Consider the following 131398-nt stretch of genomic DNA (forward strand, 5'->3'; position numbering starts at 1 on the left):
TGTTTCTTTGGAAATCTGTATCTGCACAAAGTATAACCGCTAAAGTAGTATAATGATATCAGCATTAAAAACTATTGATGTGCTGAAAAAGGAACTTAAGAAAATAATATAACCAGAAAAGACTGTAATTCTGTGCATAGTATTTCAAGTAATATGTAAAAGTAAATGTACGTTACTGTGTGGCTCTCTGACAAGACAGAACATGCTGTGATTTCAGTCTCTCCACAGCCTCTTCTCTGGACAACCATGGATCAGAACTCCTCGTCTGAGAGTCTGATGGGTCTGCATGACGAAGAGTAAGGACAGGTGGGCTTACTGGTATTCAGGCCATCCTAGGCCCATTTTAGCCCTATGTGAGGGTGAAACAGATGTAAATGAGCTTTTAAGCTGCAGCTATAGTGAAACTGCATTCTCTGTGGCTACCTCATTCATCCCACTCATCCTCTCCTAAGCCATGGATCCAGACAGCCATTGGGGGAGGCTCTTGCCTGACTCCCTGGAAGCGAGGGGAGTCATTTGGGATGGTGACCCAGATGCCCTCATCTTCTGTCCATCATGCCTCTGTTTCAGGCCTGAAAATACGCTCATCTCCCAGAAGCTATGCCCGTCACTGTCTGTGCTTCTGTCAGGAATCTTCAGACTAAAAGCCTTGTGATCTGCTGCGGCATGATGACAAAAGCATCTCTTCCCCTCTTCTCCTCATGCTAAAAAATAGTAGCAGGCCCAGATTTCCTCCTAGTTTTTCTATATGTCTGAAATGTACATGTAATTGAACTCACAGCTAACATTGGGTTCATTTTATGTGCGGGAAGCTAGTGGCTGTTGGATTACAGTTGCCATGGTTTCTTCTGTTTTGATCATTCTTATATAATGTTATTGGTGGCTGGTTGCTGTGAAAAGTGAGCACGCACACACGCTCACAGTTTGTGTCAGTAAATGTTGCTAACCACCCCCACATCCTTGTCCTTCCTCGAAGAGAGCAGCCTGAGGACAAACAACAGCTCCTCTCACACCATCTCCCTCTCTTTTATACTCTTCACACCCTCTTCCTCTCCCTCTACCCCTCTTTTATCCCTCTCTCGCCCCTTCCACCTGCCTCCCATGCCCTTATTTCAGCCTAATTGTCAACGATCTCCCTCCTCCTCTGCCCCAACTCTCCCTCCATCCACTTTATCTCTCTCCAGTCATATCTGTATTGATTTTCACAAGGCCTCTCCTGTCATATCTCCATATCTCTTAATTCCCACACTCACTCCATCCCTCTCCACCTTGCAGGGTTGTTTCCATTTTCACACACACTCACTCTCTATCATTTTTCTATCTCTGTCACACTCTATCTGTCCTTCCCTTCCAGATATGATTAATCTTAATCTCTTTCTTTCCTCTTCTATCACTCACCTCTAAAATATACTGTTTATCCACCCCGCCTCTATCGCTGCCCCACTTGGTTTTGTTACATTTTTTGGACTCCCCTTTTCATCCCTCCTCCCTCACCTGTCTTTTCATATCCCAGCTTTTGTTGTGACTTCCTGTCTGACTTCACACACTCTGCTCCGGCTGCCTGCTGTGACTTCTGAGTAAGGCGATGTGTGTTTGTAGTGCCTTCAGGGTGCTGCAGACTGTTTGTAGGGCAAAACGCTGATAATGCCCCTTTTTCTCTCTGATGGTATCACTGAGGAGAAACACAGAGCAATCTGTGCCACGCTCAAGATTTACATCCACTACAGAGAGTTCCTACTCTTCATATTGCTTAGCGAGATGCATCTTACAGTAGACACATGAGAATACATTAGTACATTTATATGCTGCTACAAATCAGTTGAACCTATTTGTTCCACTAAAACTGGAGTTTTGAAAACTCCTGATTGAACAAAGTGCAGAAAGCTTTCATCAAGTCGCCAGCAACCAGCTTAAGCTACATCTTTGTTGCTTCCTGTTCCTTGTTGAAGCTAAAATCTGTTTTAAGTTTATCTGTTGGCTATTTTTAATCCACATTTGTGCACAAACTAAACAAAACCATCCAAAAACACATCGTATCTCAACAGGATTTTTGGATTTAATGCTATACGTTTTACTCATGTGCACAATAGAGCTGTGACTGATTGACAGGTGTCTCCCCTCTTGCAGACCGTTAATGTCAGAAATACACACCAAAACTTCCAAAATAAAATTGGATTAAACTTCTATTTAGGGTTAAGATGAGGCTTAAAGTATGGTTAGATATTTAAAGTTCACAGGTTAAAACCTGGCCTGTACCCAATTACAGAATATTTAATAATGCTGACTAAACAGTCTGCTCACAGGACAAAAGATTGTGAAAACATTCTAACATATCAAGCACAGCTTACAACACAGCTCCTTAAGCTGTGTAAGATGCATGAATAACATAGCTAGAGTAGCTTAAGTAGTTAAAGCTGAGCTCACAAAGCACATATCTATTCCCTCTGATATCTATTAAAAAAAGCATGATGGTGTTTCATTACAGTCAGGTATTTTTTTCCTGCATTCAGTCAAAGCCAGCATAAAAGCTCAGAGAAAATGCTACTCAGTCTAAATTATTAAGAACAACCATTCAAACAACAGAAATCCTTCACCTACACATTCTGTTTGTTAACAGAGATCAAGGCCCACCTGCTAAAGTATGCAATTAGTTTTTACCTTGAATCTGTTCTCTCATGTATAACTGATTTTGTTATTAGTATTCATGGTTAAAACAGCTTTATATGCCTGAATCTGTCACTCAGTTCTGCTTCAGCATCTGGATTGTTGTTGTTGGTATATGGCTTTAAATTTGCATGGTAGAGTCTTAACTCTGACTAAAGGATGCTGGGATGTACAGTTGCAAGAAAAAGTATGTGAACCCTTTGGGATTTTATGGATTTCTGTATAAATTGGTCATAAAATGTTTTCTGATCTTCATCTAAGTCACAACAATCGACAAATGCAGTCTGCTTAAACTAATATCACACAAATAATGATATGTTTTCATGTTTTTATTGAAAAAACATGTAAACATTCACAGTGCAGGGTGGAAAAAGTATGTTAACCTTTGGATTTAATGACTGGTTGACCCTCTTTTGGCAGTAATAACCTCAACCAAATGTTTCCTGTAGTTGCAGATCAGACCTGCACAACAGTCAAGAGGAATTTTGGACCATTCCTCTTTACAAAACTGTTTCAGTTCAGCAACATATTTTTTTTTCCTCATTTTGACAGATGAAGGTACCAGACTCTGTTGATGGATAATACTGATGTGCTTTTAGTTTATGTTGCCCTTGAAAGAACTGATGTATTTATTTACACCAGTTGCATCTTTACAAATGACGTTACATCACAGAGCCTGTGAGACTCGATAGCAGTATCAATAAACTAAAACGTTACTGATTTTCAGGTATTAGAAAAATACAGAACCAGGTCCAGGTTTCGATCCCCATCCCTACTCGTCACCCATCAGTCACTTTGCTCAGGACGCATTGGGTGTGAAGGTCCATCTAGCAACAATGGATAAATGGATATATTTAAGTGCGTCCACTTCATCAAGTGATGCCGGCTAATTTGAGAAAATACATTGACAGCCATCTTTAGTTTGGTTTTATTGAGAACAGTGATGGACTACCAAAATTTGTTGTGCGTTTTCATGTGAAGCCATGAAGCCCGTCAAGCTAAAGCGTCCCCAGATAACAAAGTATGCAGAGTTAAAGGACAAAACAAAAGATTTTTTCCGATGAAACATCGGCCAGAAAACACGAATGGTGAACCAGACCACAACCTCAGAAAAAGCAGAGGGCTTATCCTTTGGCTGCTCAAAGTATCACAAAAAGTAAAAAGCCACACTCAGTTGGAACAAGAGCTTGTATTTAGGTTGAAGAGTTTAAAATACAGCATCTAGGAGTACAAATGGCAGTTAAATCGGCCATTCTCAGAATATCTGTTTAGAGTTAGTCTATACAGGGTGAAAAATGTCCTCTGGTGCTTGATCTATTTTGTATTTTGAGCAAAGCACAACACACATTTCATTTAGATCACGGGGGACAATGCTGAAAGCTAGAAATGGGGTATGATGTGACTCTTTTTGACAAAATGCATTAAAAATTTAAACTAAAAAAGAAAAGTCCTGAAAAAACTTATTTGAATGTATTTTCAGTTTTGAATTTTTAATCAAATACTGACTGATCAAACTTCATCTGATGATGAATACTGTCAAGAGCTCCAGAAGCAGCAATCAAGGGTAGGCAATTAGTTTATGATGTTTTGAAAGAAGAAGGCATACCATTAAAATTTCAGAGGGTATAGTTAGTTTACTGTTCTGTTATTGGACATGTTACAAACACGGACCAAGAATACACACATGCACAAACGGAGCGGAGAGTTGTCAGAGTGACATGGTGTTGCACATTATAGATAGTTTGGTGCTGCTTCCAACTGAACTGAGCTGCTACTAACCCCAAAATTATCACTAAGTTTTAAGTAGTTGTAAGCAAGGACCATGCCATCAACAGGATGCGATGTGGCAATTATTTTTTGAACGATATTGGAATGATTCATTTGATTCAATGTGAAACATCAAGGGAGAGTGGGCTGTGGAATGAGCAAACAAAAGGGGAGGTGATGGTCAGTTTGAATCTATACAGGAAGACGTTCCAGGAAAAGGCCTTCTTGAGGTGTGGTCCTGCTCCTGAAATTCTGCTCCTAAACACTGCATTGGGAAGTCAAACACTCTTGATATCAGTTTTTATCCGGAAAAATGCTGCCTTCAAACTGTCAACCTAGAATCATTTTCCTCTTCTTAATACAGCAGAACTTTGACATTTTCAACCTATTTTTTTTAAATGCCCAAAACATTTACCAACAATAGACTTTATGTAAAAAGTAAAAAATATACTTATATGGGGCCTTTATGAGGTTGTTTCTATGTGTCACATCTTACAAGCTAACCTTCACCAGCATGGTAACTTTGGGTGATGAGTGTGTTGCATCTGCCCATCCTGGAGGCATCACAAGTCCATCAGAAAGCTCATTTCTTAAGCCCATTTCCCCTCACCTGCCCAGTCATCCTTATCACCTTCAAGGCTTCTTCTCCCTCACCCAGCTACTGGTGTCTCTCCCCTCCCAGTCCCTCCCTCTGCTCCCACTTTCCAACCGGATCACGTCCCATTTGCTCCCCATTCCCCTCCAACTCTCCTCCTTTTTTGGTCTTATATCTTACTCTCACCTCGTTCACAACCCATTATACCTTTTTGATATCCTCCATGTGTCTATCATCCGTCTCCCAGTCTCTCCCTGCTCCCTGTCTCCTATTCCTTTCTTTATCCTTCAATTTCACTGTTGCTTTTCTTCCCCCCACCTCCTCATCCTCCTCCTGCTCACCACCCTGCTCACGTCCAGGTCTGTTTCCACTGATAAGACTCTCAGTAACACACACATTCACACACTAACACGCAGAGGGAGAGATAACGATGTCGCATTGCCAACATAGTTAGCATCAGCGCTAACTGCTTTTACTCTCTTCCCTAATATCACTGCTAATGAATGTGTCATCAGTGATCTGTCTCTCTAAGCCAAACAGGAGCAGAGAGAAAATGAAGGAGGGAGAAAGAGAAGGGGGGCAACAGAGGACAAAAAGTTCTTTTTTTGTTGGTCAATCCATTTTGTTCGAGGCTGCACAGAAAACAAAGTTATTACCTGACATGTCAAGGCTGGCTCAGGTAGAGGGAGCAGTGAATAAGTTGTTCGTTTTGAGACTACAGGCTGATCTACAGGGGGGGTCACTTTATTATAGTCAGAGAAGAACTGACAGAAATGTTTCTGTCTGCCCTTAAAAGAAAACTTTTTCCAGTCCAGCAGAAATAAACAAGCACCTCTATTTATGCCGCATTTATGTGACTGTAATGAAGGCCGAGAATAAACTTGTAGTTTGTTGGGATTATTTACTAAACTCGGACATTACTTTTAATGGCACAGATTTGAGTTAAGCTGAAGTTTATTAAGTCATTTAAATGTCCTTGTTGCAAGAAACAAGCTGTCCTCTTGGTAATTGAAATAAATCAAGGCTGTCAGCATTAATGTATTAATTGCCCTTAATTAAGGTTCATAATTTGTGCATTAACTTTGTTATATCATGACTAATCATATGCTTTATTGTCCCTTTCATCACTCTTTAGCTCAGCCACTGCAGCAGCTCCCTGCATGCACAGTAATTTAAATAAGTCCACAGCAGCTCTTTAATGTCTAATTTCACTTTAAAAAACTCACAGACGGCTCGGTGGACAAGTCAAAATTCATCTGCATCTTGAGATATTACAATGTTACCTTTTTACTGTCCCTTTGTTTTCCCTCTCAGTCCATAACAAGTTCCTTTTTCCATGGTTAAGTTAATGCCATTATCTTGCGTCTACCCTAAGTTCCTTATTTTCTTTCAAAATAAAAGCAGGTCTGTATCTAAATAAGGAATTAGTCTTCGTTTAAAAGCCGGGTCAGACATGTTTTCAGCACAATTATAGTCCAACCTGACAGTCGTAGGGTTTTGGAACCTGTTGCCCTGAATATCTGCAGTTTTGCATCATGTAGTGCACCATAAGGGGAGCGAGGCTTATGCCCAGAATATTTTCTCAACAGCCTTGATTTTTTTGTGTTGGTAAAAAGGAAGGTACTGCTGAGTCATTTGTTGTTATTTAATCCACATTTAAAAAGTAAAACTGGTATGAAATGAAGAGCTGTTTAGGAGCCAAACAACCAGCTCTCCTCAGCTGAGCCAAATGATCTGGATCTCTTGAAAGAGATGGATTTCCCAACAAGCAAGACTGGACGGACAGCTGTGGAAATATGGGCAGGATCAGACTTTACTGTGCTAAACTGTAAAACTGTTCAAAATCAAACTGGATCTCTTTGTGGACATGGATCATATATGAGTCTGTTGAGGCACACCAGGCTTTAGACTGGGGCTTTTTTTAAATTCCTCCCTGCTGCTGTTTCTCTGCAAGATTTTTTATTATTTTGCCTGAATACTGCACTACTTCCTGAAACTTAACTAGCGTAACAATTACAAATGTTTTAATTTTTGCACTTTGAATGCTTGGTATAGATGTAAACAGCTCAAACATGGCCTCTTTGGTGGAGTTTCTCTGTGCAGAAATCACTTTTTGTGTTCTCCACTGCTGTGGGACGTCTTTAGCAAATACCCTTTTAGTGTCAACTAATCTCAACCATAATGGAAATGGAATAAGAATTCAAATACACTCACACACTACCAATGCAATAGTGGGAGCAAACTGGGATTAAGTGACTGGCCCAAGGAAACATCAACATGTACTGCAGGGGCAGTGGGTCAAAACCCTGTCCTTCCAGTTAAGAGACATTCAACACCACTTAACCACAGCCACCTTTAGGCATATGTCATATTTAATTTAAAAAAGAGTTCAAAATTCATACAACACAAACGAGTTGAGAAAAAAAATTCATGAATTTCCAGCAGTCTCAGCAGATATTTTGCATGTGCAACACAGTACAACATGAAATACATAAAATCCAATTATGGTTAAGGTTATGGTAATGAGTCATGCCTGTATTAAAGCTGTTAATGATAGAAGAGTAGAGTTACAGTAAAAGATAAGGGGTTTGTATAAAAATGCTTTATAAATTCAGTCATGGACAAAAGTATTGGCACACCTGGAATTTTTCCAGAAAAATCACCAATTCTCCCAGAAATTGTTGCAATTACAAATATTTTTGGTATACATGTGTTTATTGTCTATATGTGCATTGGAGCAACACAAAAAATCCAAAGAAAAAAAGACAAAATTGACATAATTTTACACAAAACTCAAAAGAATGGGCTGGACAAAATTATTGACAACCTCAACTTAGTATTTGGTTTCACACCCTTGGAAAAAAATAACTGAAACCAATCACTTCCTATAACCATCAACAAGCTCCTCACACCTCTCCACTGGATTTCTGGACCACTCTTCTTTTCAAACTGCTCCAGGTCTCTCAGATTTGAAGGGTGTTTCTTCCAACAGCAATTTTAAGATCTCCTCATAGGTGTTCAATGGGATTTAGATCCAGACTCATTGCTGGCCACTTCAGAACTCTCCAGCGCTTTGTCTCCAACCATTTCTTGATGCTTTTTGACGTATGTTTCAGGTCATTGTCCTGCTGGAACACCCATGACCTCTGATGCAGACCCAGCTTTCTGACACTAGGCCCTACATTGTGGCCCAAAATCTTTTGATAGTCTCAGATTTCATGATTCCTTGCACACAGTCAAGGCACCCAGCGCCAGAGGCAACAAAATACCCCCAAAACATCTTTGAACCTCCACCATGTTTGACTGTAGGTACTGTGTTCTTTTCTATGTAGGCCTCATTCTGTTTTCTGTAAACAGTAGAATAATGTGCTTTCCATAAAGCTCTACCTTAGTCTCATCTGTCCACAAAATGTTCTCCCAGAAGGATTGAGGCTTACTCAGGTACATTTTTGCAAACTCCAGTCTGGTCCAGTCTGGTCTCTTTGTCAGCAGTGGGGTTCTCCTCAGTCTCCTGCCATAGCACCTCATTTCATTCAGATTACGATGTATGGTCCGAGCTGACACTTCTGCACCCTGAGTCTGCAGGACAGCCTGAATTTGTGTGGAAGTTGACTGAGGATGTTTATCCACCATGCCAACTATCCTGCGTTGCATTCTTCTGTCAGTTGTTCTCTTCTGTCCATGTCCAGGGAGATTAGCCACAGCTCCATGGGTTATAAACCTTTTGATTATATTACACACAGTGGACAAAGGAATTTCTAGATCTCTGGAGATGGTCTTGAAACCTTCAGATTGTTCATATTTTTCCACAAATTTGCTTCCTAAGTTCTCAGATGATTCTCGGCTTTTCTTTCTCTTCTCCATGCTTGGTGTGACACACACAGGCACACAACACAAAGGTTGAGTCAACTTTCATACATTCTAACTGGGTTCAGGTGTGATTTCTAGATTGCCAGCACCTGTTACTGCCACAGGTGAGTTTAAATGAGCATCACATGCTTGAAATAAAATGATTTACCCACAGTTTAAAAAGGGTGCCAATAATTTTGTCTGGCCCATTTTTTGAGTTTTGTGTAAAATTATGTCAATTTTGTCTTTTTTCTTCAGATTTTTTGTGTTGTTCCAATGCACATGAAAGAAATAAACATGTGGATACCAAAAACATTTGTAATTGCAACAGTTTCTGGGAGAAATGGTGCATTTTCTGGAAAAATTCCAGGAGTGCCAATACTTTCGTCCATGACTGTAAATAAATCCCAAGTGCCAATCTTTCCTTATAATGCCACTTTTTGGTTCGGGAGACAAAGATGTGTCCCATAGCTTCCTCCCATAGCTGCCTTATCTCAGTGCTGGATGATGAAGTGCATCTAAAGCTTATGGATGAGTACTGGCTTTTCTACTGTAAATGACGCCTCTAAAAGCAAATGAATCCAACATCAGCTTTTCACTCATTATAATCATAGTCCTACTAAACCAAATTTGCCACCCATCACCAGACATATGGTCATACGAGGCTGGGATCTGTCCACAACCACCAACAGAAACTCATTTTAACTGTCATTTTCTAAATCAGAGACCACTTAAATGTAATAGTTTTATCTTTTGGAGTTCCAGGCCTCCACATCCTCAGTGTAAAGTTACTTGATGGGAAATAGCTGCAGTCATGTGAGAAGCGTGTGGTATTTTTGTGAGTGTGACTGCAGTCAGATGTAATTCCACTTGGCTCTCAACTGTCTGCTGTTTCCAACAGGATGAAACGTAGAGAAGTTGCCAAAGACAACAACACTGAACAAGGCAGTTATTAGTTTCATGACACAGCCGCTGACAAGGAGCCTGAAGGCTGGAATAAAGAGAGACACTGATAATGTATGCATGTTTATATCAAATTTCTTCTTCTAGCACTGGGATGGTGCTCTTATTGTTGAATTTATTTGCATATCTCAAACTGCTTAGGTGCAAGGTGACATGGAAATAGAAGTGTGAGTCACTTCCACAACTAAAATAAATCATGTTTGTGTTTGATGATGATGAAATTCAACTCAGTTGCTCCAAATATCTTACACATTTTCTTGTTTTTGGCATTGAACACATAAATTAGATCCTGACTGTAACTATTATGCCTCCTTTTTCTCTTTTTAACTCATACACCAGGTGTGTCTGTAAATACCGACTGACATAAATCAAAGCCATCCGATACATTATGTCTGACCCACATCCCACACACTCACAACTCAAATGTCATCCTGTTGTGTCTTAAATGTCAGCACAAATGAAAGTCCTCCCAAAAGAAAAGAGACTGTCACTCTGACTGTCACCTCAGTGGTATACAGTTCTTACATTTGCAGCCATTATTGTGAAGCTCTGCAGCAGCTCTGGAAATATGTGTGCACTCACAGCCATATCTTAGGATTTAACAAGGTGCAGTCATCAAACTAATACTAGAACTGTCAGTGGGAAACGCTCTCCACTTTGAAACAGATGTCCTTACAGAAATGTAGAATTCCTGCAGCCAAATAGATGTCAGATCAAGAAGAATTAGCAGGAATAAACAAATGTCAACAGTCTGAATGAATTAATGCTCAGAGCTGGGATGAATGTACTCTTTTATTTTGATGAATGTGGATTTATTTCTTGGATTTCCAATCAACTGTGTGTACACTGTAAGTATTGTTCATACAGGCAGGAGAAAGATGCCACCTGCTCCTCTTTGGTTCCAATCAGATATTACACCATTAATCATATCTGAATCCTGAATTTAAAATGGCTAGGATTACAAAGGCTGCAGCAAACAGTTTATACAACAGGCATTTACTGGTTTGGAAGGAAATTAATTTCAGCCATAAGTTGCAGAAATTATTGAACTATGTTTGAGATAAGTCTGACATCACCCATTTGGTTACCAAAGCCATTTTTTAAAGACTATCCAGAAACAGTACTGAAAACATTGTGTCACACTACATCAAACTAACTTTAGGTGAACCAAGAAAACAAACAAATCCACTGGTGTTTTAAGGATCTTTGTCCTGCGGTATAATACAGGGGCTCTTGAGCTTAAGGTCACAAACTCATGGACAGCTGTTCTTCAGGATTTTCTGGTAGAGAGAAGGATTCATGATTCCATCAATTATGGTAAGTTGTCTAGATCCTGAAACAACAAAGCAGCCCCAAATCATCACATTACCATCATGTTTGACTGTTGGTTTAATGTTCTTTGTCTGAAATGCTGTTAGTTTTTTTGTCAAATGTGAGACGGATCTTTGTGTTTTTTTTGGCCAGCAGTGATTTTGGCCTTGGAGCTCTCCTTTAGACGCCGTTTCCAGTGGTGGGTAGAGCACACAGTTCTCAAGTAAAAGTACTGTTACTTAGCAATAATAATTACTCAAGTAGAAGTAGTACTCATAAAAAGAAGTACTTGAGTAAGAGTAAAACAGTACCTTATTACAAGACTACTCAAGTAGTGAGTAACTTCATTTTCTGCAATTTATTAAAACATATTGCATTACAACATATTATTCAGGGGTAGTAATGTAAACTGTACACTGTCATAAATAAAGTAGCATAACTTGCCAAAAGTAAAAGAAATAAAAAACTTAATACATAAAACAGCAGTCAAGTTATGTTTGTTAATCACAATTATGAGATGAAAAATTCAATATAATGAGAAAAAAACTGACTCTCATAATAGTTATCTTATTTCTACATGATTATTTTAATCTCACATACATGAATTTGTACCTTGCAGTTCTTACCATTTAATCTCATTATATTTCGTTTATCATGCATTACTGATTTTTGGCTCATATTTATGAAATTAACCTTATGAACTGGCTTCATTTCTGACTTTTTGCCCTTTTTTATTTAATTTTTACTTTTAGCTCCAATTTATGAATTTTTATGCTGATTATCACTTAGCCAAAATGCAACTTATTAAACTTATCAAATCCAAAGACAACTTTGGCCCACTAGCCCCACGTTATAACTATGTTAGGTATAACCACTGATATAAGAAATATGCCACACGGACATGATAACAGTATCACCTTCGACGTAATGTTACATGGCATGTAAAATCACATTTGTGGCAGAGTTGCAGAGGTGGTTGGACACATGACATCATTTCTGTGTCTGTGCAGTCTGCAAGTTAAAACAGAGATTTGAACTTACACGTTTAGCTAACTAGTCGTGCAGTCGTTAGCTTGTTTAGCTTACTTACCATAACATGGTTTCTTAGATTTGAAATGCCATTTTTGAAGCTTGAGATTTCCACCGTTTCAGGTAGACACAGTAGTCAGTGCATTAAGTGGCTTTTGTTCCTCATCCTTTGAAAGGCAAAGAGGCTTGATGTTGGACCAGGGATGAAAATGTTCCTCTGAAGGACATGCAGGTATTACATCTTCAGCCATTATCTCCAACTGTTGATAGTTAAGGGGAGGGGTCACTCCTCCGTTTACTCTATGGTGCTGAGTTTTTCCTCACGCTGCTGTGAGAGCCCAGCTGAGTGTAAAAAAAATACTTAATGAAAATAAATTACAGACAAGTAAAAGTAGCTACCAGTGTATTGCCCGATGTAACGGAGTAGAAGTATAATTTTTTCATCATAAACGTAATGGAGTAGGAATAAAAAGTACTCTGTTAAAAAACTACTCTCAGAAGCAGGATTTAAAAAAAAAAACTACTCAAGCACATGTAACAGAGTAAATTTAATGTGTTACTACCCACCTCTGGCCATTTCTGCCCGGTCCCATTCTTATTGTCGAATCATGAACACTGACCTTAACTGAGTCAAGTGAGGCCTGCAGGTCTTTAGATGTTGTTCTGGGTTCCTTTTTTTGACCCGATATGAGTCATCGATGTGGTCTTGGAGTAATTTTGGTAGGCCGGCCACTCCTGGAAGGTTTGCCACTGATCTAAGTTTTCTCCTTTTGTGGGTGATGGCTCTGACTGTGGTTCGCTGGAGTCCTAAAGCCTTAGAATTGGCTTTTTAACCATTTCCAGACTGGCAGATGTCAGCAACTTTATTTCTAACTTGTTCTTGATTTCTTAGATTGTGACATGATTTGTTATTTTTTGAGCTCTTTTAGTCTACTTCACTTTGTCAGACAGGTTCTACTGAAGTGATTTCTTCACTCAAAAGTTCTGGCAGTAATCAGGCCTGGGTGTGGCCAGTGAAATTGAACTCAAACTCATTTTAAACTCTGCATTTTGTATTTACTCAGGTTATCATGTAATATATAAATTTTATGTCATGATCGGAGAAATTTAAGTGTGACAAACATATAAGATTATAAGAAAGCAGGAAAAAGGCAAATATTTTTCACAGCCCTGTAACTGAGATTTCACAACTACTGTGGCACATGCTGTGTTGCTAAAATAGACTTAAAAAAAAAAAAAAGGCAGCCATTGTTAGCAAAAAATACATGATGACCTCAGGCTTATGGAACCTCTGGTCTTTAGGAGTGAGACCTGAAACAATGCAAAATAATGTGCAGAATGTTTTAAATGTTGTGGCTGCTGCCCAAATCAGGATGACCAGTTTATTTAATAATCTGATATTGACACAGATGCAGGTGTTCCAAAAGTAATGAGTAATCAGGTTTAATAATGATGTAGTCAATACCAAACAAAATACCCAGTAATGGCTTTTACTTTAATCAAGCAGCCCTAGTGTGTGCCCATATAGATGTGAACTATTCCAAACAAAACGCTTTATTGAACCATGCTCTAAACATGTTTGTTCCTACTGTAAGAATTTTAACATGGTGTATATATGTGACTTCCTGTGCTTCTGCAGCCAGGTTCATGTGGACACCTGAGGAACTGCAGTTTTTAATGTATATCTTTTGAATTTCTGCACTGGCTTCATTTAATTTCAACACATACTGCTTTCTTCACATCTTTTTTTTTTTTAAAAAGCAGGTCTTTAAAATGTTATGAACCACTCATCCAAGGCACAATACTTTGACTATCATCAGATAAGAGCGACTCTAATCCGCCTGGCTGTGACAGTGGCTGCTGCAGTGGATTTATCTGAAGAATAAACACCTCTAATTGACAAGAATGTGACTGTGTGCCCTCCAGTTGTTCCTGAGCACTGCTTGTATATCTGGCATTGCAACCGGTGACCGGCTAAACTGATGCTTGGTATTTCCTGTAGCTAATGACTTAAAGTATCAAGCTTTATCAGCACAAACATGATTATTTATAACTAGGTCACTGCTCTCGGGCAGTATTAGAGAGTAAGTATTGGGTGGAGTTACGATGTTTAAATTCACTTATTATGCTACTCTTAATGCTCCTTGACTTTAATGAAGCTGACCCACTTTTCAGGTTGACTTGGTTCCTGTCTTACTAATCCAGATACATTAACTTAGTGCAAGGGAATGAGATATGGAGAGGCAGCAAGCCTAGATTAAAAAGGTACCAACACTTCTTTAAGTTAGACCTAAGATGTCTTCATTTCATTATATGTTTGTGGCACTGACCGGCCTTGATCAGAAATCAGATGAGTTGAGGAATCCCACATATACACTAGAGATCAAAATTAGAGAACAATTCATGAATACTTGATTTATTCTGAAATAATGCAATCCTCATTGCTCAGCATTTAAAGGATTCTTTGTTGTGGCAACACCACGCTACTAGAACAGTGTTTTACAACAAAACATGGAACATTAACAAAAACAACTTTATTTTGCAGAAAACATGATGATCAAAATTAAAGAACAGCAATGCCTGTAGCACAAAAAAAGTTTACAACATAATTTTCTGAATGTTACGACAATCAAAAATTAGTAGGAAGTGTATAGGCCTTTGCTTTGAATGACTTCAGCACATCTACGGCCACGGGGAATAACCAGTCTCTCACACTGCTCTGGTGTGATTTTCGTCCACTCTTCTTCCAGTCTCATCCACAGTTTGGTGACTTTAGTGGGTTTCTTGGCCATAACTTTGTTGCCAAGGATTTTCCAAAGGTTTTCCATTGGGTTCATTATTTCAGTGTTTTTAGTATCAAGGAACTGCTTTACTCGTTTTGCTGTGTGACAGGGGGCATTGTCCTGTGTGGATGTTGCTGGCTGACTGGGTGATGAGTGCAGGGAAGGAATCATATGTTGTTGAAGAAGGTTCTGGTAAACATTTGCATTCACTCGGCCATGTAGCTGTATAAGAGGCCCGACTCCTGCTGCAGAAAACATTCCCTTTCACTGACTTCTTCACACACTTTGGGTTCAGTCTTTCCCCAGTTTGATGACAAACATAATATTTTCCATCAGACCCAACTTGCTTTCATCACTGAAGTGAACTTTGGACCAGTTTTCCTCTGTCCACACATGTTCCTCTGCAAAGGTTAGTCTAGCTTTTAGATTCTTTCTGATAATGAGAGGTTTGATCCCTGCAGAGTGGGCTTTCAGTCTAAATGCTCTTAAACGTCAAGACACTGTATGACAAGACAGAGTCTTACCCTGTTTGGCGCTGACCTGGTGAGCAATTCCAGCTGCAGTGTTGAACCGATTGTCCATTGAGGTTCTCCGTATTATCCTGTCCTCTCTTTCAGTTGTCTTTCGTGGACAACCAGCCTTCTTGGTGGACTTGAATGAATTTGTGACTTTGTAAAGATGTAATATTCTGGATATCACAGATTTGGAACGACCAACTTCTCTTCCTATTGCTGACAAGGTCATCCCTTTGCACTTCTTCTGGACAACCTGCTGCCGGAGAGTTTCAGTGACTTTAGAAAGGCTCACCATCTTGTAAAGTCAGTGAAAACTGGAAGTTAGGCTGCAATTTAAATAGGGTTTCTCAGATAATTAAGGAAATTGGCACCAGGTGCCAGACTAACACCAATTACTGGGAGGTATCTGAAAGTGTTCTCAAATTTTGATCAGTGTTCTTTTTAGAATATCTGATTGAAGTTTTTATACTGTGCTTCAGAATATATGTAACTCATGCAATATGCTTAAAATACTGCCCTTTTACTTGTGTTTGGATAATCTTTTGAGAGGACAATGGAATGAACTTGACATTTAGGAAATTGTGGGTTGTCCTCTAATTTTGATCTCCAGTGTAGATAATGAAAAGCCTGTTTAACTGATGCTGTGCATTTAGGTTACTTTTAGTCTAACTTTGAGCAAGCTAATGATTAAGCTACCTCTGGCTTTTTGTATTTTTCTCATTGTAGGCTTACAGGTTATTTGATTTTCTGTTAAAGTGTAACACAATGGATGAATGAAAGCAATATAACACTGACCATAGAGACATTAAAAAGAGAATAAATTCAGGAACTCAAAGTTCAAGTTTTAAAAATAGCTGAAATATTTTTTAAGAGACATATTAATTGTTTTTAAAAGGTCCCAACATTTCAAAAGCTTTAAGCAGATAAGAAATTCTTAAAATGCGTCACAAATGTTCCTGTCTGTGTTTACTTGTGATTTACCTGTTGAGCCTTTTAAGAGGGAATGCTTGCAATTGATGAGTAATTCCTGCCGAGGCCAGTAGGGGGAGCTCACGTATTCCGTGGAATATTCCAGAAAGCTGTCAGACAGGAAGAGCTGTTTTCAAGGAAATGTACCTACTCAGGTATGAAATAAATCTTTTTATGTACTTGGACTTTGGAGTGTTTTAGCTGAGCTGTTGTGTAGTAACCTACTTTGTGAAAATGTTGACTGAAAGTTGACGTTTTTGAAAGGATTATTCACATTTTAAACTGTTGTTACGCTGGTCTGTGCTAGCTCTGGTGCTAGCATGGCGCCAAAAGAGGGACATTTTATTGTGTTCAATTCAGCCGCACACGCCAACTATGAGCCTACAAATGAGCATGTTTATGGTGAAATGACATTCATTTTATTCTGAAATGTAGGTTTTATAAAATATCAATATACTCAAACTTGCTCTACTCATGAGCCAAACTCCTGAAAAATCTTTTTGCAAGAGCTTAAATTACGCCTTTTGTTGCACCTGGCCTCCCTCCATAGCGTTGTTTTTGTGTTTCTGCTCTTCGGACATATGGGTAACAGTTCATAAAACTCAAGACCTTATCAGTAAACTTGCTGGAAAGACCAGTGGATGTCTCTTTCTTGCTCCCTCAGGCTTATCTTGCTTACAGTCACAGTAACATGGCTTAAAAGCAGGCTGGCAATTTTACTTGGGCCACTTGCTTGAGTAGGCCTATTGTTAATATGTGGTAAACAGACTGATGATGCAATTAATCATTTTTGCTTACAACACTTCCTTTTTCATTTTTTATATTTTTTTGAATCTCTTTCATACTTAAAAGAGCCACAGCTTGTCACAAAAGAGCCACATGTGGCCACTGTGCTCAAGGATTGTTTGTTAAGCTGCTATATTGACAGACTGGAGTGAGAAATATCCAGTCGTCAGTTGTCAGTTATTTGCCTCCCTTATGTTTCACCTCCTATGTACGATACTAAATAGTCAGGTCGTTTACTTCAAATTAAGGGAATCAAAATGTAGTTTATTTCAGTGACTCAACCAGAGGTTGAAATTGTATGCAGAGCATTGGTTACCCAAACTTTTTCTGCTGGCCCACCTATTGGAAGACGAAGATATTTTCGCCATACACATCAACACAGAAAATATTTATTGATGCACACTGAAAAATCTAGGTAGGATGCGGTTAAAGGAAGAATTCCGGCCTGTGGCACCATCTCCTGCATGTCTCTCCCCGCTCTCTTCCCTGTTTCCGAGTCTATCCACTGTCCTCCTGTCTCTAATAAAGGCACGAAAAAGCCCAAAAATAAATCTTAAAAAAAAAAAAAAAAAAAAAAAAGGAAACATGCGCAGAAAAATGTGCGCAGTAGGAAGCCCAATCGAGGAGAAACATGGCGGCGGCAATTTGACAAGAACTTTTAAAACTTGCTGAAGTTACAGAACAAGATGAATATGATTGAGAATATGTTTTAAGGACGGTAGAGGACATACTGGAGAGTGTTGGTACTATGTGTGCGCTGACCAACACAGACATCGATGAGGTTATGTGGCGATATCTTGGGTCCGTGTGTCGGCCAGTGTCACAGATTAACTGGTGTTGAATTAAGTGAGGCAGATGTTAAGGGGTGTGGCTTTTGACGGTTTGTGTTTACCTTCCAAAATAGCGCTGAAAATGCAGTAATATCACTGATTTTCTGTTATAACAATCTATTGGTGCTTGTGGGGATATTAATGTCACGTGATAAGTGTTTGGGGCATCAACAAGTACGTTTAAAGACTTTATACCTGGAAAGAAAATATAGGTGACTGTGCAGGTGCCTGTTAAAGACAATGCAAACAGAGGTGACAAGCTGTGAAAACTTCTTGTTTTAAGTGGAATATTTCGTCGTCTTTATATTTCCACTTTTATTTGTTTTTTCTTTTATAGATTTATTTTTGTAATTTGGCACTGTCACTACTCCATAGGAAAACCTCACTGAGATCAGTAATTTCATCTACAAGAGTGTCCTGGCCAAGACAGACAGCCGTACATTGTGTCTGAGAGTTTAGACACAACCAGCGCATTAAGACATATTGTAGTGCTGGACTTGGGCTGCACGATGAATCCTAATTTCATCATGATCACAACATGAATATATGCAGTAAACACATGGCAAAAAGTACAAGTTTATTGCTGTGAATGAGATAGTTTATGTGATGCACACAAGCTAAGCTTTCAGTACGTCTCTAAATAAACCGAGTTGATCCATTGCAGCTTACTCCCTGTATGTTGCTGCTATTATACCCATTCAACTTGGAGAGGAGAGAACACTACTTACCTTTTTTCTTCTCATTAATTACGGAGACACAGACGGATGACATTTGACTTGTAGAGCGGAATGTGCTAATGGCTGCACTTTGACAGAGCTGTTGTCTGGTTGATATCCCTCACTGATAATTTCATCAGTTATGCCATGTGTGCTTTATAACATAACCCATGTGTTTAAACTGGTCATGATAGTGTTGCAAAAATCCATTCTGATGCAGAAATTTTACCAGTGACGTTACTGGTATTGATTCAGCACCCACCAGTTGATATGCACAATTTAATCTTTATTTATACAATAATACATATTAAATAGCTCTATTGCATTATTATTATTATTGCAATAGTGTACTTTGCACTAGTGATAACCGATAAGTATTTTTTTGAACCGATACCAATAACCGATAATTTCCTACTCCTGATGGCCAATAACCCGTAAGAACCGATAGTTTTCTTCAATTGTTGATTTTAAAAAGTTTATTTGATGTGTTTATGCACATCTAGGGGTAAAAAGGGGTTAATATGTAGTGAGCAAAGATATTTATAACCAATTCTTACTAACTGTCACTCGTGTTTACATCAAAAAACTATTCTGACTTACAGCTGTTTTTTTTTTTTTTAGTTAAACATTTGTGTACCAAGTAAACATACACAAACAACTGACATACGTTTTTCTCCTTTTCCCTTGAAATGAATTAAAGTTTCTTGACAAGTGGTGAAATCTGACATTTCAATAAACTAAGCAAGAATTCAGCTGACTCATGTCAAATCAGACATAAAACCAAATGACAACAGGCTGTCACACTTAACAAAGAGAAGTTTTGGGATCTGTTTTTGTGTTTGTTTGTTTTTTTTGCTGCATAAGTCAGAAATAAAGAGAACTGAAGTTTTGCATAAATATTAAAAATATGCACTGACATTAGTCATATCAGAAATAGGGTAAAAATGTTAAGTAATCTGTGGTCTGTGGCCAAACTTCTTTCCCAAGGTCGATCAGACTGAATGAAACCACATTAAACAGAGCAGGCAGGGATACATGTGAGAGTAGCAGTGGATAAGGAGACTGTCGCACTGATTTTGTCCTTATTACCGCTGCCTTTTGGCTCTGGCGAACTTTCTGCAGTTTCCAATGCCTGCTGAATCAGCACTTTGCCTCGTCTTAGCCTTTGGCTTAGTCCTAACGCCCGTGGCTAACGATAGTTTTAACGTTGTTAGGATGAAGACTTTTAAGTGAGTTATAAGATCCGTTGTGTTAAAACTCCCGGACTGTCTTCAAATCTTCGGGCTCTTTACGGGGCAAATTTTGCAAACACTGTCATGTTATCCTCCCCGTAAATACTAAATAACTCTGCCAGTACCGCTGTGTTGTTAGCCTCTTAGCACTGAGGCTGCTTCCTCTTCCCTAAGGCTTAACAGCAGGTCAGGTACTGCGGCGCCACCTACTGTTTCAGCATGTATAGTCTTGTGAGAAAGAAGACAAGCGTCTTTATTATCCACGGATTTTATTGGTTAATTTTTATTATCGGGATAATGATCATATGTAAAATATATGTAATATTGGCCGATAATTTATCGGTACCGATAATTATCGTGCATCCCTACTTTGCACATCCCTTTGTTTTTCTCGCGACTCCTTACAGTTCCATTCATGATTACACTGAGGCTTTAACAGATGACAAACATGTGATGTAGTACACTAATGTGAATGTGTGGGTGGTAGGATTAGATTGGCCCGGGGCCTGCAGTGGTAGGTGTTTGCTGGACTTGGCCTGCACCAGGCATCATGACATGCCCGACCTCTGTCCCCGGGGTCACAGGCCAGACTTTTCCTTTCCTGCGATGAGCTGTTAACTGACCTCAGGGCAGTCAGCCAGGCTAGAAGAGTGTGTTCCTGTGTGTGTGTGTGAGAGTATGAGTGTGTGAACCTCAGCACCCTGTGATCTGATTTACCCTGACAAGGCAACAGGACCGAACAATAAAAATGTCTATTTTCTCTCTCTCATTCGCTCCGTCTCTCTGCATGCTTCGGGCGAAATGGGGGAGGTGATTAAACAGAACAAACCTACAGCAAGAATGACAATCTCCAAGAGCCATTTTTGGAATCTAAATCCCCTTTTTGTATATTATATCTATAACACTGCATCAGGAACAGTTTTGTGCCAGTTGTCTCATAATTCTGCAGCTTTTCCACACTGGTAGTGTGTGCTTGAGAGTGGATTTTCATGATCTTAATGATCACCTATGGGATTAGCTACTGATTTTTGATCTGAAATCCCCAAATGAACCTGAATGTAGTTCCCAGGCCTTGACAATCTGCTGGAGCAGATCAGAGCGTTTTCCTTCCTTCTTTTGAATTGCTCCTTGAACCACATTATTGTAGACTTTTCCTTGTTTTTATCTTTGTCTTTAGCACCAATTTGTGCCTCATGTGGTGTGATTTCATTCTAGTCACATAGGGAGACTTCTGTTTCCACTAAATCCCTCATGATCTTTGATAAGCCGAGATGGTTTTAGGTTTAACAACACTTACTGCTGTTCTGAATGTTTGACTTTTGTAACTTTGTGGGTGAAGGAATTCCATGTCCACTGCAAAAAAGATTGTTGTTGTGTTTCACAAAAAACATTTCCATCTCTACATCCAATGAGCCAGAAATAAGCTCTTAGTTATCATAATTATCTATTTGTATTTGTTACAGAAACACTTGATATAAAGATTAGGCTATGTGACAACATTTAAATATTATGAATATATTATGAATATAACAGATATTCAAAATTATTTTTTGTGTAGAACAGTTTAGTTAGGCTTAAAGCCATGTTAGTAATAACATTTGAGGTTTGATGAAAACCATTTTTTGTTTTGCAGTAGACAAAAGATGATGGACAAAAAAATGTTTCTGGTTTCTAGAATTGCTGTCAAAACTGTCCTCCTAATGCCAGGTTCTGAATGGCTGCGTGCTTTGTTGAGTGCAGCTGCTGTGCATGTCTGCTCCAGCTCACACTATCATGGCTTTTATACCAGGCATATGTGTGCTACATGTTGGCTTTGCCTCCTTGCTGTCACAGCCCTGTCTTTCTTCAGAAGTTTTACCTCTGTAAATCTTTCTATAAGTGGCTTGATTCATTGTGGAGCTGATCTGATCAGGGAAAAATTCTGAATAAAAGCATTCTTTACAAACTAGGGTTTGACCGACATTGCTTTTCTGGGCTGATACCATTTATTTGTATTTAATGAGAACAATGATGGATATTTGGAACCAATATGCCTTTATTGTGATGTACAAATTGTACTTAATTTGGCAAAAGCCAAATTGTATAATAGAACTAGAAAAGGACTCGGGAGAGCGCAGACCTCCGCCATTAGCCCTATCTCCCAGTAGTACAGAATCCTTTAAAAAAAATTCCTGGATCCAGACAGGGATCTGGATCACTCCCAAAATCTAATCAGTTCTTTCTCATGCCATTTCTGACATTTCCTGAAAATTTCATCAAATCCACCCACAACTTTTTGAGTTATATTGCTAACAAACAAACCAACTAACAAACTAACAAACCCTGCTGATCACATAACCTCCTTGGCAGAGGTAAAAATGACAGAAATTAGACAATGTAGCTCCAGCACTATCATCATGAGGAATAGCACAGAGCAACACAGTAGCAGCAGGAAAACAGGACATGATTTCATACGGTCGCTGTGTACGTGGCACCCAGACTTAAGTGTTAGTGGCTAGTACTGATGGGACACCCGGCCAATCAGATTTTGTTGTATGCAGGTCATTTTTGTGAGACTGTGGAAAGTGAAAATATTACTAAAGGGGAAACAAATTAGCCGCCAAATTAGCCCACTTTTTGATCAGTTAACATTGAGTTAACTTTAAAAGGCTGATACTGATAATTAGCCAAATACTAAATAATGACTTCAATAGTCAGCCAAACTGATACTTGGCCTACCCTTACTCCTAATGCCAGTTACCTCACCCTGTTGTCACAGCCTGTCTTTCTTCATAAGTTTTACCTCAGTTTATCTCCCTTGGTTCATTGTGGAGCCGAACTGGGGAGGGAAAAATTCTGAATAAAAGCATTCTATAAAAACAAAGGGATTTCTCAGAGGAAATACTCAATCAGGCCTTTACTTTGGAAAGAACAAACCAGAAGTGTGCTTGTGCAAGGGCTGAATGATTCTGAATAATGTAGTAAATGACGATTTTTTTTCCGATATTGCAATTGCAATTTAATATCTGATTATTTCTTAAGTTTGTCATCTTATGTATTTTCAACCAACACAAGCAATAAATCATCTATATTATAACCTACACAAGATGAAATAGATTAAACGAGGGCTTAACGATTTTGTTAAAATATTTAATTGCAATCATTGGACTCATATTGCAAATTTGGTATAATTGTGTTGCAGGAAATGATCATTTTTATGCCATTCTCATTTTTATTAGAGACTCTTAAAGAAACTAGGGGTGGGAATCACTAGTGGCCCTGCGATGTGATATTATCACGATTCGATATTATTGCGATTTAAAATATTTTGCAATACAGTGAGTATTGCGATACCATATATTGTGATCTATACCATTTTTTCAGCTGTTTAGCTGATTTAGCATTAGCCTTGCCCTCATGTTTGTTGTATTTCCGCAGTATTTTATTCTCTTGTAGCACTTCTTGCAAACCTCACGTGTCATGTCTATCTCATTCATACCCTGCTTGCATTCCTAATGTGCTTCCCCTGGTGCTGCCATGTTTGTTGTACTAACTTTCTCCTGCTCTATGACCGTCAGCTCTGCCAACCTCACTGGACAAACAATTGTCCAAACAATTTATTTTATTTTTCCATTATCATAGACTTCAGTTCATATTAGCAATTAATTTGAAAAAATTGATACTTAGTGGAAAAGACGATACGATATGTCACCAGACGAAATATCGCGATACTATGCTGTATCAATTTTTTCTCCCACCCCTAAAAGAGACAGCAGTGAAATGAAGCATTTCAAGCAGAGGCTGGAAAGCAGTGAAAGTGAGGCAAAGAAGGAGCTTTATGTCCTGCAAATCATGCAGCATTACTCAGTTAGCATCCCAGATTGACATAATGAAAAGGAAAAATGAGTATAATTTGTCTCCTTTAAGTACATACAAAAATAAGGAAGGATGTTTTTGTAAACTGTTCTAAAATATGGACACTTTAATATTTGCAATATGTGTAATTTAAAAGATTTCTGTTGAAATTGTATTTGTTATTTTGACACGTTTCAGAGGTTAAAAAAATATTGCCCCTTTTGCAATTTGAAAATTGCGGTAGGACGTATTGAGATTAAATCTAAATTTTGATGAATTTCTCACTCCTAATTTGCACTGTTTCTCTTGCCTGTGACATATTGTACCAATGTTGAAACAGAAAGCTTCACTTATAGTAGAAGTTTCGACCAGCACAATTCAGCTTATTGTCTTCATCAGGGTCACCCAAAACACACTGCAGACATTTTCTACCAGTCGACATACATATCTGCTAAAGCAAGGTTATTATGACTCTTTTTGACATTTTCTATTTTAGCCAAGAGACATGTGTGGCTTGTGGGAAAAATTGGCGAGCCTTCTGTTCTCTAGATTTCTCACATGTGAGACATGAGCATCAGGGGTGTGAGACGCAGCACTCACACAGTCAGTCTGAAAGCTCTGACTTGTAAACTGAAGTGGAGATCAAGCTGTGCTGTGGCCAAGATGCAAATCTCATTCACCCAGTCTGAAACTGACTTAAGAGTATGGCACAGCATTACGGGTGGCTTTTTGATTCTGTTAGTTCTTTGTTCAACCACTTTTGTCCAATTAGAATTAGAATGAGGTTTACCCATGATATTCTGACATTATTAAGCACACCACAACACAACTTACGTTATCATTTTTTTGCCCTCTCTTCCAGGCTTCAAATCCACTTATTTCCCCCACTCTGCTGTTATTTCTGCCTCTTCTGCCTTCAATTTCTTCGTTTTTCATCCTGGCTGCCTGTTTAGAGAGACTCCCTGAGCCGTGCGCCCTGCAGTACGCTGAATTGTGAATCCAAACAGCTGGAGAAGCAGCAGATAGACAGTGACTGAGAAGCAGGAGGGAGGGGGGAGAGATCTAGAGTGAGTGAGCAGAGAGAGAGAGAGAGAGAGAGATGAAAAGCATGCCAAGCGCGAGCGAGCCGCTCACACTGAAGCAGGCAGAGGCAACAGCTACAGCAACAGCACGCTCCTTCCCCGTCCTCCCTCTCCTGTCTTCTAATCCCACATCCACGCCGGGGGGAGATGGAGGGCAACCTGACCCGCTGAGGAGCACCATCTTCAGGAGAGGGGAAATCTCAGCAGCCCCCCTCCTGTGAATGCCTGGATCATATTTTACGGGGACAATAAACAAAAAAGAGTGAAAGGAGGTGTGTACCCACGAGCCTGTTGGCAGGAGGGAGGGAGGGCGAAGAGGAGAAGAGGAGGGGGATGAGTGGCAGGTTTGGCTTAGCAGCTGATGCCCAGGTCTGAGAGAGAGACGGAGACAGACTGAGGGCGAGCTGAGGCGCGGAGGGTTGGCACGTGTGGAGCGGTGTGCAACTTGTTGGCCAAGAGGAAAGGAAAAATCAAATACGCACACAACTGGGCAGATGAGGAGGCATCAGGGAGCACGCTTTAGTCCTGGGTAAGTAAAAGACGCACATACACAGAAATGCACCTTGTCTCCTCAATGGTTGCTATGGTTTTGATAAAACCTCAGAAACATTTGAAACGCAACAGTGCTGGTTCATGGTTGACGTCTACCCATCTTGACAAGTCTCCCTACTTGCCCTCGGACACTTGCAGCAAAGGAAAGAGGATGATAAGGAGGCATTGTGAGCGTGTGTGCATTTATCGTCATGCTTTCTCACCATCCACATCCTATTAGAACATGATTTTAAACCACTAGAGGCATTTCATAATGGGTTTCATAAGCTGTCAGGGTGATGCTTGTAAATAAACATCCAGTGCAGGAATGTTCAACATCACCGGACAAATTAGACAATCACACCACGCTCACATCAACACTTGTTTTTGTAGCTTTAACACCGCTCATTACATTTACTGTGAGTTATTTCTTCTGCCCTCAGTGAGCTTCCATAAATTGTGCCACAATAAAACATCTGAGAGGATTTGAAACTTGTTGTGGCTGCTGCAAATCAGACGCGGGGGCTTGTTTGTGCACTGAGACATGTATAGCTCTGCTTCCTCTCGCTGCACTGCCATGTGTGGTATAATATGACATGTGTGGCCATGTGTTATGTCACGTTGTGGCAGAGTGCATATGGCTTATGGCAGCAGGTTTGCATGAGGTGTATCTGCCAGACGTTCATCTGCCCCTTCATCTAACCTCTTCTCTTTTCCTCTTTTCCCCCCATCTTATTTCTCTCTTTCTGTTTCCAATTATAGGATGTCACTTCTCTCCCTCTCCTCCTGATCCTATCTCCTGTTTTATTCTCTTGCTAAGCAATTACCTTTACCTGACTTGGCCCCTCCGGACAGCACGGCTAGTTAGTTTCCTGTCTGCCTTTTTCAACAATCAAAGCGAGAGATGAAGGAGAGAGGAGGGTTGGTTCATGGCTATTTTCCTACATGGTCGCCTGAACCTGAGCAAAGAGAGCGACCTCAGTGAAGCCTGAAAACTGCACACACTTCATATTACTGCTGCTCTCATAGATTCAGAGAAGATATGAAAATAGGAAATAGCTGTGGGGCCTTTTCAGAGTACAGAAGAATTACGCCTCTAATCATGCAATCAGCTCATTATTTCCTGCTTCTCATTAACTTGTTTGGGTTTCTAACTTTATCACAGGCTCGCCCTCTTATAAAGAAAACAAAAAGTAAAAAAAAGAAAAACTAACCCAGACAGGGCTGGCGGGTAGATCGCTTGGAGCATATGGGCAGACTCTCAGCGTCTGACAAGGGAGCTGAAACCCCTCACAACCTTTCTCCCTGGCTGACTCCGCTTGCATTAATTAATGAATCCAACTCTCTTTTTTGTTGACTCTTTGTTTCTTTTTCTCTGTGTCCTTTCTTCCTTGCATGACAACACAGGTCCCAATCACATATATTCACATAAAAACAGTTATATACTAGCACCAGCTGTGTAAGCCTTTAGCGTAGCAGTTTGACAGCTATCAGTAGCAAAGCATCACTGTCCTTCCCACTGCCAAAATAGTGTGAAGTGACAGATGGAGTCTGAGAGCAGGAATGAGACACTGCAGGAGAACGATAAGAGGAGGACACAGTGAACAGAAAGATTAAAACACAAAGAAGGACCTTATGTTAAATAAAAATGACTGAGGTGATAAACTGAATGATATACATCAACTTGTTCTTGGAAGGTGTTGTCATTGGTGTCCTCTTTAAAACAGAAGAAAAGTGATCTCTTTTGTTAGACACAACTGGGGAAAAAAGGTGAGGAAAAGGACATAGAGAGGGAAAGATCCAGATTGCCAGTGGAAGCAAGTGATGTTTGATTTATTCATAAAAGCCTTCTGCTTCATCTCCTTATAGTATCATTTCAGTTATTTGTGGGATCGGGTCTTCATTTTTGCTGGTTGTTATAACTCACAAAATAAAAGTTTAGATTTTTCAGTTTGCTGTCATGGATTCGAGGAACAGTTAAGATGGTCAGGTACAGTAGATAAGGCCAAATAAGCAAGATTATCATAACTGTTTCATTTAGATGATGACATGAGATGAGATAGCAGATGCATATTAGACTAATAACAATTTAGCTGCTTAGTTTGTCTCTTCTCAAGAACAATTCTGAGAATTTAGAGAAATATCATTAATTTAGCTCTTTTTTTTAAATTACTATATCTTTATACATGTTAAAGTCAATATAATGTCAGTAAAGAGATGATTATATGGGTTGATAGATGGAGGGATGAAGTGACGAATTTATCACTAATGAAGGTAGATTACAGTTGAACACAGAATTAGGGATGAATGGATGCAGAAACAGCGGTAGAGTGTTAGGAGAAAACTTGGGGACTGGAGACTGGAGGTTATGGAGCAAGTTAAGGTTGAATAGGTTTATGAGACATATGATTAACTGGTATGAGCGTAAGGAAACCAGAGAGTTGAGACCCTGGGGAGTTGGTGGATGAAGGAGGCCTTTGACCAGTGGCTTCTGTATTTAGACAAAGAGAAGTAAAAAATGAAATTGTTTGGAAATAAGGTTTGGGGTTTAAAGAAGTATGTATGAAGGAGGCATGCTTATATACATTTGGCAGCCAAAGGGGGATTTCATTGAGAAATGTCCCAAACTAAGTTTAGATGAAACAGTTTAAAGAGGTTTAACCAGATTTTCCTGGTAACTAGTAGCACTACTACTTCATGACTCTTCATGATGTTGCTTATGACATGAAACAGGACAGTATGGTAACATTTGAAACTGACATAAAATTGCAGGGAATAAAAACATGAATCCTAAATTACTTTTCAGTAGGTCTGTAACAATTTGCAGAGGTCATGGATCAGTTTGTACCTTGTTTTTGGGGTCACGGTAAGGTACGGGTTAGGTTCATCAGAATAGAAGCAACAAAAAATTTAATTCTAGGATTAATACTTTCACTTTCAGTTGTGTAGCTCACAGTCTGTTCAGTCTGGAGTTATTCGCAATTACCTGTGATAGCTGGTACAGCCTGTGGTGTGATAATCATGACACAAAAAAGGAAAATTATGCAAAATAAAGAGCAACACAGAAATGAATATATATACAGTGCTTAACAAATTTATTAGACCACCCTAACCCTAACGAAAGTAAGGTTTATGCCATAGCTGCCCTAAATTAACAGCATTGTTAATTACCAAAATCATTTTTATGTTTCTGCAATGGTTAATACACCAATATGTAGAAGCTCTTTAACCCAATGATATTTTTAATGATAAAATATAATTATTATTGTTATCCATGAATTTTCAAATTTACTGATTTAAAAAAAAAACTGAAAAAATAGTAAAGCACATTAATATTTCTTGATTGATATGTCAAATTAGTCATTTACTTGCATTCCTGAACAGAAAAATGAGTTTTAGTGGTTGAATGTTATGCTTGATTAATTTCTGACTTCTCAGAGAAGCCCAGTGAGCCGGTTCAAATTTGGGTGAATTCAGTTTGAAATTCCTCATTCCTGTTCAAAATGGTAAAACGTGGAGAGCTCACTAAAAATGAAAGAGCATTAAAGCACGTCATGATGCTGGATGGTCTTTGAGACAAATATGACAGGTGGTCTTATAAATTTGTTAAGCACTGTATATATACAGTATATATATATCAAGTTCTGATAACACTGGCGCTTTAGCTGCATTGACGCTAAGCTCTTCTGCCATTATTGCACCGGCCTCTTGTTGCTGCTTGCTTACGTCACGACTCCGCCGTGCCCGAAAGTACTGCCCCTCGTCACTGTTTGGTCCTGTCACCTTCTAAACGGGCCCAAACTGTTCAGATGGGAGCTTTGCAAGATGGATTCGCTAGTACAAAAACACGAAAACGGGTGTATCCATCTACTTTGCAAGGTTAGTGTTAAGCGACATGTACTGTAAAATAAGGCAAACTGACAAGTGAGGGAGCTGGACTGAAATTGCAACTGCAATAAATGTAGCATGTAAAAATCTGTGATCATATATCTCCATGTGTGGGGTTTTGCTTTGAAAAAATTGGTTAAGATTTAAAAAATCTTTGTGTGTGTGGCAGGCTTAGCAGAGCACTTAATGTCATTTTGCAGCCGGAGTTCTCACTTCTACACATCTGCAGATAGCCTCTAATGTGTATTTGTATCGGTAATGTCTTCAGCTCTCTCTGCTTTCACATAAGCACACCTGCTTCCTCTTCTACTTAATAATCCAGTAGTGGTTGGCTGACAGATATAAACATTACTGCCACCTAGATTGGCAGGAAAATACTGTCATGTGTGATTGCCCTCTTTCTCCATTCAGACATGGTCATTGACACTGTGACCTCAGGCTGTGACCCCTGAACCATGACAGGTCAAGACAAAAACAGATACCTTTACAGCCCTACTTTTCAGTTACATTTTCTATTCTTAAGTTCAGCGAGTATTAAGATGGAACATGGTATGATTTTCTTACAGTGTATCATTTTTTCACAGAGTTGCTGCATCTTGAGAGTGTCAATATCACACCTTGTATGATATTGTTAGTTACCCTGTGATTCCCATCCCTAGAATTGAAGAGCCTGTTTTAGAGATATGCATGCACATATTTGGCTTAATTTCTCCAATGCATTCAAAAGGTCAAAACTTTAACCATGAAGAAATCAGAAAATGAGGCTGGTTGTTGCTAAAGCCAAAACTGTCACTGTTTACCTTCCTTAAGTCTTGTGTTTGTAAGCTGGGATTGTGTTGTCAATCTTCGGTAACACAGACAGATTCAAGGGAACAAACATTTCCACACAGTTGATTTTATTCAAAACCTGCACCGCCATTCCTGTCCTCCTCATTCTTACCCTGCACAACTTTGTCTTAAAATTTTTATACTTTCTAATGTCCGAGTAATAAATAATTCATGTCTGCGCCCTCATTTGTTATTAGGAGAAGGAATGATGTTGGGAGCTAAAAAAGAAAAAGACAGGTGGAACAAGACTGGAATCCTCGTTAGGACTTCAAATCTCAGCTGAGCGGTGTTCAGGAGTCATGGGAGAAGCGAAGGTTAAGTCTTCATGGAGAAAAATATGAGGGTGTTGTTCTGCTGAAGGAGCTCTTAGGGTCTGTTTAGTGAGAAGATTTGATTGGGAATGTGATCGAGGGTATGTGGGCGTGTTAAAGGAGCTTTAGATCACAGTGGATACATGCATGTGTGTGTGATTGTGTTTGAGAGGATAGAGTTTGACCTTGAGAGATGCACCAAGGGTTTTAAGTATGTCCTGTAAGGAGGGCTGCTGGCGGTAAATTGCTGGATGGGGATGGAGGTGAATGCATGGATAAGGGCACAACAGCCACAGCTATCACAATCTCAAAGCCCTAACACACACAATAAAACAGCAGTGTTCATTAAAGTGTTGAATTACAGTACCGAGCCTTGTTGTTGCGTCAGTGAGTGCAACTGAATTTAATGCTTTTGCTTCCAGTATCATTCAGCCAAACAGCATGAGTGAGTGTGAAATGTCACAGTTGGTTGTATGCGTGTGTTCACAGAGGCTGTGATGCTGTTAGGATGTTAGCTGCTGATGTTGTTGAAATGTATATTATAAAAATAAAGTGATCCTGTCAATAATGAACAGGTGGGCTTCTATCTCAGGACTAGTAACCAGCAGGTGGGAACTGCAACTTCTCCAGAGTCTCAGCCTCACTCACAGCTCCATTACGACCTCAGACCTTTCCTCCCCACCTCCTCTTTCTCACGCTGTTCCTCCTCTTTCACCCGCTCCCTCACGATAAATTATTCTCCCTCACACTTTCCCTGTTTTCCTCATTCTGCCCTTTCACTTTCCATTTGCTTACTTTAATTTACTCTCCCAGCTGCATTTTCTCAGACGTGACCCCCACGCCTCCAGATTCTGTTGTTTATTCTTCTGCTCTTGGTTGCTTTCTGTCCGTCCATCTGTCTGTCTCCCTCTCTTTCTCTCTCCCGTCTCTTCCCATCACAGCTGCTTTGGTCTGATAGGACTAACACTCATAATGAATTAGCATTTAGCTTTGCTTCATTATTCAGTATGACACAACCATCCCTGGAGTCATTCTCAATCTCTGTAATATAAACTCTCAGATTCAATTTGGTAATGATTGAATTTTTCCTTTGGAAATTTAAAAAAGTCTAACCTGCTGTGACATAAAAGGCCGTTTAAGGCTCATCTGTCCTCTTTTCTTTCTGTTACAGAGACCATGAACAGAGGCGGATCAGCCAGAGCAAATGTAGGCTATAAGCTGTGTTCATATAATATCCCTATTGTTACCAGCAATCTTCAAACCCTACCAAATCCATAATCCTACATTTTGATTTTAAGCTTTATTTGGCTGCCTATCTTTACAGGAAACACTGGAAACAGCAGATATATTGGATGGATTAGTAAAGAGGTAGGAGAGATGTTAATGCATAGCCAACTCTTAGGTAAATGGTTTATATCACTTAATAAATGTAAATGTTACTAACATGATATGTATGAAAGTTCTACATTTCTTCATCTGCTGAGTCGTGTCAGATATTCGTCACTGAGTGCTTACTCAGCAAAGATGACTAAATTCTACACGATCCTGCATGGCTCCATGACATCAATAGACTACTTTTGTTTCAGTCAGGAGACCCCTTTTAGTGGAGATGCTTACTGTTTAAAAGGGAAATTTGCATTCTGAGAAAAATAATCAAAGTTGTTGCGTGTATGACTTTTACTAATACACTGTAAAGTTTTTCGCTGTGAATTTACAATAAATTATTGGATAAGTTTTGCATGACTTTCACAGCAAGGATTACAGCAATATACTGTGAAAAGTACTCACAGCAATTTACTGTAATTTCACATCTGTAATATTACAACGCATTGTTGTAAAAGCACATCTGTATACTGTAACTTCACAGTTTCAATGACAAAGCAATTACTGTGATATTACAGTACATTACCGGGGAATTACAACCTTTTGCTGTACATCATTACAACAAGGCCCTGTACTTTTACAGTGTGTATTGTGAAAGTAATGCACAAGTTGACAGTAATTTACTATGAATTTACAATGTATACTGTGGAAGTCATGCAAAAATTGGCCAGTAATTTACTGTGAAAGTAATGTAGATGAAGTTTCCATTTACTGTGAATTTACAATCATTGTGCAATTAAAATCAAACCCCCCACCGCCACCACACAACTCTGAGGTAAAGTCAATGGTAGCCCAATGGCATATTTATTTACAAATAAAGGTTATTCAACATAACTGCCAAGAGATTCAAGAATTCAAGAAATTCAACTTCCTAGTCATAAACTTTCCAAAGCCATTTTAAAATGCAGAGAAACTGTGCAGAAACTTGCAATTCAACTACCCAGCTGTGTCACAATAACAGTAAGAGGATGGGAATGAGGCCTACATGGCAAGGTAAGAGAGGAAGGGAGAGAGCGATGAAGGGATGTCATGAAGGGGCCAGGCGCTCCTCTCAGTCTCAAACATCCTATAATCCACACGCAACAGCGTTGTACAAAAATCTTGAAATAAAAAAAGAAATACTCAAAACTGAGCCTGACAACTGCTGCAGCAAAAAAAAAAAAAAAACATGATGCCCACTCAAAGTCAATTAGTTTCCTCAAAAGGGTGCTCACATGAGGGTTCATTGTTGTCCGCTTCTTGGTCTTTGAGCCTCTTTCAGGATTGATGCCCAAGAAGCACCTGTTAATAAGCAAAGATAGTTTTAGTTTTAAATAGACTTATGTAATGCAGGCAGCATTTATCAAGGTGTTCACCTGTGCCTTTTCCCATAACACACCCTAATAGACTTACAATGCAAACTTGTTGGATCTTCCTCTCACCATAAAATTATTTTTAGCCATTTTTAGCCAGGGGGCCTCAGGTTAGGTTTGTCTTAGGCAAGGTGGTCTGGGCATCGTCTGTTGATTTTCTACTATAAGGGGCTGTATCAACGTGTGCCCCCACTCTATTTCAATTTCAGTTTATTTAGGATAGCCCCCTGAGATGCAGCATCTCGTTCAAATGCATCTTCACGCAATTGGCCACTTGGTAAATTAAACCAAACCCTGTTGGAAGTATGACAAACACATCCTTTTCAATAAAGGGTCTGAGAGCATTTTGTTCTGCTTTTAAAGAAAACTTGCGCTCAACTTCATTCAATACATTTGCATTTCACAATAGATGTTTCGAAATCACATAGCCCGCCCCAAAACAAAATAAACAGCTGTGATTGGACCAGTAGACTATAGACTATAGTCTACAGTTTAATGTGGATGCCTTTGAAGTTGCCACCAGAATTATGAGATGATCAGACTCATTCCCAATATTTTTTCGTCAGCTCAGGCCCACAGTCTCAGTCAAACGCTACGTCTAAACTGCAGTGCAACCACACACCACTAGTAGACCCTATAGCTCTTCTTAATGACTAGTCCAGTGTGACCTGTGATTCTTTTCACCGCTTATCAAGCAGCAATTGATGAAATGAATGATATTATTTGAAATGCACACATAAAAATGTGTAACTAAACCAATATTCACAATGATATTTAAATCAGGTGATACTTAATACAAGTTTAACAATATCAAGCATAAAATCATATTTATTTATTTATTTATTTTGTTTGTTTGTTTGTTTGTTTGTTTGTTTGTTTGTTTGTTTGTTTGTTAGGGACCATTGCCTATGATAAATCTTTTTTTTTTTTTTTTGGCAAACAGAAAATCTGCATCATCACAAACATTTTGTCAGACAGTGAGACGGAAAGCCCAGCTGACTGAATCATGAGTTTTCTCCTTTAATTGATGGATAAAAATTAACTCTTACATTTGTGCTGTATGATCATTCTGTCACTGAATCCCACACGGCTAACTTTGAGTGTTTTGAAAGGTTTTCACTTTAATCTCCTGCCATACATCCCTCTGTGTGACTGTGTAGTTGCATACATCTTCTTACTGTGCTTGTTGTGATCCTGGTTCACCTCCCTTCAGACGCCTCCTGCTCTTTGTGGCCCTACTTCTTTCCTTGCAGCTGATTTTGCATTTAAGTTGTTCCCACAAACATTTATTCATTTTTTGTTGTTGGATAGCTGAACAGCCGTCTGACCCTCACTGGGCCAGCTTAGCACTTCTGTTTGGGAAGCTTTGTTAGCCCTGTACAAGCTGTAACACCAAGCCAGCGTTTTAAGATTTACACACTCTGGAGGCTGTTTTTGGAAAGGCTCCATGTTTGTATCTGGACTGGGAGCTGAAAAAAGACAAAGATGCATTTATAAATTTAACCAGCTTAATTTAGCTGAACTCTGAGGCAGCTGTACAAAGTATTAAAGCAACTGACAGACACTAAAATCTCTTAGTGTAAGTCAGCGTGTCCTCCGTTCTTTTACTACATGTCAGGCTCAGGTGATTTTTACTGCACATATGTATGGAGCTCAGTCATGTGATGACACGTGGTTGTAAAAGGAGGTGAGATCATAACACCTTTTTTAGTTTGAGGGTGAACTTTGGCATCAGTGTCCTTGTTGGAAGGGGGTTTTGACCTTTTCCTATTCATGCCATAGACATTCACGTACAGGATTTATGTCAGGATTATTTATAACTTAAAAAATCTCACTTCAGGCCTGAAAATTGAACTTTCTTAAAGACTCATAAAATTCAGAGAAAAAGCTCCTTCCTTTTAATATGATCTGTGATAATTCTTAACATTATCTATGATTATGGGTGTGAGCACAGTCAGCCGGAGGAGAATGTTAACAGAAAAGGTGATTCGGTCTCTTGCTATCATCATCAGGATTAAGATATATCAAAACCACCATCTTTGTGTGTCTGCATGCTCATGCCCCTTTATCACCTGCACAGCTTGAATAAAGCCTTGTGCATCTAAATTTCATTAAATCTTCAGATGGGTCATGAAGTTTGTTGCTCTGCTCACCTGTGTTTCCTGTCGCTATGCAATGTTAATGTAGGTCTAAGAGATTACTCTCAGTGTGTGTGAGTATCTGTGTGTGAGGTGGTTTTATGTTACTTTCTCTATGTGTATGTGTGTTTACTGGCATATGTGTGTGAGCAAAATTGCCCTTGTGTCATTTCATACCCACTATAGTTAATAAAATGTTTATGAAGGTTAAATAGTATTACCTTACATTTTAATAATGCAACTCAATATGACCAGGACGCAGGATCTGATTTCCTTACACCACTTGTCTTCTTACTTCTTCTCTATGGCCTCCGCTTAGCACATTGTGCATAGTTGTTGTTTTAATTTGTGTTTTATAGAAAAGGCCTAAAGAAACAATAAGTACCTATAATTTTTGTGCTGAAATATTTAGATTAATTAAAAAGGTGGCCATTCCTATGCTATTTTTTTTCCTTAAACATCATCTCAAGTATTTCCTTGATTTTTCAAAGACAGAGAAATTTGTGTCTTGTCATGGAGGCTGCCGTAGGTTGCGAGTTCAATCACCAAACCTCAACTCTGTAACATGGAAACTCTCCACTATTGGCATGTCCAGCTAGTTAAGACCAGCCCTGGGTAGCTCCACCCACCTCTGCTGCCTCCTTCTCATTTCTACTTCTTGTTTTGACTTTAGGACTTAAGCATAATTACTGAACAGAAAATCACTGTTTTGTTTTCATTCATAAATTTCTCATAATGACAAAGAAATGCACTTAAAATGTCACCTCAGCATTTGCTAAAAATGGTTCCAGAATGTGCATGTGCTCTGGAAGTGACATTAGAGGCCAACAGTGAATACAAAGAGCCATTTTGAGTGTGTTTCTCTGATTGTTAACAATTTATTAATGAAAACAAAACAGCAGTTTTCTGATTAGTAAATATGCAATGCAGTTTTTATTGAAAAGTGTGTTTTCGAACAATTTAAAACGACAGGTAAAACGCAGAGATGGGCAGAGCTACGGAGCACTGAACTGTACCTGTCAAAGTGCTATTGCTTTGGTTGATAGCCCCCTGGTGGTGGACGGTTACATTTGTGCATGTAAGGGTGCACACACACTATGTAATCTGCACCACACCCAGACAAGTTTGACTCCCAGAGTCCAGTTTGTTTGATAGGTGTAAGTGCTTCATGCTGTGTTCAAGTACAGTTCACTTCTCTGGCTCTAGCAAGGTTGGAACTCATGCTTGAGTACAGGCACAATGTAGGTAGGGATGTGGACTGAAATCTGGTACCAACATGGTACTATTACCAGCACATCCGATACCAGACCAAGTTGCAACACAGACATTGATACTTCATTTTGATACCCCACCACCCCAATGCAACCCACTGTCACCTCTAATGAAAGGCAAGAAATACCTTTGGGAATGTGTATGAATCATGTGTAATCACTTAATTTCAGCTGAGCATTAATGTCTTTGAATGGTATTGCTCTCTGCAGTAATGTCTCTGCTTTGACCAACACGTTTACTTTATTGATTGTTTCTGATACAGCCAGTTTATGAATTCTGCTTGAGCTTCTTACATAAAGAAGTTACACCAGTTTCCTTTTCTCATCCCATGTTCTACTGGCATCTTTTAAAGATATTTCACTTTCATTTATTGTCCCGCTGGCTTTCAGCACACTTTGTCTCTCAAAAGTATTAATTCAGGCACTGATTAGGCACTGCCACCATATGAAAACTATCATTTTAGCACCAGCATAAGAAAAAAACAAACAATTCCCAACCCTAAATTTGGACATGACATCTAATGCAACCATTCCTCTCTCCTTGCTGAATTTAGAAGTTAGAGGTAAACGTTGGGTCTGGTTCTATATGAGGATAGGCCAGTGGGGGACAATCATGCTCCAACATGGTACAAAGCTGAGCCTAGTGTAAGGATGCTTTAAGATAGATGTTACTTTATATTGAGCTGATGACATTCTGTTATTTGAAACATTTACGCATCCTATTTGCTATGTGCTTCAGTTGTAACTAAGGATGTGACTCTAGTCTCTCAAGATGAGACGAGACAAGATTTTACACTTTTTTAAAATTTTGGAAACACAATACTACAAAATACTTCTAAAAGGCTGCATCAGTATCAAACTATTTCTCATCCTCTTTAAGTGCATCCATATTTAAAACACTCAAAAGAAATATTTCTGTCAATAACATGTGTGCTGTAATTTAGAGAAAAAGATTATTTTATTGTTTTGTGGTCTTTTTTTCTCATGTGAGCTTTGACAGTGTTGGACACGGCACACAGATAAGTGTGTGTGATAATGTGTGTGCGTTGGTGAACGAGTGTGTGTCTCTGCTCTGTCTGTTGTCAGACAACAAACAGGGCACACTTAACTGGAGCTAGAACTTCATTTTTTGGAGCCAACAGTGGACTCTAGGGCGCTCAGACAGAGTTTGTTTTGCTAAGTTTACCACTGTAGTAAATGGCCCGTCGCGCTATTCATGTTAAGCTTCTTTCTGATGATACACACAGCCAACAGCTGATGGATGTGTGAGTGACAGACAGTGAGAAGAGAAGGAGACACCGAACAGCTACTGAATCAAAGTTATAAAGTCACAAATAGCGGCACTATGAGCAGGTCTGCACGCATACACAAACTAAACAAACGCTGCATTCTCCTCACGGAGACGGCATAGGTTTCCAGCAGCAGCATTTCATCCTTTCAGACCGTTATGATAAAATTATTATGCATTGATAGGTCATGTGCGGCCCCAAGTAGCGCATGCGGATGAGGGGGTGGGGGTTGGAGCGGGGCTCTTGATGGGTTACGGATCAGCTCCGTTAATTAATTAGCTGTCAAACCAACAATTTTAAAGTGACTATGGGAGCTTTTTAATCTTTTTGAACTTGAACTTCCAGTTTGGTGTTGTTTAATATCAGGAGAGCTGCTGCTCCTACTTTCTGCGCAATATTGATCTCGCAAGATGGATTTTTCCTCGACGAGAAATCTCATGGCTTTCTGATCTTGCGAGATCTCGTGGTACGAGATGTTGTCACACCCTTAGTCGTAACACATACAACATATACTGTAGTGTTAATGACTATATGCATGTGTGTCAATTATTGTCTAAGGCCATCTGTAGAGCAGACCTTTGGGGGGGGGTGGCGTTGCTCATTAACCTTGACAACACGACTCCCAGGACTAAACAGAGAGATTGAATGCGTGTGGTTCAGTCTGTGCTTTCCACACATGAGGTCAGTCAGGCTCACTTTACGCTCCACTTTTCTCGTCTCCTCCTTCTCATCTGTCCCTCCTTCATCTGTGATTCACAGTAGTTGAGCAGCTTTCTGATCCATAAGGAGTCTGTTAATGAATGCTGTATTGCTATTGATTTTTCCCCTGATCCCTCAGTTTGTTCGAGTGCGATACAAACCATGTTTTCCTGCGAAGTCGAGAGCAGGGCTCAGCTGATAGATGTGATGAAGTGTTGTGCCCTGGCCCAGCAAATTGGATTTTAATGATTCAAGTATCATTTCTTGAACACTGCTCACTGCTGAAATTAAACTGTGCTGCCCTCTGTGAGGAGCCTGAGAGAAAGGGTCAAGGAAGAAATGTTTTTGGTTTTCAAAGTGAATAAGACCATTTTTTTCATGATTGTAAAAACTTTAATTTGCCATCAGACTTAAACTAACACTTAGAGACTTTTTTATTTCCACGTATTGGAATTAAAATATATTTTTGTAGGGATACCCTGATCAGGTTTCTTGCAGTCAATCACCGATAACTTGAGAGTGAGTTTGGTTGATCACCGATATGATGCCAATTCTGTTTTTTGTTTTGATATATTAGCTGGTTTAGTGGATGATCAGCCTACTTGGCTTTGTAGTGTACTGAGACTGTTCACAAGTGGAAGGGTGACCTGATTTAAAAAAAGCTCAAAAGTCATCCTTGTTCAGTCAACAAAATGCTTTTATTTTGTTTGGCAGAGCAGAACGAAAACCTCCCAAGGAGCAATGCAACAAGTATCCTACAGTGAGGACAACTGAATACACAATGTGATACACATTACTCTTGTAATGCGCATGAGATTTTTTAGGCAAAAGTACTTCAACTAATTTGGCATTGTGTGGATCTATCTGACTGAATAAACTGGGAAGAAAATAGGTAAGACAATGGTATATAACTTTCCAGCCATGTCTTTGGCTTTATATACACAGTGAGCCAGATCACAGCAACAACAGCTGCTTTATGGCAGCTTTGGCAACTGTAGGGATTACGGCTGAATGATATCGAAAAAATATCTAACTGCTAGGGATGCACCATATTGTTTTTTTTCCTATATCTAATATACTGGTATTAACAAAATAATTTCAGCCAAAACTAATACCACTACTGATATTTAGATGCAGTTTAGACCTAAAACTTCAATCCTAAAAACACAGAATTTAAAGTTTGAGGATGAACAAAATGACAAATTTCACTCCTTCAAACACACTTTAAAGTGTAATGAATCCTGATGTATAAATAAAATGACTTCAGCTGATATAGGTATATAGGTTTGTAGATATTTTATCTTAAATAAGCAACATAAATACAGGACAAGAAAGAATATCCAAACATAACATTAAAAGAAAGAGAAAGAAAGAAAATTGTAAAGTGAAAAAGAATGTACAAACAAAAAGACAATCCTCCCTTCAAAAGTGAATGATTTGGAAAATAATGATAATATTAGTCATAGCTGACTTTAGGCAAAGACAAATCATTTGAAAAGAATGACTGAAGAACAGCAAGATGATGAGGATGTGCACATCATACAAATACTAGCTGAAAGTAACCACATGAGCTTAAAGCACAAGTAGAAACTAATGGGACAGAAGACGGGCATCCTCGAGTCACACCTTGCTAGCCCTGTCAGCACTGGAAACAGTGTTTTTGTGATGATACCAGTGTGGAGAGGTTTAGCCTGCTCATAACAAAAGTGGAGACTACTTATATGAAGTTTGTGGAATGAGAGGGCTTCAATGAGCAGAAGAAATTTTTTGAGCTGGATTACAAGCCCCCATCACAGCTAGCGACATCTACAAGAGCAGAGAAGATGAGGAAGGGGCGGCAGAAGGAGGTCGGTTTGCAACATACTGATAATTTAGTTGTTATTACAGACGAGTGGACTTACCTCTTCATGCATGAAGTCACATGTTACTGTAAATGGGATTTGAACATATGAGGAGCATAAACGTAGTAGGCTGCTGGCATGTTCCTATATTTGGTTTTAATTTTTCCATTAAAAAAACAGTCATGAGGTAATTCCATTACACTACTTGGACTACAAATTGGCAGTAAAACACAATTAACACCAACAATGTGTCCCTGTGTACACATTCTCTTTTCATAAACAGGACTCATATGTGGAGATTATAAATGTTAAGAATGCAAAGCCAGCTTTCAAATGTCAGTCAACGGCTGCTTTACCTGTAGGAATGATATTCAAAAATAGGTCTCCTGAGGAGAATTCTGTACAATGGCTGCATTGCTCCATTTTCTTCAAACAAAATGAGGGGGGAATTTATGACGAGGGAGAACTCAGACTAATTTTTCTCATAATGTAAAACAATATCAATCCATTAATCTGTGAATATTTTCTCACATTGGAAATCCTCCATGCAGCAGTGGGTGTAAATTGTTTGGGTGAATGTAGATGGTGAAATTTCTGTAATGTCCTTCAGCATTGACCCTCTATTCTTTGACACACACAATCATATTTGCACACATACATTTTGCTCAGAGGGAGCACAGATTCAGACGTTATTTCTGCCTCACTGCTACACAAACAGGCCTGCAGAAGCCCGGGGACAGTTCACCATTGCTATGGGTGTGCACACATACATACTGAGACCGACACACACTCATTCACCCGGGCACACATGTGCGTCACCCTCCCTCCAGGGCAGAGGCATGTGGAAGTCACTTGGGGAAGCCAGCACATATGTGTTGGTTTGTCCTTTATTTTTGTCACATATAATAAAAAGGCCAACACTTGAGTCTCTGTGAAAATGTGTTGAGTATGTATTTGAGTTTATGTAAAGCTGAAGGTTAGCGACCTCTTTGAAATTAAATCACTTTTTGCTTGGCTACTTCTGCCGTTTACACAACAAAAGTCCATTTAATCATGTGCTCCATTTATGTTGACCTCCATGTTTTTCACCACTTTTAAATCAGGCTGAGATATGTTGCCCTACAGCAAGACAGTAACAAGACTATATAGCATATGAGGATGTACAGTATTTAAAAGAGAGGTTGCATTATTCAATAACTTAGAAAGATGAGAGAATGAGGACAAGACTATTGTTACCATGCATGTTAGAGATGTAAAGAGGGTGAAAAACACTCTGTAGTTCATAATCATCACAAAGTTTCAGCCTGCAGAGGTTCAGTTATTCAGTATTGTGCCTGTTGAGCCAGGTTCTACATAGGAATAGACTAACTAGCCTTATAGCCTTATAGCCTTTTCCTGTACTGGACCCCAGCAAATGTATGACAAACAGTTAAAAAAGTTTGTTATTTCTGGTAAAAGTGCCATTTCAACAAGGTTGTGTTAAGCCGGGAATACAGTGTGCGTTTTTTTTAGCATTCTGTAACAGTCATGGTGTAATGTCAGCTCCCACTGTGTGACTAAATCATTTACGATTCACGACCATCGCACATGATATATGTGCTCTCACAATACAGTCCTATGATGATGCATGACCTGAATGCTGTCACTGTGTGAATGAGGCTGGGCCAATGGAATTTGAAGGAGGCTGAAGACATACAGTCTCATTTTCATGCTTCAGGTGGCAAGAAACTGCGATTAAATCACTCTCGCTGTCTCTCTCCCACAAACAGCAGCACCCGCAAACACAACTAGCAACTAAATAATAACAAATATTTGGTGTCTGCTGGGAGGCCTATTTCCTGCTCGTTTATTTCCTGATTTGTAGTTGTGAAGGCACGTCTAAAAGTAACTCCTGCTGTTTTCCTGGTGAATTAAGATGCTGCCTGACAGTTTACAAAGGAAAAAAATGCCCCAAAGTTGTGGATCCTGCTCACAGTTCTGCTGTCCCTGTGTGATTGTGTGCAGTCATACAACATGGCCCGACAAAAGATGCATAATCAGGTTGAAAGTTGAGCTCATAAAAATGTTTGAATCAGCTGAAAACTGCTGTTTACACCCAACTTAAGAGAACCTCCCAATTTATTGAGCTTACCACAGTAGCTTTTGCTAGCTTGATTGTGGCTTCATAATTAATCTCTGTTTTGTAGTTAAAGCCTGCTTGATCTTTCACACACTGAAATATCTTTAAATCATAATCAATTTTAAAAAGGTGAGGCCCCAGATTTAATCTTATAGTGTGTGATGAGTCTCAACTCTTCAATGGTCAAACATGACTTTAGAGCAGTATATCTGCACAGTATATTTGGTTTCAGTATTTGGTAAATTCATTAGGGGAGCAATTTCAAACATATTGTGGAAATGTGTGGTATTGCCATCAATAAGTTGGTTCTCCATATCTGACTAAATGCCTAGTATTTACTATTGTTGCCACAGCTATGCTTAATGTGAGAGTAAATTCAGTGAACTCCCTGAATTCATGACAGCCCAGACCTCTACAGATGCAGATAACTCTTTGTTGAGTCATGTTTGTGCTGTTGTCGGTCATCCTGACTAAGTGGAGAGTCATCATTTGACTGTACGCCATGCTGCACTTTTCCTCCAGATACACAAGTGTACAATTAGCAGAGACTTTACGCAGGCGACCCATCTCTATTTCATCTATCTCAGACTTGTTTCGTTTTTGTTTAATCTCTGCCAACATCTTCTCTGTAGGGGGAGCCAGGAGGGACAATTAGGTGAGATCAGACTCTTCCTTTTTATAGAGGGCAGATTTGGAGGGTGTTGTTGCCAATGCACTTCTTCCTGCACACCTGGCAGAGATCTGAACTCTACCGATTGTCCTTTTTAGCTTGGCTCATGAGCTTGCGTGACTGTGAGGAGCCGAGTGTCCCCTGACTCAGTGGGTTTCAACGGTTTGTTAAAGTGACTTTTTTGTTTCGGAAGGACAAAAGCCTGGAGCCAGTTTCTCCTTCTTGTCTCTCCTGCTTTTGATTATTTGGAAACTTATTTTCAGCAAACTACTGTATTTGCCCAATTGCAGGGAACAGCCCTTTTTCCCTACAGCTGTTTTTGGTAGAGAGCTTTGTCATGATAAACATTTTATCAGAAAAGTTCTGTTGGTAAAGTTTCCCTGACATATTAAGTCAGGTTAAAATGTAGTTTTCATTTATGCAACCTTTGCGTCTTCAAAAATAAGATTTTGTGTCCTGCTGCTTTTTGTTTTAGAGATTCTCATTGACATGCATGATAAAGCCAGATGCATACGATCGTCTCTGGTGTATGTTGTGAGATTTGAGTTGGTTGTAGCTAAGCCAGATGTAGGAGATAATACCAGCTTTATTTATAGCTGGTTCTCTCAGCTAATGCTACCTTTGTAGGAGGCTAATAACTTAAATGTGCTATAAATAGACTCAATCTACCACTCATCAGTTTAACTTATTGTCCTTGAATACACAAATGTCTGCTCCTTGAATGATTCTCTATACACCCTTTTACGTCATCTAATATATATACAGTATAGACCAGTACACTCAAGTGTTTGATTTACTCTTTCCTCCTCACTCTGTCTGCTGCACTCTCTGCTGATCCTGGGTTAATATGCTGTGTCAGCAGCTGCTTCACATGCGTGGATTTTTACTAAGAACCTACTCTAACATATTTATCTCCTTCTTATCCGCCTCCATAAAAGTCTTTGTTTCTAAAGCCTTATTTCCCTTCTTTTTTACGTTTTTCTCCCTTGGTTCACCCTTTCAGGCAGTCACAGCTTGACCTGAGCCATCAGCTGTGCCTAAGCCCCCTCCTCTTCTATCTTTTCTTTCCCCTTTTAAACCATAGAGTCATGAATTTATTATGTGAATCAAAATAGAGCAATGACTCTTTGTCCCCCATCCCGGCATGTCATTGGTCTAGAATGAATAATTCAGCCACAGTGGTTGAAGTCAGATCAGTGAGAAAAAGAGAATTAGTTTGGAGCTGCCACCATTCAGGCTATTTTGGAAACAGCGAGCTGTCAGCGTATTTCCTGCAGCGCTCACTCTTTCTTCTCTCTGTCTTCTTACTCCTGCTCATTCCTCCCACCAGCTCACATGAAGATGGAACCGATTCTTCCTTGTCTTCTCTGTCCTTGGGTGGGATGCATGAGAAACAGATAAAACAGGATTGGTGCTGGGTAAAGTCGTCCTCAGTCTTTGTGTTTATTCTCTCTCTAATGCTTTTGGAGTGCACTTTTTGTTATGTCTCTTCTTTGTATTCTTTCCATATGCTTGTAGCTAGATTTGTGCATCTTTCAGCACCCTTCCTGAAGGTTGTTGTCAGAATGTAAATGGTGTTTATGGCCGCTCTATTGCGGAGTTTTGCTGAACAGCTTTGATGGTGAGACATGCAGCAGGCAGTTTATTCCAGCAGCTTTCCTCCTCAAAGACAGCCGTTGAACTTATCACAGAGCCCCCTCTGTTTCATTGTCTTTGATTCAGGCTTCATTTTTTCTGTTTTGAGTGACAGTTGTTGAAGACCCCATGACCAGTTTCAGAAATTGGCGTTTTGCATTTATTACTTTTGTGATGAGGAAACCACACCAGAGAGACTAAAGTGTTCATTCCTTTATACCAGGGATGCAGAATGGTGCAGCAGTTGAACCACATCTGATGATTTTTTTTTACTTTTGACCAAAATTGGATGATTCCATGACCACAAAAGGGGATTACAAAGAATCATCAAACAGTCAGTCACCTACATTTGTATGAACATCGCATGAACAAAAACAGATATACCAGCTCTGCACACAGGAGGTCAATAATTCAGTCATTTTAGGATGCACAATGGCAGAGCAAATAAGGCAAAACAAGTTTCATAACATCTTCAGGGGAGCAACATTGGGATTTCAAGTATTTCATACTCACACATCCATACATTATCTTCATGAAGGCTAAAACACAGACTAACAAGCTCAGCTGAACTTAAGGTAAACTATGTGGTTAATTGGGATATAAATGCTATAATGACAGACATAGCAAATGATCTCACTGCCCTGCGAGGGCACAACTGAGGGTCATTGAGAGGTCAAATACCCAAGATTCTGAGCATGATCTTCACACAGACAAAAACATATACACATAATCTCCATGAACACATAAGGTCAATCATGCGGTTGGATTCCCACACATAGATGCAAATGCACACTCGGATGATTATTCCCTGCCTCCTGGGGCATCATTGAAACTCTCCAGCCGCGACCTCGCTAAGAGGAAGAGAGGGAGCGGGATAAGCATTAGAGGGAGCAAAACTGAGCGATAGAGGGAGTCCTTGAATTTTAACCAGATGTACCCCAGGGAGAACTCCCATCATCCCTGTGTCTTCAATGCCAGAGTCCCACAGCTTCCCTCAGGAGCTCAAGGACCCTGACTGCTCAGATATTCTCTGAGGGAACCTCTTCTACTTTCCATCTCTTTTTGCAGCTTTTTGGGAGAAAAATCATTTGATGAATCAGAAGCAGAAGGTTTCTCTTATCCTGGTTTTAGCGCTGGATAATGACATTCCTCCAGCGGTAGCTGATTCTCCCAGAGCAAGCAGGGAGTGTACCAGAGGATGAATGTCACTATTGGTTATCGGTAATGTGATCAGGCTTCTAACTACATTTTCCCTATGGTGGTGTTAGCTTCAGTGGAAGTCTTCTGCCATGTGGATCTTAACAATTAATTGCACTGGCTGAGATTTAAACAAAACTTACAATTATTTCAGGAACTGGGCATTAACTGAAACCTGACACACCTAAAAGATTGTTTCACATTTCCATTGTATTGAATATATATTTCACATCAATCTGGGTATCGCCATGTACTCTGTATTTAGAAAGGTCAAAACCTTTCTGTCACATTCATTACAGTCAATTAGAGCAACAAAACATATGATCTAGTAGTCAGTGGTGTACACTTCATAATGGAGGTTCAATAGGCAGCTGTTATTTTGATCACTATCAGTGGATAAAGTTGGTGAATTATAAACATCTGCTACACTGACTTCACTACAGCTGCTGTTCTTCATTGTAGAGGACAAAAGGAAAAGTTTTTTTTTTTTCAGATCCTCTGAGATCCAAGTAAATTAAAATAGTCTATCTATAACCACTGAGCTATTATGAATACAAATACAGTAATATTAACTCTGTAAACTTGAAATCCCTTTCTGTTGTCCCTCTTGCTGTTGTTTTTCACATGTTTCATGTAAAATTGTTTTCACTTTTTGAAAGAATGACTTTTGCTTTACTTTTGCATTAAACAGCACCGCAGCCACTGTTTGGCTCACGTCTTTAGAAAGCATAAAGTGCTGCTTATGATCTCCAGATGAGAAGTTCAGGGAAACTTTGAGCTTACAGTGTCATTTAGTGTTGGCTGGGATGACACAGATTAATCACTGTTGTTGTTAACTGCTAATTAATGTGGTGTCGTGTGTTGATGAAGACCAGTGTTCCTGCAGTGCTTTACCTTCTTACAGCTTGCATGACTCATCCAACTCCTGACTTTCTGGTGTTTGAAGAAAACTGGGGGGGGAACTTTGGCTGCCGTACCGGAGAGTTTTTGCAGCTAGTTTACAGCAGCTTTTCTGACCTCATTTAACATCGCAGCCTGGATCTTTGACTAACTGTGGACTTAGAGAAGAAAGTCAAAAGTTAAAATACACTTTTAAACAGTTGTTTAAGTCGTTGTCAGATGAAGTCCCGGAGCACTGGGCTCTTGACAAACTGAGACCAGCCAAAGCAGCACTTAGCTTGTGTTAAAGCCCCAGGCAGGCTGACAGAGGCAGCACACTGACTTCGTTGTGGTGCAGCCGTCAAACTGTGAGAGGAAAGAACATGTTTTTGCCTGCTAACCGTGCTTATTTTCAATGGCAAGAGTGGGTGACATTCAGTTAGTTACCTGGCTACACGTAATACTAGAGCTAAACGTGCTATTGACTAGACTGAGCCTGAGCTGTCCGTCATAAATCACTTGCTCTGTCAGCAGTGGGAGCTGCCTCGCGTGTGCATCACAGCACAATGTAGGCATTTAAACCAGTGATGATGGTGTTGTAGAAATCCATTCCGTGAGAAAAAAATTTATCAGTGACAGTATTAATACTGGTTTACCGCCCACCTCTAAGCACCAGTATCAGAAAAACCCATATGATACCCAACCCTCGTTATAGGTCTGAGTACAAACTTGTTTTGGTTGAGTGAGGCGTGCGCTGCATCATGCAGTGTTACAACTGCCGCCATCTACTGGCTATTATGTTAACTGCTTCATTGGGGATATATTTCTTAAAACCATATAGATTCTGTAAAATCTGTATTGATGCGTGTATCAGCAAGGTCACATCATATCAGGGTATGTGGTTTTTTTAGTCCCAGCCTACTCTGACAGACATGACAACTGGTCAGTCCACCTGCTTTGCAAGGTTACTTCAGCTGACTTCTTTGAGATCTTTACAAAAGCATATTTTGCATTAAAGTTTGTCCTTGACCTTTGAAAGCTTAGTAGTTGAGGAATAGATTTCATTAGGAACTTTTGATTGTATCAAATATATTGATGACCTTTGAGAGTTTTCCTCCTTCTGCTGTTTCTTTGCACAACTTACCTTTGGTCTTATCCTTAAACAGGGAATGATAAATCCTTCTGATGTTTCCAGCAGAACTGGGAGACTCAGTCTGATTGTGTGGTGCAATGAATAAACTTGAATAACAACTGACTTTTTTATACATGTGTTTTCTACTTCCTCAGCCCACCTTTTTGGCATTGAGCAAGTACTTTAAAAGACAAAAAACAAACATGCAGGTTTAATGTAGTAATAAAGTTTTTTTATTTTTAAGCATTTTCCCTTAAAGATAAATTCATATAATCTTGGGTAACACGGTCTAGAAACCTACTCCAAAAGTTCTTCTCATCATTTAGTATAAATATTCCTGTCTGAATGTTATATAAAGGTTTAGGTTATAGCTTTAAATGTTGTAGTGCCATATTCAGAACATGAGAAATGACTAAGAACGCTCTGAACTGCCAACAGAAAATCTACTTATATAAACAAATATTGCAATCATAAAGGGAGATTTTTCTGAAACAAACATATATCTTTAAATCACAGTGTGAAATGTTAACAGCCTGAGATTGGTATTTGCTGGTCATGCCATTTACAAAGCTATGGCTGATTTCATGCCAGGAAGGCACAGCATTATCATCAGCTGGTGAAATAAACTCTTGGCATTTAGTGTTTGCTCTGTATTTTCCTACTTTTAGCTTAAAGCACACCTATATAGAGGTAATCAGTAACCAGTTTGACATTTTTAGAGATTTCTAGTGATGTGTCCATATCGCTGTGGTTAGACATTAAATGGAAAAAATGGCAGAAAAATGCCAGGGGAAAAATTTGGCCATAACAATGAAAATAAAACCTATGTTTAATGGTGATTGAATTTCCTTGTGTTGTCAAAGATAGTGTGCAAAAGTATGCTGGCAGGCAAAAAGATCACATTGCTTCGTCTCTAGATATTCTGCTGTCAATCAACAAACTACACTTGAACTTTCCACAAACCGATATCACCCAAAGCTCTTTCTGTCTAGTCCCTTACCTGCCTTTTTCATCATGTTACCTTCTTCTAACTCCTCCAACATCTCGTATTTGTTCAACAGCTTTCATGACCTTTCCAGGAACTTCCTCCTCTGTGATCCCTCCTCCTCCTCCTCCTCTCAATGATCTGTTTTCTCTCCACCACCTTGCTCTGCGGTGTTTACAAAGCCTTCACAACCACATGTGTGTATACATACAGGGTGTATCTGGGTTTGTGTCGGTTGTTTATTCTCCGGTGGGATCTCTGGTGAGAAGAGGATTCAGGAAGTGTGATGATCACTTCATGTGTGATGAAGCATCATCTTCTTACACACAGACACACACATATGCCGTGATGGTGTTGTACAACCACAAGCTGAGCGGTTTTATCAGTGCTGAGGGATTGTCGCCTTTGTTTCCCCAGTACAAAGGATCCGTCTCTCTCTATGTCCCTCTGCTTTCTTTTATTCCTCATCTACATCCTTGTCATTCTCCTCTCCCCTCCCCACGTCAACCATTTTTTCACCTCTATTTCTCTGCGTTTTTCTCCCCCTCTTTCTGCCCCTTCATCCCCACATCTGAAACGGTGGCGACAGCTCCCATTGGTTGCATTACCAGAATCACAGAAAAAGGCAGCCAATAAGCTTTTGGGCTAACAGGGTCACTATTATCCATGAAGCAGTGCAATTACTCTGCCGTCTACATCTCTGCCATGTATGCATATGTAATGCTTTCCCCTGTCCTTGTACCTATATTGCACATTTTCACTGTAGGAGAAAATCCTTCTGGGGAATATGGTTAATTTAACCAGCTTGATTTAAAGTGAAGGGTAATTTTCTATGCTGGTGATTTGATGTCAAGTTTTCAGTTATCTATCATACATTTCTCGCAGCATTCAACTGTCAAAAATATAGTAACAAACTGTGCTGGAGTCTGGGTACAACACAACATACATCTGCAATGGGTTTATGCATTGGGGTCAAAAATATGTATATGTATTCATCGTAAATTCTCCCCATGTGGATCATGTGAAGCATGTGAATGCTGCTCTTCAAAGGCCTGGGAAGGAAAGCTGTCACACTCCTCCCCCACCCCCCTTCTGTTCTGCCTCCAACTCATTCCTTTTTCTCCATGTTTACTCGCCTCACAGACAGTTATATATTTGTGCCACGTACCAGTCAGTCAGTCACTCAGGCTGTGTTTCAGCTGTGCAAATGACACAAGTCTTCCTCTTTCTTCAGAACACAAATGTGGCCTTTTCACTCAACTAAATGCCACTGATACCTTTCTGTTTAGAGAATATTTAAAATACTAAAATTCAGGCATCAGACAATCCCTCACCATGTCAGCATGCAAGCAGCGTCAGGATTCCCGGGCCTCTCTCGTGGCATCTGACTGCGCATCAGTCCTAATTTGCATCATTAGAGTCTCTCAGCTGTGGAATAGCTTTGACCTTCCTCAATCATTAGTGACAGAAAGACAGAGCATCTCTCTCACCGCTCTCCGTCCTCTGTCATCTTTTAAACTCTTTCTTCTGTCCTTCATGTCCATCATCTCTTCCCCTGATACCAAACCATCCATCCCTCTTGCTGTGGTCATTTTATTCAGCTCCACACTTATCTGTTTTCAATCTTCTCCATTCAGGTTCTTTTATCGCACGTAATTCTCCACCCATGTGATTGGCGGCAGTGTATCTGGGGGGAGCTGGCTGTCTTTGGTGCAAATTCCCTGTTTGGCTTGCACCTATCTAACGAGCCAAAGAACTGAATTAATTTCTTTTCTTCTCCGTACCGGTGGGATATGAACACACTCCTCATACACACACTAACTCACATGCTAAGCTATACTGGTTGAAAAAGTGGCCGCTGCCTTTCAGGTGAGACGTCTCAGGGGAAATGTTTTTGCTTCACAGCAGTCACCCACCTATCATCACAATTTGCTGCTCTGTTTGGCGCTGAAAAGACGACGTGACTCCACTTCCCAATGACCAACCTATGGGATTACCCCCACCATTTTGTTACCTAGAAATTCATTAGCCTTTAGAAAGGAAATGACACTAGAAATGAACTCCCATCACATCCTGTCTAGAGCCTGGTAATCAAAGCGGTGAAAACAGAGTCTCATGTTTGCACGAGGCAACAATATGAGCTCTAATTTTTCAGCACCACTCACAAAATACTGTACATGTAAACATAGGACAGATAAACACACTGAGAGCATTCCAGAAATACGAGGAAATACCATCGAATAGAGCTCATGGCGATGACCAAGCCTTTTAAAGCATGTGTGATATAATTAATGAGTCATTTCAATCCATGCCAGTAATAAGGCCACACATTCCCAAAGGGCAAGACTAATTCAAGACTGTTCAGTCACTTGTCAGAGTGTGTGTTGCTCAAAGTGATTGGTGTCTGCATGTGTGAAATTTTTTCTAAGACGGGTCAAGTTTGATTAAAAAATGTTATCTCTCTGCTATTTTTAACCCTTTCCCTCTGACTTGGGTCTTGTTAATTGTAATGTGTGCGTTTACTGGTTCATTACTCTTCAGGACAAACAATTACAACACATAATGCTTTATTCCCCCAAATACATTTATGAAAAGCCATGCAAACTCTGGCTTATAGGCACAATTTGCTTTTTGCAGCTTCAGCAGTGAGTGTAGCAGACTTAATGGCTCATAAGTCCTCTATCTGCCTACCAGCTGGCAGATCTCCAAACCTGTGATCTACTGAGCAAGCTCTTCATCACCCTACCAAAACTAGAAAAGCACTCGGAGAGCACAGACCTCCGCCATTAGCCCTATCTCTCACTAGTGAAGAATCCTTTAAAAAATTCCTGGATCCGTCCCCATGTGCCCTCCCACCACGGCATTCGCCGATTACTCCCTCCCCAGGGGGTTGGACACGCGGTGAGGCAAAGCATTGGCTTCACTATGTGTGGACTGTCATGGCGGAAGCATTGCCTGCCGGTGCCAACAGATGCACTGACAGTCTCGCCCATGGTCTCACTGGACAACTGGAAGTCATGGCAGGGGGTAAATATTCCTCTATTCCTCCCAGCATTATGAGTATTCTCACTACAATTCGCTGTCTTTCTCTCTGTTATGCTCTGACTCTTCTCCTCGACTTGGCGTGCATCTTTCAAACTCTACAAACTCTAGAACTTTGAATAGAAACACACCCAAAAATGCTGCTGGGATTGACGTTACTCATGTCCGCCATCTCCTGGTGTAAAGTGGTAACAACTCAGACATCTGCCATTAGCCCTATCTCCCAATAGTAAAGAATCCTTTAAGAAATTCCTGAATCCAGACGGTGATCCGGATCACTCCCAAAATCTAATCAGTTCTTCCTTATGCCATTTCTGACATTTCCTGAAAATTTCATCAAAATCCATCCACAACTTTTTGAGTTATGTTGCTAACAAACAAACAAACCCACCCGATCACATAACCTCCTTGGCGGAGGTAGAAATCTCTGTTTTGTAGCATGTACTGTATGCCTGTGTAATACAGACTGACATTCATATTTGCTGTACTCAATTCTTAGCAGAGAACAGAGGGGGTTTTATACACAAAAAACACTGCAAAAGTTATTGCTATTAATGCTCAGTAAGTGCGCAATAAATCCGTCTCTAAAAGAGGGAAAGTGCTGCACATTCACAAATTTTGTGTTTTGTTGTTGTTGTCATCATGATCGTGCCTTTATATCACATGCAGGTGCACAGTGATTACTCCTCCCTGTCATCAACATCGTGCAGCTGTGTAATTCACTGGAGATATGAATATAAAAATGCTTGTCTAGCTCACTCTTGTCATAATTAAAGGGATACTTCAACATTTTAGCAAATTCGCCCATTGCCATAATTCCTATAGTCTTAGTAATAGGTTTGTTTCCTTTAGTTGTCGGTGCAAGCTGTTTTTAGATCTGGGGGGACCGATATACCAGCTGCACAGCTAACGCTATGGAAGCAGACAGAATTTTTTGCTTTCCCTCATCAAACTCATCAAATACACAATCCAACAACTCCAAAATGCTCTCATGGACAAGTCATGACCTGCACATTCACCACGCTATGGAATAATCATGGAACATTACTGGACGGAGATGTTTTAAAGTTGAATGCAAAGCTGGAACTACACTCCAGACATGGCTGCTGCACTGTGTCACTCCACCTAGTGGTTTACTCAAGAAATAGTTCTGAGTATTTGCTTCACATGTCATAATGTTACATAATTATACGTTACTATTTCATAGGGTGGTGAATGTACAGGTCACAACATGTCCACGAGAGCGTTTTGGAGTTGTTGGATTGTGTATTTGATGAGTTTGATGAGGGAAAGCAAAAAATTCTGTCTGCTTCCATAGCGTTAGCTGTGCAGCTGGTATATCGGTCCCCCCAGATCTAAAAACAGCTTGCACCGCCAACTAAAGGAAACGAACCTATTACTAAGACTATAGCAGACCTGCCAACCTGTACACATTTTGCGTAGCAGGTAGGCAATTGGCTGTTAGCTTTGTTAGACATTAATGTAGGGCTGTAATTTAGACTGTTTTTCAGGTACTTGAACTTACTCAGCATGTGTTTTGGTTACAGCTCTAAAAAAGCATGTAATCAAAATACACACTCAGGTACTTTAACTTACTGTGCGTGTATTTTGGTTACATGCTTTTTTAGAGCTGTAACAGACATTTTATATATTGTGCTACAGGTTTCAAATTTAAAAGCCTCCCATGGACAGGTGTTGAAAATTAGCGCTTTGCTAGAAACACTTACAGCAGTGCATCGGGGACCTGTGTGTGATTAAATGTCACAGCATCAATGTTACTGTGTGCTAAAATCTGTGAGAAATGCCACACGACACAAGTGGTGCTCAAAATATTTTGCCAAGGTTGGCAGGTCTGCTATAGGAATTATGGCAATGGGCGAATTTGCCAAAATGTTGAAGTATCCCTTTAAGATATCTACTGGAAGCAATTATTTTTCCATGAACAAGAAAGCTTCTCCAGCCTTGGATTTTTCATGGATATCACGTGGAGCGCAGCGCATCATGCTTAAAAATGCAGCTGGAGAATGGGAGACTTTTCAAAAAGTTGCTTGGATTTCTCTTTATCATATATCTTCTCCTTGGAAATGACTGTATATATTCTTGTTTTTTTTTTTTTTTTAGTTTTTACACTTAAATCTCAGTCTGAGGTCTCTGCCGTCTCCTCCATCAGCCGATAAGCCTGATTTGCAGCCACTGGAGGAGGCAGGAGTTTGGCAGGCGGAAGTTTTTGTGTTAAATCATTAAAAAGATCGATGTAAGTCTAATTAATTTTCAAGAAGCAGATAGATGTGAAAAATTAAAATAGAAACATTGTTTAGAAAAGGTTCTTCTTTACATTATTTGGCTGCGCTCAAAAGTAGGAAGAGCTGTGCTTTACGGGATAATCCACGAGAAATTCAAGACTATAGGAGCTGAATGTGTCAGTGAAACATTAATTATTCTCAGCAGATATCTTTGTTATAACTAGACTGATCTAGCAAAGCATTTTTGTGTATAAATGTGCCATAAAATTTTGTTGCAATATCTAGTCTTCTTTAATGCATTGGGATGCCATAGTCTATTCAAAACACACCAGACTTGATGGTGCTGAATTTTAAATAAGTAATAATTTACCATTTCACCCAACATGTGGAAAGAAAGACAGATGGACAGAAAGCACAAAGACAGAACGTAAAGGACGCAAAGCCTGCCAATGCTCTGTATACCTGTCAGTTCAAACTGTGATGTTTAAAAATCCTCTGCAGTCTGTGGACACAAACTGACCCTTGTCGCGTTGCCAAAGAGTCCTGGAAAAGCTGGAAATGTACGTACAGTTTGTGCAGAGTCCTTACCTTCATTTCCACATACAGCGACCACGCCGCGATCCGCCGGCGAATCAACTGCAGAGCACATCGTTCCCTCTCTTGTCTATCAGAGCAGTTCCACTGCCCACGCTCCAGACCAGCAGCGGTGCGTCCCTGGAGTGCTACTCCACTCCCCTTCGTTCGAGATATGCTGCAGGTCTATTTTCAGTGCCAACTACTGCTAAACCGATCAATTCCCATCGATCAGAAAGTGCCAAACAGTAAGTCACAAGTACAGAATATCTGGTTCTTTCAAAGCACAACACAATGACTGCAATACTTCCAATCGTGAATCATAAACATATCAGTATTACGGCCCATCCTGCAGCAAGAGCAAAGTCCGGGAGGTCAGTGGGCTACAGAGTTATAACAGCATCAATTGACAAGGAAAAATTACCTTTTGAGGACATTTAGCTGAAGAATTTTACATAAAACCCCAGATCCTTCAAGCAAGCGTTAACCTTTTAACTTCCTAATGGACTCACTCAATGGCAAAAGCAAAAAATATCATTGACTTATTCTGGAATGGATGATAAATTAACCCCAAAAAGGTAAAATAGTCTGCTGTTGACATACTATTCCTGTGTGAAATCACAGTTTCCCATGATCTCTGCTCGCTGATCGGGGCTGTGCGCCTCGGCACAGCGCTATAGACACACTTCAGTCGAAACAAACCTTCGGTGCTCAGCAAGGTCGTTGTATGTGGGAATTACAGGTTACTCTCTGTGGATTTTTTTTTTTTTTTTTTTTCTTAATTTTTGTTTACCTTACATTAAAACCCTGCACTGTTACATCAGTATAATGCTGTCATTACCATAATGCCACAGTCTGTGTGCAAAAGATGTAGCACTGATACCTTTCAACACCACTGCATCATCCTCCATGAGTTTCACGCCTCGCATCATTTTTTACGGCACGTTACGTTGTGGCATCAGTGAAAGTTGGTGCTTTTAGTCACAAAGCACAATGGCCGTGCTTAAACCATGTGCAGATGTGGGTATTGGCTGATTTAAGCGATGCCTGGAGGCAGATAATCTTCCTTGAGGAATTTTTGTAATCAATTGACTCGAATTCCTCAAGTAATCATTTCAGCTCTATAAGGAACCATTTTGAGTTTGAGGAGTCATACCTAAAACAATGCAAACTTGCTGAATTTATTACACTGTTTGACTATCTTTCAAGGAGACATGAAAATGTGTTAAATGATTTGAAATCCACACACATAGTGATGTATAAAATAGGCGTGATACCTGTTTCATGTTTAGGATTTTTCCCATTATCACAGCCCTATTAGAGGGCAATTATACATGTATGTTTTATGCATGCTTGAGTATGTTGATGTTTTTTGTTTGCCAGTTAGTTGTGACACAAGTTATCAGTTTAGATTTACCAGACTTGTTTAGGTTAATGTTTGGGTGATTTTTTGGGGATGTTAACCAATCTGATCCCATTTTTAACTCCAGAATTTTAAAAATGTTTGCTTACTCAGCCAAAATGGCTGCAGTGCCGGGGTTTTATGTTAACACAGTAACTTTTGACCCTCAGGATCACGTGACTTCATGAAGAACTGGAGGGGAAAGTCACATTTTAGAACTAGTGGGTGCGTGAAAGTGTATTTTATGACCGAGAGTCGACTTTACACCTGAGAGGAGACCATATGGTTGCAGGCAAGGTTACTGATCTAATAAGCTCGGTGTCTGGGCTGCCCTCTGTTGTTTGCTTACTCCACTATGCTGTGTGTTTCTGCCTGTCTGTGTGTGTATTTTCTGGGTGTAATTTCATGTGTCTGCACTCTCAGTATGTGTAGCCATGTGCTCAGGTTTGAGCCAGAGAAAAGCAGGTCAAAACACTGCAGGGTGTGAGAATCATCAGAGAAGCTACTGCTAATTAAATGTGCCAGCCCTCCAGTCAAACAAAAGAATCACTGTTCACTAAATGAAAGCGATAACAGAGATGCTCTCTGTTCTTAAGATATGACATTACTGACAAGTTTAGATAGCCAGTGTAACAACATTTAGACCTACTGTAAATGGACATCATGTATTAATTCAAGAGACTGAAAATTCATGCAGACTGCAGAACATACAGAAGGTTGTAGAAACATTAGAAGCATGGTCAGATGGAGTAAGATATCTCACCAGCTACATGATCATTTACCTGTTCACTAGCTGCCATTGAATAAGAAAAGAAGAGAAAAGCATCTGTAATTTTTAAAGCTAAGTTAAAGCTAAAGTTCAGGGAGACAGTTGCAGCCATGTGAACTGAGCTGTTGCAGCAGGAATTAATTAAGATACCAACAGCTGGTTTTAGAAAGCAAGGCACATCATGAGTTTCAACACCAACCAGTATCTTTGAGCTCAGAGAGGAAATCAGCTGGTCATGCCATTTACAAAGCTATGGCTGATTTCCTGCCAAGACGGCACAGCATTATCATCAGCTGTTCCTAATAAACAGAGCAAACCCTGTTTAGGGTTTGCTCTGTTTATTAGAGGCTACTCAAACTCCTTTAAAATGACAAAACTGCTCAGGGAATAACTGGTAGAAATTGACAGTGGAATATCTCCAGCCTTAATCTTTCTGCTCTGGAGTCTGAATCCTCTTGTGTCAGTATGTTTTCACTCTTTTGACCAAAGGAGAATTGCAACTGTAGCATATCCCCCACTATCACTTTCCTCATTCATATTATATACTGCATGTTAAAACTGCTACAAGACAGGCAGGCAGAGAGCTGTTTCTAATGATTGTCACCTCCAGGTGCAGTGTTGTGACTTGAGGCTTCCAGAATGGTGTAGAGCAGGGTTCCTCAATCAGTTTTTCCTGGGGGCCAACTTTTTTTAAGGACAGAAAGCCGAGGGCCAGACATGATTTCTTGGATGTTCATGTATATATATATATGTATATATACATTTTAGACAGAGGATTTATTTGCAAGTAATCTAAACAGGTCAGTCATGCTGTCCTTGTATCAGGTGGCATTTTTTTTTTTTTTTGCATTTTTTAATATTTTTAAGACCCATTGATGCTAAATTTTTCATTAGAAACATTCATTCAGCATGACTGTTTATGGTCTTAAAATGGCAACCTGTTGTCTACAATATCTGATCAGACCCTCAGATTATTTCACCCATCCTAGGATGAGTGCAGAGTCCAGAAAGAGAGTCCTCACCTCACTTACTGAGTGAAAACTTGACTTATAAACACATGTCTGAGCCACAACAGTCGTTCTTATGCATGCCTGTTATCTCTGAGTCCCCCTGACATCCCTGCGCATCACAAAGTGGCGCATCTCCATGCGTAATTATGTCTGTGAGCACTGCACAAAGATCAAAAATGCCAATCTCTCATGTCATAGGACAACCTGTGTCCACGTTAGGAGTAAATTTTCAGTTATAAACAATTTGTTTTATTATTATGAGAGTAATTTTTAGCATTTTTTGACGAGACCTGGAGTTAAATACATGTAGGATTTATAAACTATGTCCCATTTAAACGTTAATGATCAAGACCATAATTGCACGTCTTGTTGACATAAAATAAAACTGTATATAAATAAAGGTAGTTGATGTTAATTTGGCATTACAGATTCTTTATAATGAGGGATTAAATCAGGCTGACATTGAACTGAATCACCAAAGCTAGATATGGTGTCTGCGTTTGGAGCCAACGGACAATTATGCAGGGAAAGTGTTTGCTATCCAGAAAGGAAACATGGAGAGAGAGTGGGGGAAGGCATGCACCAAACATGCGTCTAGACCAGGAATTGATCCTGCAGCCAGTGTGTGAGAACTATAGCCTCAGCATATAGGCTCCTGCTTCACCAGCTGAGCCAAACTGGCACCCAGCTATTGATTTTATTACATTTTAACTGTTAAATACTGGGATTAGGTATGTCAGCGATCTGCCTGCTAAATGGTTTAGCCAGCACAAGCTTTATGAATCTGATAAGCTAATTACTTATAAGTTTTTATAAACATGGGGCTGAAATCCTGTGAAAATGCTCTTTTAAAACTGTAATAAAGTCTCCCGCCAGTAGTGGCTACTGTAGTTTAATGGCTGCTGGCTTCCTGTCAGAACTTTCCCTGGCACTTCCCCAGACTTAAAAATGATGGTTATACTCATGTATGACTACTCCAAAGTGACGAGTAACCATGACTAATCTGCAAAGAGGAATGAAGGCTGGCAGTGCTAGCAGCTAATTTTAGCCTCGCTCTACACAGCATATCAGGCTCAATTCATACCCACTGGCACAATGGCCTTGTAATGAATTTGACTGTTTTCTAAGCATTTCCTCCTTTGGTAAATGTTATCTAAATGGGTGTTTAGCCAAATAGAGAAACAGATGCCTGGGAACATCCTTAATCAGGATATTAACATTGTCATTGTTTGCATGATATCATATCCTGCTGTTAGCCAGCAGTTCAAAGTTCCTCTGTAACTAAAGCACAGCCCCTAAGAGCTCTTTGTCTGCTCCTTGAGTTTCCATTAATACGTTCTTGATTAAGCTATATTTAATGACGATTTTAAGACCTAATTCCTTTGTGTAAGACTAATTAATTAAGTCAGTGATCTCAAAGGCAAATGTGAAGATCGTTTCCATGTGGACTAAAATGATTCAACATTTTTTTCATTATGTTACATCAATTGTAAGTCTCAGAAGAATTCACATCTTGACTACAGTATGTTGGCTTAAAATAAAATTATTATGATGGTTTATGAGGCAGATGAAATTATTTCGACTAAAAAACATATTTTTGCGTCATTTCAGTTTTCATGTGATCAAACGTGCAAAGCCACAGAGGCTCATTAGCTGCTTGTAAAACTTGAGATAAGTCCTTTAAATTGGGGTGAGTTTAATGAGACAGACTTTTAGCTAATTTTGTAAATTGAGGCTTTTGGGAAATATTTTCAGAAAGACGAACACACTATAGACCTCATAAAACACTTCAAAGTGTGTGGAAATGCCAAGAGTGAGGTTATTAAACCAGTGGTCAGCTTAAAGATGTACGCTTTTTGAGAAGAACAAACAATGTTTGAAGTGATTCATTGGTTGCAGTGCTTTGTTTTTGTTTTTCTTTGAAATCCCATCATCCCTCTCTGTATTTTTGATCATGACTGTCAAACACAGGCCTCCTTTCAGCTGTCACTTTACACCCTCAAAGAAAAGAAGAAACAGTGACAGAGGGAGAGGGAGGAATAAGAAAGAGGAAGAATGTACTTAAGATCTCAGATTTATTCCTGTTGGGTGTTGAGAAAATGTACAGAAAGGCTGACATTGATAAGGCTGTGAAAAAGAAACAATCTACTTCATACTTTTGAGAACATAAAAACTTTCTGCCAATTTACACTCCAGAGCATTTTTAATTTAAACTATTACAGGATCAGCTGTAACATAATTATCTACCTCGACAGGTGGGCATCACAGCAAACATTCACTGTGTATTTTTTTTTTTATTACAGGCTTCTTTACTGCAAAGACTTTGCAGCGAGTTCAGAGAAAAAATAAAAGGATATACAGAATTCATCACTTCAGAGGATAGAAACATGCCCACACACACTCACTCACACACTTCATTGATGTTTTTGCGTGGATTTGAAGTCGTGGACTGTTGCTTATTACAACAGAGAAAATGACAAAGCATAGAGTGGGAGCATAATCACACAAGGAACAAAAACTACACAAAACATCAAAGATATGAAACAAAAAAATATATTTCCCAGTATGCAAAGTCTTGAATAACACATTTGATGCAACATCTTCTAGCTGAAGGCGAGAATAGATCGGGATGCATTAGACCTCAACAGATTTGAAGATACAAGAAACTCAAACAGTCAACAGCAGAGATAGAAACCAATGAAAAGTTCATTCCTGTGTCTCATAATCCATTCAAACAAAAGTTTTTGTTGTGTCATAGAGATTCATGCAGTGACTTCATTTTTCAATATCAAGATCCAGTTTACATCAACAATGTTTTTTCAAGTTTCTTAGCAGCTGAATATGGTGTGATTACCTGTGACCAGATTCAAATACTTTCTTTATTTTCCAGTATAATGAATGATTGACTGGTCAAGATTACAACACAAAAGTAGCGTCTGGTGTGATGGCCAAAAAGGACAGTTTTGGTCTAATTAGACCAAAGAACTTTTATCCATTTGACCATGGAGTCTCCCAGATGCCTTTTGGTGAGCTCTAGTTGAGGTTTGAGCTTTCTTCATCAGTGGCTTGCTCTTTGCCACTCTCCCATAAAGCTTTGACTGGTGAAGAACCCGGCCAACAGTTTTTACAGACAAAGTCTCTCCTTTCTCAGCTGTTGAAGCTTGTAGCTCTTTCAGAGTATACTCTATGATCATATTCCTTCCATTTCTTCATGATGGATTTGGAACTCTGGGGGATGTTCAGTGCCTTGGAATTTTTTTTGTATCCATCCCCTGACCTGCACTTTTCAGTGGCCTTTTCTTTGAGTTTCTTTGAGTGTTCTTTTGTCTTTGTGGTGTAATGGTAGCCAGGAATATTGATTTACAAGTGACTGGACCTTCCAGACACAGGTGTCTGTATACTACAACCACTTGGGACACATTCACTGCACTCAGGTAATCTCCATTTCAGTAATGATTCATCCATAGGGGATGAATACTTTTTATAGGCACTGCATTTATAACATTTTTTTTTCTGAGCCTCATTTGACCAAACATTGCTAGGATGGGACGTAAACAACATACATGAATAAACGCTCGTACAAAATGTACCAGATGGTTTATTAGACCGTCATGCTTTGGTGGATATGATTGTTAAACAGGTGTTAAACTGCCTTCAGTGTGATATTAGAGAGGCCTCTAAAGGGTTTGTATTAAACTCAATGAACCCTGACAAGCTTGCAGACACTCTGAGTAGAATTAACAACCTCCGGTCATATATTGGAGTATTAAAGCTGTGATATACGGTGGCCTGTATAGCGCAGCAGATATTCTTTGATTAATTTCCTCCATGTTTTATAGATTGGCTTCCTGAGTCTCATCACTCTGAGTAACTTGTGCTGCACTGAATGAAACTGATACACACCAAAGCTATCAGTGTCGGGGGATTTCAGGCTCCCTGCTGAGCACTGCACCCCTCACCAAGGTCTCAGAGCAGGGGAAGTTCAAAGTGAACACATGAGACACACAGACACACGCACACAGATGAAACGACCTTTTGGACTCATCTCCTTTCTAATCCACTTAGCATCGTCTACCTTCAGCACATACACCAACCTAGACAGCTCCTGTCTGAGTGTAGAGATGTTTATAGTGTGTGTGCGTGTCTGTGTGTTGGGGTTTTATCCAGCAAAGAGCTGTTCCAAAATTAAGATTATTTTTAGGATGACAAAGTTGTAATGTTTGCTGTAGGAGTCATTCGAGGACTTGCAGTTTCTTTCCTCCTTAATGAACGAGCAGCACATACTCGTGTTTTCAGTCTGCAGGGGTTTTATCTTAGCTTGTTTTTTAGTGTTTGTTTCTTGTGCTGTCGTTCCTCAGCGGCTGTCAGATGTTGTTGTTGCACTGTGCATCCTCTGCTGATGTTCAGTTTCAGTGCAGTTTTAACCGACTTTGAAGCGGTTTAAAGAACTGAGGCTGGAGTTTGGCTTCTTTAACTTGTACAACTGTTTTCTAACTACCTCTCAGTGTTGGTGGCATTTCAATTTACTGTGCTGCTCAGGAAAGATACAGAAATGTGAACATCAGCTTTGAGAAATGCCTGAGCTGAGATGTGTGAGGTATTTTGGTGATCTCCTAGTTGGAGAGGAAACAGTACAGTAGGATGCTACGTGAGTCAAAAAGTGTCTCCTTTAGGAAAACAGCAGCTCTGTATGAGAAGGCCGTCATCAGCATGAGGAACAAAAACTACATGCTTAAGGATGATAGTGAAGCATGTGTGTCATCAGCCTCTTGCTCTGCTGCAGACTGAAGTTGACAGCAGCATGTGAAGAGATGAGACTGACGGTGGAGATATGTTACCTTGCAACCTCAGCTCATCTCAGTGTGCAGTTACCTTTTTAAAAAAACATAAAAAACAAAACAAAACTCAAGAATTTCCATTAAAGATCATTTAAAGTGCTACAGGCCAAAAATATGTACATGCATAGAAAAACACATTTCATTACAGCACTTACTAGTGATCTCAAAAAGCCATCATGGGCTTGGTTTTTCTTTAGTCTTATTTCTGAGGTTATGATGTTTCTGTAGCTCTTTGTGATTGTTTCAGCCTCCAGTGTTCTCTTGATCCTGTGTGTTAGTAGTTCCCAGTTTAGTTTCTAGTTATAATGTGCTATCTTGTTCTTTCTCTGTGTTCTTTTGTTTTCTTGTATTCTCTTGTTGAGTCTACAGTGTTTCCTATCATTTTGTAGTTTGCTTCCCTTGTGTTTGATTTGTAGTTGTCTTTGTGTTTTTCCCTTCATGTGGATTGCACTTACAAGGTTCACCTGTGTGTCGTTTTTCACTCCTGAATTTAATCCTTCCCTGTGTTCCCTCGTGTCCAACTTTGGTAAGGTTTTGATCTACCGTTTTTGGTCATTTGGACATTTTTTTTTTCTTTTTTTTTCTTTTTTTGTTTTTTTTTTGGCCTTTAGGCAAAGTAGACTCTCAAAAATCAGGATGAAAGTCTTCCTAGATACGATACAATACTTGTGGTTGTTTTTTGTTTGTTTGTTTGGGGTTTTTTTGCTTTTAATGTGGGTGAGTAAATTAGAAAGTGTAAAGGCTTTTGTTTTCTTGAAAGGATGTGTGATGGAAATTAATGTATAACCATGTAACTTAGCACAAAAAGTAAGGAAATTTGTGTTTGGTAGATTATTTCTTTGTTGTAACAATGCTTCTTGGCAATAAATCTTATACTGTTGGAGAGCCTGTTTGTTACTCTTTTAAATGGTGCCACATTTGTAAGGAACATGCATTTGTGGGATGAGCAGCAAAGCTGAGTATGTGGGCTGTGCCCATGAAATATTTGCCAAATCTTCTCTGCTAATGCAGAGACTCTGGGACCTAGAAGAGTGGAGAGGCACAGAATCCACGTTGCTTGAAGTCCAGTGTGAAGTTTCCAAAGTCAGTGATGATTTGGGCTGCCATGGCATCTGCTGGTGTTGGTCCACTGTGTTTTCTGAAGTCCGGAAAAAAATCATCAGGAGATGCTGATTTCATTTTCCAGCAGGACTTGGCACCTGCCCACACTGCCAAAGGTACCAAAAGCTGGTTCAGTGACCATGGTGTTGCTGTGCTTGATTGGCCAGCAAACTGGCCTGACCTGAACCCCATAGAGAATCTATGAGGTATTGTCAAGAGGAAGATGAGAGACACCGGACCCAACAATTCAGATGACCTGAAGGCTGCTATCAAAGCAACCTGGGCTTCAGTTACACTTGAGCAGTGCCACAGGCTGATCACCTCCATGCCGCACCCCATTGATGCAGTAGTTCATGCAAAAGGAAGCCCAACAGAGTATTGAAGGCATAGAAATCAACATACTTTTCAGAAGCCTGACAATTCTGTTTAAAACTTCCTTTTTTAATTGATCTTATGTAATATTCTAATTTTTTGAGACACTGAATTTTGTTTGTTTTTTTATCTGTAAGCCATAATCATCAACATTTCAAGAAATAAAGGCTTGAAATTTTTCATTCTATGTGTAACAAGTCTATACAATATATGGGTTTCACTTTCAGAAAAGAGTGACAAAAAATATTGAACTTTTCATGATATTCTATTTTTTTTAGATGCACCTGTACTGGAGATGCAGCACAAGATGAATTTATTCATTCGCTGCAGTTTGGTCCTTGAGGCATTCTTGCTCTCTTCACAACTCCACCCATTTTTACTCCTTTTCCACTGTCCATGAGAACTGCGCACTATTTTGCCAGGTTTGCTTAAACTAGTTTGCAGCTTCCTGTTTGGTGCTGATTGAGAGCGCTTCAATTTGTTGCTGATGATGGTCACGTCATTGAAAACACAATTGCATAAGACCAGACTAAAGGTCTTTTAGAATAATAAATGTTTGATTGTCGTAATGCCAAAACAGAAGAACGACTGGCTTTAAACAGCTCGGATCAAGTGTCATGACCACCTTACCAAATGACCAAGATCATGGGAGCACAGGGCAAAAACTCTTATGATTTTATTCCAACAGTGGAATTTTTGTTTGGGACTTTGAAATCTCTTGAAAAGTCGTCTGGTGTAAGGCCAACATTAGACTGAGGGCTTAACTGTTGTGGTCGTAGCTAGCAGGATTGAATCTACACATGGTGAAAACAGATGGTACTAGAAATAACACAGCTGCACAGACACTCCAAAATGTTATTGAATTTAATGAGAATCATCATGCTGGAGGATAGTTTAAATCTTTTGTCTTGTACAGTTACTATCAGCTAGACACCTGAAATAGCCCTTTACTGCCCATCGTTATTTTCATTTTACCAAGGATTCACAAAAAAAGAGGAAAATCAGACTTATAACGTGTAATATATCTCCTTGTGAGGTCAGAAGATAAACATGAGGTTAAATAACTTGTTGCCATTGATGCTTGGTTTTCACTTCATCAAATCATGGTCTCAATACCGCATATCACACTTCAGTGCAATGAAACACTGCTGTGGCATTCAAGTCAAAGTTTTGTGTTTTTGGCTCTAATCAGGGAAAGGTCATAGCAGGCTGCCTGTCAGTCTCGATCAGTTCACAGTCGCTGCCTCAGTGACTCAGAGCTCTGAGAGGAAGAGGATGCAGCTACAGTAGGATAGCATTGCACCAAATGCTGTCATGAGTATCATGTCTGTTTGGAGACCCAAAACAACTGCAGTGTCCTTCACATTGTGCGCTGCAGCGCTCTGAATGATGTCAGTTTGAAAAATATCCAGTTGTCTCTGTAAATGTTGGGAGGCGGGAGCTGTGTTTTTTTTCTGTCACTTGGTGTCACAGTGATGATGGGTGTCATTCAGACAATTAAGCAAACCTCTGTGAAGTGGTTTTTTTTTTCCATTCAGTTAGTTCCCTCTGTGTTTTATCTTTGTGTTCCCACTCCAGGCAGTATATGCCTCTTCACTGCAGGGACTGCTTCTTCCATTTTTCTGCCTAATTATGTCGTGATGACAAATTTTCTTTGTTATCAAGCTTCTGTGTTTGGAAGTTTTTCTTTTTGCACCAACTTGATAAGTATTGTTATTCCTGACTCAAACTTTAATTAGAAGTGCATAAACTTGATTTGACTTTCCAGTCTTTTGAAAAAAAAAAAAAAAAAAAAAGATGTTGATTGCTGATGTATCTTTTAGATTAATATAACCCAGCTGAGAATTAACAGGCTTGAATGAAATCATAGATCTCAGCTTTTAACAATTTTATCTCCCTGTTGTCATCCTCCAGTATCCAAGAGCTGTAAAGCTGTACTCGGCGTATGACACAGGCTTAAAACGGAGTGACTAAGCACAGATTTAATATTGGACTTATAACTACTTAGTGATGGAAAGTACAAACTTGTCAGCTCTACTTTGAAAAGCAAAATGTGTCAAGTCTGCAGCTTGGTTTGTTTGCAACAATAAGTTTTTGTTAAAAGCAGCCTTGATAATATGCTGACTGCAAACTGTGCTGATGCCGAATTGTGCCTATTTTAGAGGCTTTGTTTAGTTTGTGTATGTCTGTGGGTGTGTGAAAGAGAGAGAGAAAAAGCTGACAAATCTTAACAAGGAGGGACGCTTGAGTTAAGGAGATCCACGCTCTGCTGGTCAAATATAAAGACATATAAAAGCAACCAGTCAACATGCATGACCTATTTACTGTCAGACACACTGCCACACTAATACACACCAGGCAGTGACTACAGCTGTGTGTTACTCCACAAATATCAGGGAAGCACTTTATGTAGGGAACTCTCTCTATCAGACTTACCCAAGTATATAAATCAGGCGAAAGTGCCTGTGTTTGAGACATCTGCTTCAGTCATCAAGGTTGCACCTCTGCAGGTTGATGATACATGCATGATTGGATGGGGATGTTGTTCCCTAACATCTGTTCATGAGGTCAGTGTCTAAAAGTAAGTTATTTTTAGTTCATGGACTAATTTTATGCCCATTTTCTTCCTATTTTCTCCCTGGACAGCTGGCCTATTAGAAAATCTGCCTCCTTGGCTGTCTGGATAGGTGTCGGGGATGTTGCCTCAACATCTGGCGAATGTTAATTCACAGCTTGTATTGTGCATTAGGGAACTCCATGTGTGATTTTGTGGTGGCTGTGCAGGAACAAGCTGTAAGACTGACCCTGAGATGTTTATGTTGACGCAGAATATGGAAACGGTCTGACAGATTGATGCATCAGTAGAGGAGCTACCCTCAGTATTTGCATGGCAGGGAGAATTAAGGTGTTTAATTTGTTGGCCTGCTCACTGGAGCTGTGGCTCCTTTGGGTTCATGTGTTCGGTGAAGCGTATGTGTTTGTTATTCTAAGGGTCCCTGCCTGTCCTTGACTCCAGCAGTGATGGCTCTGCCTCTGTGATGTCAGCTCGCTGATTCATGCTACAACTCTGCCGCTGACCCATGAGAAGACTCTCACGGTGGGGGTGTGGAAACAGGTTGCATCTATCACACAACACTGTGCCAGTGCCAGCCAGATGAGCGTTGTGCAACACACCGACAGTATTAACACCCAGAATATAACAAGACAAGAGTCTGAGCCAGGGCTGGGTGATTGCCTGAATCAATTTGATTTGATTCAAACTCGATTCATGCAGGGATATATTTTAGTTACAAACTTACTCTGTGTCAATATGAAAGATCCTTCTGACTGGGCACCATATTAAAAATGTTAAGGTTTTGTCCCAAACGGGTAATATTTCCATAACATTTTACATCTATGTAGCACCTTGCATATTGCCTGTCTATAGTCCAGCTTGCCTTTGTCTTTACTGTTTTTAAATCCAAAATGCAACCTTATGCTGATGATGCTATTTTGTTACTCATCTCTTTCTAAATAAGAACAGCTTCTCATCTTTCTGAGCATTTTTATCATTTACCTGCTCTGAACAACTACCAGACATCCAACATGAGCACAGGGAGGGAGCTGTGAGGCGAAGGAATACAGGAAGTAAAATACAGTACACTGTCCTGAGCACTGTATATGGGGCTTTAATGAAACATTCAGAGTTTGAGGTAGCGCTCTTCTTGAGAGTAACACCCCAGGCCATTAGTTCAGCTCATGCTGATAACACGCCAGATATACAAAATAAAATGATTGGGCATAAGTTTCAAACCTCAAATCCAAGTCTGAAGGCTTTGAGAGGCCAGTGCAGGTCTAGTCTCCAGCAGCATATTACGATTTAAGTCCAAGTCATGTTGTTCAAAGAGAAGCCACCAGGAAAAGGAGATGCCCGATATCTAAAGATTGTCCTCTTGAACTATAAGACTTGAGATCTTAATTGGGGGTCGATTGGTATCCGATTTTCCAGGGCCAATATCGATACTGATTATCAGTAGTTCATGAGATGGATAACTGATATTTGGAACCGATTTGCATTTATTATAATGTGCAAAATGTACTTAGTGGTGCTAAAGTGAAATAGTATAATAAAAAAATGAAGGAAAATAAGCAATTTAGCTCTGACTTATCAGCATGTGGCACAGAGCAACACAGTAGAAACAGGAAACAGGAAGTGATGCCATACGCTCACTGTATCAGTGGTACCCAGACTTTAAGAGTTGATTGGCTACTAAACGTTTGACATCTAGCCAAACATATTATGTTGCATAAATAAATCTACATTTTTTGAGACCATGAGTGAAAGTAAAACCAGAGAAAAAGACACACTTTGCAGAGGAACCAAAGTAGTGCACTTTTTGATTAAACAACTTTGTTTATTATCGGTAAAATAAAATGCTGAATCAGCCAAATACCAAATATCTGTCTTAATAATCAGTCAAACAGATAATTGAAGATAATTGAAAAATGAGAATCGGTCTAAATCAGAGGACCCTTTTTTCAACCAAGTACTAGTCTGAGCTAGTGATTTTAACTCAAGGGTATAGGTTAAACATTTAAGGGTGCCATGTTAGCATGCTGACATTTGCAAATCAGCACTAGACACAAATAACATGGACTTGAGAACTTTTTAAAGCTAGGGGCACTTAACTTGGATACAGACCTACTTTTATTTTGAAAGAAAGTAAGGATCTTTAGGTAAATTAAAGATTAAAATACGAAATTAACCACTGAAAAGTGGACTTATTCTGGGTTTAAAAGGAAATAAGGGAACAGTTAAAAGGTAAATGCTTGATAATACAAGTTGGAGGTGACTTCTGACTCGTCCACTGAGCTGTCTGAGTGTTTTTAAAGTGATTACAGACGTTGAGGAGCAGTGGTGGACTTATTTAACATCACTGTGGCTGCATGGAGATGATGCAGTGGCTTAACTAAAGTGGACAATGAATCATGTGATTATTCAGACTTCGAACAGAAATGTTATGCACTAATTATGGCCCTCAATCACTATGGCAGCCCTCAGTTCTATCATAGAGCTGCATGGAATATTTTTATGCCTCTTTACAACCATGAATGTGAGTACAAAACTCACGGCAGAATGTGTTGTAGTTGGTGAGGTTTTTCATTTGATTATCTCCTAGCCTATTTGTCCTCAGTGGGATAGCCCAGAAGGGTTTATACTGAGCCTCTGAGAAATCTGTAGCCCTCTACAGACCACCCAAGAGCCTGTGTTTGCCCTCCAAATGATTTGCCATTTCTAACCCATGTGAATTCCTCTGGGTTTCTCATGTTTGCCAGTAGACCTCAAAACCCATTGTGAGCCCGTGCCCAGCTGGAGCCCACATTACCTGGATAAGGCCCATGTTGGCCCCACTCATACTTGTTGGCTGGAAATAAAGAGACCAGTTCTTTTATCTGGTTGTAGCAGTAAAGAGAAAGCCAAATTTTCATTAAATTAAGTGTGTTTTACCAACTGGGCACTATGAATATCTGTACCAACCTCACTGGCAGTCCATTCACTACTTGTTAAAATATTTTACTGAATAAGGACCTGTGTTCACTCCACTGATAGCTGCCCTGTTGTCAATTTCAGAGTACTTCTGACCAGGCTACAAAAGTAAACTGTCCTCTGTGGTGACCATTAGTTCTGTTTTAAATTGCTGTGTGCGCTTTTTCATAGAAATATCAGCATGAAAACATGAAAATAATGTAAAGGAATTTACATCCTGGCATTAAAAGTAGCCTGGAAATTGAACTTCAAAAGACAATTGCAGTTAGTTTCTCCACTTGTTAATAGAGCTGATATTATAAGTCCCACCTCTGCTTGATTTTGATTGGTCAGCGAGGGGGGAAGCGCCATTGCCAAAAAGCAGTGCTCAAAAAGTGAAAGTTTTTTTCAACCGAGGAAGATAGAGCAAAAACAGCTTTTACCAAGGATTTTTTGCACTAGGATACTGAGCGATGAGCTGCAGTGGTTTTAATAGGCACTGCCAGTGCAAAAAACTGACAAAGGCCCTGTAATAGCTTTATAGCCTGCTGGTAGCTGAAAAAGAAAGGTCAAACTCCAGAGATTACAACACAGAGGTGTATGCTATGTCAAAAATGAACACTCCTCTTGTTACGGTGTCAATCTCCAGGTCAGAAAAGTGAAAAAATTACATTTTGTGGTTTGTCAGCCTGAAAAGTGGTATTGAAGGGAAACAAAAGCATCACATCTGGAAGAAAATCATTGCTGCATATGCTCACGCAGGGCTGGAAATTAACTATTCACCTACCTGCCACAGTGGCCGGGGAATTCAAAAATCTCTTGTCACTTTATTTTAACAAGCATATTAACAATTTATATAATCATGTGCATCAGTTTAAGTTATTTAGAGCTCCAAGAATTCATTATTTGGCCTAATGTGCCACAACCCGAGGATGGAGAGGGTGAGGAGGGACGGCCAGAGTCAAACTCAACACATGTCAGTCAAGGTCAAGCTCAGTGGCATTTCCTCTGTCCAAGCCCTTTCACCCCTTGTAATACACCCAAAAACTACTGGCAGTTTTCAGGCCCTTGGGACATCCACAGCACAACCAGAGGCCTATGGCAACTATACTACCCAACCAGATGGTGGGTTTTGAAACAATTCACTGAATCAGTCAATGTGCAAGGCTGGTTGAATCAAAAGCAAAGTAATACTATAATTAAGTACATTTGCATGCATCCTCCAGGGAAAATGAATGTATGAAAAAAAGTTAGAAAATTTAATTCAATGGCTGTTTTTTTCTAGTGTGTGTAATCATACCATGGTTCATTATCACACACAGAGTGCACAACCATCCAACACTACCCTCAACAGAAACAAGCACATAGTCATGTCTGAAAATGTTAACATCCAGTGTCAGTGCCACAAACATCCCTGGTTGGTGAAGGAAAGCAGGTGCTAATTTTGTTTGATTTGGTTACATAAATAGCTCATTATTTAGAACATCTGTAGGCTCATATTTATTTTTCACGTCTCCCGGGCTCTATTCCACAGAGACGCTGAGGTTTGCTGCTGTGTTGTTGTGGTCATGGTGAGTTGTTGCTGGTTGACAGTGCGAGGCTGGGTTGCTGCTGAGAACTGGGTCAGTTTGTGCAGCAGTGTGCACAGCAGCCTCTCACTGGCTGCGTTTTGTCTTCCAGTGAAAGGGAAAATTGTGCCAGATTTGAACCAGATCCTTCAGATACGTGATCTGTAAACAGAGTTTTTTTCCAGCCTGTCAGAAATGGTGGGACTTATCAACCCTGGAGCTTAGTGGATGAGACACACTCTCCAGGGGGTTTTACTGCAGTGTTGAGTTTGTGTGTGTGTGATCATGTGTGAAAAATATACGGGTGTGTTGAATGTGTGCAAAGGCTTTTTCAGCCATCATTTAAATTTAGCTGAAATCCCATTTTATCCTGTTAGATCCCATCGATGCCAATGCATTGAAACAGTCAGATTTCATTAGACGTTCAAAGGGGTTGTTTTAAAAATCCAACTTGTTAGAAAGAGACTTGAGGCAAAGCTCGGAGCAAGAGAGAGTAAAGGAGAGAAACTGGCAACTTTTGGCTGGTTTGACTTGTCCTCTGAGCACTGCCCAGTAAGCACATATACATTATTCATCCTTTGACCCTGCCGGGATCACAGTGCATTTTAACATTTATTTCCCTGATGAAGATGCTGATGATATATTATCTTTTATTCCTGCCTCTCCCAGAAAACAAGTCATCTTTGGTTGCTAGTGAGTATTTGTAACCCATGTTCTCCAGACTCTCGTGCAGCATTTTATTTGAATAAAAAAAGTATGTGTACAGCTTCCATCTGTCTAAATGGACAGAGTGGTGTTCCAGATCTAATGCCAGGTGCTCTTTGACTGTCTCTGAGTAGAAAGCAGTGTGTGGGAGAGATGACAGTTTGCCTGAGGAATGGTTAAAGCACGAGTGATTCATCTCATCTTCGTGCTACCAAAAATGATTTTTAATTCATCTCCAGCAAAATGCCACATCCTACACAGACATGCATCAGCACATACCTGATCAAACACAGAACCATGACTCTTTCTCCTCACGTTTCATTAGCACGCCATACATGGCTCCCAGGCATAGCGTGATTGTCTGCCTGTTTATGCCTGGTGATGATAAATTCATTGTGTTTGTCAAAGTGGAGCAGACGGTCTCAGAGCAGCAAGGAGAGCTGAAGAGATGCAACATGCATGAATCGAGTTGAAGCAAGAAGCTCCCTCACATGGATCCCACTGTCCCAGTTCTCTATCTGAAAGCACAGATGAATTAGTGAAAAGACAAATTATCTTAAATATCTTACAAGGAGCCGTGCTCCTGTAATGGGGTCTCGTCAGTTTAACTTTAATGCCGTGTCATGATATGTCTCAAATCTCCGCAGCTTTTAGAGTAATATTACTTAAACGGCAGGAGGCATGGATAATTCACACCCCTTGTGGCTGTAATTTTTATGAGCTTGGGAGATGAGATTTGAAAGACTCTGTATTTCTTTTTCACATCTTTTTTGGTATCATGTTTTGATTCATGTTCTTGTGTCTTTCTCTCCTCCTTCTTGTTCTCTGTCTCATCCTGCAGGTGCACGGTGCACTGACCCTGCCTGCGACAGGCGAGGAGTCAGAGGACCAGGGCCATGATTGGCTCTCCTGGCCCTGGTGGGCGTGCCTTAGTGCCATGGCTGAGGATGTGGAGATGGGTCCTGGGTGCTTCTCTGGTGGCCATGATTACCTTGACGCTACCAGGAAGTAGCCAGGCCTGTCCCCCGAGGTGCGAGTGCTCGGCTCAGCTGAGGTCAGTGTCGTGTCAGCGGAGGAGGCTCACAAACATCCCAGAGGGCATTCCCACCGAGACACAGCTTCTGGACCTCAGCAAGAACCGGCTCCGCTGGGTGCAAGCAGGCGACCTGGCACCGTACCCACGCCTGGAGGAGGTGGACCTCAGCGAGAACCTCATCGCCACATTAGAGCCCAATGCCTTTGCCACCCTTCAGAGTCTTAAAGTGCTGAAGTTAAGGGGGAACCAACTGAAGTTAGTGCCCATGGGGGCCTTCGCCAAGCTTGGCAACCTGACCAGCCTGGACCTCAGTGAGAACAAGATGGTGATTTTATTAGACTACACCTTCCAGGATCTGAAGAGTCTGAAACATCTGGAGGTGGGAGACAACGACCTGGTTTACATATCCCACAAGGTAAGCTCTTCATCGTCTAGTCTGACGTGTGGCTCTGTCGAGTTATAAGAAACTGGATAAGGATGAGAAATGAATCCCGAAGGATCGCATTCTCATATAGTAGAGGTTTTTAGATAAGCAGGGTCCCTAAGCAGATACTTGCCAAACACAGTTCCTGCAGCAATGCCTGGTTTGGCTCAGAGGTATGAAGCTCAACATTTTGGGAAATGAGCTCACTCACTCTGTTGCCAAACTGGAGAGGATTGATCGTCTCATTTCTATACACTTAATATGAAGTTTCAGCCATCAGCAGTGTCTTAGAGAAAAAAATTGGAAACAGCTAAATTCTCTCTGTCCGCCTTCCAGCTCCTCTAAAGCTCACTAATGAACATGATGTATCTACTTTGTTTAATCTGTACTAAAGCTAAAGGATAAAAATGACAAATTGAGGCTTATTAGGGGGACATGTACAGGACTGTTTCACAGCTCCTATTTTGCTCTGCTTTAGACTTACATTATTAAGATGGATGATAATGCGGTTCTAGTTAGAAAAGGGAACAAAACAGAAACCTCATCAATTAATACTCATTTATTATGACTGTTAGAGTCTTACAAGCATGTATTTTTAAGGGAAAGGGAGGAGGTGTTTTTGGCACTTTTCTCCCTGCTCATAGTTCCACCACAAAACTTCTTAACAGAAATTAAAAGATAGAATGCAAAAATGTCATCTCATTTTTCAAGATAATTAATTAATCTTTTATCTCCCAGGCTTTCTCTGGGCTGCTGGGACTTGAAGATCTAACAATAGAGCGGTGCAATCTGACATCGATCTCAGGTCAGACGCTGTCTTATCTCCGCAGCCTGGTCACTCTACGCCTCCGTCACCTCAGCATCACCGCCCTGGAGGACCAAAACTTCCGCAAACTCTCCAACCTGCGGGGTCTGGAGATCGATCATTGGCCGTACCTAGAGTACATCTCCCCCTTTAGTTTCCAGGGCCTTGACCTCCACTGGCTCTCGATCACCAATACCAACATCACCTCCGTCCCCTCCGCTTCCTTCAAAAACATGGTGCACCTCACCCACCTCAACCTGTCCTATAATCCCATCACCACACTAGAGCCGTGGGCCTTCAAGGACCTGCTGAGGCTGAAGGAGCTCATCATGGTGAACACGGGGTTAGTGTCTGTGGAGCTCCATGCCCTCGGAGGCCTCAGACAGATCCGGGTCCTCAACTTTTCCTCCAATGACCTGCAGACTCTTGAAGAGGGATCCTTCCACTCTGTCAACAGTCTGGAGACCCTCAGAGTGGATGGGAACCCCCTGATGTGTGACTGCCGTCTGTTGTGGATCCTGCAGAGACGCAAGACCCTCAACTTTGACGGCAGAGTGCCGGTGTGTGCAGGGCCGGTGGAGGTGCAGGGGGTCAGCCTCAGCGCCTTCACTGATTCTGCACTCTTCGATCACTTTACATGCCAGAAACCTAAGATACGGAACCGCAAGCTGCAGCAGGTAATGAATAAGAGTGCTTTAAGGGTTCATGCTTATCAAAATGAATATACGTGGTAGAAGTAGAGATGTTTTGCCATCTGCTTTTAACCTCGTATGTCCCAGCATCCTCATATGACCACATTACATTTTTGGTTCCCTACACCATTTCTCTTTATTTTGCTGATCTTAGACCTGTTGGCCTTCATTTGTGGACACTTTGTCTGTCATCATTACAATTATCAGTATCCATTCAAGACTGCTGCCATTCTAACCAAAATGCCACACAGCCAATCTTGACACAAAACTGTTCAAGGTACAAAAGCTCTTCAGATTTTATTATTGAAACTTGTTTGTTTATGCTTGGTAATGTTTGTAGTTTAATACAGCATGGAAATGTGTTTATTTAACAGTAACATGCTTCAACACTGCTAAACAAGAAGTACTCATGAGGACATCGGGACTTTTTACTGGTGAAAAAAATTAGGAATTATAGCTAAGGCAGATTAAAGAAATGAACAGTTTACAAGTAAAAGTGAGAAGAAATGCCTATTGAATGTGGTACAAATCAGTCTACATTGATTTTTGTGGTATGGAAGACATTTCCATGGCAGATTTATATACCAAGAGCAGAAAGACTATTGATTGCAATAGAAGGAGAAAGCTTTGAGATATCTCATTCAGTAGATGCTTCAGATTTGGTGGTATGCCATTTTATTTGTACACAGCATGATTAAAAACATGTGCCTCCAGACAAAAAGGGTTATTCAGGAGATATGGTGCATTATATTCTAATAAGCCTTATTTAGGTATTTGAATAAAGTTGTATGTGGGCTATTTTGCCAAAATGGTGCAATCTGTAGTCCAAAAACAAAAAAGTTTAAAATTGGCTTAATCATGCGCATTTAGCAATATTTAGCTATCGTCTCATAAAACACAAAAATAGATTTCATATCATTGTAGAAGCTGGAGGCAAAAGAAAGCCAGACACAAACAGCAAACACAGAGTATTAGCCTTATACTGTGTGAGCCTTAAAATGTGGTCTTGCTGTTGTTAATTTTATGTCAAAGTGTTTCTGATTTTATTATCTCTTAAATGTGCTCTATTTTTTATTTGAATTACTACTATTTGGCTGACTGAGGTCAGCCCTACACATGGGTCTGTATGTGTCTGACTGACTGAGTGGCACTATTTTCAGAGCCATATATACGGAGTTCCGTTATGGGCGGGCTTAAGCTGACAACTAGAGCTGTTATTAGCTCGGAATTAGCCACAGCGGCAGTTTTGTCAGAACTGGACAACATCTCTTTGTTTAAAAAAAAAGGGCAGAGAGCAACAATGAAAGCTTTTCGCGACAGAAAAAATGTTTTTGCTCTTCTCCTGCTCTGCTTCTGCATAGGTCCGCCACGTTATGGTAGCCGTTAGCTCGGACGTAGCTGTGTAAAGCAACCTTAGTATTAATTTTACATGAAGCTCTGCCATTCATGATCTGAGGCAGAGGTCACCTGCCCAAGAATAGTGTATGCGCACTATGTTATTTGTCACTAATAGCCGGTCATGAATTTGATAGACAGAATGACATAAGGGACATAAGGGACAGCACGATTACACACCCCAAAAACTAGTTACTCTGCTAAAACACACAATTCACCCAGGCATTTCAACAGGCATCCCAGATAATTGTGGCCAGCTATATACACAGTTTTTACCTAATCTTGTTAAATTATATCAACATGAACACTTGTCATATCACGTCTATGACTCAGCACAAATTATCACTTTCCTATCCTGGGGCAGCAGGTTTTGGGAGTTTTGTGAATGTAACCATCCCTGAGTTGTTACTGTCCTCAGTTTTATTCAGTATAATGAGAAAGATGAGGAGAAAAATAGATAAATAAACACAATCAATATTTATGAGTTTTATATTAAACCGCTATGCAACTTTTTTACAGCTTTTCATGGTCAAAATGATAATAATGGAGGCTTCGTAAGACATTGTGAACAAAGTTTAGAGACATTTTTTGTTCTTAATCCCCAGCCAATATTCACAAAAATCTTACCTTGTATAATTCTACTCCATCTCCGACAGCTTCTTCACCTGTACCTCATCATATATCAGGATTATTTTACTGTATGTTTCTTAAATCACACATTTTATGTGTTGAAATGTGACACTCAATATTCAATGACTGGCATCAAATCAACAACTGATCGGTGTGAGGTGGATTGTTAATGCAAAAACCTTAAATTAATAAAATGCACAATAAAATCAACATGATCAACAGCACAACACTGCAAATAAAATAAATGTATGCCTTTTACAACTAAAAATATAATTTGAAATTAAGAAACAGACAAAAAATAGCACTTAAAAATGTTTCATAAAAATATGACATCAAGTGAATGCTTAAAAAAAACGTATTCTGTAGACAGATTTAGACAAAATCTATTTTTTTTTTAAATATCATTTATGTTTCATAAAACTTTTTTTTCAGTTGTGAAAAAATAGTAGGAAACTGATACTGATAATACAAAGCAAGATTTACGGTAACTGAAAAAAAAATAGAAATGTGGAGCCTATGTGTTTATCAAGATGCAGGCCTAAAAAAAAATAGGGGATTTTTCATTCAGGATTTTTTTTTTTTTTTTTGCACAATTTTGGTAGAATTGCCCATATTGTGTTACACAGTGGTGTTTTTACTGTTATTCAGTAAAAAGACCCACTGTCCTCATTGAGGACATCAGTTCTTTTGAAAAGTACTTGTTAAGACATAATTAGTTATTATACTTATCAGGTCCTAAATAAGTTGGTGATATTAAACATTCATAGCAAATAGAAGCTCAGGTCTCAGGAGGATAAAACACAAAATAGTGTAATTCTGTCAGAAAACATTACCTTGTGGGTTTTCCAGATTCTCCGACATTTATTAGTCCCTGCACTCTTTCCCTCCTCCTTCCTCAGGTCATTGCTCGAGAGGGCCAGCCAGTGAATTTTCTGTGTCGAGCTGAAGGAGAGCCAGCTCCTGCTATTGTCTGGATTTCCCCACAACGCAGGCGGATCACAGCTAAGAGTTCAGGGCGCATAACCGTTCTCCCTAGTGGCACCCTGGAGATCCGCTACGCTCAGCTTACAGACAGCGGGACGTACATCTGCATCGCCAGTAATGCTGGAGGTAATGACACCTACTTCGCCACACTCACAGTGCGGGGCCAACCTCTAGATCCCGCCTCAGCCTTCTTTCTCAACCGCTCTTTGTACAGTGGCGAGTTCTTCAATGACACAAATATGAACAGCACGCGAGTTTTCCTCAAGTTCACCTTGGACCTGACCACTATCTTGGTCTCCACGGCAATGGGTTGCATCACCTTCCTGGGGGTGGTCCTCTTCTGTTTCCTGCTGTTGTTCGTGTGGAGCCGAGGGCGTGGCCAACGCAAGAACAACTTCACAGTGGAGTACTCTTTCCGGAAATCTGAACCCGCCACTGGCAGCTCCTCTGGAGGGACCAGGAAGTTCAACATGAAGATGATATGAAACAACGCAGCCAGGGGTCCCTCGGGGGAGGCATGAGCACGTCCCAAAAACGTGTTTGACACACGCAAACGCACACAGCCACAGACTCGCAAAGAAGTTAAAAAGTATAACATCACATCCTGTATTTGGCTCAAAATTTTGGCTCCCACGTCAAAAGTGAGGCCATAACAGATTTGGTTTGATTTGTGGATGTTAACAAAAATAAGTACAATTTCTGCCTTCAGCTTGTGGTGAAAGGTAGGTTTTCAGGCTACTATAGCTCTGAAAGAAATTTTGTTGTGCTTTCTACAAATGAAAGAACTAAAAGTTTATGGAAATTGGCATGATTAATCTGTTAAATATATCAGTAGTCATGTATCTCTGAGAATGAAAAAGATTTCTTTTTCATGTGAATTTCTATTTAACTGAATCCTTGAAACATGTACTGTAGAGAGACCTGACTACCATCCATTTAAGGATTGTAGCTGTGCTCTACAAATAGAAGGATGCATGAAATACAACTAAGAGTTGAGTTGTAAATTTATTCCACTCAATAAATGAAATTGTTCTGAAAGAGTTTGATGTGTTTCTAAAGAAGGTCTGACCACGGCTGAACATTGAGCATGCTTCTAAAACTGTATAGATGTCAAACATTAACTGAAAAGCAATAACTGATTTGGAAAATTCACATGAGAAACAAAAAGAAACTCAATTCGACCTTTTCTTCTTTGTGAGATGTCGCAACAACATTAGCTGTGTGAGTTTGGGACGAGCGCACAGGCCAAGAGCTGCTGTGGTTGCCCGTGGGCCGGAGGGTTTGGTTAGGAAGTCAAACCCTTCGAACACGGGCTGCCACAGTAACCATAGCAACCAGCACAAGGGAGAGCAAGGGTAACAAGGCGGTAGGCCACAGGAGGGTTGCCGGGTAGGAGGGACTAGAGTGGGTGGTCAGTGTGACCTCTCCTTCCTCTCTCAACATCAGAAGCCCTGTTCTTTCATCTGCAGGACAGGGTCGACCTGCCAGCCTCCACCCTCCGTCCGTGCCCTCTCATGTGTTGGTGGATGCCTGACCTTCCCAGTGCTGCCAGGGGGGAGCAGCCTGGAGGGTTGGGTCAAACTCAGAGGCAGACAGAGGACACAGTTAAAACGCACACATCATCTTAGCAGCGGAAAACACACAAAAACACAAGGAAGGCACCTTACATCCACACTGACTGCAGCCACACATGTCTGTTAAATTATGACATTCCAGCAATACTAAATGTAGAGCCATAAAGCTGATATTCCTTCTCTAATAGAGAACTGATGTAAATGTCTGAGTGAACAAATGAAGCCATAGTATGTATCTGTTGTTTTTTATACAGTAGCGTGTGCATGACTCTGTTATATAATAGCAATTATTCCTACTGCCATCTTACAAGCTGTCGTGATGATCAAAAGACCATCTGCTGTCACTGTGCTTGCATTAAGTTGCACCCAAAACACACACACGCACACACAGGTAAAACCACACCAGTGTTATTAGGACTGATAGAAGCACCAAACGCAGTTACACATGAATGAACATACAAATTGATGAAGCGCCATGACATCAATGCTCTCTCTCTGTCTCTGAAAACGGTCGGTGTGCGAATGTCTCTGCCCCCCTAGCCCAGTGCATCCCCCCCTCCTCAGCCCCACCTCCCCCACACACACCTACCCCCACTGGGTCCTCCTTTGGGAGGGGTCCCTGGCTGGAGATCGAGGAATCAAATGTAAATGAAATCGTGTTAACCCTACCCACGCCATGTGCATCGTATAGTGGAGAGTAGTACTGTGGTTTAAAAAAAGAAACAAAAACAACAAAAGTACTTATGTTGAAGTGTTATGTTGACTCTTGTTTGTCCTCCATTTTAATTTCCTCAGTTGTTGTTGTTTGTGACCTTTCGACAGTTTACCGTTTTAAATTTCTTCGTCCTCCATGTTGGACCGTTCTGTTCTCAACACCTAAGAACATTTCCAAACATCAGACAGCAGGTGAGCCTCTATGATATCACCGTGCATGTTAACTAAAACCAGGCAGAGCAATGTTTTGACCAAGTAGCAAGGCATCGTCTCAAGCAGTGGTTTCATATTTTGTATTCAAAATTTAACATTTTCATAACAATGCTCCATAGTGTTGCCTCTTTGCTTTACTAACAGCCTGGTTTACATTACATAGCATTGTATTTATCCTTGAGTTCAACCTGGCATCAACACACAAACCAATTTCTACATAAATATAATTTTACTGCATCCAAAAAAACCTAAAAAAATTAGAGCTGAACAACACTGAAAAACAAACATAATATATTTTTCAGAATGTGGTAATATAAAAAAATACTGGAAATTATTCAAAATAAATACACTGGAGCTCCAATAAGCTAATTTGCATCTTACAATCATATATTAATATTTTTGACTATACATCTATTTTTACTTTAGGTCTATATTATATGAGGAAAAATGGAATGTCCAGTACTTTATTGGTATTATGATAATAACATGAAGTCTGATCAATTATTAATGATAACAATACATTTTATTCATAAAGAACTCTCATTTAAAGGTGCTGTACCTAGATTTAGAAAATAAGAATAAAAACACTTGCCGGTAAGAACATTTAAAAATCTAGAAACATATAAAAACATACTAAAAATATTAAAAAGGACCTCAGACAAACAGACAAACAATTTTAGATTTAAATACAACTGTAAAAAAGTTGGTTTTCAGCCTTTCTTTAAATACATCAATGGAAGATGTCAGCAGGTAGACTGTTCCACAGTGCTGGTGCATGGACAGAAAAAGCCCACTCACCAACTGTCTTTTTACTGACCTTTGGGACACATAAAAGCCCAGTCCCCTGGGAGTGAAAACATGTGTATCTGATAAGTATGATGGTGTAATGCCATTCACTATTCCATAAGTTTTATAAGCAGCACCTTAAAGTCTGCTCTAAACTGAACGGGAATAAATGAAGAGAGCCGAGCACTGAAGTAATGTGCTCAAATGTACTCAGTCTGGTCAGAACACGAGCAGCAGCACTCTGTACAATCTGCAGACCTCCATTGATAATAAACAATCTAAATAGCTCTAGCTTAGGTTTCTCTTGGATCTCATATGAGTCAAGCTATTATTATGGAATGCAGTGCTAATTGGTAGCTCTGTAGTATTAGCCAATGCAATATAATAATAGAGCTGAATTCAATCACCATCATCAATAAACTCCAACAGTCAAAGACTGACTGACTACATTTGATACTCAGCAACCCCAGCTGTCAATATCACCCAATACTATCAATACTTAGCCCTAAAATGATGCCTACACTGGGTGTCACAGCCATATGCAGGGACACTTTTCTGACAATTACGCAATGGAATTAATTTCTTAAAAAGAATAGCAGTGCTTTACTCGGCCCAATTTAGCCAAATATGAAACGTACCCAAAACTATGATAACAAATGTTTCCATCTCTATTTTAATGCTAACTCATATTGTGCTATTAATATAATATTTACCCAAAGGTATAAGGTATATTAATACCTTAACTAACTGACAATGTCAGAATGATATTTACAGAATGACACATTCACAGGGAGAAGTATATTTAAAATGCCGGATGAAAAACTCAATTAAAACACCTTTAGTGATATTGGTTTGAAGCATAGAAAAGTAAATCTTTTACATTTCCCCTTATATTTGGGGGGGGGGGGTCATTCCTTCAACTGGTAGTACAGCTGAAGAAAGACAGGAAACACCAAACATGCCAGGAATTTATCCTGTGACCAGTGCGTTGAGGACTACAGTCTCACTTTGTGGGAGCCTGCTCTTCCAACTGAGCAACACCGGCATCCCTTTAAAACTATTTTTACTGAGCATTAGGTCTTGCATTATTTTTTTCCTGGTTAATATAAACAAAATAATTAAAGATTTTTTCTTTCCCATTGTCTTGTTAGAAAGCGTATCATTATATCTTAAAAATGCTTTATATTGCCCAGGCCTAACTGATGTATTTCAATATTTCTTTAATTTCTGACCTATATGAAAACACACAAACATGTTACTTGGCATGCTTTTATTGAAGTAAAAGTAAGTGTAAGGGTGAATTTTAAACCATTTAAACATAAGCAAAATAAATCCTGCAAACCCCATTTCATCCTCATGAGGGGGATGATGAAACCACGGCTTGGTGTCAGGATGAATAGCTGAACAGCTGTTAAAGATTCATGAGTCCGAATGAGAATAGATGTACAAATTGGCCTGGTTCTCACTCCGCCTCTGAAAGCGTCAGCGGACATTTGTGTTGAGAACAGGATGTCACCTCCATGGACGTCTCTCTCCCTTAGCCAACCCTTTTGTGTTTTCATTCCCCCGTATTTCTCAGTAAAACTAGGTTTTAGAAGACAGTGAGAATGTCCATAGTGATTGTCGATGGTGTTATTGTGCAAACATCAATCACAAATGTAAGCGTAGATGAGGGTGTGTTTCATTTTATAATCTTCTTCTCCGTGTCCCCCTCTTTACCCTCCTCTTCCCTTCTCCTTGCTCCCATTCTTCTTAACATTTCCAAACCTTGTTGTCCCTGTTCACAGTATTAGGCTGGAATATGGTTGTGTGGTAGTAGACACGTGTTCTGTCTGGTCGGTGAGTCAGTGTCGTCGTGTTATGATTTGTCGCTCTTCGTGATTCCATCTTAACACGGAGCAGTGACTGGATCAGTGAAGTCAAAAGATGAAAGGGGTGACCCAGGTTCCCTCAAAAAAAAAAACAGACAAACATTGGTTCCCATTTCACATCCTACTCATTCCTGGAGAACATTTTCTGGAACTTTCTCGCTCTGCACAGTGCCACTCTGGATATGAAAACCCATGGACTGTACTGTATGTATTTTATCACACGATTTCTCGTCACTTTTTAACTTGCAAATGTAGAAAGGGTGGGTTGGTGTTCTGCTGTGGTACCATTACTATGAGCCTCACTTTCTGCCTACTGTGGAGTCATTTGACAAGGATAAGTATCAGAGCAGTCCATTCACTGAAAAGAAACATTTTTTGTTGGTCAGGGTTGAGAAGAAGCGCTTGTATTAATTAAAGCCTCAGAAAGCTTTGTAAGCCAGAAGAACTCATTTGGCCTCAGGCTAAATGCTCTAACTAAGTTCCCTCCATTATTCAAAGGTTTAGGAAATGAGTGAACATTTCAGTGGTTCAAACTGTAACTTAGCCAGACAAGTATTCAGCAGCTCTTTTTGAAGTAAAAAGTGTCAGTACACACAGCTTTGCAGCCAAGCCGTCGCCTCCGTCTGGCAGACTGACTCTCGTATTTGCAGATAACCATTGGAGCTGAGATTGATTCATCTCCTCTGCTGCTGTACTTAAGAAACTAGGCTGAGCAGTTCCCCGCTCCCCCCTCTAGTTTGTCCTTGCCTGGGGTTGGAGTACTGTAGTCTAGACGCCCCATTTACAACAGCAGCAGCAGCCTCACCATTAAGAATATATCATTGGGGAACTCTTCAAAGACGCAAACACACAGTCATTGCATCATAACCAGCCAGGCTTAAGATCTCCTTTGTTTAGATCTTGTTGTTTAAATTTAAGCAGGTTTGTTTGTATTTTCACAAAGAACAAACAGCTATGATCTAACCTTTAAGTCTACATTTTGGCAATCGTGTTTTCTCATCATATCTGACTCTGTTAGCTCTAAATGAATCCATCTTCTGCTCCATATTCTGCAGCTGCTGTTGTGATTGGATTAGACCTGAGTTGAATTATCAGTGCCGAGAGGAGCAGTAATGGGATGACTGCGGAGTGAGCTCGGCTGATTGGGTGATTACGTGGCTTATTAGTCCCATTTCCAAAGCAGACCTCTCAGAACAGTCTGCCATTCAAATACTGCTTTGTTTATTCAAGCCTCAAGACTGAAACATAACCTATGGCGGTTTCACTAATTGGACAAAAATTTTTATTTTTTAAAACAGTAGTTCATTAACTGATGTGCTGTTTTAATTAGACATGTAGCAGAGCAGGGCTGAGGGGTTGTTTGAAGCACCTTGAACAGATAACCGCTACATCTTAACCTTGACCAGATGATTATAAGTGCCCCCCTTCTCTATGTGACAATACTGACCCCTAGTGGTCAAATTTGGTAACAGCAACAAATGGGACCATTCTGCTGATGCTCTTCAATGTGATGGGGATAAAACAGCTCTGGGTGTTGCACAGTTTAAACCCTGAGGAGAACATGTAGACTGTTAGCTTCATGAGTCAGTGTTTCACTGATTTTCTTATAGCCATAGTGTGACCTCCTCTACACTCTGCTTGACTTGGGTTATCATGAGAGACCACCATCTGATCAAAAGCAACACTTCTGATGTTTTCTGGGACTCAGCCTGTAGATTAGACTGACACTTTGAAATACTGTCAACACCATTATTAAAAAATACAGTAAAAATCCACGAGAAAACATCACAGCATCTGATCTTTTAAATTGACTGTAAACTAATCAGCTGGTTCCTCTCTAGAGAAAACATGTTCTTTTGATCTTAGCAGGTTTAATCTATGCATGCCTTTTGTATACAGTGATTGGTCTTGCCAAACTCTCACCTACATTTGTACAGAGAGCTATGGGTGCCATTGATGCTGGCCATGGGACTGGCTGAAACAAACTCAGTGTTTTTTCCTGAGATAAGGCAGAGCAAACAATCGCCTGTACCTGCATTTCCTATTGTGAAAAAAGAGTGAGCATCTTACAAAAGAAGCATTTGTTTACTTGGGATGATTGTACTTTTACACATATCTATCCAGGGGATCAGCTCGGATGTAGATAAATCATTGATATTCCAAGCAGGATGGTGGGACTGATCAATGCTGTATGGGGATAGGATTATTAATGGCATACTTCCATTGATCTGTCTTGAACCTTGTCACTCTCCCACAGTCCCTCTGGAGTAGGAGGAGGCGTACAGAGCTATATCAGACCTGGTTGGCACTCATTCCTAGGTTTCCACATTACCTTTTAAGACAATTTCCTCTTTTAAGAACGAGATGGTGCCAGATTGTGACAGATTTTTTTCCAGGTCTGAGCTAATGTAGCGCTCTCGTACCTCCCCCACTCTTCAGAGGAAGCTTTTGTCAGTATAGCTCTGTATTTATTGGAGCCCTCTAATGGAAAATACTCAAATATATGTCTAAAATTTGGCTTGGGTATACTTATTCTCTCTCTGTCTTTTCTCTCTTTCGTGCGCTCTCTCTTTGCTCTCGCTGTCTCTTCTATCTTTCTATAAACCTGGCACCAACCTCGTACAACGTTTTTTCCTCCTTAGCTTCAGATTTTTATTTGTTCCTCTTTGTTAAAACTGTGATGAATTATGTCTGAAACCTAGGAATGGGTGCTGAGTGCTCCATTAAATGCAGAGCTAATATAAAGACAGCTTGCACAGCTTTTGTGATTGAATGGTGTGATCAGATCAATCATTAAAGCATAAAGGCTTGTTCATAATAGAGACTGTTATACACCAAGTATTGAATTTGAACTGAAGTACATTGGACTGTACCTGATTTATAGCATTTATATTTTGCACCGTTGTGGATCCTTGGATGGGAAGAACAGAAACTGTACATATTAGATCTCTTAGCCATATCATGTCATCTAATCTGTAGACCTCCTTGCCATGTCTGACAGAGGAAAATGACTGTTGAACTGTAAATAGTGTAGGTATAGTAATATAGGATATAACTGCTGTTTCTTCTCTCCAGGGATCGCCCATGTTTTGCTCAGTCCCATGGCTGCTTGGTCTCAGAGGGAAGGACGAGACAATAATGTATTTGTCTATAAAATACACACAAGTTCTTTTTTTTATTTCAATGTATGTTTTATAAACTGTCTGTCTTGTAAATTAACTCCTTTTCGTCATAAAAGCATGATGTGACTCTGTCAAAAGTGTCCTGTCTCTTCCTGTCACCCGTTCATGCCTCCTTAAGTTAAAAAAAAATGAAACGCAAACACTGCACGTTGGTCAGTATATTAAAATGCAACCAGTGCTGCAACAGCCACAATGTTTAGAGGGGTCTGGCTGCAGAGCATTTATCTCTATTGGCCAATCACACAGACTGTTCATCTGAGATGTCGTACTATCTCAGGAAGTGCCGTAATTTGCCAGTATAATGTATTTCCAGTTGAAGTTTTTTTTTTTCACAAACGAAATCTGACAGTGACGCTTCTAAAATAACTGCATTGAAAACATTACAGACTAAGAAGCATTTCATAAACAAATAAGAGAAAATGGTCAGAGGTCTAATCAGGATTAAAATTATGTATAGACCCTGTTTGAAATAGATACACAAACAGTGGCTTCATAAAGATAACAGCTATGCCTGCTATGTAATTAATATTACTACATAAGCCAATGTAGCTATGTTAGCTTTAACAAAAGTAGCTAAAGCTAACATAATTACATAGATAGTGTATCTACATAGCTTACAAAGCTGCTTTGTGGGCTTAGCTTTAGCTACATGAGCTACATAGCTATGTGGCTGTTATCTTTAGCTAGGTTAGATTTAGCAAACGTAGCTAAAGCTAACTTTGCTATGCAGATAACGTAGATAGGTAGCTTATGTAGCTGCTTTGTGAGCTTAACTTTAGCCATGCTGGCAACATAGCTCTGTTATCTACATATCTTATGCAGCTAACAGAGTTGCGTTTGCTCCGTTAAAATGTTTCACTGAGGAAGAGCTTTTTTTCCTGCAAGCAGAATGTTTACTCGTCTTTTTTAAAGGTTTTGCAGGTCAGGTTTTTGTATCCTAACTTTTGGTATCCTAACCTGTACCTTAACCCTCATCTTTACTCTAAACAGAAGTTTAATCTGATTTTATTTTGAATGATTTAGAATGTATTTCTGTTTTGAGATCTACAGCGTCTCAGATGAACGGTTGTAAGCATGGCCGTCAGAAATGAATGGTCTGCAGCCAGACTGTCTTGCCAATGTTGGGTGAAAGCATTACTAAAAAAACACATTGATTAGAGTTGTCAGTCAATTAAAAAATGTTTTTTTAGGCTTTGTAATCTCATGTTAATATTTTGAGAAAGATTATATTACTGGTAGATTTAAAGATAAGTGTAACAAAACAGAAAGGATATGCTTCTGAATGGGATGAAAACTTTCTTCTAGCTTTTGAAAAAGGAGAAGTTGAGATTAGGGGCAGATTGTCCACTTACTAGGCAATCAAGGTTATGTAGAATAATGATAATATTCATTAAATTGTAAAATTAAGAGCATAGAGAATTTTACATCTGTTCCAATTGAAGTTACAAAGCTGCTTTAGCCAGTTGTGTGATGGCATCAGAATTCAATTTCTCAGCATACATTTTTATCACAAATTAATCCAAAATTTAGACAGCACTAACTATGATACATCTGATTGTATACAATATTACTTTTCTGTGTAGTCATTACCTATTAGAATGTTTAACCTTGAAAAAAAATATCGAACAAATGCTGAATGCAACTAAAAAGCCAGATATTATCTGGCACTGGTGGAGACCAAAACGGAGTTAAAAGAGGGTTCGTATCAAAGTTAGTTTGATAAGGTGGCCTAAAACACAAGTCTATCCATTATCTACCCACCTGTCCAGTTTGGGGTGGCTGGAGCAAACCCCAGCTGCCACTGGGTGAAAGGGGGGACCACATCCTGTACTGCTTGCTACTTGATCACAGAGGAAAGAAGTCATACTCACACCTACTGACAATTTAGAAACACCTATTATAGCCTATGAGGGATATGAACCAGTAACCTTCATTTTGTAATACAACAGCACTAACCACAGCACAATGGTGTAAGAGGACTATACTCCAAATAAAAGATAAAGTTGCTCCTAAATGATCAATCTATAAATAGACAGATGTTTCCTAATAAGATCACAATTTTAACTGAATGTAGTAGTCATGTTTTCCACACTGAAGTGGCCCATAAAATAAACTTAGCACAAAAAATAAGGAAATTTGTGTTTGGTAGATTATTTCTTTGTTGTAACAATGCTTCTTGTCAGTACATCATATCATTGGAAAGCCTGTTTATTCCCCTTTTAAAAGGGGCTACATTTGTAAGGAACACGCATTTGTGGGATGAGCAGCAGAGCTGAGTATGTGGGTTGTGCCCATGAAAAATTTGCAAAATCTTCTCTGCCAATGCCAAACAGCTTATTCTGCGGTGAGCATGGGCTGATCCGGATAGGGCCCGTGCGATAGAGCATTGTTTGGAGTGAACCCTAGTACCATCTCCAAACTGAAGGCCAAGTTCCATATAACGGGGGATGTTAGAGACAGGCCGCGAAGTGGGCATCCCAAGAAGACGACATCCCAAGAAGACTGTTTCCTCACCCTGTTAGCACCGAAGGCTGTCTTCTACAGATTTGCAGTCAAGGTTTGCAGGACGATATAGCCAACGGCTCTCTGCCCAGGCAATCTGGAACAGATTACACACAGTCAATCTCCAGTCTCATAGGGCTGCCAGGAGGCCTGCTATGACTGCCCTTCATCGTCAGGCCCGTTGGCGCTGGTGTCGGCAACACGTGCACTGGAACCTGAACGTGTGGAGGAATGTTATGTTCAGCGATGAGTCCAGAATCTGCCTACGGCAGTTGGATCATAGGGTAAAATGTGGAGAAGACGCTATACTGATTGCTGCACCAATAGAGTAACATCTTTTGGTGGAGGCAGTGTGATGGTGTGGGGCAGCACTGGCTTGTCATCATTGGAGGCAATCTCAATGCAGAGAGATATCGAGATGAGATTCTGCAACCAGTGGCAATCCCATATCTCCACAGTCTGGGACTGATCTCTATCCTCCAAGATGACAACGCTCGCCCCCACAGAGCAGGGTTTATCAGAGACTACCTCCAGAATTTGGGAGTGGAGAGGATGGAATGGTCTGCTGGCAGTCCTGACCTCAACCTCATTGAACACATGTGGGATCAGCTTGGGCATGCTGTTTGTGTCAGAGTGATCGACACAACCACGTTTGCTGACTTGCAACAAATGCTGGTTGAAGAATGGGATGCCATCCCACCGCAGTGTGTGACCAGGCTGGTGACCAGCATGAGGAGGAGGTGCCAGGCTGTTGTGGCTGTGTATGGTTCTTCCACACACTACTGAGGCTTTTGTTTGTTCAATGAATAAATTGTTAAATTGCCAATATGCCTTGTTTCTTCAAACTTCAATCGTCCAAATCCAGCAAACACAAAACAAGAATCAATGGCAGAATAAGCTGTTTGGCATTCCACAAACGCATGTTCCTTACAAACGTGGTACCATTTAAAAGGGAAATAAACAGGCTTTCCAACAGTATAAGATGTATTAACAAGAGGCATTGTTACAACAAAGAAATGATCTACCAAATACAATTTTCCTAAAATTTTGCAATTTATACAATTTTGCTAAATTTGTATCTTTAAGTTTCTTATAAACATGTTTGACATTGTGAGACCAATTCATACTGCAATAGAATCTTCTAATTCTTTGTCAGTTGTCAAGATGTATTTATGCTGTAGCTACACAAACCCAGCCATTAATCAGCCATTAATTACAATCAGCCATCTCTGTTGAAAAAAATAAGCCTCAATGATGCACATGCACTTACTGTAAAATGTGATTGTATGATCTGAATCAGAATACACATTGACCGTCTGAAAGAAGGGGGACAAGACACATATAATCATTTTTCATTTCAATGCCTGCTGCATCATACTGAATAAGTGGGCAGTCAATCATCTGGCTCTGCCTATTTCTACCTTGATTGACAAAGACTAGTCAATTTGTGCTTTGTCCTAGTTCTTGTCCTAGGTTTTGTAGTCTTGGTCACACAAGATTAATATCAAACTTAACTATACTGACAGCAGACTGTCAGAAGTAAACATGAACAAGACAAACTCATTGTTAAAGCTCCAAATAATATTTGAAGATTAAGAACAGATTTGTAAAAATTGAATTCGGAAAAAAAAAACATTGGATGACCTTGTGAAGTCAGTCCGAGAGTAAACATGATGGGTATTTGTATCAGCTACTGTTAGTATACCGTAGACATGGTTAACATTTGATATAGCATCTGCTGTTGTATGACCATAAGCAGGCTACAGAGTGTATGTGCTGAATTCATCGGTTAGAGGTATTTGAGACAAGACGTTAGGCTTGCCAAAGCAGGTAAAGCACAGGTGTGATTAATAACATTAGCACAACACCCTTCAACCGAAGAAGAAACATGGAATTCAGTCATCACACGGCGCTTTTTGTTTCAAAGATAGGCTACTCATAGACATAGGCAATATAAGTTAAGTGTGGGGAAATAATCAAGTCATGGGATTCAAATGTGTGAGTCAGGGATTTAGAGATAGTCAAAAATCTGGGCAGAAATGTCAAAAATGTCTGTTTTAAAGGCAGAGTTTAATTATTGTTAGATTCCGTAGTCCATTGTTACAGAAAAGCCACAAAAGCGTTAGCATTTCTCGTGAAAACACTTTATGCCTCATTCCAATATTTCTAGAACCTATTTGTTGTTGTAAGTGATCTTTTGAACGAATTCCCGTCAATACCTTGGTCACTGAGACGTTACAAAGGTTGCTGCTTTTACTTTGAAAGGATAATGCCGGTAGGAGAAAACCACGAGGGAAGGTGAATCACAGGTGAGAGGCAACTTTGAAACGACAGGTAAATATGAAAACTACTTTTTGTGTGTTAAACATTGCGCTAAAATGGCACAAGAGTTGTTAAAATTTACATATTATGCATTTTGATGTTAATTAGGCCTAATGTTGGGTGCCTATGATCCTTTTTATTTAGTTTTTTTCTGGGTTTGTGTATGTGTTTAAGCTAGCAAGGTGGCTGTTAGCTTTTTTACCGCTTCCGGTCGTGTAAACAAACAGCATTAGTTGTTTTTTAAATGAAGACGGCACTGATAAAATGTTACGGAGTCTTTATTATGAGTGTACGGAACACGAAAAAACAGCAATTCTTAATTGGTGTTTGATACCTTGCGTTTCTTTGTTAAGAGTGACTTGTTATTTTAACTGGGCTAATTCTAATTCCATTTAACCCTACCATGCCATGTTGCCAATGTCTCTTATTTCAAGATATTTCCAAAGTGCTTCTCCAAGCATACTAGTTTTATTTGCGATGCTGACATTAATTTACTTTGCACACAGAAAAAAAAAGTCATTCAAAGGATTATAGACGCTCATAAAGCAGAATAATGTACAAAGTTACTGCAGCTTAAAGCCAAACAGTAGCCTACAGAACAATTCTGGCAGAGGTAGGAAGGAAAAAAAAAATCCAAGACTCTGGAAAGAAAAAGAGTGAGAGATGTGTCCCCAGAACAACTGCCGAGACACTAGTGAATGACTTAGCCTGGTCAGGAATTGTAGTCAAAGTTGCAGCAAGAAAAAGTCCACTTCTGCAGAAGAAACACCTTCAAGCCAGACAGCATGCTAAGCACCACCTGGAAAAAGATTACGCGTACTGGAAGCATGTCATTTGGTCATCTGAGACCAAACTAGAGCTCTTTGGCCATAGAGATGTTGCTTGGAGAAAGAAGGGAGAGGCGTATAACCCAAAGAGCACTGTCCCCACAGTGAAACACAGGGGTGGGAATATTATGCTTCAGGGATGCTTCATGGGTCTAGAACTGGGAATCTCAGCAAAAATGAGATGCAAATGACTATTAGAATCTTGGGGGGGGGCTAATTTTGACTGTGGTAGTTTTTTGGGAGGAAATAATTCTGTTTCTGTGTGCAAAGTAAAATTATGTAAACATCCAATTTAACTAATTTTTAATTTTCAGTTTGTCTCCATCTTGCTCCATCCTCTCTGTTCTATAATGATGAGAAAACTACTGTGCACTCTGATCCTGGTTTTGTCTGAATTCTTGGTGTCATGTAGGTCCATGTGGGCTGTGCATATGATTGTATGTATGACACAATTATACGGTAAAATAAAATACTTCAAACTTTAAAACTCCAAAATAAAACTAGACTGTTTGGAAGAGCTGTGTTAAAATCCATTGCTCTGCTTAGCAGCACTTGGGAAATAAAAAAATGCCATGGGGGGGGGGGGGGGGGGTAATTACGTCCTTCTCTGCATGTTGAAGGAGCATTATAACCCTTTGTGATCCTTCACTTGAGGAGCTACACCATATTTCAGCTGGGGAAGCTATAAAATACTTTGAAATGTATCTATGTTTACAAAACATTTAATTCATATACAGCATCACTATTCTCCTTGTGATTTTAATCCAATTCTGGCAATATGAAAAAGGATTTGAAACAGTGCTGAGAGTACACTGCAGTGTTGTTCTTTTTCCACTAGATGGCACTAGAACACCAGAGTAAGAGAGCATGAAAGGGAAAAAAGAGAAAAGCCAGTCAGCCAATTGCTTGTTTCTTTATTTGTTTTAGTCAAACACACAATTTACCCATACTGGTTTTCACTTGGTGTAGTATTTGTTCCAGTTATTACTTGAGTCTCCCTCCACAGGCTGAAGGAAGACCAACATGACTGACAGACTCGCTGTGATGCTGGGAGATGAAGATGAGAAGAAAGGCTCTCTGGGAGATGACTACGTGTGTTTGTGTGCGTGTGTTCTGTGCATATGTGTGCAGGCATTTGATCAACATCTTCGATTGGATGTCCTCTTAACAAGTCAGATCCCCCCTCACCACCACCACCACCACCTCCATTGTAGCCGGGGGAGGGTCCTGGGTGCCTCGGCCCCCACCGTAAAGGTCACTCTGCAGATGTTAAAGGTGACCACACACACATGCACCCGCTGATCTCTCTGAGAGCCATCCTTCCTCCTCTCCTCTCCTCCCATCTCTCCTGTCCAGTCAGTTTCTCTGCCCTCCTCCATCACTCTCTTTCTTCCTCCCTCCTTCTTTTTCTTTGTCTCTGCTCTATTTGAAATTGATTGTCTTCTACCATCACAAAGACACTTGGTTCTGATTGATTGATCGGTATGAGGAGAGGGAGAGAACATCGACACTGGGGTTTCAAGAGCTCTGAGGTCTGTCTGAAGGGAAAAAAGAAAATGACGCCATTTTGATGTACTGGGAGACACCGTATTTTAGCGTCCCAGCTGTCTGTTTATGCTTCAGCTGGCTCATAAAACAAACACCCAAGCCGATTGAATGTAGGATTAAGTAGGGATGAGCAGGAATACAGAGACTGAACTAACACACTCACACTGCTGTGGTAAAACAAAGAGGAGCTACAGAAATAGGGACTATTTCCACATAAAGGGGAGGCTTACACTCAGAGAAAAGACAGTGATGAAGCATATACAAAAACACACATTTTATACAAATACACAACAGCACATAAAAGATAAAAAAGGAAGTAAAGACTACTCTGAAACCAAAATCCAGTTGTTTTTCCTTGTTTTCCCCCTCTCCTCCACCTGTAGAGGTACAATTCATCCTGCAGTTTAATATACACTTATATAGTATCCATGCATAAAAGAATCGCTCATCCCAACCCTAATGACAGAGGTGCTTTGGTTGGTCCTCTTTTTTTTTTAATTGGGGGATCACTTTAACACACATATGAGACAATGTTCCAACACAACTTAAGCCAGAAAATGATGTGAAACATAAATAAGTCCTTGATGATAGATCTTACATTTCATCAGTTACTTCATCCTCCTGTGTATAAAAAAATCATCCTCTTCTGATTCTTTGCTTCCTTCCTGCTACTTTTTGAAACATCCTTCCCATTTCTTATTCCCTATTTTTAACACGCTGTTTAGTATTATTTTCAACTCCAAAAAGGACAACGTGCAAACCTACAAACAATAAATTAACCAACTCAGAAGAAGTGAAGCCATAAAATGGCTCATAATGCACACGCTCCCTTAAAGAAATTATAAAAAAATGGAACAATCATTTCGCCGTGACGTTAATGTCACTCTCATTGCTAAACATTGTCATTATTGTTTCACTACATTTAACCTTTACAATAAAGATTTGAGGTATATCAAGATGAATTGTCTACACATGCCTGCCTTGTTGTGATGCTACCCTGGACTGAGGGACCAGCAGAGAGAGCGTGGATGGGCGGGGCGGTGGGGTGACCGGTGGGTTTTAAAAATTAAAATATGCACTACTGTGATTGTGATTGTTACACAGGTTGTGTTTCGATGTGATAGAGAATGGTGAACGGGCTTTGTAAACAGTCATATACACACACACACCTACACTCGGATTACAAATTACACAAAAATATCTCTGGAGGGAGTGTGTGTGGATGTGTGTAGAAATTATGTAGCAAAGAAAAAAACACTGGTGGTAAACACTCTTTTTCCCTCATTGTGTTAAAAAGTGCTTTTTGAATGAAACGAAAGTGTCCTTTAATGTAATGAGCTCTCATTCAGTGTCTTTTTAAATGCTGTGTGTTAATGTGCGTGTTAATGCGTGTGCAGAGCAGTCCACCCCCTGGTTGAAGGAAAAAGGCACTCAACTCCTCCCACATAACAAGCAAATTTGTATGTTTGTTATGCGGCATGACTGCTCTGTAGAAGTGTATATGTGCACTTAGATGCATATCGTTACTTTTGTGTGTTAGCATGTGTGTAGTGTTGACGTGTGCACGTCCCAGGTCCAGTGTGAACAGAGCAGGCTTGAAGTATCTTTGGTTTTGATGGCTGTGTCACAGTCCACACTAATCTGTGAGGTAGACACACACGCATCTGTTTCCATCACTAACTCTCTGCTGTGGATTTTCAAAGCTTCTCCCCTGGACCTCCAACAGGGCGTCTGTTATAGTGCACTTCAAAACAAGCAGAAGCCAGACTATGGAGGAATGTCACTTACATGTTTCCAGTTCCATACTGATGGGCGTCTGAAGCTCCCGCCTCCCCCTGCTGCACCCCTCTGTCTGCGTCTCCTCTCTAATATGATTATCTCCCGCTAGAAGATGCTACACAACAAGTGGCTTTGCCCAAATGTAAAACAAAAACTTTAAATACACAAATAAAATGAGATGGCTCTCATGGTAACCAAAAATCACCATCAGCAGAGGAATGCAGTGACAGTCCAGTTCAAAGGGTTTAAATTTCAGAGATCCAGGAAAGAGGTCCGTCTATCCCATCACAAACATATTCACAAATATGCACAGTTTTCCATTTTCCTCCTGTCTGTGCATAGGATCAGTCCATGACATGTTGATTTTTTTCTTTACATTTTGTCCACAAGGTGCTTCTTTACATATAGTTTCAGCACAACATAGCACAATAGTCACGAGTGAAACCATGTGTCTATGGTACTATTATTACCCGCATCAATAGTTAAGGAAGGAAAAAAGAAAGAACAAGACACAACAGGGGGAGTAGCAAGAGTTAAATAGAGAATAGATAAGACAGAAGAAATTAAAGATTATTTACAGTCATTTTCATTGTGTTTCATGTCAGCCACATCAACATGTTTCTGAGGTATGGAATAGGCGACGTGCCTGCAGTTGTAACGACACAGGTTTAAACATGGCGAGGGGCACGTGGCGACAGAGCGGGCTGCACCTGTTCTCTGATTATCATAAAGAGGCAAACATCATTGGCACTCGGAATCCTATATTGTGACGTTTGACCTCTGCGTTTGGCCACTAGAACAGAGCAGACCCCCCTTCCCCCCTCCCCTTCCACCAGGGCACGATACTTTTTTGATTGTTCTCCTTTTGTAACCTGAAAATAACCTCTCTACACAACCTACGGCCTTGATGCCTCACACACAGACATTCAAATATGTATCAAAGGGTTTCATCTTGTTTGGTTTGTGTTTGCAGGGCTACACTGATGCTTACACAGAGTATTAGTGTGTTCATCCCTACAGATATCTACTCTACGGCATGTTGAGATCTGCTTTAAATGGACAGCAGGTGGCGTCGTAGCTCTGAAAGGACGCGAGCTGAATCACTGCAGAGGTATCACAGCCCACACACGCAGCATGTGAATATTACGCACATGCACACGCATGACACACCAATGCAGAGCCGCAGTCTGGTAAGTGGTTAGCAGGTCAACAGACACTTGACACAAAAACACGCCTCTCAATCAGCCACACTGAAATGAAGAGTGGTTGATCACACTTAAAGACACCTGCTGTCTGATTTCAGGCTGACTTGTGACAACTGATGTGTGGCAGCTCAAGGTTTCCTGTTGTAAAGCTAGTAGTTGTTTATTCTTTGGTGTGTTTACATCTTAAAGCTAAACCCCCCCTTCACAAGGCTTTAACACACCCATAGTGTGATTTAGGGCTTCTTTGGTTTTCAGGTGGATCCATTTAAAGCCACGCGATCGTTTCAGTGTGACGCTCTTCAAGCTACTTGATCTTTGGTTTAAAGAGTCGCAATGTGAAAGCTTTTTAACCCCTTAGAGTTACATTCAGATAAAAAGAAAACACATGGAGCATTGAGAGGATCTGATTCATCTGCACAGGTTATATCTGCACTGAGCAGATGAATCAGATGAGTGGTTCAAAGCTACACACCCTGTAGCTCTGCAGGACTGGAATACAAGCCACCTGCTTTAAAGACATCCCCCCTTTCCTCCCCCCACCACCACCCCTCTGTCCTCCATGCATGTGTTCACCAGTCCACTGTGCCTCTGTCAGGCCTTAGAGAACGTGGTAGCAGAGGAGGTACCAGGCGATCCGTTGTTGTTGTTGCTGTTTCCATGATTAGTGTGCCCGTGGCCGTGCAGCCCATGACCGTGCTCATCTGCATCCCACCGATCCGGACAGCGGCGGCGTGAGTTCATGAAAAAGTTGGAGACGGTGGAGAGCTCCAGGCCCAGCTGCTGTGCGATTGTGACCTGCATCTCCTTGGAGGGCCTGCGGTTCTCTCTGAAGATGGCTACCAAGGTACGACGCTGCAGGTCTGTGAAGACCAGTCGCTGCTTCTTTGGCACCTGGTTACGCTCTCGTCCTCTGTCCTCCTCCTTCCGTTTACATGCTGGGGAGAGGAAAGGGAGGCACAGTGGGGGGAGGAGAAGAGAACAAAACAAAAAGGAGAGGTTCATTGCCTTCAAATATTTCTACTTAACAAACAGGACAAAGGTAAACGGATAATGGAAGCATGGTTACAAGCAATATTTCCTCTGGCTGTATCTACTAAATGTTCATGACTGATTTATGCAGGTAGAAAGCGACACATTTTTTGGTGAATCAAATCCTGTAGTTACATTGAACAGGGGGGCATGCAAACTGCAGGAGGGAGAGTTGAAAAGTGTAAAAGAACAGACGAAAGCAAGAAGTCAATCTACAAGGCTGCCAAAATCTTCAATACTTTGATACTTTTCCAAATCTTCATCAAGGGGGCAGCTGGACTTGACTGAGATCCAGTTGCCCCTTGACAAAGATTTGGATAACCATGACCTGGATGAATGAAAACCTACTCTGACATTTTGATACTTATTTGATGCAGGGTGATTCTGCATTATTTTTATGATCGATGATATCTCTTAGTAACATTTCGCTTAAAAAACATCTACTTTATTAGAAGGGTGCAGACAAAAGACTCCATCAAAAATTGTGGTCAGTTTCCTGCATACTTCCTGTATTTAATTTTATCACAACAAGGACATCAGTTATGTACAAAAAAATACCTGCACTTTTCTGTATGGGAACTTTGCCAGTATTTTTGTAATTTCAGACTGTGTGTAGAAAATTGCTGGCAAAATTACTGATGAAAAAAAGGAAATGTCCTAAAATTGAGAAACGTAGGGCATATAGTCTTTTGCGATGGGGCTGAAATAGACAATATTTATTTGTATTTACAGATATTGTACCAACATTCTGAATTCTGGTTTTGTGAAAACTAGGGGACTACACCAGTATGTAAGAAATATCAAATTATATTATTTCACAAATCTGAGATTTTTAATCCTAATATTCTCTTTCATGATGATGCAATCATGATTTTAAAGCTAAAGCTTATCTAAAGCAGTGCTGCAAATTCACAACATCAAACACACACATGGGATACTTTAACTGCTGTTGGTGTGTAAGCTGACAGCTTTAAAGCTATATATTAAATTAAATGAAGACTTAACTAAAGACTCTGATTTGCCCCTTTGCAAGTAAAGTTTAATTTTTTTGCTCTGTACTAATTAAAGTCCACCTGACAGATTGTGGAATGATGGCTAGTGAAGAACGGAAGCTAAACCTTGAAACCACCTCGGTAGCCCGCTTAAAAATCTTTCAGCCAGTGTGTTCAAAAGTATTCACCTGTTAGACAGCTTATTAAATATAAATGCTCAGAATCATGCTGTTTTTAAAAAAAAACTATTATGGAGGCTAGCATTGCTTGAAAGTGTACATTTTAGAAGGTAGGTTGTGGAGGCACCAGATTACTAGAACAGAACTTATTTTTTTCTAGTATATATATGGATGCCTGATTCAGTGCTGTTGTAAACACAAATAGAGATCTTTGACACTCAATAATACGTCATTTCTTATTTTTGAGTTCAAAAAGTGCAGACAAACTGCTCAAACTTTGGCAATGTTTGTAAATGTTGCAAATATTAAGTTTTTGTCATTTAAACAGTGCTCTCCTCTTTCACTCATGGCAGCTTCTGTTTAAAAATCCAGCTAAAGCTCTGCGTTTGTATTTTCATCTTTGTTTTTTGAGATGGTTAATCATCAAAATAAGACACTGAATCCATTTTTGAATTAATTAATGATCGAAATATGTGATAAGCTTTAATAGTTTGTTGTGTACAGATGCTTTTTACTATATGATGTAAATCTTTGCTTTAGTTTTTGAAGTTAGTTTTAGTTTTTTAGTTTTAGCGGAGGAGTAGGACCAGGGTAACAGAAGAAATGATGCTGAGCACTTTGAGAATAAGGTCAAAAAGTTTAAATTTCAAGAACAAAGCTGAAATGCTGTTTAACCATTAATGTTAATAGTTTCATGAGTCCATTGTTTTCAGACTGTTTGTTATTGTCTAATATGGTCTTTTAATTTCATTCTTAATGTTTTGACTTTTGCTCATCATTTCAACTTTAGTCTTGAAGTGCAATTTATATTTTTTTTTTCCTTCATTCCCTAATCCTCTTCTATAGGTGTGGTCATGTTTAGAATAAGGGAAATGTTTTTGTCTGTAGCATAGCATTGTGGCTGTACCCTTTGTCCTTGGAGCCCCCACCACCACCACCACACACACACACACACACACCCACACCCACACCTACACACACACACACAAAACACCTTTTTTCAAAAAAGCTGAGCCCCTGAAATCCCATGTATTTAAAAAAGGTTGCTGTCCAAAGTAATATCAATTTTCTGTTGTTGTCATTGACAGGGTAGACGTCGTTCTTACCCAGACGCTTTTGCATAGTTTATCCAGTAAGTGTTATATCCAGGTTTATATTCATATGTTTGTGTTTAATTTTTACGCTCTCAGCAGACAGAGTCTCACACCCCTTTGAGATCTTCAGTGCCCTCCTTCCTGGTTAGTAACCCTGGGTTTAAGGCATGTTATCTCCCAGGGACTAAAAGTATTTTCTATTATTTCTTTAATCATGGCAGTACATGAGAGTTCAAATAACACTTCTCTGTATAGCAGGGCTGCCCCTGAATGGGCCGGGCCCCTGAAAAAATCACAGTTAGTAGGTCCCTTCAGTTGTGATCTATTGATGATATCAGTGCGCGTGTGTTGGATGTGGTGCTGGCTAGCAGTTACCTCCATTTAGACCTGAAAAGTGTGTCAAACATTACTGGGATCTGATGTTGGAAGTAATTGTCTGTGCTACTTTCAAACCACTCCTCAATGCTTTTTCTAAGTCTTGCCCATTTTTCCTACTTCTTTTGCCACTTCTAGCCCGTTGTTGTGTTTTTTGCCCTTTTTTGCATCTCTTAACCCATTTTTGCCACTTTCTGACAATATTTGCAACTGCTTAGCCACTTTTACCCATTTTGGATTTTTTCACCCCTTTTTGCCAGTTTTAACCCATTTATGCTGTTTTTTCAACTCTTTTGCTTTTTTACACCTATTTTGTTACTTTTTACTTCTTTTTCCACTGTTTTTCCACCTAATGCCAATTACACCTACTTCTTTTTGTCATATGCTGGTTTTCAGCCCATTTTTGCCACTTTTTCACTCTTTTGCCACTTAATGCCAATTACACCTTCTTTTTTAGCATGTACATCTTAATTTTGCTGGTTTTTAGCCCTTTTTTGCAATTTTTAACCAATGTATGCCTTTTTTTTCGCCCTTTATTGCCACTTTACACCCATTTTTGCCCCTTTTGCCCATTTTTCCACTGCTTTGCCACTTTACACCCCTGTCTGCTACATCTTTTTCCATTTCTTTTTAATTTTGGCTGTTTTTCGCCCTTTTATGTCACTTACAATTACAAACCATCTTTGCCCCAATGCCAATTTTTGCCAGTGTTTAGCCATTTTTTAACCCATGTTTTATTTATTAACTTCTTTTACCTCTTTTGTGCTTTTAACCCATTTATGCTCTTTTTCATCTTTAATTGCCACTGTTTTGCCACTTGAAGCCCATATTTACCGCTTCTTTGGGGCATTTATATGCCCTTATATTTTGACCTCTTTTCACCTGTTTTAGTTGCTTGTTACTCATATTTTCCCATTCTTTTTGATGGTCCACCCCATGGGCAGACTTGCTGTGTATAAAAGTAGCAATATCCAGTTTGTAGCTGCTCTAATGCTGCACGAGCATTTGTTTCTTTAATTCTTAAGAGCATGGCCCCCACATTTAGTTTCCTAATTGTTATTGTGGGATGGATTCCTCATTTCAAACAAGTCAAATCCTTACAATTTGATTTTCAAAGTGAGGTGAAATGAAGTGAAACCAGTGGCTACCTGGAGGATAGGAAATCAATCTGAAAACTTACAGGGGGCTTTGAATAGGCTCATCAGTAATGTAAAGTGGGCTGTACAGTTTGTGGATAATGGGCAAGAGCATGCAAACCCCTCAGAGAGGTCATTTAATGTTAGCACAGAGGCTGAAGACTGTAGGTGTTATTTTGAGTGAACAGTTTGATTTAGACCTTATTTTCCAGATCTAATGACAAAATCTCTGTAATGTGGGGTTGTTTTGGTGGATAAATAGTTTTCGTTGTGGGTCTCGTTGAAACTGGAGGAGCGTGATGTGAAATGCTGACAAAGAAGCTCTCTCTCTCTCTCTCTCTCTCGTGCCTGGCTCTGCACCGTCAGGAGGCTCTGGGCTCGCGCTGTGGAGACTGGAGGGAGTCTGTTCTGTTCTGCTGCCCTAAAAAGCTGCAATGATCGATTTTCCGCGGTTTTCTCCCGAACACGTGGTCCAGTAATCAGGGCTCCCTTCCCCACCCGATCGATCCCTATCGATCCGCGAGACCGAGGTGTATGTGTATGTATGCGTGCGTGTATATGTGTGTGTGTGCGCGTGCACCGCCTCGCACCGGGGAGTTGCATCTTGCGAGCGCGCCTTTGTGACAGACAGATGGAGAAGAAATTGTTTATCTGTGGAAGAACAAAGGAGATGTGGCGGAAAAGAGTGGCAGTCATGCAGTCTGAGAGTTAAGGAGGAGGACACAGGAATGTCTAATAGCCAAACAAAAAAGTATGGTGTGCGTGAAGGACAAACGGCAGAATTGTAAAAGTAGCCCGTAGAAGTTGAGGTGGAAAGGTGGGAGTGTAGGAAGAAGGCTGGCTGCAGTGTGGAGGTGGTGTATGCAAATGATTGATGACTGTACAGCAGGTTTAGACAACAGCAGTAAACAGATTTGACTGTGAGGGAGGATCAATATGAACGTGCACATGTGTATGCATGCCTGTGTGTGAGTGCGCATGTGTTTGCATCGCCATTGTTCATGCTTGTTCCTGCAAGCAAAGCATAATTAATAAAGCAGATATTTTTCCTCAGCAGCAGAATCTGGGAGACATATTCCGCCTATACATCACAGATACACCTCTCCATGCCACCTCTACTGCTTCTACTGTTTTCCTCTTGTTTTTCTCAATTGTTTTAATTTGCCCTCAGATTGATAGCCCCCTTATTGATTGATCCGCACTTCAGAACCATTTCATGGAACGTTTATTCAATTGGTTCAGGGCCCAGCCATGCCAGAATCTCCTTGCGGCTCTCTAAGTGCTGTCTCAAACCAAACTCAATACTCCCTAATGTAATGACTGAATGCTAGTGCTAATATAGTGATAATTTAATATGTAATGCCTGTTTTCCAACAACTCGTGCTACCGGCCATTTTACAATGCCAACACCACTCTGGTTCTCCTCCGATCAGCTCCAGAGCAGCTCCCAGGCCTGCAGAGCTTTGCAGCTGCACAATGGAAGAGTTAGCACACAGAGCCCAGGCTGGGTCAATACATATTTCAGATAATCAATAGATACATTTCAAATGAGACTCCTCTGGCCCCCTTCCCCAGCAATGAATAGGACCACAGGGAGGGTAAAGAGGGAGCTGCTCATTAAAGCCACGTCTCCTGAGATGAGAACCGCACCATCGTAGGCTATCTTTAGTCTCCTCATTACCAAATGGGCTTTTCTGAAGAGACAAGCGGTGACACTCAGCAGTCTCAAGCGGCACTCGCTCATGTCGTCTCTTTCATATGTTGCTAAAAGGTATCAGGAAATCACCCCTTTGATAATCTCAACTCCTCTCTCTGATCCAGAGATTAACTCACTTGCTGTGTTAAGTTGTGTCTCCTTTAAGAGCTGCTCTGCTTTATCACTTAAGTGCTTCTGCTTTGTCTCATCTGTAAGACCGTCCACTTGTACATGAAGAGGAGAGCTGAAGAAGAAGGAAGGTGATTGACTTTGGTTTCATTTTACAGTGCAGGTAGAAATCAACTATGACCAGCTGGAATTAACTTAAATCTCCTACATTTAATGCATTTCTTTCCCCTAAAGCAGGGCTCATCAACTTTATTTGTACAATGTCCAGCGTATACCTTGACAGACACCGGGGTGGGGGCTTTCAAAGGAAATTATTGTCAAAATAATTGTATTTTCTTTAAAATGTTTAGCTTTTAGCACTGAGATCACCAATTGAGATATTTCTGGGTTGGTGGAAAATCTGTGCAGGAAACAGGTCGTTGGTGTTGATGGATGCATGGATATCACACTTGCAAAAACCCTGACGTGGAAAGTTGATGCAGAAAACAGCAGCTTTTATCAAAAACAGCTGTTAATAATGTTTGATAATGACTGATAGGTGGATTTATGTAAAACTTTTCAAACATTGAGGCAACCCAGATAAAAAAATGTCCAATCTAAATTGTATTCTGGGATGTTTTATTAGTTGTGAGGATTTTAAAAAAGTAAATACCACAACATATCTATTCTCCTCACATTTTCTGAATCCATTTAACTTCTCTGGGCAGGATGGAAAACTGTGGGGGGCCTGATGTAGCCCTCAGGCCGCCAATTGATGATCACTGCCCTAAACTGTCCTCAAGATATGCTTGAAGTAGGGCTGTCAGCATTAATGCATTATTGTGGTTAGTTAAGGTCCAAAATTAGTGCATTATTTTTAAGAATTGCATTAATTGCATGCTTTATTATCCCTTTCAGCACAGTTTGGTTAAGCCACTGCAATGTCTTGTTGCAGACACAGTGATGCAAAAATGAGTGATTTCAGACAGCTCAGCTGAGAAGCCAAAAGTCCTCTGTATCTTGAGATATCAAACATTAATGTTTTATAGTTCCTATAAATACTAGAATACTGGAATTTCAAAATGGGGCATAAAGTAGCTTTATTGTGATGAACAGTAGAACTTTGAGATTAATTGAATGAAATAAATAAATTGGTCGACAGCCCTAGTTTAAAGATGTACAGAGGTACATAACTTAGAATAATGCACCTTAAGTCACTGGTTCCCAACCAGGGGCTGGGCCTCTCTAGAGGGAGTGTGAGACTCTCTCTGCTCCGAGGTCATCAAAATAGGATTTGCACAAAGTAAGGGCTGATAAGATTAATTGACATAATCACATTAATCAAGGTCCACAATTAGTGCACTTATTGTTTTAGATCTCGATTAAAAATGTTCTTTATCATCCTTTTCAATACACTTTGATTAAGGCATGTCAGCGTCTCCCTGCAGCCACAGCGATGTGAAATAAGACAACCACTGATTCTGGATGCCTCAGTATGTTTTAGAAAATTTACAGACAGCTCGGCGGACAAGTCAGTCATCTGAACCTTTTTAATGTTCTCTTATTTAATTTTCAATCCATAACAAGTTCCTTTTTCCATGGTTAAGTTCATGTTTAAATCCTCAATCTACCAATAGAAGTAGGTTTGTATCTAACCAGAAGTCAAGAGCCTGTGAGACATCAAATCAAAAATGGCACAAAAACAGTTTAAAAATGCAAAATAGTAAAATTAAAATATGGGGAAAAGGAGATGAATCAGGATGAAGTGTAGAATTTCTGAGATTAATTGGAATAAAAGATATAAATTGACTGGCAGCCCTAGTTTAAAGAATAATGCATCATAAGTCATTGGTTCCCAACTAGGGGTCTGGGCCCCTTTAGAGGGGGTGTGAGACTCCATCTGCTCTGCGGTCATCAAAATATGATTTGCATAAAAACACTAAAAAATAAAATGTACTTTAGTGTTCCATAGGGACATTTGCAATAAAAATGATAACACATTAAACTGATGGTAAAAGACTAGAAATATCAGGCTGTTTTGCTAGCCATGTTGTTAATTTCAGTTGTAGAGAAAACAACTGCAGTTTATGGTGATTTTGAAATCAAAGTATCTGTTTAAGTGGTTCCTGGGAGGCTCCAAGGAAAAAGTTTGGACCCTTATGAATAACAGTGCAGTGTTCTCATTTAAAATATGCTACAAACATTCAGCATCTATACAAATTCCTTTGTACGTCACTGTGAAGTCCATATTCTTTGGACCGGCAGCAGCACATTTCCACATTTCCACTTGTTTAAGCTGCATATTGACCCTTTATTGAACAACTTTCCCTCTTCTATAGACAAAGAAGGGATGTTTGAAAGTCTGAATATTAAGCTTGAACATCCAAAGCAGGTAAGACAAACAGGCATATTTTGGATGGGGATGGGCCTTACATTTGCACCCTAAATAAACAGGCAAACATTTAGGAAGAAAATACAGTGCGTGTGTCAAGCTGAATTTCTAACAGAACAGTTAGAAAGATTAGATAAGAGCCAACTGATGGGTGTAACCCAGTGTTTGATATTCGTCTATCTAAAATGTAGACTATCATGTGAGCTGATTGGCTGGATTTATGCGGTTCTAATCCCCATAATGTAGAATAACTAACACACAACAGTTAATTAGCAGACAAGATATGAGTGAGAGTGCAGTGTATGTGATTTTTATCAACTTAAAAATGACACTAAGTGTGTGTAGATGAGGGACATGGAGGGGAGGATGGGAGGGGGCAGACGGTGAACTAACCGCACCGTGCTGCTGCTAGTCGACGGCTGGACGGACGGATGAGACCGGGCTTTGTGTCCGGTGAGACGGGCCCTCTCCCGCCCTGGACGGACGACTGCAGGCGAGAAACAGTTTGGCGTCAATCACTCTCTGTCACACCTCCTCAGATGTATACGCTTATTGATTATATTGATCAGATTATAGGCCTATTCATTGCAGGGGAGTAAAAGAAAAACGCCCGAGTGGTCATTAGCTTTAACAACACAGCTGCAGTGAACTGAACCGTCCTAAAAATACTCCTCATCGATCCGGATCGGATTATTTGAAAACGTTCGTTTATTTGTCGATGTAAAGCCGCTGTTGTCTTGTTGAGACGAGTGATCGGCAGCTTTACAGTCTGTACGTATCGGCTGTTAGTCTATAAACTGCCTTTAAATGCTTTTTAATACGTCTCCTTCAGTTCTAGACAAATAAAGTTGCTGACTTTATTTAATGGAGCACTTCAAAAAAGCTCAACATATTTTAAAACTCCCAGACAGGAGACTGATACATCACTAAATCACTTTATCTAGAAATATTGTGGCGAATAGCAGAAGTTTGAACGAGCCACTGAAGGAAATTAAACATTTTATTTCTAAACATTCTCTGAGTCGACTGGGAGCAAAAAAGATTTAAAAAAGCATTTATCCTATAAATAAAACCGACATTTGAGGTGGTTTAAAGGAGTGTATTAAAGCTGCTCTCTTTACATTATTTAATCGCTCGGAAATTTCTTATTTTGACATACCTTTCAAAAATGTTTCTCTTTGGATTTGAATATTTTGACCAGCCTGTAGTATTTGAACACATAAATAAATCTATGATTTTTAATCAGTCTGTGGCAAAGAAACTAAACTGAACCCCTAAAACAAAGAAAGAGTAAGAGTATTTTTTCTGCGTAGTGTTACGATCAGTAAATGAAAAAAATAGTTTCCAATGAAAATGGAAATTTAATTCTTGCAGGCAAACTGAATAAAAACTTTTTTTTTTAACTTCAAAGTATAAAAGATAATTTTAACATTGTATTATGTTATCATTTTCTGTATTTCGAAAGTACATCTAAATATAGAAACCCCACATTTAGCTTAAATCAGCAGTTCTGTTTGTAAACTTTGACACTAAATTCATCCCCTATCTATATTATGCCTATTATATTAAAATGAAGCCAGACACTTTCTGCACGTGTTTGGGCAGAAGAAGTGAAAATCACTGATCTTAAATACAGTGTATTGTGGTTTTAGACTGATGGGCACACACTGAGAACCATATCATTTAAAATAAATGATGTTGGCTGTAAAGGTTGTTTTTATTTAAAAATGGAACAGCATCATTTTTGCCTGAATGATATATAGATTTTTGGGTGTTTTTAATCTAAATTTGTATCAAAATTGCTTGGAAATAGTGCATAAAACTGTCTGATGAGCAAAACCTACCCATTGACCCTCTGAGTTTGGGCTAAACCCCGGTTATCTAACACTTTTCGCTCAGCCCCCTGATAAGAACAGTGTCTCAGAGGAAATTAATGTTAGCCTAAATACTATCTTTTGTTGAAGATTTTCACAATAAAATTGACTAAATTAGAAAGTTTGACAAGATCTAACTAAAGCACAGCATGTCTCGAAGCAGATCCACAAGCTCTGACACACAAGTACACACAGTTTTCATCATATATTTATTGTTTAAAAATATATGAATTAACGCTGCTAAGTTTCCATGTAACAGTGTTTAATCTAATCTTAAATGGGTTTGTTTTGATTTATTCTGTTATAATTCAGAATGAAGTGTCCTCTCAGCATCAGAAGGCCTCTCCTGACAGACACCAGGCCTTTAATGAAGCTTCAAGTCAAGCTGTGCTCCAAATGTCTCATATGACAGGTAAAAGATGCATCCAAATCAGATTTGTCTGCCTCTAATGCATGATCATGTCAAATTTATAATGGGTCATAAATGTAGTTTATAAAAGGGCAAGTAAAGGGAATTTAATCTGAAATGTTCATGCCCTTTAGCCACATTAGACATACGCTTTTAACTCAGTCTTGCATCTTGTACACACATTGTTTTTTCTGTAATGTCTTTAGAAAGAGATATTGTTACTTAGAGTAAGAGCCCTGAATATTAAACATATAGATAACTGTGTGTCATGAAATCTCATCTGAGTATTTATTTTGAGATATCAAGCCCTTTCCTGTGCTCTGTTTGTGTCTAAATCTTCCATGTTTTTCAAAGTCATGGCCCTTTCCCTCTTCCTCATCCTCATTGTCAAAATATTTCCCCCCCAGTGTGCCAGCTTTCTATGCAAAACAAGCTTTGTCTGAGGGATGACCAAGGATCAGAAATGAAATAAGGAAGAAAGGCAGAGGATCTGCTTTGCTGATGCTGGTACAGAGCCAGGAGAGAGAGAGGAGGAAGGAGGGAGGGAGGGAGGGAGAGCCGAGGAGAGCAGAAGAGAGGAAATCAATACCGATTCAGAGTGAGTCAGATAAGCCTGAACAATGTATAGTGCAGACACACTCTATAACCCAGTCACACACACACATAAACACATACATGTGCATGTGAAAGCGCGTGCACATGCATGCACAGTGGTTGGAATGTGCTTGCATGCCTCTATAAAGGCGCATTACAAACCCCATAAAGCATTGCAACCTTTAAAATCAAATGACATCACAACCTTGGGTTGCTTTGAAGATTCGCTGACATGAGCAGAAAGCACTCATTACTACGACTCGATAGAAGCTCTGATGCTCTTTGTCTGACTGTGATGCTCTTAAGCTCTCATCTTTTTATGTTTGTGTGCAAACATCAGCCTCCCTGCCCTCATTTCACTCACAAATATTGTATTTCTCATGTCATCAATGCTCAAGAAAGACATTTTTTTCACCTCTGAAAGTCTAAACCACCTCTATTTGTGATGCTGGTTTTTCTACAGGATGTTTTTAGGTGTAAACAGCACTCTTCAAAACCACTTACACCCCTTCCTCTGTGGTGTTACAGCGGTGTGTGGTCCTCGGCTGTTAACCACAGATTGGACTTTGCTTACCTACAGAAGATGCTGTTACAAGCGCTTACACCACTACCACCACCACTCTCTGCCTCTCCCTTTCTTCCCCTCTGTCTCCCTTATACTTATCAATTATTAAGGTGGGTATCGATCCTTTCACTAGCCTGCCTCTATCTGGCTGTTCACACAAAGCCCAAACCTGCCTGCCCCTTGCTCAATCAATGGCATCTCCCAGCTCTTTTTTTCCACATTCCAGTTTTGCTTTTTCTCGCCTTTGCACTCAAGCTGAATTTCTTTACAGCCCAATTTGTTCTATTTGGGTTCTTTAGAAAATATGAGAAGCTGCAGACTTGTATTAATCTTTCATAGCATGGAGTGAGTTTTGATGGGCATTGAAAAATAGATCTGGTTGGAGAGAAGCGAGAGTGGAAAACATGGCGTATTGTTCACATCCACTCTCGTCCTTCACTTGGTGATTTTTGTTTTGGTTTGTTCAGCCATTCAAGCCAAACATCCTACCTGCCTGTTGCCAGGTTAACCAGCGAAAGATTAGTTATGTTATTGCCATATGCTTCAGAGAGGGAAAGAAAAATAGAGAGGGAGTGGGAGAGAAGGGGGTTGGGAAGGGGAAACTGCCTTATTGATCTCCTATGTGCAAAGCCAGGCAAACACTGAGAGGACAGAGCTACACTATTAATGACACTCACAGCCTCAGACACTAATCCTCATCTATCTATCTATCTATCTATCTATCTATCTATCTATCTATCTAATCAAGTTAATCAAATGTTGAAAACACAATAACATGTATACAATAAAACCTAAAAACTTCCAGTGAGAAAGGATGCACTTTATTTAAGTGTCTTGGATCTTCAAGTTTTGCTGTGTTTTGAATCACCAAAATAACACCTGTAAGGTAGGGTTCTCACATTCTATAGCTGCCGCTCTCATGTAAAACATGTTTCCCCCCCTTTATGTTATCCTTTGTGATTTTCAGCAAAAAAACAATCTCTATCTTGTCTATATTGTCTCCCCTGTATACTGGTCCCTGTCAGTCCCCATCCCAGGTACAATCAATATTTCATCAGAACAGTACATGCAGCTTATAGGTTGCCTTGAAATTGATCTGGGGATCATATATTGGCCAGCTTGGAGGTAGACTTTTATCAGTATAAACCATGTTTTAAAGCTTTTTTTCACTCTCACATGGCTATGATAATATCCCACATTATGGGAATTTATTTTATTTGGGTTTGTAATATTTGAAGGCATGAGATCCTCATTTAGTTCACGGTCCTTTTGCCCATCTGGCTTTACTGAGTGCTCCACCTATTAGAACTTCCTGCTCTCACACCTGTGTACGCTTCTAAATTTGGACCTAACAGAGAATTAAATGGAAAGCTGTGCGGTTATTGCGTCTTTCAGCTCCGATACGAGTATCGATCCGTGTGCCACATTTAAAAGGGAGAGTGGGAACTGGAGTATTGATCAGGCAGCCTGGGGTCACCCCGCTTCTCGCGCGCAACTTGTTGGCCCAGTAGCCCCTCCACCACCTCCACCGCTGTGTGTGTTTATGGCCCGACACTGAGAGAAAAATAAAAGAGTGTCGTGGGAGGGAAACTATTTCCAGGTTTTATAGTGAATCGATGGCGATTTGCAGCGCCGATCAAACCCTGTGAATTTAGTCCAAAACACTCAATAAACATTTAAACTTTATTTTTTCTTGAGCTCTAAAGTCAGTAGAACTTTCTAGAAACAGTTTGTATCAGTTTTAGGTTAACTGATTGCTTCTCGCGCTTTGTTTTATTCGACTGAGCTGGCCGTGGTGCTGAATCTTTCAGGCCCGCGCGAGCTCTCTGTCTGTCTCTAATTAGTTAAAGGTCGTCGGACGGTGAGCGGCTTGTTTTTAATTTTGGTCAGTGTTAATGTGTAGTAATTATTCTCTATGGATGGGGAGCATCTTACCGGCCAGCCGCAGAGCAGACATCCTCTGAAACTCAGGCTCCTGCAGCCACTTCCACATCCTCCTGAAGGTCTCGCGGCCTGACTTGAGTTTACTCCAGGGTTTGGGGTTCCGGAGCAGGTCTGACAGAGTGCCCTGCGACCTGCTCAAGATCCTCTGGGCGAATATGGCCTGCGGGATGGAGTACCGCTTTAGCTCGGCCGTTATCCGTTGAGCCACCTCCTTTGTGTTGATTTCCTCCGCCTGGATGCCTGACCCTGTTACCCCCTGGCCTGCCCCGTGGCCGTGCCTCTCCCGATCCCCAAGCATCACCGCGCCGTTCGCCTGCGAGTGGAGGTGACTGTGCGGGTGATGGTGCATGCCGTTAAGGTTGGAGATCATGCCGTGCCCGTGACCTCCTAAACTCCTAGCTAGGTGCTCCTGGTCACTTCGGGATAGCATGGAGGCGTGGGACTCGAACCCGGACACCGGAGAAAGCATCTTAGCGTCGGTGGGCAGGTGCGCGCTGGGGCCGTAGGCTGAGAGCGGCTGCTGGGAGTTGTGCAAAGAACCCAGCCCGCCGGACAGCGGCGAGAGCGAGCCGTGACCCATCCCGGACACGGACATCTCTTTGGGGTAGTGGCTGTAGAGGTTGCCCATGGAGGCAAGCCCCCGGTGGTCGTCCCGCATCAGCGTGAAGCTGCCGCTAACGTTCCCAGCGGAGAGGCGCTGATGGGCGGCAGCGTGGTGGTGTGAGTGCGGGTGGTGAAACTTATCCGAGACGGTGGATATGGGAGGTAGATGCTGCAGAGGGGTCAGCGTGGTGTACGTGTTGCTAAGGCTCATCCCGCTCTCGCACATGCTGATGGAGGGGTGAAGGTGTCCCGACAGTGCAGACGGGTCCGTCCGGTAGTCTCCGCCGGAGCCCTCCAGGAGCGAGGCCATGCCGGACACCATGGCTGACCGCGCACCCGGAGCGTGCGAGACCAGGTTACGGGGAGTGGAGCTGGGAGAAGGGGACGGTCGCGCGTGCGGAGAGCCCATGAGGTCTCCCGCCTGGGAGTGCGAGGAGACGCTGTGCAGGTTCTCCATGGTGAGCTCCATCGCTGAAACGATGAATGTTCCCCTGTCCCACCCTCCCCACCCTCACCCCCTGTCTCTCCCCTTTGCTCCTGTCTCTCACACGCGCGCTCTTTCTTACCCCCTAGCCCTCCTGGAGCGATAAAATGACCAAACCTTTTGAAAGCCAATCCATTGATTGTGATTCCCTGATCAATCCAGAGAGGTTCAGACAAATTCTGGTGTTCCGAGGAAGCTTCAGAACCGAGAGTCTCCGCGGCGCCGTGGCGCTCTATGCCTTCATGTAGACGGGAGCTCTCCAGGGTGATATCTCATCTCTGGTCCAGCAGCGCTCACACTAAGAGCAGCCTGAGCCGCGTGCTGGGAGAGGGGGGCGCGCCTGTGTGTATTTAAAACGTGGGGCGGGCTTGAGCTCAGTGTTCTTAATGGTCTTTCTCTATGGGAGCAAAACAGAAAAAAACATGCAGCACACCTGATCTGTCACGGTATTAAAGAATCCTACATTTTTAGTCATAAGCATGTGTTGATCGTTTATGCTAGGATTTTTTTATGTGTCCGCGCGCGTGTTACTCGCGTCCACCCTCACACAGGTGCCAGTCACGCAGGTGATGTCCTGATACAGAGTAATGTGTACAGGATAGAGTTAGTATCAGTATCCGGACACAGGAGTTCCTTACAGATAAACTTTGTTTTCCCACGGACTGTATGGTTTTGCATTTATGCGCTTAGTGATAAACCTGATCGAAGTATTGATTGACAGAGATTAATGACGTGGCGCAGGACGGTGAAGGAGCGGTTGGGGAGGGTGTGTGTGTGTGTGTGTGTGTGTGAAGCAGGTCACAAAGTAAGTTAGGATCCTAGCGTGAAAGACCAATGGGAGAGCAGAGGAAGTTCTCTGAATACGGACATGAAGTTCACTTTCTGTATGTCTCAAATGAAATCAGATCGTTTATTTCCGGTCTTTTATGACACACGGTGTCTTAGTCTGGAAGAAAAAGTGTGGCAGCAATAACAGACGAAGTGGATTTAGTTAATGATAAAAATATATTTAAATATTGTGGAGCCTATTTTTACTATAAGAGGGTATTTTTACAAACTAAATAGCAACAGTTGGTTTCGGCTACTTCTAATTTTCTGTTAATTAGACTAGATTTTTAAAAGTAGTTTCTCATAGCTTAGGCGGAGCCTGAGGTGGCCTACTATTTTAACAACTTTAAGACGTAATTAGGCTACAATTAATTTTACGAGTTGTGCTGTTGCTTGTCACTATCAGTCATGATAATAATAATTACAATTAAAACTATTATTTTACTATTAGTGGTGGTGTTTACGTCACTGGATTAATTGTTCAACTAATGTTTAAAATCAAGTTGGTGCAAAGCTGCTCGGAGCTCGGCTCAGGTGATTGATGTGAGGACCATCAGCTTCTTCAAAGGGGCCGATAAACACGGAGAGACCGTTTCATCTGACCGTCCGTGTGCGTGTCTTTCTTATGTCTGTGAACACGTTTGACAGCTTATCTTTTGATTAGAAACCTTTGAAATAATTCTGTTTATTTGTTGAAGCCTTTCATTGCTTTGTCTGTTCACTTTTTAAGATGTATACTCAGTCATCAGGGAATAAAGAAGAAATATCTGAAAAGATATTAGCTAAGATGTTTTTATTAATCTGTACACATTAAGTTTGTTCATAACACTGAAAAAATGTAGTTTGTGGATAGGCGAAGTACGAGGCCTAAGTGAAATAAAGCAAGCATATAAAGAGTAAAAGTTTTAAAAAGGAGCCAATAAAGAAAGGATATTTGAACAATGTAAAACTGTTCACTGTTCAATTAAAAAAAATTAACCTATAGGAAAATAGAAAAGGTTTCTTATTTTTTACCTATTAAGAACTGTTCTGACAATTAATGCACACACACTAAGATACACACGTGTTACATATAATCTCTGTAGGGTAAAATAATGTTACGAGCCTACTGTCTACATTCTTAAACAAGGGTAGGCTATTTTTAACTTACCTGCAGTTGTTATATGTATTTCGCCTTATTTTGTCTTAATTAAATTTTCTTTTATTCCCACAATATTAATTTTAAGTTCACAGGGTCAGCACTGATTCAAACAGGCCCGTTAAAGAAACCGGAAACGTCTGTGCATGCTAATTGTTATTTCTGGTTATCATAAAGCTCCGTGGTTAAGCTGTTCCACCCCAAAGTTCAGAAATTGATCGTACTGTTCGATATATTGATCATCGATCACTTCAATCTCACTCTGCTCTGTTTGCTAAACACGGAGGCATTTGTGTGAGATCGTTTCAGTGCTTCGGTTTGACCTGTAGCTCATGAAACGGAAATATGTTTGGGGAAAAATAAATGTCATCCGTTTTGTTTTATTGTGTATTGAACTGAAGCCATTAAAAAGTTAGGCTCCCTCCTCCTTTCAATGAGGTTAATAAAGATATCGGGGGGGGGGGCAGATAAAGACAGAGCACAGGAAGGAGGGTGAGTGAAAGGGTGTCGGAGAGTAAAAAGGTAAAAGAAGCGTGAAATTATTCTTCAGAATAAAATCAAAGAAAAGAACGACGTTTTATTTTCTCTGTTAAATCGGCCAAAATACAGGCTGTAATATCTCTATCTTATTGCAGTTTTAATGCATGTTTTTTTTATTCTTTCGATAGAGACAAACCCGAGGCGATCGTAGGATTTATTTTATTGCGAAATCAAGCTGTTATATCCATGTTTATTATTTTTGAATAAAAAAATTTCAGCCTATTTCTGAGTGTTACAAAAGATAAAGCAAAACAAAAATGAGCATGTCATTATCCAATATATTTACTTTAATCGTTGTGAGAAATAACGAGGTTTATAATGTACACCCCTCACACTATTAACTTTAATGTCGATGGCCTCAGCATTTACTGGGGTTCACATTTTCTCAAAAAGAGACTATTAAAAAAAACACATTTTTAAAGTCTGCTGGAACAGAGTAAAAACATATTTATAAACAATCACGATGTTTGATGCTGGTCGTCAGAAAGTGCTGAATGCTGGTTCTGCATCATTAGGCGACACTGCAGCACTAAACAGACCTACAGCCGCTGTAAAAGTCACGTGCTAGTTTGACACAAATGCTCATCTGCTGTTTGTTTATCATGGCATGAGGACTTGAATGCATGCTGTGAAAATGCAGAAAATCTTAAAATGCAAATATTTTTTCATTTTATGTAGCCTTAAGTTTCCATTAAAAAAGAACAATCTTGGCCTTTTACTGCACATTTATTGTACAGAAATATTAATACTGGAGTACAGCATGTACTGCAGTCAAAAATATATTAGCAGCTAGGTGGAAGCCACCACTCTCTCTATACATCAGTGGATTCATTTATTGATAGATAATTTGATAGTGGAGCTTTCGGTTGCTAGGATGAATCTGGCAGATAATGTTCTGATTGAAAAGAGAGTTGAGGCATTGAATGCAGCAAGATCTATGCTGTAACTGTTATATCTATCTGTAAAAGCATTTTTTTATCTTTCTTGTTGTTCTGTTGAAATTTGAATGTATTCATTTATTTGAATATATATTATCTTAATTAACTGTAAATATCTTTCCTTAATTATATTTGCAGAGAAGGACCCACCAGGAGGGAAAAGGCTGGGAATGAAGAAAAATAGGCAGGTGCAGGTTTGCGATGATTTTGTGTCCCACTGTTAATTGTAATGGTTTGAATTCATGAAATGTCACTGAAACATGAGGATGTAAACCTGCTAACTGTGTTAAAAATGAGTAAAAACTGGCCACAAGAAATGTTGATACAGGTGTGTTAGATTTAGTAGAGAAATTGATATTTTTAAAAGATATATCGATTTTTCTTAATTTTTCAAGCAATTCTCATTTGTTCTCCTTTACCTGTGATGTTTTATTTTGTCCTTGTAAATTTCTAAATTGTGTCAAGATCATGTATGTCAAATTATTTTAATATGAAGTGCACATAATATGAATGTTAAACAAGTTAAATTCAGCTTTATAGGCTCTCTTAGTCATAATCACCTGTGAGTGGTTTGTGTTAAATACAGTAGAGTAATGCCTTATTAAAGATGATAATCTATAGGGTAAAACGCAGATAAATGTGATATTGCAGAGAGACACAGAGCAGTGGCTGAGTGTGATTATCGGACATTTAAAATGTCTGGATGTTTTCTCAGCCTGCCTTCTGTTTCAGAAATCGTTAAAGTGTGTTGAGCTCATTTTTGGTGCAGAAAATACGTCCAATCTTTTGTCAGCTTCTAAGATTATTGGTCACTTTTGTATTAAATTAAATGAATAACAAATACAAAAAAAAAGAAAAAGAAATGAGCTCTGTATTAGGGAAGGAAAAACTGTTTTTAAAGAATAAAATGTTCTTAATTTGTTGATGCATGTCATAATGAAGAACATTAAATCTCTGTTTCTCAGTTAAAAAGTCATTAGTTTTCATTTGGCAACAAGTTGCACCCAACTTAAAAAAATCCCTCAGTGATTTTAAGACATCCTCTCATTTATTGGATCTCTTTAAACCAGTGCAGTCTGTAACATCCAGAATTTAGGCCACATAGTTGACAATAATATAATGAGGACTTTCTCCGTTATATCTGAGTCATATTTTCCTGACAATTTTTCACATATTTAAATGGTGACATGTTCATTTATCATATCTTTTTATTATCTCGAAAATGCACAGGAGTACAACTTCTCCAGCATCCGTATCCTCTCAGGCACTGGTTGCTAAGTAACAGAAGGAGAGATGTATTGAGACAGAACAGTCAATCAATTCTCCTGTGAGGTGTTTGTGTGCATGTATGTGTGTGCTGGTGTTTGCCAATCGTACAGCCGTATTGTTTTTGCTGTTGAGTCTGTAAGTAAAGGCTGGGAGGAAAAATATTGGTAAACATGGCTGATATGATGACAGCGTAAATATTCCTTTTGCTACGGCGTCATGTTGGGAGAGAGATTTTGATTTAAGTGGATGGTTCCCACACTTGTCACTTCAGCTATTTAATATAAAGACAGTGTCATCTTTAAGTGCATGCATCTCCTTGGTCCCCCTGCAGGGATTATCTGCTGTTCATCTCATCCCTCAGTGCAATTTGAGGCTTATAAGGGAAACTCTTATCTTCTCCATACAGAGAGTAGAGTATTTGCTAACTGGACCACTGGGGGGACTTCCTGCCTGTACCCAAAAGGGATGCATTGGACATCATTTGCAAGGTGCAGATTGAAAGAAGTTCAAGGGGAACACAAAACAACCCTGAACTCTCTTTACTCTCCACACACAATTGTAATCAGTCATCATTTAAGGGCAGAATGGTTTATCTTATGATGCTTTTTTTGGCTAATTGAGCACAAAAGTGTCATGTGCAGCTTTGTAATAATAAACTTTAGCTGTTTACATAAAATGATAGATATTCAAAGTAGGCAAAGTTATCATGTTTGTCTATATATCGAAGCCTAGAAGGTGTTACAGTTGATCATACTTTTAGAGATGGAAAGGCGAACCGTCTTCTCTGACTTGTACATGAAAATATTGAGCTGTTTTGTTCCAACCAAGCTTCCAATCCTTAAAAATATAACAAACACCGATAAGAGGCCTTCAAAAGACAAGTAGAAATGTACAGATTTACTTTAAACCATCTTTTCCATGTTTGTTACCCTCAGGTCTACTACAGCAGGAGGCTGAGAAATATGCTGGTTTCATACACTTCATCGATTTTGCCCTCGAACAAAGACAGACGGAGAGGGATGGAGGCAGGAAGTGGGGCAAAGAGGAGGAGGAGGAGTGAGAGAAATGAGAGAAAGATGAAGAGCACTTGCAACAATGGTAAAAAAATTCCTTTATTTTTCTTACTTACAGCTAAATAAATTGCCTTTGGTGATTATTGCCAACTGGAATGAAGTGAGCATTTAATGTTGGAATAATGTACAGGTAGTAAGTGGGGAAACACTCATCAAGCTGTCTTCGAGCTCCAAATGCATATAAAAAGGCGTCCGCTTACTCTGCATTGAGTGTGACACAGAGCAACAGAGTGAGAGACACAAACAGAGAGCAACAGGGAAGAAGAGGAGAAGAGAGGAGGGAGAGGGAGAGTTGGGCTGGTGTTAAGGTGATTAGTCTGGTGGGTTGGCGATAGAGAGAGTTGATCAATAACCTATCGATCTCCCATTGCGAGTGTCAGGGGGGTAGTGGGAAAGAGAGGGAGGGCGAGAGAAAGGATAGGGAGGGAGTCGGTCCTGGCTTGACTTTTAAAAATCCTTTACTCTGCAGATGACAAATAACCCATTAGATCAGGGGGGAGAGCTGGAAAATGTGGAAATCCTTCCTGCTGCACTCACACACACTCATGCAGATTCACACCAGTGCGTTTTCTGAATGCTGCAAATATTTCTCACTTTCAAATAAGTATGGTAGAGGCGATTTTTCAGACCAAAGAAATCATTTCTGCAAGTAGTGTGGAGGAACTATCGAGCTCATTGCGGTGAAGTTACTTAGCAGACCATTACTTCAAAGAATTCCTCTAGGCTGAAATATTCACTGAAGCAAGTCGCACTCGATACTCAGCCTGGAGCCTTTTAAAATGTTCTGCAATAAGTCTATCAGAAACAGTTGACACATTTGCATTCAGCCAAAAGCTGTAAAGAAACAAAGGTGGCTGTCTCTGATGACTTTTTTTTTTTTTTTATATATATTTCTGGACTTCAGAAAGACGGACACTGATCATAAGGTTATAACCCCCAAAACAATCCAATACAACAGCTTGAATATAAATTCAATGTCTGGGAAGCCTCTTCGTTTTCAGTTTTTGTTGATAACATCAGAAAGGTATTTTATGTTTATTATGGAAGCCACAGTCAGTCATGGTGATGAACTGTTGGAAAGTGCTCCAATTCTTTTGCATTCTCCAATGGCGTACATGAGGGAAACACACCACCAACACCTGCTGCAAACTATATCATAAATATAATGTAGGGTGATGCATTTGTGACTTTAAGCGACTGAAAGTATACAAGCTTTGTTAAAGTAGAATTAATTCTATAGATATTGCGTTGAGTTCCATGAGGCCCATAATGTTGTAGAAGATCAGCGCACGAGCAGCACCTGAAACCAAACGATAGAAAATAAATATTGTAGAAATAATAGACGTCAAGAAACATTGCTAACAATGTGATTGATCTCATAATTTCTGTAGTCAGTCTTGATTAATCTCCCTTGTCTTTGTCACAATTTGGAGTTATTCTGTTTGCATTTAAAAAAATCTTTATTTTTGTACAGTCTTACACTAAGGGTAGTTAACTTCCTGTTTCAGTACAGACCTTTAATGTTGGGAGAAAACAAGTAGCTTCAGGTAGATCAAAGGTTATGACATGAACTTAACCACAGAAAAAAGGACTTGTTATGGATCAAAACGTTATGATGGAATAGGTTCATTTCTGATAACAGACAGCTTAGTGGACAGGTCAAAGGTCATCTGCACCTTGTGAGTTGTCTTAAGTGAAATGAGACACTACAGCACAGTGCTGCACTTATTTTCCATCACTGTGGCTGCAGGGAGACGTCGCAGTGGCTTGCTCAAAGTTTGCTGAAAGGAACAATAAAGCATACAATTAATGCAATTTTAGAAAATAATACACTAATTAATTACCCTAATCACATGGCAACTGATGCTTACATCCCTGCTATTAATCATGTAGTCCCTCAGGTGCCGGAGATTTAAGGTTAGCTCAGTGCTGTAGTTTTTACAAAGCCTGTTTAAATCAGTGCAGGAAGAAACCTGAGTAAGGGCAAGTAAGCATGTGTAGTCTTTTCTGTTTAATACCAAGCTGCTGTTTCAAAGCCTTGTTAAAAGTTCCAGTGCTGTTCAGAATCACATTATTTCAGACCATTTCATCACTGTTATTTTTAAATCTGCCTGAAATGCAGTCCCTCTTATATTACTGGTGTATATACAAGTAATAGTGATTAATTAATTATAAAGCTATTGGTAAATTAACATTTTTTTAAACAATTGACAGCACTAAAGAAGAATATACATCAGTATCAATTACAACCATAGCCCAAATCAGAAAATGTGAATACATTAGCTTTATGATTACCTGTATGTGACTGTGTGGGTGTGCAACATCTATTCTGAAAATAGGAATAATACTACTAACTATAGTTTAGTTATCAAGGGACAGTGTGACATTGAATGTTTCACCTCTAAATATCTTGAAGATAGAAACAGAGTGCTCAGGGCACAGACTTGGGGCCGCTGTTTGTATCAACAGTATCAGTCAAAATGTACCAAATGAAAGTTTTCATTTTTATGTGGAAGGCACCTCCATTTATTGCTCTGCTCCTACATAGTATCAGGCTCTTTGAAGAAGAAAAAAAAGCCACTGTAGCGGCAATTAACAAACAAAAAAACAAACTCAAAATCAAACCAACCACTGTGGCCCAGATATAGTGGATCTTACCCAGGATCAAGAATGACAATGTCCATGCAAAAATGTAGCTTCTTAGGTGTTTATTCACAAAGGTTTCTCATGAACATTTGGCATTCTCCTGGTGTGCTCCTAACTCATGCCTTCCTGGTAAAAAAAACATTCGCCTTCCCCTGTGCCTGCCCATCCTATCTTACCTGCCCATAATATAGACATCAAATTGTGCCAAACTACCAAACATATCAAAAGAAAAGCCCCAATCAATACTCTATACAATAACATTAGTGATATCAAAATTAATCCTCAAGTTCTCCCTAAACAAAAAATAATTAATAAACTTTTACATTGCATACAGGATATTAATTGTTGCCCCCCCCCCCCCAAAAAAAAGAAAAAGAACACAACTTCAATCTAGATTCAATATTCATGAAATACATGAGCTCGTCAGAAATCTTGACATCATTTTGGACTCAGAACTCAACTTTGAAAACCATATATCCAGTATCACCAAAACATCATTCTATCATTTGAAAAACATCCAAAGTCAGATCATTCATCAACCAAAATGTCACAGAAAAATTAATCTGTCTCCACCAGGTTAGATTACTGCAATGCACTATATGCTGGACTACCAAAACAATAACTTAGAATAACTCAGTAAACTACAGTTAATTCAAAAGGTAGCTGCCAGAGTCCAAACACACTCCAGGAAATATGGTCATATCCCTCCGGTCCTCAGAACACTCCACTGGCTCCCCACACAACTCAGAATCATTTTTAAAATCCTCCTACTAGTCCATAAAGCTCTCCATGGTTTAGCTCGTGAATAGATTTCTGACCTGCTCACAGTCTATAACCCAACCCCACCCCTCAGGTCCTCAGGTGAAGGTCTTTTAACCGTACCTAGAATCAGAACAAAGGTGGCTGAGGGGGCCTTCAGTTACTGTGGTCCTTTTCTGTGGAACAACCTCCCTGCAGACCTGAGGTCTATCACAACTGTATCTTTATTTAAAAGTAAACTAAAAACGTATCTATTTTCCAAAGCATGCAAATAATTTCTGCGTGATCCATGTGTGGCCACATGCTCTCTCTTGTTTCCCATTGTTTAATTTCTGTCTTGTCTCTGATATGATTATTCACAAGCCTTCAAAAGGGTTTTTATGATGTGGAAATAATTGTTGATGTTTTTAAACCCTCATTGTAAAGCACATTAAGCTTTCATGTAATGAGATGTGCTTTATAAATAAAGTTGCTTGCTTGCTTGCAAAGTGAAACTAAATAATAGTACCTTATAAAATGACCATGATTAAATAGCAGCATTATAAAATAATATGTATAAGATGCAACATTGTAAAGTGACCAGGGTACTAATGCAGGTTTCTTAAAAACAGAAGCAGTGCAGACCAAACTGGTTGCTCAAAATCCAATTCACATAGCTTTAAAGAGATTAAGATAAGAAAAGGATGCATAAAAACACTTAAAGATATGTGAAGAGGGAGAACCAGGCTTAAACATTTCAAGACATTTTTGTAACATTTTAGGAGATTTCTTTTCTTTTTTGCCAGGTCAGAATAGATATACCATAATTTATTGCCCTTAAATCTTATTGAAAACTGATCTCTGCGTGCACTCCTTTTGGAGGATGAAGCTTTAAAGCTTGACAGGTTGACTGAAAATGGACCCTAAGTGCAAAGAATCTGGAGCATCTGAAACGATGGAGCAGAGACATGAGTGAGGATAGAGAGTTGGCTGGGAGTGACGTGCCAAAGGAGCCACAGGCCAGTCCAAACCTGGGCTGGCCTCTAGTGGAGCATGCAGACATAACTACTAGGCTACCACTGGCCCTTGACCCTGATTTTTTTGCCATCCTACTAAAGAGTTTCTGGGGGTGCAGATTTTATCCAGAGTTGTAGAAAAGTAAGTGCCCAAAGCTATATAACAAGACATAAATATAGATACTATATTAGACTCAAATAAAGAGTGGGAAGCAATTAATGGCCCAATGACAAACCCTTTGGAGACAGATTTAAGATTTATTTTTTCTCCTAACCCAGTCAATTTGTTCTCTCTTTCAAATTCTCATCAACAAAAAAATGGAATTTAGTACAATCAGTCCAAAAATGAAACAAACAAACAAAAAAAATCACATGCACACCCGCTCATTTAGCTTATATAATCAGAGAAAAGAAGCTGTGTGTGAGCATTTGTTTGTAGGTGATTTTGTCCTTGCCTACATGTGTAACCAGCACGAAGGAGGTCATGATGTTACAAGGTTTGTTGCTCCCTGGTGTAATCTGAGCCATGCCAGGTTTGTGGGGGTCAGAGTTGAGGATGTGAATGTACCCGAGGAAACAGAACGTATTGAACAAGCCATCATTTTTATTGTCAGCCCACATACTCTGTATATACTGGAAGTGTTTCCCTATAGCAGGTGTGGAAAATCATCAGAGGCGGAGGTGGAGTCGGATTCTGTGCAGGTGTTGGGATACGAAACAAATTGTAAACTAATTTTTGAAAATCATGTCTTTGCTCAGCTTCTTCCTTGCAGAGCTTGGAGGTTTGATCATAGAGGATGATGGATTCTTTAACATTTGCTCTTAAACAGCCATTATCATTAGAGATCCTGCTGATGTCAGGCCTCATTTGGACAAATAGAAATAGACTTTGATATTTGAGTGAAGCCATGAAAGAATGGTTAACAGATTAGACACCACTTCTTTGTCTTGTGCTTTCTTTATCGCTTGGATCTCTCATTCTTCATCCTGCTTCCATTTCTTCATTTTCCTCTCGTATCTCCTCCTCCTCTGCCTGGTTCTCTCCTTCTTCTGTCCTTGTCTCCTGTGCGTGCCACAACCCCCTCCATGCCTCACTCCCTCTACCTGCTCAGAGTTCCCCTCCCCCTACCCACGCTGTCCTGCTGCCACACAATCTCTCAAATTAATGTATAGATATTGACAAGTGATGGGCCTGTGAGGCATAGATCATCAGGAGGGAGAAGGAGAAGTGGACTGGGATGAGGCTGGGGTTTCCCTATCATCCACCCTGCAGAAAGCTGGCAAGCTTTTTTCAGCCGTACAGCAGGAAAATTCTCCTATATCTGAAATATTTAAGATTGGATGAAAAGGAGGATATTCTTGTCAAACACGCATATGCAAACAAACAAATGTTTCATACACCAGCCTCTACACTCAGCAGCATCCTGTAGACTGGATAAGGTGCTGCTAACAATGTGAAAAGGGCCAGTTGGTCAATACGCCAATTACAGAGATGAGGGTATGGAAAGGGCAAATGATAGCCAATCAGCGAAGTGCTCTTACAGAAGCTGACCCCCTGACCTCTGTTTGATGACCCTCAGGCCAAAGGTCCCCTCTCCTGAGGTCAGAGGGCATTTCCATGCAGATGACCAGAGAGGTGTTGCTATAGAAACGGCACTGGCCAAAGGAACGTTAAGGTGTGGCGTTCAGGAGGAGAGGGGTTACTAAGGATGTAAATGGTGGCGTGATTTTACAGGACTTGTTTAAGCAGGGCATGAAAGTTTTTTTCTCTCAAGCACTCTTGAAAATTTTTAATGATTTTCAAGACAGTCACAAATATTAATATTCAGTTCACATATGTCTCTCACAGCATGAAATTTCCCATGTCATGCAGGGAGGTGCACAGTTTCAGCAGGCAAAACAAGATAAGAGAGAGACACTGCAGAGATCCATGATGTTGGACTAAGGGACAAATTCAGATACAATAGTGACAACTTTCTGCCTTGAGATCACTGCCAGGTCTAACTGGACATGTTAAAACTATCAACAAATGACTGGAGAAGCCGAAAAGACAAGCGTCTTTTTTGCATGAGAATCATTTCTCAAAAGTTACCCCTATACTCCTACATTTTCTCCTTCCATTTCCACACAAACACACACACTAAAATTATTTCATTTATGTATTTGATTCATGTGTCTACTCATCACGCTTCTTGTACTGCTGTGGATCACCATATACATTTTTTTAAAGAAATGAAAGATTACAACAATCAATGATAATAACCATTATTATAATCTTCTGAACTAATCTAATGCTCATATTTTATATGACCCTGTAGTTCAGACCATGATGATGGAGCGAGAATATTAAGCTTTTATTTAGCAGTGACTTTAAGAGATTTCATACCTGATGTATCCATGAGAATGCAAGTTTATTTTATTTAACCTTCATTTAACCAGTTAGTCCCATTGAGATCGAAGATCTCTTTTTCAGAAGAGAACTGACCAAAGGTTACAGCTCCTTACAGTTTTTGGAGTCAGTAGAGAGGACAAATAAAGGCATTTCATGTAGAATGGCATAGTTAAGGAAAAATGTACAAGTGTTCCTTCTGTTTTATCAGGCCTGCCCACAGAATTGTCTGGGAAACCAAGTAAATGGGCCGTCCCCCGTTGTGATTTATTAAAGATATCACTGCATGTGTGTTGGATAAGTAGCGTTGCTGCTAGCCCTCTTCCCCACCCTTTCCCTCATTAATACCCCTTTTTTCTTATTTTAACCCATTTTTTTCCACGTTTTTCCTCTCTTTTACCCATTTTTACTACTTTATCTGGCATTTTTCACTTTTTTTTTTAAGATTTATTTTTGGGCATTTTTGTGCCTTTATTAGATAGAGGGGGACAGTGGACAGAGTTGGAAACAGGGTCAAGAGTAGGGGAGAGACATGCAGTAAGGGGCCTCAGGCCGGATTCGAACCCGGGCCGCCCGGATACATGGGGAGCACCTTTAACCATTAGGCCACCTGTTCCCCTCATTTTTCACTTTTAACCCATTTTTGAAGCCTTTTTCCCCATTTTGTCACTTTTAACCCTTTTTTCCAACCATTTTGCCACTTTTGCATTATAGTAACCAATTTTTGTCACCTTTATCTAATGTATGCCTCTTTTACCCCATTTTTGCAACTTTTTAACCCATTTTCACTAGTTTACCTGGCCTTTTTTCAATATTGTTGCAATTATGAACCCATTTTGCAACTTTTTTGCCCTTTTGACTCTTTCAATCCACTTTTTGCCACTCTATAACCCCTATTCACTACTTTTCATGCCATTTTTTGCCATTTCTAACCCATTTAGGCCACTTTCAACTAGGGATGGGTATCTTGGGGTTTTTTCTAAATGTTAAATCTATACTTTTTATATGTTGCTGATGCCTATACGGTGCCTGAATCAATTCTTTTAAGAGGAAAAAAGTTTATGATAGTCAGCAGGAGACTAAAAGCTGTTGGGGTATCATAAATGAGTCACAGAAATATCTTTTAAAGATGCCAGTTGAATATGGGATGAAAAAGGAAACCAGTGTAAATTAACATAAATCACACAAATTCCATAGCAATTTTCTTGCCTTTCATTTAGGTGGGGGGTATTGAAAATCGATATCTGTGTTGTAATTCAGTCTGGTAGATATCGGATGCATTGTTGCTGGTACCATGTCAACGCTGGCGTGATACTCATCCCTACTTTTAACCCATTTGTGCAATTATTTGTTTTTTTTTTTAACCTTACAGTTGTCTGAGTTCTTTATACTTTATTTTCATGGCTTAGCTATAAAGTCTGACATTACTTTCCCAGTGGTTAAGTTTAATATACCCATCCAAATTGTTAATATTACAACAAAAAATGTAATTGTCTTCAAAGAAAGGGGTTTACATTTTGTGAAAGGTTATAACGTGCTATTGCATAAATAAATAAAATTCATTTTGGTTGCTTTGATAAATGTTACTATTCCATTAAATATAAAGTATATTATCACAACTCTCCCTTTATGCCCTCTTTTGAAAAGACCAGCTCACTTTTTCATAAAAGAGACAAAGGTGAGTACATAAAGACAGAGAAAAATCACAGGGCAGCATGGTACACTAACTCTAACATTTACAGTGAGGATGAGGTGGCATGCATGGAAACAACATTTCTGTAATGAATTGCAGATGTAAATGTTACTTAAACAAATGTACTAGTATTTCTTGCGGTGAAAGAGCTCTCTTTTGAAAGAACAGACCCAAGTTCACCCTTTTTTTTCTTTTATGCTAGATAATCTTTATGTTGATTTAAAAACAGGTTTTCTTCATTAAAGGTCCCCGCTGCTTTTATTCGTTTCACACATCCATTGGGACAACCTTCAATACTAAGCATCTGGGAAAGGGCAGAGGATTTGAAAAAAACTGGGAGGGTGATTGGATGAACATTCTGTCTGTCACATTTTTATGGGCCAATCAAAGCAACAAAACATGTGACATAGCACCGAGATGCGCAAGCCCAGCTACTGAGGAATATCGTGAACCATGGCGACTATAGACATGTCAGTACACGACTTCTGTCGATTTTGAAAAGAAAACAACTCACTGCTGTTCTTTGTTCTTCTTTTAATGAAGAAATGTCGTCAAGTTCTGATAAAACTTGCACTTTAGCAGCATCTACATTAACCTCTTCCGCCATAATTGCATCGGCCTTTTGTTGCTGCTTGCTTACGTCACAACTCCGTCATGCCTGAAAGTACTGCCCCTTGTCGCTGATTGGTCCTGTCACTTTCTGACCAGGCCAAAACTGCTCAGGTTCAGATGGAAGCTTTGCAAGATGGATTCACCAGTGAGAAACAAGGAAACAGGCGTATCCATCTGCTTTGCTATTTCTACATTTGAAAACATTCATTAACTTCATTTTTCAACATAAAAATCTGAATGCCCTTAAACTTAGATCATGAGAAGAACATAGTATGTATTGAGAATGAGTTTTAAAATACTTAATATGTACATTTATTCAATTCAGTTCAATTCAACTTTATTTACATTTAAAACAATCAGGGCTGACCAAAGCACTTCACAGTATAAAAAGCAAAACATAAAATAAAAATGCATCATTGTAGAATAATATTAGATCATTAAAAAATCTGGTATCAAAAGGTACCTGGACAGATGGGGCATGGGCCTGGCGCAGGCCAAGACGATGGCCATCAGGAGATCAGAGCAGAACCAGACCAAGGTTGACGTGGCAAAAATCTCTGCCGATTACATGTGTATAGTTTTATTAGGTGGCTGGCAGGAAATATTGCCAGTAAAGCCAGGGGAAAATTGGGCTTTTGGTGTTTACACATGCAGCTCACTCTACAAATTTCAGAAGTTTTGTTTTATACCTTTTATGTTTAAGGTGTTGAGGTTCACAAGTTCCATAACCAGTTACAGAAATCATATTATCACAATTAAATACAAAGGCTTCAAACATGAAAAAATTTTAGCAATTCATGAAACGACTTTGAATGTAGAAGAAAAAGTTATGGCATGAAAAACACACAATACACATAATAACACAAAGTGTTTGTACTGATACAACTGGTATGAAAAGACAAAATTCAAACTTCAGGTACCAGATTTTTTCACTATTTATAACTGAGCTTTCAAGGATTTATACAATTTTCTTTGCTTTATTGACATCAAGACATTTAATTGATTTCACAAGGGAAGAGCTTTATATGTTCCACAGATTACAATTTTTCATTAAAAAGGTGAGAAACCAAATGCTCCTTAATTGTATTTAACTGCCAAAACTATAATCATCTTGATTATGTAAAACACTTAAATGCTGCTTAGATATTTATGCATCAGTGCTGAGAGTCATATGATATTGTACATAATGATAAAGCAGTAACAGAAGACACATTTCTGCAGCACCGGCACTTTAACTGTTTATACTTTACTTTGCCCTTTCAATGTCAGCCATATTTAAAGCTGACCTTTTAATAAAAGGAGTAAGTTTACATTGTTATGGGTATTAACCTCAGTGGATGTATATTAATGCCACCACAGCTGTTATGACTTTGATTATGGTAGATGTAAGACACTGCTGACCTCTATCCTGTGAGAACATATTGGACTGTTTGTTACCAGTAGAGTTTTGTGCTGAGTTGTGCCATCTTGTGGTTGTTGTTTACACAGCATCTAGGGTTGTTATTTATGGCTGTTTCTAGTACCATAGAAACACCCCACATAAAATACTATTATTCATTTATTCTCACAGATTGAACCGCTTTTTCATAAAGTACTGTTTTCATTTTTATGTCTACTGCTTGCCTTACTTGCAAAGAATTGCTCTCACTGGCAAAACTTTGTATTGTTGAAGGCATTACCAACACATGAGATTTTTCAGTGGCCAGTGAGAGATTATTGTCCCACTTTAATACTTTTCTGATGTATTTCAATTTTAGTGCACTACATAGTCTCAAGGTTAGCCCAAACCAAGCTGTATTTTGTCCTTTTGCCATGATTTTATAGGAGAGCTGAAGAGAGACAGGACATACGGGAGGAGAGAGTAGAATGATGTGCAGCCATGGGCTGAGGTCTGCAGTTGAACCTGAGTCAGCGAAGAGTCGGCATGTGTTCCCAACATCAGGGGACACCAGTGGGCATGACGTTACCACCTCAACTGTCGGTTTCCTCCTAGACCGGGTCCTAACCCTAAAAGTAATAGCCTATGACATAGTCGGGGTCTTTTGTTCCAAGTGGCATTTGGTTAGATTATTCCTGACAGTAGTCCCCCAAATAATGCTGATTTTATTTTATCAGCAAAATGACATGCTAACTAAGATCACAAACGCAACGTAAATACTTCCCCAGAGACTTGACCTAAACCCACTGTAACTTTAACCCATGCCTAGAATAAGCTTTGTTTCAGTTAGTAAAATGGCTTGTATCTCTGTATGTGGCTCCTGATTAAATGTATTTAGCCCCAAATTGGCAAAATTAAGAAAATATGCTCATAAATTCTCCCAGGATCTCATTCCTTGAGATATTTTTTTCCCAGTGAGCTAAATGGACAACTGCCTATGTCCCCATCAGGACAAGCGGCCCCCAATTACAAATTATTGGGTTTTTTTTGTAAGTATGTTTAATCACAAACAATCAGTTATGATGATAGTTGCCAGAAATTGCTTACTTGTTAGCCAGGTCAACTGGAAGAAGGTCCGATAGTTACTGGGACACGGATAGCCCACCAAAGATTTCCAGAGGATCCATTCAGTTTGGGCAAAAAACTTGAAATTTTTGTGGGAAAAAATATAATTTATTAAGATTATAAAGTCTATGTTTTAAAGAAAGCAAATTCAAAATTTCAGTGGTTAAAAAGTCGTACATTTACCAGAAAAAGACTAAAAATGGGGAGCTTAGCTTTTCTTTGATATGAGTAGGCGGGGCCCTTAGTAACGGGATTATGAACCACTGATCTATATCGTCAAGAGTTTACGACCCTACCTGACAGAACATGCAGCACAGCTCCTGATACAGGCTCTTGTAATATCATGCATTGACTGCTGTAACTCATTACTGGCCGGCCTCCCTGCATGCACAGTTAAACCTCTGCAAACAATCCAGAACGCAGCAGCACACATGGCCTTCAACCAACCCAAGACAGCTCATCACTCCACTGTTCATCTCTTTACACTGGCTTCCAGCTGCAGCTTGCATCAAATTCAAAACACTCATCATTGTTTACAAAGCAGTAACTAAAACCGTTCCTGTTTACCTGGAATCCCTCATCCAGGTCTACACTCCTCACCCACTACGCTAGGCCAGCTAAAAGGTATCTGGTACTTGTGTCACATCAGGGCCCTAAGTCACTAAGCCACTAGCTCAACTCTTCTCCCTGTTGTCCCTCTATGGTGGAAAGAACTACCTAGCTCCATTTGATCCACTTAGTCCCTTTCTAATTCAAGAGAAAGCTAAAGACCGTGCACTTATCTAGAGTCTTCTATGCTGTAGTGGTAGAATGAGTCCCCCACATACAGTTGGCTTGCACTGTCCCACTCCACTTCTGGGGGTTTTGTGCCCAGCTCTTTGTGAGCGACCCTGTCTAAATCTTTGTTTATGTTGTACTTAATTTCAGATGTATGTTGCTTTGGACACAAGCGTCTGCTAAATGACATTGTAACACTGTTAAATGTTGATAATTCATTCATTTCAGTGTTTTACATTTAAGGTATATCACATTTATAATTTTGCTGATAGGTTCATTGAAAAAATGTGTTTAGAAATAAAAACTTACAGATAAGGTGTTTGGTCAACTAAAACAAGAAAAGCTATAAAGGCTGAAAATGACAAAAATTAGAAGGCGTTCTAATCTAAGGACTAGGGCTGACAATAAACTTCAAATAGCTGCCAAAATTAACTGTAGCAATGTTAATGATTCCGCTTGACATTATTTGCCATAAATTTCGTCAATTTTCTGTTTCTACTCGAACTGGCACTTTGTGCCACCACGTATGGCTGCAGCTCAGAGACCTCTTTAATACAGCCCTCTCCCATACAGACCTCTTGTCTGCAGCTGTAGCCCACTGGATCAAAAATGTGAGTCTGTAAGCAATCCTAATTCAATCTGATATTATAAATGAAAATTAATAATACATATAGATAGCAAAATAAGATGTATGTTCACAATGAAACCACTTACTCTTGATTTAGTATGAATGCAGTCTTTTATTTTGAAAATCATAGGTTTTTCCTCTTGCGTTGATATTAAATATAAAGATGAAAATCAGCAATTAATTCGAAAATAAAATATGATCAGGTGCAATCATTATTTTGGAAATTAAAGGTTTCTCTTCTTAGTTTTAAGATGAAATATAAAAATAAAAATCAATAATAAAAACATGAAATCTGACAATCTTTTTATTTTGAAAAGATAGGTTTTTCCTCTTACTTTAAAATGAAATACAAATATAAAAATCAACAACAACACAAAAAAACATGCAATTGGACCATCTGCAATCTCTTTTTTTGAAAATTAGAGCCCACAAACTCAAGTGGGTG

The 131398-nt window shown here is 39.8% G+C and overlaps 2 protein-coding genes across 2 annotated transcripts; one reads left to right on the forward strand and one right to left on the reverse strand.

Annotated features, from left to right (window-relative positions):
- The first annotated feature begins 24825 nt into the window (after positions 1 to 24825).
- On the forward strand, positions 24826 to 86540 carry LOC121520429 (leucine-rich repeat and immunoglobulin-like domain-containing nogo receptor-interacting protein 3). Its single transcript, XM_041803870.1, has 4 exons — positions 24826 to 25454; positions 73044 to 73653; positions 74401 to 75144; positions 78084 to 86540. The coding sequence occupies exons 2-4, from the start codon at positions 73099 to 73101 to the stop codon at positions 78651 to 78653; spliced, it is 1869 nt and encodes a 622-aa protein (XP_041659804.1). The 5' UTR covers positions 24826 to 25454; positions 73044 to 73098; the 3' UTR covers positions 78654 to 86540.
- Positions 86541 to 97282: 10742 nt separating this feature from the next.
- On the reverse strand, positions 97283 to 112150 carry onecut3b (one cut homeobox 3b). The gene is made up of 2 exons (XM_041804261.1): positions 111070 to 112150; positions 97283 to 97626 (listed from the first exon to the last, which is right to left on the reverse strand). Exons 1-2 carry the CDS (start codon positions 112148 to 112150, stop codon positions 97283 to 97285), a joined length of 1425 nt encoding a protein of 474 aa, XP_041660195.1.
- Between the last annotated feature and the right edge of the window lie 19248 nt (positions 112151 to 131398).

This window comes from Cheilinus undulatus, linkage group 13 (assembly GCF_018320785.1).
Source record: "Cheilinus undulatus linkage group 13, ASM1832078v1, whole genome shotgun sequence".
Classification (NCBI taxonomy): Eukaryota; Metazoa; Chordata; class Actinopteri; order Labriformes; family Labridae; genus Cheilinus; species Cheilinus undulatus.

Excerpts from the sequence above, each read along its gene's own strand:
- LOC121520429 (XM_041803870.1), top strand. The coding sequence starts at position 73,099 with ATGATTGGCTCTCCTGGCCCTGGTGGGCGTGCCTTAGTGCCATGGCTG. Across the intron at positions 73,654-74,400 it reads TGGTTTACATATCCCACAAG|GCTTTCTCTGGGCTGCTGGG; the intron begins GTAAGCTCTTCA and ends TTTATCTCCCAG. Across the intron at positions 75,145-78,083 it reads GGAACCGCAAGCTGCAGCAG|GTCATTGCTCGAGAGGGCCA; the intron begins GTAATGAATAAG and ends CTCCTTCCTCAG.
- onecut3b (XM_041804261.1), bottom strand. The coding sequence starts at position 112,150 with ATGGAGCTCACCATGGAGAACCTGCACAGCGTCTCCTCGCACTCCCAG. Across the intron at positions 97,627-111,069 it reads GTCTGCTCTGCGGCTGGCCG|CATGTAAACGGAAGGAGGAG; the intron begins GTAAGATGCTCC and ends TCCTCTCCCCAG.